General features: G+C 41.0%; 3 protein-coding genes across 4 annotated transcripts; 2 read left to right on the top strand and 1 right to left on the bottom strand.

Moving 5' to 3' along the window:
* Positions 1–20,530: 20,530 nt before the first annotated feature.
* Positions 20,531–21,258, bottom strand: LOC144254171 (sperm annulus positionning complex subunit Chibby3-like). The gene has a single exon (XM_077797164.1). It carries the CDS (start codon positions 20,942–20,944, stop codon positions 20,531–20,533), a length of 414 nt encoding a protein of 137 aa, XP_077653290.1. The 5' UTR covers positions 20,945–21,258.
* A 15,109-nt stretch (positions 21,259–36,367) lies between these two features.
* On the top strand, positions 36,368–70,118 carry Canx (calnexin). 2 transcript variants are annotated; one of them, XM_077801464.1, is made up of 16 exons: positions 36,368–36,533; positions 42,144–42,276; positions 52,146–52,316; positions 52,877–52,950; positions 53,225–53,283; positions 54,389–54,530; positions 55,071–55,152; positions 55,828–56,020; positions 58,825–59,014; positions 61,070–61,183; positions 61,730–61,886; positions 63,051–63,266; positions 64,140–64,259; positions 65,083–65,203; positions 65,367–65,446; positions 67,739–70,118. In XM_077801464.1, exons 3-16 carry the CDS (start codon positions 52,149–52,151, stop codon positions 67,790–67,792), a joined length of 1,770 nt encoding a protein of 589 aa, XP_077657590.1. In that variant the 5' UTR covers positions 36,368–36,533; positions 42,144–42,276; positions 52,146–52,148; the 3' UTR covers positions 67,793–70,118. The 2 variants fall into 2 exon arrangements, with proteins under 2 accessions (XP_077657590.1, XP_026268080.1); XM_026412295.2 differs by lacking the exon at positions 42,144–42,276.
* Positions 70,119–71,612: 1,494 nt separating this feature from the next.
* On the top strand, positions 71,613–115,073 carry Maml1 (mastermind like transcriptional coactivator 1). Its single transcript, XM_026412310.2, has 5 exons — positions 71,613–72,206; positions 104,360–105,775; positions 107,517–107,756; positions 109,885–109,981; positions 111,631–115,073. The coding sequence occupies exons 1-5, from the start codon at positions 71,865–71,867 to the stop codon at positions 112,608–112,610; spliced, it is 3,075 nt and encodes a 1,024-aa protein (XP_026268095.1). The 5' UTR covers positions 71,613–71,864; the 3' UTR covers positions 112,611–115,073.
* The last annotated feature ends 29,106 nt before the right edge of the window (positions 115,074–144,179 follow it).

Genomic DNA, 144,179 nt, shown 5'->3' on the forward strand with positions numbered 1-144,179 from the left:
ACCCTGTCTCTAAATAAAATCAAAAAAGGGCTGTGGATGTGGCTCACTGATGAGTGCCCCAGTACCCCTCCAAAAAAAAAAAAAAAAAAAGAAGCAGACAATTACTTGTATTCATGATAATTGCCATTCTGACTAGAGTGAGACGAAATCTCCCAACTGATAGGTTTTGAACCCTTTTGCTTTGCTTGCCTCCAATTTGTGATCCTTCTGCTTCAGCCTCCCAAGTCACTGAGATTATAAACCTGTGTCACAAAACTGGGTTTAACCTTTTTAAGGTATTAACAGTTTATTAATCCTCTCAAGAACAAAAAAATCAACACAATAATTGCAGATAAAATGATTGCAGGTTCCCCCACCACCACCCTTTTTCTGAACTCGGGATTGAAACCAGGGGCACTTTGGGTTCTCAGGAAATTGCTGAGGCTGGCTTTGAACTTGTGATTCTCTTTCCTTGTCTTCCAGAGTTGCTGGGATTACAGGCTTTTTGTTCGTTTGTTTGATTTTATTTATTTATTTTTGGCGGGGAGGGGTTGTGCAGTAGCCACTAAGTGTGGAGTGGTATCTCATGGTAGTTCCATTTTGCATTTCCCTCATGATTAATGATATTTAGCTTCTTTTCATATGCTCATTGACCATTTATATAACTCCACTAGATGAATGCATATTCAATCAATAAGATTTGGTTTTGCTTGTTTGTTGGTGGTGAGGGGGATTGAACTCAGGGCTTCACACATGCTAGGCAAGCTCTCTACCACTAAACTACATCCCCACCCCTCCTGCTTTGCACATTTTTAGTTGGGTTGTTTGCTTTTTGTTGTGATTGGTTTTGAGTTGTAGGAATTTATTGAGTCAGCTTTTTCACTGCTGCCACCAAAAGACCTGACAAGAACAATCTTCTGTCTTAGAGGAAGAAAAGTATATTCGGGTCTCAGTCCATAGATGGCCCACTCCATTGCTCTGTGTCTGGTGAGGCAGAACATCACTGGCAGAAGGGTGTGGAAAAGGGAAAGCAGCTCAGGACTTGGCACCAGGAAGCAGAGAGAGAGAGATCACTGCTCAACAAGGACAAAATACATGCCCCAAGGCACCCCCCAATGACCTATCTCCTCCAGCCACACCCTGCCTGCCTACCATTACCACCTATTAAATCCATTTAAGTGGATTCATGCACTAATTAGGTTAAGGTTCTCATAACCCAATCATTTTATCTCTATAAACTTTTTGGCATTGTCTCACACATAATCTTTTAGGGGATACCTCATATCTAAACCTTAACAGAGTTCCTTGTATATTCTAGATATTATTTCCTCATCAGATATGTGATTTGCAAATATTTTTTTTCTCATCCTGTGGGGTGTTTCTTCCATCACTGAGTCTTCATGATTTTTTTTTTGTCCTTTTGGAAGAATGCATGACTCACTGTTTATTATTTCTTTGTTTATCTGCATTTATTTAATGCATACATTCATCCAATAAATGGTCAAGTGCATCCCATGTGTCATACCCTGGATGATCACAAGAGAAAAGACCCCTGCCTTGGAGGAGCATACAATCTACCAGTGGCAGTGAACAAAAAAGAGCAATTATACAATTTGGTACATGACTGGAAACTTTAACAAGTGCTGTGCTATGCTATACAATTTGGAATTGGGAAAAGTTACTCAGAAATTGATGCTTAAGCTAGAATTTGAAGCCAGCATGGTAGCATGTACCTATAATCCCAGCTTCTCAGGAAGCTGAGTCAGGAGGATCAAAAGCTGAAGGCTAGTCTCTACAACTTAGTGAGACATTTTCTCAAAATAAAAATTAAAAACAAAAAGGCTGGGGATGTGAATCAGTGATAGAGTGCTCTGGGTTCAATCCCCAGCCCCATAAAAACAAACAAAATCTAGAATTTGACAAGTGATAGTGTTGTAGGGACAAACGAGGCAAGGCACCGAAGATAGCAGGAAACAGTTTTATTTGGCTGCAGCCAGGTTCAGAGGATACAGCCTTTGCTGTAATCAATTAATCCCCTGAACCCCGAGTTCAGGCAGTTTCGGAGTTTTATACCCAGCATGTAAGGGGAGGGGCTCAGAAGTTCACAGTCTGCAGAAGTTCACATAGAAGCAGCTTTTTCTTTCACTGTTTTGGGCAAGTTAACACTTCAAGGACAACACCTGAGAAAGGGAGAGCTTCTTCTCCTCTTTCTTTTCTTCCCCTGCCAGTTGTTACCAATTGGTATCTTCTCTTATCTTAAAAACGTAGACATCTCTGTGAAGCCCAGCTCAAGGCCAGAGGCCTTGTTTGCACATTTCTACAAACTACTATACTGGATACATTTGTGAAAATCTAGTAAGGGGATGTCCAGCACCTGGAGTGCTGGTATCTTTCTGGCCAGTGGCCAAGTAAAACAGGGCAACAGGAAAATAGGAAGTTTGTCTACACTGAACTCTTTTTCAGAGACTCTTTGGCTGACAGTCCCAAAATGAGCCATGGTGAGGATTTCTGGAAAAGCCCAGTTAAGACTTTTTCTGTGGAGAGAAGGGGGTGCCACTACAATAGGGCTTAGTTGAGCAAAGGGAAAGAGACTTCCAGGCAAGAGGCCAGAAGTGGTAGCCCTAAAGCAGGACAGGCAGGGAGGAGCTGGTTCTATTTGGAGGGAGCAAACACTGAAGTCTCAAGCAGCACTGTGACATGATCCAATTTATAACCTTTGAAGATTATTCTGACTCTTGTGCTAAAAGCAGTTTTGACAATGAATCCCCCTTCCTTGCCACCACCCTAACCAATATTCATCACATCCAGCTTCTTCTAAGGCCCTTCTCTCTACCCACAGGTACTACTCTGGAACAGGCCTCCCTCATCTGATGAATATAGCTGGTCTCCCTGACTATACTCCTGTCCTCAGCCTGATCATCATCACTGTAGCCAAAGTGATTGTTTTTATCTTTTTGTTTTTACTTTTTGCTAACAGCTTTCCTGAGATATAATTCACATACTAAACAATTCAGTAGATCTTAGCATAGTCACAGATGTGTGCAACAACACCACAATCTAAGAATATTTTCATTGCTTCCCCACAGGGGGAAAAAAAAAAAAAACCCTTACCCATTAGCAGTTGCTATGGTTTGAACATGGTGTCACCTCCCAAATTCATGTTGAAACTAAATCCCCAATATGGTAGACTTAAGCAGTGGGGCCTGCTGAATTAAGAGGTCAGAGCCCTTATAAATGAATTAATAACTTTATAAAAGAGACGTCATTGAAAAGAGAGAGTTTCCCCTTCTTGCCCTTTTGCTTTCTGCCATGTGACAATGCAACAACAAGTGACATCTTGAAAGCCCTCACCAGGTTTAGGCTTCCAGTTTATAAGGACATCCAAAACTGTAAGAAATTTAAAATTCTTTCATTTATTTTTGGCAGACAGAGTCTCACTATGTTGCCCAGGCTGGTCTCAAGCAATCCTTCTGTCTGAGTTTCCTGAGTAGCTGGGACTACAGGTTACCTTCCACCACACCCAGCTTTTAAGTTTTGTTTTGTGTTGTTTTTGGTACTGGGGATTAAACCAGAAGTGTTTTACCACTGAGTTGCCTCCCTAGTTCTTTTTATTTATTTATTTTTGTTTTGAGACAGGATTTTCTTAAATTTCTTTTGGCCCTGCTAAATTGCTGAGGCTGACCTTGAATTTGTGATCCTCCTAAATCACTGGGATTACAGGCATGTGCCAATGCACCCAGCCAGAGCAATCTTGTAAAATTGCTTTAAACCACTCAGTGGCTTTCACTGCATCTATTTATTTATTTGTTTATCTATTTATTTATTTATAGGTACCAGGGATTGAAATCAAGGGCACTTGACCACTGAGCCACATCTGCAGCCCTATTTTGTGTTTTATTTAGAGACAGGGTCTCACTGAGTTGCTTAGCACCTCACTTTTGCTGAAGCTGGCTTTGATTTTTTTTTAATTAATTTATTTAGTTTTTGGCGGACACAACATCTTTGTTTGTATGTGGTGCTGAGGATCGAAACCGGGCCACACGCATGCCAGGCGAGCGCGCTACCACTTGAGCCACATCCCCAGCCCTGGCTTTGAATTTGTGATCCTTCTGTCTCAGCCTCCCAAGGTGCTCAGATTACAGGCATGTGCCACCACAACAGGCTTTAAATGAAGTGTAACTTCTTTGTCAAAGCCTACCATGGAATGGCTCCTACACTTCTTCTTGTTTTCTTCTCAGGACCTCTTTACCCACCCACCTCACTTGTTTCAGCCACACTGACCCTCCCTGATGTTTTCTACCCAAGGGCCTTTGTAAATGGTGCTTCCTCTGCCTACAGCTCTCTCCCCAAGGTGATTCCCAGCACAGCTCCTCCTTCAGGTCTCTATTCCATCCCCCTATTCGTTTCCATCACAGTGTTTCTACACTCAGTGATTTTTTTTATTTGATTACTTCTTACCTGTTCCCCACACTATAATTTACGTTTTTTTGATAGTGGCAAATAGCTCACCTGGGCACATTATAGGCATTAGGAACAAAGTGTGGAATGAGAGAAGAATTAAGGAGAGGAAATAGAAATGCATGTAAATGTCATTGCCCCAGACAGATAAATAGCTCCATTTGCTAAAATGGGGAGACCTAGAGGAGGGCAAATGGGAAGGAGAGTGTCCATAAATCTATTTCTTCTACTACTTGTCTTTTTTGTTTTGTTGTTGTAGTTTGTGGTGCTGGGCATGGAACCCAGTGCCTAGAGCATGCTAAGCAATCACTATACCACTGAGATACACCTTCAGGCCAGGTCTACTTTGAACACATTAAATTTAAGGGGTTGGGGAGTAGCTCAGTTGTAGAGTGCTTGCCTACCATGCATTAGGCCCTGGGTATCATCTCAGCACTATCATAGAAAAAGAAATTGAGTTTCCTCCAAGATAACTAAGTGGAGATATCATATAAGCAGCTGGAGTTTTATTTATCTTAAACTGAAAAGATTAGACTAGGCTGGATATTTAAATTTGGATGTCACTGCATGTAAATCATATTTAAAACTTTAAGGAGATCCTTAGGGATTTCAGCACCAAGCATTATACATATTAAGGATTGAAATAAACAAATTCATCCCCAGCACCACAAACAACAACAAATATTAAGGAAATAATAAGCAAATGAATGGAGAAAACAGCAGAGGAAGCTGAGAAGGGGTAGCAAGAGAGATGGTAGAAGTGTGAGGTGCATTGGAATGACACAGAAGAAGAAAGGACAGGGTTTCAGGTGGAAGAATGTGGTCCATAGCATTAGATTCTGGTGAGAAGAACAGAAGAAAAAGAGGAACTGAGGTTTCAGAATTCAGCAAGAGCTGAATTTACATGGAAGGAGAAGGAGGGGAAGCCATCAGATGGAAGAGCAGAGAAGATCAAGGTAGGGCAAATAAAATACCAGCACACTCTTCTTAGAATGTAATGTAATATAATATAATAAATCTGTTTTGGACCAGGCTCAGTGGTACATTCCTCTAATCCCAGAAATTTGGGAGGCTGAGGGAGGAGGATCATAAATTCAAGGCCAGTCTCAGCAATTGAGTTATGACCTAAGCAATTTAGTGATAGCTTATCTCAAAATAAATAAAACTGGGGATATAGTTCAGTTGGTAGAGTGCTTGCCTCACACAAAGCCCTGGGTTTAATCCCCAGCACAACTAAATAAATACATTAAAACAAAATAAAAAGGTTTGGGGATGTACTGGGTTCAATCCCAGTATCCCCCACTCCACCAAAAAAAAAATGTAATATAATAAATCTGTGTTGGCCCAGGCACAATGGTGTACACCTGTGATCTAGCAACTTGAGGTACTAAAGCAGGAGGATTGAAAGTTCAAGGCTAGCCTCAGTAATTAAGCAAGGACCTAAGAAATTTAGCAAGTCCCTGTCTCAAAATTAAAAAGAAAAAGGACTGGGGATGTAGCTCAGTGGTAAAGAATCCCTGGGTCCAATTCCCAGTACTGAAAAGAAAAAAGAAATCCACGCAGACTTATGTCACTGAATTTTTTGGTAATTCATTACAGTAGTAATGGCAGTGCAATACAGGGTTTACTCCAGGAAATAAAAAGGACACTTCATTTTCTCACATATTAAGAAGAAATATCATGTGCCTGTATCCATTCCATACTCAGAAGAGCTCTTAGTAGTGTTCCATATCTTTGTCTCTTTGTCTCTTTGTCTTTCTTCTTTTCCCCCACCCCCAGTACTGGGGATTGAATCTAGGGGAGCTCTGCCATGGAGTTAGATCCCAGCATCACCACCCCCTTTCTGAGACAGGGTCTTGTTAAAGTGCCCTGGCTGGCCTCCAACTTTTTTAAAAACTTTTATTTGTTAGTTGTAGGTAGACACACTATTATTATTTCATTTTTATGTGGTGCTGAGAATTAAACCCAGTGCATTAGGGGTGCTAGGCTTTTTTTTAATACAGCTTATATCTCTATCATCTCCAGATATGGCAAGGATGCAGAATGAGGGAAGCATGTATTGGCCAATTTTGAAAAATGAAGACAACCGCATCGATCTGCTTTGTATTGCTATTACAAAATGCTACAAATTGAATAACATAAAAATTAGAAGGTTATTTGACTCACAGATCTGAAGGGGCTGCATTTGGTGGCCTATATCATGACAGAAGATATAACATGGTGAGAGAGACAAGAAAGTCACTTTTTTTTTTTTTTTTTTTGGTACCAAGGATTAAACCCAGGGGTGCTTAACCACTGAGCCACAACCTCAGTTCTTTCTTTCTTTCTTGGTTATAGATGGGCATAATACCTTTTATTTGGGGGGGGGGTAGCGGGAGTTGAACTCATGAGGCACTCAATCACTGAGCCACATCCCCTAGAGACAGGGTCTTACTGAGTTGCTTAGTGCCTCACTTTTGCTGAGGCTGGCTTTGAACTTGCGATCCTCCTGCCTCAGCCTCCCTAGCCACTGGGATCACAGATGTGCAATACTATACTGTGCCAAACTTTTTTTTTTTTAACAAATCCATTCTCTCAATAATGAACCCACTCCTGGGATAAAAACATTAATCAATTTTGGGGGCAGAGGCTTCATGATCCAATCTCCTCCTAATGGTTTAACTCCTCACTATTACATTGGAGATTAAGTTTTCAACACATGAGCTTTGCAGGACACATTCAAACCATAGTAAAAACTTTTTAAAGACACAATATATATATTTTTTATGTGGTGCTGAGGATCAAACCCACTGAGCTGCAGCCTAAGTCCCATAGCAAAAAACTTTGTATTCCTAAGATAAAGCCTATTTGGTCATGATGTATTATCTTCTTGTATACTCTTGGATTTGATTTGCTGACATTTAATTAAGGATGTTTAAGTCTGGGGCTGAGAGTGTGGCTAAGTGGTATAGTACTTACATAGCAAGGACTAGATTTGATCCCCAGCACCACACACCCACACCCACACCCCAAAAAAGATATTTATGTTTATACTCAAAAAGACTCTTGGTCTGTAATTTTCTTTTTTAAATTTAAATTTTTATTTTTAAATTTTTTTTCTTATTTGTAGATGGACACAACAGCCTTATTTTGTTTTATTTGTTTTTATGTGGTGCTGAGGATAGAACCCAGTGCCTCACATGTGCAAGGCAAGCACTCTGCCACTGAGCCACAATCCCAGCCCTGTAAAGCCATGGAGATTGCATGCATGACCCACCACACCCAGCTTTGACAGGTTTTTATCTTAAATTAAGCTGTCCTCATAAAAGGAGCTCTTCCACTATTTTCTCAAAGTGTATGTATGAGCTTGGTGTTTATTTCCTCACTGAACGTTTGTTAATGAAACAATCTGGGCCTGGATTTTTCTTTGGGGGAAGGTTTATATGACAAATTCAGTTTATTCGCCTGTTTCTTTTTAAGTACAAGCCTCATGACAAATATCCCTGTGTCTCCATGGTCAGAACTTTTTTGGGGGGTGGGGGTGGTACCAAGGATTGAACTCAGGGACACTTGACCACTGAGCCACATCCCCAGCCCTTTTTTGTATTTCATTTAGAGACAGGGTCTCGTGAGTTGCTTAGCACCATGCTTTTGCCGAGGCTGGCTTTGAACTCGTGGTCCTCCTGCCTCAGCCTCCTAAGCCACTAGGATTATAGGCATATGCCACCACACGTAGCGCATGATCAGAGCTTGTTCACAAACTCAACCTCAGTCAACTGAAGTGAGGAAAATGGGCTTACAGTGATTGGCTTAAACAAGTCAGGACTATGCCTGAACTAGAATGAGGAACACCTTCTTTAAGTGAACCCAAATAAAGTCAGAGTTCTTGTGGCAGATGCTATGGTATGTATGCGTCTACCAAAATTCTTGTGTAAATGAAAAGTTGGCCTCCAGTGTGTCAATATTGAGAGGTGGGACACTGGGAGGTCTGGGTCATGAAGATTCATGAAGGAATTAACCATTTCATGGATTAATGGATTATTGCAAGAGTGATTTTGTTATAAAAGCCAGCTCTCATCTAGGAAACTTGCCTTGCCTTAGGTGTGATGTCCTCCACTATGTTATGATGCAGGAAGATCTTAACTGGCTGCCAGATGCCGAGCAGAGGCTGGCACAGTGCTGGTAAACTTCCCAGTTTTCACTTCAGAACCATAAACTAAGTAAATGTCTCTCCTCCTTCTCTTCCTCCTATTTGGGAATTGGACCAGGGGTGCATTATCACTGAGTTACATCCCCATCCTTTTTTGTTTTTTTAAAGAGTCAATGTCATTTTAAAAAATTTTTTTGTAGTTGTAGATGGATAGCATACCTTGATTTTATTTGTTGATTTTTATGCAGTGCCTCACGCAGGCTAGGCAAATGTTCTGCCACTAAGCCACAACTCCAGCCCTCCCTTTTCATTTTGAGATGGGTTCTTGCTAAGTTACCTAGAGCCTAAGTTTTGGTTTTTGTTTGTTTGTTTGGTACCAGGGATTGAATTCAGAGGCACTTAATCACTGAGCCACACTTTCAGACCTTTTATATTTTATTTAAAGACAGGGTCTCACTGAGTTGCTTTAAGTCTTCACTAATTTGCTGAGGCTGACTTTGAATTAATAATCCTCCTCCCTTAGCCTCCCAAGTAAATTTGGATTATAAGTATGCATCATGGTGCCCAGCCAGGGTTCACAGTCTCAAGGGAAATAATCTGCTTACTTGCCTGCTTAGTTTGCTAGTATAGGTTGAATATCCTTAATTCAAAAATCTGAAATCTGAGTGCTCCAGAATCCAAAACTTTCTGAAGTATTGTAATGAAGCCATAAATGGGAAATTTAACACCTGATCTCATGTGATGGTTCAAAACATCAAAATGCAGGTGCACTAAAAATACTGTATAAAATGACCTTCAGGTTATGTATATAAGATGACATGTAAATGAATTTCATGTTTAGACTTGGGTCCCAGTGCTTGAGGGTGTGGGTCAGTAGTAGAGTACTTGCTTAGTTTGAGTGAGGCTCTCGAGTTGATTCCCAGAACCATGGAAAAAAAAGAATAAAAATCCTGGGATCACATTCCCCAAGATATCTCATTGTATGTATGCAAAAATTCTAAAAATCTAGAATACTCTAAAATCCAAAGCATTTCTGGTCCCAAAAATTGGGGGTAAGGGATATTCAACCTATATACCCTGACTTCTCAGAAAGGATTTAGGATATGTTAGTCAGGATGAGTTAGGATTGCTGCAATAACAAACCTAAATCACAGTAACATAACATGATAACATTTATTTCTCACTGCTCATATTACAGGGGCTGATAGAGTCTTCACCATCAGGAACCACCACTGTGATACTTACAAACTTTTGCTTATGACATACAATCACTTCTGTCAAGTTCATTAACCAAATAAGTCACATGGCTGAATCTTTCCTCAAGAGGCCAAGAAATTAAAACTTTCCTCAAGGACCTAGAAGAAGAACAGGAAATACCAAGGAACAAAAGAAATGACCACTCCAGGTGGAGTGTTATTCAAGAGGAAATGTGTCCTGCAGTAAAAATAGAGCAATTGCTTGGCTGTCCAGCTAAGCTTCATTTAGCCTTTGAACTGCTTACCTTAGTCAATATTCACCCAATCAATTAGCCGGGAGATGATGGCATTGCCTCCTGAGAATCTGGCCTTGTCAGTGATAACCAAACTACATCAAAACCTTTGCCTTTCTCATTTTCCATACCCTTCCCATCCTGGGTTCCATTCAGAGGTGTCTGTCAACTGACTAGACCTAGTCTTTTCATCCTGGAATTGACAGATAATTATTTTAGAGTTGAATTTTTACTATGGACTGGGGATATAGCTCGGTTGGTAGAGTGCTTGCCTCGCAGGCACAAGACCCTGTGTTCAATCCCCAGCATCACAAAAAGAAAAAAAAAAATAGAGTTGAATTTTTACTGAGTCAAATGAGTCTGAGTAATGTAAGACTTTCCTTTGACCCTGGGCAAGTATGAAAGATAAAGGAAAGCCTACAGCAGGCCCAAAGGCAATGATGTGAGAGAGGGAGTAGGGTAGGCGTGCCTACCAACTGAGCAGAATGAGCCAGTGCTCAGAGGGACAGTTACAAGTTAGGGAAGGGTGTTGGAGAGAAGAGAAAGGGTAGCCAGTTCAGTCATGCAAACTGGTGTCACTATTTCAGGGCCTGACTGCTTTACTAGGTGCTTCACCATCTGTGTCTCATGGTGCTTCCCAGCAATCCAAAATTTCCAAGAAAGAGGCTCAGAGAGTACACAGTCAGAGGTCCAGCGACCGGGCAGAGCAGAAGTGGACTCCAAACCATAATGGAATCCAGCCGCAGCTTCTACCACTCCAGACAGCATCAAGGCTTTCTTGCCCAAAGGAGCACAAAAGTAGAGTGGCTGGAGATCTGTGTGACCAGCAGGGGGCGCGTGATCTCCGTCCTCCGCCCAAACGCTGGAGAAGGCTGGGCCTGCAAAGATGATTAGCCTCAGAGAAGTTCTTTCCTTGTTTGTGCATTGAAAGTGATTGAAAAATACTATCACTGGTTCCCTCTGTGACGTTTCATGGAAGCATCAAGGACACCTTCTGTGTGTTCTGTATCTGACTTGTCCTGGCTTTTGCTGAAAGTAGAGCCTGTGCAGATTTAGGAGATTCCAGGAATGAAGGACACTGGAAAGGACGAGGAGAAGAAGAAGGAAGGAACACAACTCCATCTTACCAAGGTAGTCTCTTTTCAGCAATGACTGATCAGTCCCAAGGTCATTTGGGGGCAATATATATAATGTGTCTCAGAACCATCCTCCCTTAGCAAGAGGGGAGGAATTTATTCACTGACTACTGATCCCCCTTCATAGGTCTGAGGGGAGAATCTATCAAGTTGCACCTGTGCAAAGCTGACTGAAGCCTACACAGACTGGTTATCAAATAAAGGCTGGAGTATAGATAGTCCTCAACCTATGATGGTCTGACTTACGATTTTTCTTTTTATTTTCTCATGTTGTGCTGGGGATCAAATCCAGGGCCTTGCACATGCTAAATATGTGTTCTACTACTGAGCAACACCCTAGCCACTTCAACTTACAACTTTTCAACTTTACAACAGTTCAAAAACTACATGTATTCAATGGAATCTGTACTTCAAAATTTGAATTGATGCAGTATGATACTCTCTTTTATTTATTTATTTACTTTTTTGGTGCCAGTGAATGAACCCAGGAGCTCTTTAACTAATGAGCTACATCCCCAGACCTTTTTTTTTTTTTTTAGAGAGAGAGAGAATTTTAATATTTATTTTTTAGTTTTCGGCGGACACAACATCTTTGTTTGTATGTGGTGCTGAGGATCGAACTCGGGGCGAACGCATGCCAGGCGAGTGCGCTACCACTTGAGCCACATCCCCAGCCCCATCCCCAGACCTTTTTATTTTTTTACTTCGAGACAGAGTCTTGCTAAATTGCTTAGGTTGTCTTTAAATTTGCAATCCTCCTGCCTCAGCCTCCCAAGTCACTGGGATTATAGGCATGTACTACCACACTTGTCCAGTACAATACTCTCTTGATGCGGCTCAGTGGAAGTGAGCTGCAGTCAGCCACACTATCATGAGAGAAAATAACTAGTACTCTACAGTATGTACACATACAAAATTGTATTTTTCACTTTTAGTGCTGTATTTAGTAAATTACAGGAGATATTCTACACTTCATTATAAAACAGACTTTGTGTTAGATGAGTTTCCTAATAGGGTAATGCAAGTGTTCTGAGCACATCTAAGGTAGGCTAGGCTAAGCTATGTAGGTTAGATGTAATACATGCATTTTCAACTTACAATAGTTTTTTTGTTTGTTTTATACCAGGGATTGAACCCAGGGGTGCTTTACCACTGAGCCACATCCCCAGCCCTTTTTATTTTTTATTTTGAGACAGGTTCTCACTAAGTTGCTTAGGCCTGGCTAAGTTGCTGAGACTGGCTTTGAATTTGTGATCATCCTGTCTCAACCTCTGAGCCTCTGGGATTATAGGCGTGCACCACCTTTCCACCTACAATAGTTTTTCAATGAAGAGAATCTCTACAAGTACCTACCAAATGAGCAGAATGAACCAGTGTTGGGAGGGACAGTCACAAGTTAGGGAAGAGTGTTGGAGAAAGAGAAAGGGTCTAAAGAACAGCACAGTAGGGGACCGACATAATGACCTCAGAATCCCACCTGTAGGAAGGGACCCTAATGGAAACCACCCACGAGTACTACTAAACTCTTCATTTCAGGACCATTGATAATAGGGGGAAATTGATGTGTGCTTGGGATATGTTCTGGGAAGTAGAATTGCTCTGTCAAAAGGTAAAAGTAGCTGGGCACAGTGTACACACCTGTAACCCCAGCGGCTCAGGAAGCTGAGGCAGGAGGATCTCAAATTCAAAGCTAGCTTCAGCAGCTTAGGCAGACCCTAAGCAACTTATTGAGACCCTGTCTCAAAATAAAAAATAAAAAAGGGCTGGGGATGGGCTCAGTGGTTAAGTACACCTGGGTTCAATCCCCAGTACCAAAAAAAAAAAAAAAAAGGAAAAGTACTTGTAATTTTGCTATCTGTTATCAGATCTCCTCACACAGTCATCTACTGTTTTGTATTTCCCCCAGCAATTTGTGTGAGTGCCTGCTCCCCACATGCTTGCTATTGGAGAATTTTGCAAACTCTTGGGTGTTTGCTAATTGACAGGTGAGAACTAATAGTGTATTTTAATTTTGCATTTCTATTATTAAGAGCAATTTTGAGTATCCTACTTTGTGTACAAGGCTTTCATTGCAGTATTGATTCTATTAGCAAAAGACAGAAAAAACAGGGACTCAGTGGTAGAGCACCTGCCTAGCATGTGTGAGGCACTGGGTTCAGTTTTTGACACTGCATATAAAAAAATAAAGGTCCATTGACAACTAAAAAAATATTTTAAAAAGGCAGGAAAAACATAGCCACAGAGGCTGGGGTTGTAGCTCAGTGGTAGAGCACTTGCCTTGCATGAGTGAGGCACTGGGTTTGATCCTCAGCACCATATGAAAAATAAAGAAAGAAAATAAAGAGATTGTGTCCATCCACAACTAATATATATATTTAAAAAACACAACCACAGTGAGATACCACCTCACACCCATTCAGATGGCTATTACTAATAAACAGAAAATAATAAGCACTTGTGAGGATGTGGAGAAATTGGAACCCTTGGACATTGTTAGGGATGTGCAATGGTTCGGTCACCACAGAAAAGAGTCTGGAGGTTCTTCAAACATTTTAACATAGAATTACCATGTAATCCAACAATTGCACTTCTGTATACAGATTCAACCTTTTAGGAGTGGAATCTTGAAGAGATATTTGTATACTCATGTTCATGTCAGTATTATAACAGTGAAAAGGTATACAAGCAACTCTGATTTCCACTACAGATTAATGGATAAATAAATGGTGGTATGTATACACAATGGAATAATATTCAGCCATAAAAATAATGAAGTTCTGTCATTTGCAACAATACCAATCAAACTGGTAATCATTAAGTGGAATGAGCCAGGCACAAAAAGACAAGCACTGCATGATCTCATTCAAATGTGAAATCTAAAAAAATTGATCTCTAGAAGTTGAGAGTAACATGGTGATTACCAAAGGCTGGGGAGGGTGGGGAGGAGGGATGGGGAAAGGGTGGGCAATGGGTACTAAGTTGCAGTTAGAAGCAAGAAGTTCTAGTGTGCTCTTGCATAGTATATAGATAGCAAGGAGTGTGCTGTTTATCTCAACTGAACCTAAGGGGGTGCTCTACTACTGAGGTACATCTCCAATTCGCCCCCCCCCAACTTTTAGTTGTCAATGCACCTTTATTTTTATTTATTTATATATGTACTGAGAATTGAACCCAATGCCTCACACATGCTAGGCAAGCACTCTACCACTGAACCACAACTCCAGAGCCCCCAACCCCTTTTTTAATTTTTTATTTTGAGTCAGAGTCTTGCTAAATTCTGAGGCTGGTCTTGAATTTGTGATCCTCCTGTCTCAGCCTCTCCTAGTTGTTGGGATTACAGGTGTGAGCCACCAGACCCAGATGAGATTCCTTTCTCTTTTGGTGGTTACCAGGTTTCTGTGCTCATCCTGTCCCACATGGGACAGTACTAGGCATAGATCTTATGAGTTTTCTAGTCCCTGTTTTATTTTTCTGAGATCTGGGACTGAACCCAGGGCCTCCCACATGCTGTGGCAAGACCTCCAGCCCTGAGCTATGCCTCAGGCCCTTCTTTATTGCCTTTGGAATATTAAGTATCCAATTCTGGATTCTTATCCCTTGCATTGCCTTTTTTTTTTTTTTTAAGAGAGAGTGAGAGAGGAGAGAGAGAGAAAGAACTTTTAATATTTATTTTTTTTTAGTTCTCGGCGGACACAACATCTTTGTTGGTATGTGGTGCTGAGGATCGAACCCGGGCCGCACGCATGCCAGGCGAGCGCGCTACCGCTTGAGCCACATTCCCAGCCCCTTGCATTGCCTTTTAGTGCTACTTACACAAGTGCCTTAGTTTGAGTTCTCCCAAAAGCAAAGTTTGAGCCTAGAATTTGGGTGCAGCTTGTTAGATTCCAGGAAACCGGTGAAAATGAAAAGAGTGACACAGGTTAGGATGAAAATTCAATAAAGTATTTTTTTGGCTTCTGTCCCCTACTGGTTGAAGGTCACCCCACAAAGCACTAAAAAGAACATATAAGCCTCCCCCCACCATCCAGACCCAGTCATCAGAATTTTCTCTTTGCTTCTGCCTGATCTTTTTATAATTAATTTCACAATAAAGTTAGCTAGGCGTGCACAAGCCTCCCTTCCCAGCACTAGTCCCAAGTTACAGGAGAAGGTCACATCTGGAAGGATACTTGCCAGAAATGCTGACAACAACAAAAGCCAGCAAAGTCACTTTTTTAAATATTTATTTATTTATTAGTTATTGGCGGACACAACATCTTTGTTTGTATGTGGTGCTGGAGGATCGAACCCAGGCCGCCCGCATGCCAGGTGAGCGCGCTACCGCTTGAGCCACATCCCCAGCCCCCAGCAAAGTCACTTTAATCAGCATAGAAACTTTGATCATTATGTTTTTAGATCCCTGCAACACCCCCCCACACTTGAGAAAAGACTACTTTTCAAAACACTGGACAAAGGAGGCACCCACCTGTCTGAGACCCATATTCTTTCCCTTGAAAAAATCATATGAAAGGGCTGAAATGCAGGAAGAAAATAGAATGAAAAGCCCTCTGGAGCTTATTTCAGTTGGAAGAGACTGAAAAATACATAAAATATGTAGCCTGTCAAATGATGATAGGTGATTGGACATGTTGGCATGCGCTTGTAATCTTAGGGACTCAGGAAATTGAGGCAGGAGGATTGCAAATTTGAGGCCAGTCTGTAATTTTAGCAAGACACTATCTTTTTTTTATTATTTTTTAATATTAATTTTTTTAGTTCTCGGCGGACACAACATCTTTGTTGGTATGTGGTGCTGAGGACCGAACCCGGGCCGCACGCATGCCAGGCGAGTGCGCTACGGCTTGAGCCACATCCCCAGCCCTGCAAGACACTATCTTAACATAAAAAATAAAAAGGGCTGGGTGTGGGGAGGGGCAGGCACAGTGGCACATGCCTTCAACCCAGCAACTTAGGAGGCTGAGGCAGGAAAATCCTGAGTTCAAAGCCAGCCTCAGCAACTTAATGAGGCCCTAAGCAACTCAGCGAGACTCTGTCTCTAAATAAAATATAAAAAGGGCTAGGAAGAGCTGAGGATATAGCTCAGTTGGTAGAGTGCTTGCCTCGAATGCATAAGGCCCTGGGATCTAATTCCCAGCACCATATTAAATATATATATTAATATTTTTAAAAGGGGAGAATGTGGCTCAGTGGTAGAGTGTCACCAGGTTCAATCCCCGGTACTTCAAAACAGAAAAGGTAATAGATGCTACAAAGCATTTAGCAGGAAAGGGAGATAAATTGGTTAGGGTTTGGGAAGAAGGCATACTTTCATCAAGTCATTGGGGAACACTTCATTGAAGAGTTGGTATTCAAGCACATTCCTGAAAAAAAAAAAAGTTTTTTGAGGATGAGGAGGGGTGGTTAACTGTATTGTTGGGGGAAACAAACTGATCAAGAAGCAGCAAACAGCACTCAGAGAGGAGGGGAACTCCAAACTTTATTTTACACCAGGCAGCTCAGAGGAAAACAAAACTCCAAATTCTGAGCTCTGATCCACAGTTTTTCACAACATTTATAGGTTCTTTGGCATCACCTCAGACTTGTTCTATCATTGGAGCTTTTTTTCTTTGTGCAGGGTCTCTAACATAAGGCATGCTAACAGAAACAGATAAGTAATGGCTCTTTTCACAGACGTCTGTTACATTTCAAGAGGGAGTATTCAGAATGGTGGGGCAGTTATTTACAATCCAAAAGGTAAGGAAGGACCTGCTGTTACATTTCAAGACGGAGTATTTAGACTGCTGGGGCAGTTATTTACAATCCAAAAGATAAGGACCTGTGGTTAATTAGGCTTCCTGGAGAAAGGCAAAGAGAGGGGAACTGACCTTTTCCCCAGGCCTTGTTTTCTTATAACGTTTTTCTTTACTTTTATTTATTTTTAGATGATGCTGAGGATAGAACCCAGGGCCTCACACTTGCTGGGCAAGGGCTCTACCATGGAGCCACAACCCCAGCCCCCTCTTACCATAACGTTTTTATCATTTCATTTCACAACCATGTCTGGTTTTGCCATCACAGTATGAAATGCTGCTGATGCGGTAAGATGAGGCCAGAAAACTGGCCAAAGGACTTAATAATTGCAAGGAGGTCTACAGCATCCCTGACAAAAGTAGGTTGGGGAGAAAGTAGGAAGTGAGAAATCCGAAGTTGAGGGGGAGAAATTGGGGACAGTGAATCCAAGCAATTTTTTGGAGTTTAGTTATAAAAGGGAGCAAAGAAATGAGGCAGTAGCTGGAAGAGAAAGTGGGATTAAGAAAGGATAACCCCCCCCCACACACACACACACACACACACAAGATGGCAGACTCAACCGGGTGTCTACACTTGTTTTCTTTCATCTTTCCTCTCACTGTGGACAAACCCACAGGCTTTTTGATCTCCTACCTCACACCCAAATATAACTTTTGCAAAGCTCTGTGCCCAGAGGGTTCTAGGCTGTAGGAGATGTAAGCCAAGTCCTTTGTTTCTCCTTTCTTCTCTGGCACTTCCCTTCCCTGGAGCAATGAACTTGGCTGCTACAGACAGCGGGTAGGGCCAGGGAGTGAAATTCCAGAACAGAAAGAACAAAGATATCTCAAAATATCTTGCCATCATCCTCTTGATTGCCCCTCCTTGAACTGGGCACTGCTGCAGGGCTGTGGGGGGCTCCCTGCCAGTGTGGCAGGATAATTTTCTCTATCCTAGGACTGTTAGCCAAAGCAATCTGTAGATATTTATGCCTAGTCATATTTTTTAAATTTATTTATTTTTATTAGCTATTCATGATATTACAATGATCTTGGCAATTCATACACTTGAATCATTGGGATATAATTTCTTATTTTTCTAATTGTACAGATTGCAGAATCACACTGGTCATAGAGTCACCTATATACATACAGCAATCATAACCTAGTTATATTTTTGCTCTTTAACCGTGCCATATGTTTTTATGCTAGCACCTTCCTTTTTTTTTTTTTTTTTTTTTTTGGTGTAATGGATGGTAAAATCAGGCCTGGTTGTAAAATGAAATTATAAAACCACTATCATGAAAAACTAGTGCCCAGGAAAAGGGTGAGTTCTCTTCCCCTTTCTGTCAGCCCTTCTTCAGGAAACCTAATTAACCATAGGCCTCTACCTTTTGGATTGTAAATAACTACCTCTAGGAATCTAACTACTCGCTTTGAAGTGTAAACGCCCCTATTCAGGCTTTGGGCACAAAAGGCTAGAGATTTATCAGAGGCCTGTGAAAAGAGCCAGTTTTTGCCCTAATTAATCACTTTCTGCTTCTATAAACAGGCTTCCCACTAGAAACCCCCTGCAGGGCCTTCTATCATGTAAACTAGAAATTTTATGGCACCAGATTGCCTATAAAGGTTGTGAGAAACTGGGGATGGGGGCTCAGAATTTGGAGTTTGATCTCTGGGCCTGCCAGTATAAAAATAAAATTTGACTTCTCCCACTCGCCAAGTGCCGTTTGCCGCTTCTTGACCAGTCTGATTCCTGCAACATTGGTACCTGGGATTGAACCCAGGGATGCTTAACCATATTGAGCCACATCTCCAGACCTTTTCTATTTTTTATTTTGAGACAGGGTTCTCACTAAGTTGCTGAATACTGGCCTTGAACTTGTAATACTCCTGCCTTAGCCTCTGGGATTACAGACCTGTGCCACTGATTTTTTTTTATTGTGATAAAATTCACCATTTTAAAGTATACAATTCACTGGCTTTTAGTATAGTCACATGTTGTGCAATCATTACCATTGTACTTCCAAAGCATTATTCATCACCCCAAAAGGAAATCCCATTAATTAGTAACTCCCTTTTCCCACCCCTTGGTAACCACGAAATGGCTTTCTGTCTTCATGGATATACCTATTCAGGATATTTATATAAATGGAATCATACCATATATGGTCCTTTGCGTTTGCCTTCCTTCTCCTAGTATATTTTCTCCATTACTGATCTTTTTGTACTTGATTTTTTTCTAGTACATAGTTCTGATTCCCTCCTCATTTGCTTTCCTATATTTACCTTTTATTTCTTTCTATTTTAGGTACTAGAGATTGAACACAGGGACATATTGCCATTGAGCTACATCCCCAGCACTTTTAGTTTTTGTCTTGAGATAGGGTCATGCTAAATTGCAGAGGCTGAACTCTGACTTGCCATCCTCCTGCTTCAACCTCCCCAGGAACTGGAATTACAGTCCTATGCCACCGAGCTCGGTTTTACTTTTTTTAAAACTTACTTTTATTTATTTAATTTTGGTACTGGGGATTGAACCCAAGGGCACTTTATCACTGAGCTACATTCCCAGCCATTTTTTGCTTTTTATTTTGAGACAGTGTCTCACCAAGTTGCTAGGGTCTTGCTAAATTGTTGAGGCTGGCCTCAAACTTGTAATTCTCCTGCCTTGGCCTACCTAGTAGTTGGAATTAGAAGTATGCAACACTGTGCTGGGCCAGAAATCTGAAATTTCAAATTCTGAAATGTTGGCAACAAATGCATTTTGTTTTTCAAAGTGCGGGTTGAAAAAGCCTCCTTATTCTAGGAAAGAAGAAAAAGGCCTATTTTGGAGGTACGATTCTCCAAAAGGCCAAACAGGCAGGTGGGAATAGGAAGGGCCAAAGCTTCTCTCAGGGATAAGGTACTTACCTAGATTCCCAGCCTGTATCTCTCCTGTATCTCTAGGGTCAAAGTGAAAAGTCTCTAACCCTCAACCCTACCCACCTCTTTACCCTGGGCATCATCACACGGCACCCTGCATTCCCAGAGCGCCGCGATTCCTTTGCCTTTCGGACTTCGCCCCCCCCACCCCCGTTCTTTGGTGACCTAGAATGCCATTACCTGCCATTTGCCCCACCCCACCCCGAACTGCTTGCAGCAAACCAGGCTCCCACTCCAGGATCTGGAGGGTCGCACACACAGATTCTTCCTTGCTGTCCTATCTCAAGCTCCCTAGGAGGATTGCTTAGGTCAACGTCATTAGTTCACACCTAGCACAGAGTGTCGGCCCCTGAGACCACCCCTAGCCCAGCGGTTCCACAGATCCAGCCCGGGTTAAAGGCGAGGGGCCGGGGCTGGGGATGTGGCTCAAGCGGTAGCGCGCTCGCCTGGAATGCGTGCGGCCCCGGTTCGATCCTCAGCACCACATACCAACAAAGATGTTGTGTCCGCCGAGAACTAAAAAATAAATATTAAAAAAAATTCTCTCTCTCTCCTCTCTCTCTCCTCTCTCACTCTCTCTTTAAAAAAAAAAAAAAAAAAAAAAAGGCGAGGGGCCAGGCGCGCGTGCGCGGCTCGGAGCTTTATTGCATCATCGCGACTCCGAAGCGCGCGGTTCGATCCCGAGCACGCCGGCGGCGGCTTCACGCTTGCGCATCTTCCTCTGCCAGGCGCGCGCCTGACTGTTCTCGGGGTTGAGCTTTTCCAGCAGGTGCATGCGCGCCGTGGTCTCAGTCAGCATGTCCATGAGTAGTTCTTGCTGCAGCTTCAGGTAGTTGTTCTCCTCCAACAGCATCTGGGTTTTGACTGGCTGTACCTGTGGTTTCCAGCCTGAGATGGTTGGCGAGGACTTCGGCGGCCGTGACCGCGGCTGCTGGCTCTCCGCTCTCCACTGGCCGCTGCGGAACACGAAGGCCTGGTTGTTGAGGCGTGTGCGCGGCTCACCGTAGCTGAGGCCCAGCTCAGCCTGGCGCGTCCGGTGGTCCAACAGATAGAAGGTGGACATGGAGGAGATGTGGCGCAGCGGCGGCCGCCGTGGTGAGAAGCGCCGCGAGAAATGATCGGCCCAGAATTGCCGCAGCAGCTCCCAAAAGCTGCTGGTATGGCTCCTAGCCAGGCACTCGAAGGCAGCCAGAGTGAGGGGTGGGCAGGCCTCTCGCCTGAGCGCACAGGTGGCCGCAGGGTAGTGGCAACCGGTGCTGTCTCCTTGCCTCCGGAGCCCTGGTGTCCTGAATGATGAAGGCGAGCCGGGGGCACTGTTGGGTACAAATACCTGGGTGAACCGCCTGGTTGGTACAGGCTTGCAAACCGCGAAGCTGATGAACTTGGATTAGCTTATGGCTTGCTTTTTGGGCTAACCAGTTGCGGGTCACTGAAGAGTTCATCCTTGTACAATCGCACTACGCACAGGCTCACAGAAACCACTTCCCCCAAAGACCACTCTTGGGTGTCAGGCCCTGGGTATAGACATGTACATGAAGGTCTAGGGCCCTGTTCTCTGAGTTGCATCTGGAAGAGGTCATGAGTGGAAGAGGAAGGAATGATAGCGAGACCAGTAGGTACTTAATGGAGGAACAGAACTTTTCCAGGAGGAATGGGTATGAATAGATGGAGAGCTTCTAGAAAAAGTGAAGAGAGGGGCAAGACTTTCATGCTGCAAATGTGTGGAAGAGGTTGGGGTAGGATTGATTCTGGCACCAGCAGAAGAAGCTGAACCAGGGCACTTGAGGTGTCTACAGGCAGGCTTAGCAATTTGCTTACTCTAGGTAAGAGGGACCTGCTAAAGGATTACAAAGCCAGGATTTGGATTCTGCAAAGTATCTGATGGGATGTCTGACAAAACCAACACCATTACTGCCCTTGTCATTCAACCTTGAACTGGCGCCTGCTATGTGCCAACCCTTGGTCTGGGCAGGGGATACTAGCACAGACTGTGCCTGCTTTTAATAAACTCCTGGTCCAGCCAGAAAGAGATATCCACATAGATCACAATACAGTATGCTCAGTGACATCCTGGGACAAATGCCTTTGCCTAGATCTATGCTCTGGTTTCAAGGTAATGGCTGGTGCACACTAGAAGTGACTTTTGTACTAAGCAGGCTACTTCCTCAAGGAATCTAAAGTTCAGATAACAAAACAGATAAGTCCCATTCTACCTGGCTCTTTTTCTCCAGTAAGTGCTGATTCTATTATGTAAAAAAGGGATATGTGTTTTGTGTTTTAAAATTCCTCTTCTCATGGAGGGAGAAAAGAGGACTAACTGGGGCAGATTTCCCTCTGTCTTACCTTCATTAATTCTACACACTTATTTATCACATAGAGCTAAGAGGTGGACGATACCTCCCCTGAATCTGGTTCAAGGAGACCATCTAGGAGAGCCCATTTCCAGATCTACCCTTGTTACAACTCTCCAGAGGGCCCTTTCCCAGTAATCTTTGCTACATGTTGTGTCTCACCTGGAAGATGTGCTGGAGGTGCCAAGCTGCTGTACCAGGCCTGGTCTCATCTCTGAACCACTTAGCTCCTCTTTACCAGCTATGACTCACAATGCCTCCAGGCTGGAGCATTGCTGACAGCTGAGTTATAAAATATCCTTGGCTTGCCCCTACATTCATTTGGTTAATTTATTGAGCACTTACTGTGTTCTAGGCACTCTTCTAGGGAAGTAAATATATTCTGCTATTTAACCAGCAGGGTGGGTGGGAGGGGGGTCATATGCATAGACTGAGAGGAATTTGTTCTAATCTACTGCTGTGGTTTAGATGTGGCTTATCCCCCAAGGATTCATGTGTTGGAAGCTCGGTCTCCTGTGTGGCAATATAAGAGGCGGTAGAAACGATTTTTGGAGAAGGAGTGGTGCTGGGGATTGAACCCAGGGCCTTGTGCATGATAAATGTGTACTCTACCCTCAACCTCTGGTGGAACCTTTAAGAGAAGGGGCCTATTGGAAGATAATTAGGTCATTGGGGATACTGTCCTTCCAAGGGGTTAATGCTGGTTTGGGGAATTAGTGAGTTCCTGTGAGAAAGGGTTGTTATAAAAAGAGTAACAGTGGTCCTTCCCTGTGCCCTGGCTTCCTGTTTTGCCATGTGATCTCTCCCTCTCACTTATGCTATCATATCACCATGATATGACGCTCCAGAAAGATTTCACTGGAGTCAGCAGATGATGACATCATACTCTTAGACTTCTAAAACTGTTAGCTAAATAAATTTCCTTTATAAAGCACTCAGTCTTGGGCTAGGGCTGTGGCTCAGTGGTAGAGTGCTTGCCTAATACATGTGAGGCACTGGGTTGGATTCTTTGCACCTCATAAATAACACACACACATATATACACACATATGCTTTATATATATGCTTTATATATACATTATATGTGTGTATGTGTTTGTGTGTATGTGTGTGTGTAAAAGAACCCAATTTCAGGTATTTTGTTATAGCAACAGAAAACAGATTAATACAGGGAATAAAGACAGCTGACATGGGTGTCATTCTCTAGAAGCAATCTACGATGAGAGTTCTTCTCCAAGTGATTTATGGGGGAAATGCTCTCAGGAGAAGGGAGTGAGGAAGGCAGGGCAGGGCAAAGAAAAAAGTTAAGAGTATGATCTTGGGCTATGGTTATGGCTCAGTGGTAGAGTGCTCATCTGGCATGTGTGAGGCACTGGGTTCGATCCTCAGCACCACATAAAAATAAACAAATAAAATAAAGGTATATAAAAAAAGAGTGTGATCTTCAGCCAGGCACAATAACATAGGCGTGTCATCCCATTGACTTTGGAGGCTGAGGCAGGAGGATTGCAAATTCAAGGCCAGCTTCAGCAATTTAGTGAAAACCTATCTCAAGAAAAAGAGAGAGAGACAAAGGGACAGAGACTGAGAAACTGGGGACTTAGTTCAGTGATAGAGTGCACCTGGGATCTGATCCCCAGTACAAAAAAAAAAAAGGTGGTCTTAAGTGGAGACTAGCTTCAGTCTCATTTCTCATTGGGAACTCAGAGGACAAATTACATTAGAGTTAAGCTTCCTGAAGGAAAGGGAGCTGGTCTAGCATATTCACCCCACTTCCCTTCCCACATTTCAGTCAGTTATTAGCAGGGACAATCATGAGTTATCACCTGAAACTTAAAGTACCTATGGGAGGGCTGGGGATGTGGCTCAAGCGGTAGCGCGCTCGCCTGGCATGCGTGCGGCCTGGGTTCGATCCCCAGCACCACATACAAACAAAGATGTTGTGTCCGCCAATAACTGAAAAATAAATATTAAAAAAAAAGTACCTATGGGATGGGCATAGTGCCAGTAATAGAGATCTGGTTGAAGCACCAACAGCATAAAAGAAGGAGGAAAATAATAGACAACAAAAAGGAAAGGAAATTACTAAATGGACAAGAGTTTCTGATTGTGATATTTAAGATGAAGAAAGTAAAACGGAAATGTCAAAATTGACTTTAGGACAGGGTGAGGGGTAGGAACTAATTTGGACATGATACTTAGAGAAGGCACTTAACATTCATGAATGATTTGAATGATGAGGGGATCCCCACCTTTTGATGACTGGGGGCTTGAAGAAGTAAGGAGCTGGGCATATCTGAAGGACAGTTGCCATGTTTTGAGACTGTGGAAGGAAATGAGACAGCCCTACTTGCCAAGCCCACCAGTTGACTGCCATCACCTCTACTTGGCTTTATCAATTTCAAGGACCTCTTCCTGGGCCTCCCAGTTAATCTGCCCTTCTGCATGGCTCTAGGAGGGATCAGGCCCAACTCCAGGGGAGTTCCCAAGAGAGGCAGAATGAGATGGTAGCACCACTTCCTGGGAACCTTTTTCATTATCAGTTCTTTTATTTTTATTTTGAAAAAGGTTCTGGCTGAGTTGCCCAAGCTGGCCTCAAACTCCTGAGCTCAAGTGATCCTCCTGTCTCAGCCTCCTGAGGAGCTGGGATAACAGGCATGTGCTACTGTGCCCACCTCTTTAACAGTTTAACTGAGGTATAATTGACATAATAAACTATGCATATTTATCATACACAATTTGATACGTTTTGATAATTTGTATGTGACATCTCCAAAATCAGTTATAAAGAAGGTTCCCTTACCTTCAAAAAGTTTTCTGTGCCCCCATCATTATAGTTTGCATTTTCTAGAATTTTATATAAATGGCAAGTATTCAATATGTATTCTTTTTTTAATGTGTGTGTGTGTGTGTGTGTGCACTGACTTCTTGCAGCATAATTAAGGTTTATCCATGTTGTTCAATTAACAATCCATTCTTTTTTAATTAGTGACTAGCATTCCATTGTATTGATATACCATGCAATTTGCTTTTCCATTCACCTGTTTCTGGAAATTTGAATTATTTCCAGTTTGGGGGCAATTATAAATAAAGCATATATACATGTCTGTATGTCTTTGTGTGGACATAATCTTTCATGACTCTTGAATTAATACCTAGAAGTGGAATGGCTGGGTCATATAGTAGGTATATGTTTACCTTTTTGTGAGGCTGCCAGAATTTGCTGTTGTTGTTGTTGTTGTTTTGTGGTGCTGGAGATTGAACCCAGGGCTTCACACATGTGAAGTAAGTACTCTACCATTGAGCTACATCCCCAGCTCATTTCTTTCTTTTTGAAATGGGGTCCTCTCCATGTTGCCCAGGCTGGTCTCAAACTCTTGGGCTCAGATGATATTCCCACTTAAGCCTCCAGAGTAACTGGCATTACAGGTGTGTGTCACCACATCTGGCTGAAGCTGCCAAACTTTTCAAAATGGTTGTATTTCATCCCCAACAAGAGTGAAAGAAAGTTTCTGTTCTTCTACATCCTGGATAACATGTGGCATGGTAAACTTTCTTAATTTTAACTATTGTAGAAGAGTGTCTAAGTTGTGTTTTTAATTTGCATTTCTCTCATTATTATGCATGTTTTGTGTGTGTGTGGAGAGGTTGGGGGTGTCCTTGGGATGGAACCAGCAACTCTCACATGCTAAGCAAGCGCTCCTGAGCTATATCCCCCAACTGTTATCATTCATTTTGAGGAAGTGGTTGTTTAAGTCTTATGCCCATTTTTAAAATCAATTGTTTGACTTATTGAATCATAGTTTTTTAATATTAGATAAAAAGTTCTGGGTCAGGGGCTGGGGATGTGGCTCAAGCCGTATCGCACTTGCCTGGCATGCGTGCAGCCTGGGTTCGATCCTCAGCACCACATACAAACAAAGATGTTGTGTCTGCCGAGAACTAGAAAAAATGAATATTAAAGAATTCTCTCTCTCTCTCTCTCTCTCTCTCTCTCTCTCTCTTTCTCTCTCCCCTCTTAAAAAAAAAGTTCTGGGTCAGATATATTTTATAAATATTTCCTCCCAGTCTGTGGCTTGCTTTTTAGAACAAAATTTTGTTTTTTTTAAGTAATTTTATCAATTTTTTCTTTTTTAGTTCATGCTTTTTGTATCATATTTAAGAATTTTTGCCAAACCTAAGGTTACTAAGATCTTCTCTTTTTTTTTCTTCTTCTAGCTTTACATTTAGGACTGTGCTCCATTTTGAGTTAAATCTCTGGTCTGAGATTTTTTAATGGAGATTTTTTATATTGACTTAGCACCATTTATAGAAAAGGTGAGCCTTTTCTCAACTAGCTGCTATGGGTCTTCATTGTTCATCATGTGGCTGTGTATATGTGGATCTCCTTCTGTGCTTTTTTATTACTTCCCCAAGACAGGGTCTTGCTATGTTGCCCAGACTGGTCTTGAATTCCTGGCTCAAGCAATCCTCCTGCCTCAACTTCCTGAGTAGCTGGGACTACAGGTGTGTGCCACTGTGCCAGGCTATGTTCTCTAATTCTTTTTTTTTTTTTTTCTGGTACTGGGGGTTGAACCCAGGGGCACTTAACCACTGAGCCACATTTGCAGCTGTATTTTTGTATTTTATTTAGATACAGGGTCTCATTGAGTTGCTTAGCGCCTTGCTTTTTGCTGAAGCTTTGAAATTTCGATTCTCCTGTCTCAGCCTCCCAAATTGCTGGGATTACAGACACGTGCCCCCCGTGCCCAACTTGCCCCCAGTGTCATTTTTTAATTATTGTTGTTGTTGTTATTATTATTTTGAAACTGGGAATTGAACTCAGGAGCACTCCACCACTGAACCACATCCCCAGCCCTATTTTGTATTTTCTTTGGAGACAGGCTGTCACTGAGTCTCTTATCGCCTCCCTGTTGCTGAGACTAGCTTTGAACTCACAATCCTCCTTCCTCGGCCTCCTGAGCCACTGGGATTACAGGTATGCACCACTGTTCCTAGCTCATTTCTCAATTATCAAATTTATCAATTACAGTAAGTCTTATATCGGGTAGTGAAATCTTCCAACAGTATTTGACCTTCTAGGTCATTTGTATTTCCAAATAAATTTTGGAATTAGAATGTCAAGGTGGGTGCAATGGTACTCATCTATGATCTCAGTTACTCCAGATGCTAAAGCAGGAAGATTGCAAGTTCAAAGCCAGCTTAGGGAATTCAGTCTCAAAATTAAAAAAAATCAAAAGATATGGGGATGTAGCAGTGATAGAACACTTGTCTAGCATGTGTAAAGTAATCCCCAGGACTGCCTCCCTCAACAACAATAACAAAAAAGTCAGTTTCCATGGTTACTGCTCAAAACTCTCTAATCATCAGAATGCTTAGGAGCCCTCAGAAAGTTGTCTGATGGAGAAGGAATCAAAGCCCAGGGATATTTAAAAACAAACCAGTGAGTGATAGATTCTCTCTCCAAATTATCTGTTATTAAAATTAATATGTACTAACAACCATGGTATTTCAGGCAAGTCATAGGCAATCACCAGGAATAATATACAAGAACTTTTAGTTTCCCTTATTTCCATAGACGTCCAAAAAAAACTCAAGGAAGTCATTTGATGATTTGGACAGGAAAAGTTAATAGAGATGATGGGTGATTCCCATTTCACATGTTAACCTTATTCATAAACAGACCTGGATTTTGAGGAAATTTAATGAAAACTGCAGAATTTAGATTCACAATTTAAAACAAACAAAAAATAGTTGTTCCCTAGCTCCTTTGAGAGATTCCACATCCATGTCATTACTGAAAATAATAGATTCAGAACCCATGAATAAGGGACTGCCAGGTCCCAATAGGTCTGAGTCTAATGACATAAAATTCATCCTCACAGCAGTGAGGAAAGAAGAAGAGGAACTAAAAGTTATTTTTCCAGTTTTCCACACCACAGGCATTTGTGCCACACTGGCTAGTGTCAGGGTCCCTTCTCCTAACAACCAAGAGCAATACTCAATTACAAAGGAAGAAAATCTTGTTTTTCCTCATAGTTATCTCGATTTGACTTCTGAGACTTTGATTTTGTTTGTTTTGGTACAGGGGATTTAACTGAGGGGTGCTTAACTACCGAGCTACATCCCGGCCCTTTTTATTTTTTATTTTATTTTATTTTTTTAAAAAGAGAGAGAGAGAGAGAGAGAGAGAGAGAGAGAGAGAGAGAGAGAGAGAGAGAGAGAATTTTTTAATCTTTAGTTTTCGGCGGGCACAACATCTTTGTTTGTATGTGGTGCTGAGGATTGAACCCAAGCCTCACGCATGCCAGGCAAGCGCGCTACCACTTGAGCCACATCCCCAGCCCCTTTATTTTTTATTTATTTATTTTAATTTTACAATATATTTAGTGGCAACTGGTAGTAACAAAATTTACCTATTTTAGTTACGTGTTCTTTAAGCAAGTCTGTAACTTAACATTGATTATTTTCAAGTTATTACACTACATGTATTGTCATTTTTCAGGTGGATAAGATAACCTAGAATCATAGTCATTATATGGTCATACAAAATGATCATATAATAAATCAGATGAGGGGGGCTGGGGTTGTGGCTCAGTGGTAGAGTGCTTGCCTAGCGTGTGTGAGGCACTAGGTTCGATCCTTAGCACCACATAAAAAACTAAATAAACAAAATAAAGATATTGTCTCTGTCTACAACTGAAAATGTTTTAAAATAAATAAATAAATTAGATCGGGTTTATCGCCATCACTTTGTTTTTTCCTATAAACATATACAATAAAATTTAATTTATAAATTAGGCACAATGAAAAAAATAAATTAGGCACAATGAGAGATTACCAACATTAATAATAAAATAAAATAATTTTGACAACATATTGTAATATAAGTTATTTAAATCTCATGAATTTTTATTTCTGGAATTTTCCATGTACTATTTTTGGAGCAAAGTTGGCCAAGGGTAACTGAAACCTCTGGCAAACCCAAAACTTGGGCAAGAGATGACTATTATATCTGTGAAATTCCATTTCTATGAAGCCCTAGAAAAAAAAGGCTTATCTCAAGTAGCAGAAAGAGATCATTTTTTGCCTAAGCCTATTGTGTAGGGATTGATTGGAATGGGTGTAAATACAATAAAAGCTATTTTTGGTTCCTGATTTCTAGAATAGAGTTCCTAAAAACTCTTAACAGTCTTCTGAGTGATAAAGAGTATCTTTTGTTATGCATAATAAGCCCCTTTCAACCATATTTATGCCAGTGAGGTGGGTATTGGTAGCCCCCAGACAGATTCAAGATAGGGGCTGATGATCAAAGGAACTAAACATATAAATAGAGGGTTGGAAATTTCAATCCTCACCCTGGAGGAAGGGGAGGTAAGTTCAGTTATCTATGGCTAATGATTTAATCAACCATACATACAAAATGAAACCTCCATTAAAACCTCCAAACTGATGGAATTTGGAGTGCTTCTGGGTTGGTCAGCAGGTGAGGTACCAGGAAAGTGGCACACCACCTATTGAGGGGCACAGCCGAGTTGGGATGACTCATGGCATTTTGCCAGAAGGGAGTGGTTGAAAGGCCAGCGAGCCATTGAGATGATGATGGTTATGTTAAGCTGTGTATTCAGTTGTATGTAGACCTTTGCTGTCGGCTACTTTGGAGTTCCCGTTGAGTTCTCCAGGGGTTCCGAGTGAGTGCACGGGGAGCCGGGTGGAGGCTGGGTGAGTTCCCAGCATGGAGTGCTGGTGGAGTTCAGGCAATAAAGTTTCCTGTTTGAACATACAAGTGCTTTCTGGCGGCTGGGTTATTTGTGCCCAGCCAGACTGCGGGAACCACCCTTGCCCTTGTACATCTCTTCCATTAGTCGGTTCCTAGGTTATATTCTTTATAAGGATCCAGTAAAGACTGGGCATACTGGCATATGCCTGTCATCCCAGCGATTTGGGAGGGTGAGACAGAGATTGCAAGTTTGAGGCCAGCGTCAGCAACTTGGTGAGACCCTTGGCAACTCAGCAAGACCCTATCTCAGAAAAGAGATAGGATGTAGCTCAGTAAAGCACCCCAGTACCCATTCCTTCCCCAAATATATATATAAAATATATATATAAAATGAACCAGTAAACTTAAAGTTCTGAGTTGCTGAATTCTATGACTCAATTTTAGCAAATTATGGAACCTGAGAGAAACTTATAAGAACCCCCAGATTTGTAGTTAGCCCAGCATCAGCACCATGTTTGTAGCTGACTGAACCTTTCAGCCTATGGAGTCTAATGCCAATTCTGGGTACTTAGTGTCAGAATTAAGTTGAGTTTACAAAAGTAGTGTTAATAAAAGGGATACCAATACATTGGTCATGAGAAAACACCATATATAAATTTGGTATCTTGGAAATAAAGAACTTCAGAGAAAATCTTTTGAGGCAATATAAATATTGTATATCTACATAATGATAATGGCTACATGGTATAGCTGTATATTTTTCAAAATCATGGAACTGTACAACAAAATTTTTTTTGTTCTCCTAGTGCTAGTACCACTGAGTTATACCCCCAGTCTTTTTTTTTTTTGATACCAGGACAAACTAAGTTGTTGAAGCTAGCTTTGAACTTGTGAGCCACTGGGATTACAGGTGTGTGCCAATGCAACTGACCCCAGTCCTTTATTTTGAGTCAGGTTCTCACTAAGTTGCTGAGGCTGGTCTCCAGCTTGTTATCCTTCTGCCTCAGTCTCCTGAGTAGCTGGGATCACAGGCATGTCCCACTGTGCCCAGCTCAAAATTGTTATCTTAAAATGTGGGTGGAGAGGTTGAGTAACCAGGTGTATCAGTCATCTTTTCATCCCTGTGACCAAAAAAACTAGACAAGAACAACTTAGAAGGGGAAAGGTTTATTTTGGCTCAGAGTTTCAGAGGTTCTGTCCATGGTTGGCTGACTCCATTGCTCTGGGCCAAGGTGAGGGAGACTGTCATGGAGGAAGGACGTGGTGGAGGAAGGCTATTCAGTTCATGACAACCAGGAAGAAGAGAGGGCTCTGCTCACCAGGGATAAAATATAAATACCAAAGTTATGCCCCCAGTGACCTACTTCCTCTGGCCACACCCTACCTGCCTACATTTACCACCCAGTTAACCATTCACGTATATTAATCAACTCATTAGGTCACAGCTCTCATAATCTAATCATTTCATTTCTGAACGTTATTGCATTTCTCACACATGAGCTTTTGGGAGGACATCACATATCCAAATCATAACATCAGGAGATCCAAATCCAGAATGAGGGGCTAAAGTGCAAACTATAAAAAGAAGATAAGTACTCTGTGATAATCCTCAACCAGAGGACAAAATGGATAGCTTAGCTAATGCATCTGAACATTTTGAGAGGAGATTCCACAACTGAAAGAGTTTGGGGACATATTAGTTCTCAGTATATAGAAAACTCCAGTTGGTCTGGGACCTGAGGAGGGGCAGTGTGTACAGGAGAGCTGGCAGGCATCTTAAGCCATGTAGAATAGTGAGTGAGTGTGACTAATGAGGGAAGGGAGAAGGAGGGAGCAGATATCAGGTGGCCTTGAAAGGAAGGGCACCCTCTATTGCAATTCTCAGCTCAAGGTGGCATAAAGCCAGGTGGAACTCCTTTTCCTTTCCTTGGCTACTTTGCTGTCCCAATATACTTAATTCTTTCTTTTCTGTTTTAGTCAGTTTTTCTACTTGCTGTGACCAAAATGCCTGACAAGAACAATTTTAAAGAGGAAAAGTTTATTTGGGGGCTCATGTCTATGGCTCATAGATGGCCAGCTCCATTCCTTGGGGCACACAGTGATACAGAACATCATGGTAGAAGTGTGTGGCAGAGGAAAGCAGCGGGGAATGTGGCATCAGGAAGCAAAGAGAGAGACTAAGCTCAGCTTACCAAATATATGTTACCAAAGACAAGCCCCCAGTGGCCCACCTCCTTCAGCCATATCCTACCAACCTAAAGTCACCCTTCAGCTATTCTCTATCAGGGGTTTAACACATGATTAGGTTAAGGCTCTCATAACCCAATCATTTGACCTCTAAGCTTTCTTTCATTGTCTCACACATGGATCAAGAATTTTGTGTAGTTATTTTCAAAATTCTTTCTTTAAAACAAAAACACTAAGCATAAAGGCTGAAACTGATTTTTTACTGGAAAAATATATGCATGTTATATATTAAAATAACCTTTCTATTTCTAGAGTCTCAGTCTCCCTTTCTAGCATCGGCCACTGTTAGTTTCTTGTGCATCTTTCCAGTGAGCTTATTAGTCCAAGTTTATGACAATACATGTATGTTTTCCACGTGAAAGGAAGCATACTAATATGCAGAGCTTTTTTTACATTATAATAAATCTCACTGTTCTCTGTATATTAGAACACACAGGTGCACACCTGATGCTTTCCAACAGTGCAAAACTATTATAAAGATGGCCTATATTTTATCTAGTCAGTTATCTATCATGGTAAGTTATGTCCAGGATATTGGTACTATAATTTTTTTTTTGTACTGGGGATTGAACCTGGGATGCTCTACTTTTTAGCTACATCTCCTGTCTTTCATTCTTTCTTTTTAAAATATTATTTATTTATTTTGTTTATTTTCATGTGGTGCTGAGGATTGAACCCAGGGTCTCACAGGTTCAAGGCGAGCACTCTACTGCTGAGCCACAACCCTAGTCTTCCTGTCTTATTTTTTATTTTGAGACAAGGCTAAGTTGTTCAGGCTGGCCTCTAGCTTTTGATCCTCCTGTCTCAGCCTCTCAAGTCATCAGGATTACAGATATGCACCACTATGCCCAGCATTTTTACATATAAGCATAGTAAATGTAGTGGATATATTTTTTCAATTATTGATAATTGAAAAGATGGAATTTCTGGATCAAGGACATGAGAATTTTAAAATGGATATAAATAATTTATTTCAAAAACCATCTTCCAAGTTATACTATAAAGTCAGAATATGTTTGTGACCCAGGAGGCTGAGGCAGGAGGATCATAAATTTGAGGCCAGTCTCAACAACCCTGTCTTAAAATAAAAGCTCTTGTGTTCAATGTCCAGTGCTGCTAGAAAAAAACAAAAAACAAAAAACAAAAGAACACATTCAATTCAATTTCCCATTCCTTCTACATCTAAGAACAATAATGGTTATTTCTTTTAGTAAGATACTCTAATACCTCAAAGTACCTTTGGATTATCAAGAAAAGACCCCATTCTTCAGGGTTTTTTCCTTAACTTCTTCCTTTGAAAAACATTATATGTGAGCTGAAAAATCCCCACATCCAGTCTTGTGTTTAGGGGACAGCCCAGGATCAGCCATGCTTGGATTTCCTTTTTGTTGGGGCTCTACATTTTCACCTCCTCATCCAGTCTCAAACCCTTAGTGTTAGCATCTTTCCATAGCCTCCTGAGTCCAACGGACCATTTTCTAGTATCAACATTTATTGGTTTGTTTTGTATGCCCTGACATTCTCCAGCTCTGCCCTTTTTATCAACTTCAAGACGTAGCTTCCTAACTGTTCTCAAAGCTGTTTTCAGACCTTCCTGGAATGGTATTAACACAAACATCTAAATCATGATCCAAGTCTAAAATCCAACATATTTCCCTACAAATTCTCTGGCTAGTCTTTTTTTTTTTTTTTTTGGAAGAGCGGGGTAGCAGGGATTGAACTCAGGGGCACTTGACCACTGAGCCACATCCCCAAACCTATTTTGTATTTTATTTAGAGATAGGGTCTCACTGAGTTGCTTAGTGTCTCGCTTTTGCTGAGGCTGGCTTTGAACTTGCATCCTCCTGCCTCAATCTCCTGAGCTGCTGGGATTACAGGGTGCACCACTGTGCCTGGCTTCTGGCTAGGCTTTTAAGGCCTAATCCCAAACCATCTCTGGAGCCCATCTCCCATCACTCATGTTCATGACACACTTCTCCAGCCAAAAGTCTATACATCGTGTCCCCAAACACAGCAGGCCTATTTTCCTGCATTCATATTATTTAAAGAAGCCTTCCTCCAGGGGCTGGGGTTGAAGCTCAGCCGTAGAGCGTAGGCCTAGTACATGTGAGGCCCTGGGTTCATCCTTAGCACCACAAAAAAAATAAATAAAAAAGGTATTGTGTCCAACCACAACTAAAAAAAAATAATAAAAAAAGAAGCCTTCCTCCAACTCTCCACCTATGGAAATTCTGCATATCCCACTTGGAAACAGTTGTTCTTTCAGAACCCTACTAAATTCTCTTCAGTACCATCATCTTTTTCTTTCTTTTTTTTAAATAAAGGGTTTATTTATTTATTTATTTTTAAGAGAGAGAGAGAGAATTTTAATATTTATTTTTTTTAGTTATCGGCGGACACAACATCTTTGTCTGTATGTGGTGCTGAGGATCTAACCTGGGCCGCACGCATGCCAGGTGAGCGCGCTACCGCTTGAGCCACATCCCCAGCCCCAGTACCATCATCTTTTACCAGTTATACCCTTGCTAGCTTAGCTCACATACATTCCCTTAACTCCCCCCGCCCCCCCCCCCCCCCCAATGCTGGGGATTGAATCCAGAGCCTTTTGCATGTTCTGCAAGGGCCCTACCAGCTAGCTAATTCCCCAGCCCCTTTTGTTATTATTATTTACTATGATTATTAGTGGTACCAGGATTGAATCTAGGGACACACTACCACTGAGCTACATCCTCAGCCTTTTTCATTTATTTGAAGACAGAGTCTCTTTTTGTTGCCCAGATTGGCCTAGAACTCCGGGGTGCAAACCATCCTCCCGCTTCAGCCTCCAGGGCAGCTATGATTACTACATATGGGGCCTTTACACAGTCTTCAGAATTTTATTCTATTTTGAATACCCACTTCTCTAGTTAAATAAGGAAAGCAAAATGCTCTTACACAAACTTAGGGGTTGAGCATTGGAATTTACTAACCTGAGGCAAACATTAAACCCTAACTTTTTTTTACCCTCTTTCCACGTAGGAGGGAATAAAGCTGGCTGTATATAGGTGTTATACCAAATAACTATTTTTTTTCCCACCTTAGTATTCACGTCTTTGGGTCTCCAAACAAATGGAGGACAGAGACCAGATACTACAAAAACAAAAGCAAAAACAAAACAACCCAAAAAAACAAAACGAAAAACCAAAACTCAGAGTTACTTCCATTTTTTTGAGGATCTCAGCGTATTGAAAACGGAAAATGTGCTAAGAGCGGGTTTTCAAAAACTGGCGTTTTTTAAGTCTTCCCATTGCACCATCCTTTTCTCAATCCTGCCGTTTTATTATCGCTAGACTCATATTCAATCATTTTATTTTTTACAAAATATATTTAGTTGTAGATGGACACATAACTTTATTTTTATTTATTTTTTTACGTGGTGGTGAGGATCCAACCCAGGGCCTCACCCGTGCGAGGCAAGTGCTCTACTCCTGAGCCATATTCCAGCCCTTTAATCTCACTTTAGGAGACATCACAAATGGAAAACTGAAATAACCTCTGATTATATTATTCTGGACTGTTTTATATTAGGTAACTAGTAGGCTACAGGCTCCGGGGCACAGAGCGATGACTCTGCAGGAACGGTGGCGCCGGCCCACGTAGCACCGCGCAGCGTACTCTCGGCCGGGTAAGGCAGCCGGCGCCGGGATCCGCCCGCCACCCGTAGGGGCCTGCTCTCTGCACAAGCAAATTACCCTTCAGGACGGCCGACCCCACTTCCCACCCGTTCAATCAGCTGCCATGCACCCCTTCAGGGAAGGGCACTGGATACCCGTCCCAGGGTCAGGAACCCAGGAGGTATAACTTTTCGTTGGATTGTAAAGGCGGGAGGCGCGCCCACTAAGGCACCAGGGCCACAGAGCGCGGGAACGCCAGCCGACCCCTCCGCGCCTCAGGACGCGAGCGACCCCGATTACTGCCCTCCTTCTTGCCTCCTGTCCAACCAACAACCACTTCCTGCCTCACTCTCGGCCAATCCTCACACTCCACGAAGAATAGCCCTAGGGGGCGTATGGAAAGGTAAGTAGAGGGATGATCACAGCGACCAACCGAATCTAGGAGCTTGCGAAGTGGGGCGGGACTTAGTGCTAGTCATAGCTACTCAGAATCGAGGGGCGGGCCCAGGGCTGGGTTTCGTGCGGTGGGGCTCGGTCGCGCGGCAGCGGCAGCCGAGGCCTTTTGGTTCTGCAGCACGTGACGGTCGGGCCGCCTCCGCCGCTGTCTTCACTGCAGCGCGGGGCCAGGTGTGCGGGTGGGAGAAGGCGCAGGCACTGCCGGTGGTCCCCGGGAGGCTCGAGGTGAGACTGGAGGCCTGCACGCGTCTTCCGGCCTGTGAGGACCTCGGGGGGCCTGGGAACGCTACATCGCGACCAAAGGGGTCGGGCGTGGCCAGCGGCCAGGGATTGGGCTGGCTTTTCGAGGGCCCAGGCTCCGGCGAACTCGCCGGCCAGGAGGGGTGAGGCCTGAACCCGGCCCCTTGAGTTGGGGAACCAGGCCCAAGCCGCGCCACCGGGGTCGGGAGGCGTGGCAGGTGCCCTGGGCCTCCCTTGACCTTTGAGAAGGCGAACTTGTTCTTATGGCTTGGCTTCCAGGGCATTCTTAGGCCTATTACTGGCTGCCTGGGCAGTTTCGAGCTGGGCCGCGTAATCCGGTGGTCCCCGGGAGGATCGGGCCTAGTGGGTTCCCCTAAGTAGCAGGGAAAGATGGAATTAGACTAAGAGAAAATATGTAGAATTACTATTGCAGGTTCAGAATTTGAAATAAGACCCCTACACGAAAACGGGACCCTAGCACCCTGAAGAGGAAGGAGAATGTACTAGAACGCACAGTGGTTGGAAAACTTTAGGCTTAACCATTACAGCACATACTCGGGGGGGTGGGGAGTAATTCAGTCGGAGATTCCACCCGACATTAAAAGCAGGAAAACAACCCAAATCTCATCTAGCATAGCACACTTCACTTTACAGTGGAGGAAACTGAGGCGTTAGAGGCTTGAAGTGACTGGTCCAAGGTCATGCGATTAGTTTAATGGTCCTGTTGGGATTTTAATTGAATGCTAAGATAAAGGCCCTGGTTAAAGTGCTTCATCTGCCATTTGTTGCTGTGCGAATTTGGGCTTTTACCTTTGTGTCCCACACCCCAGTAATAGATTATTAAGTAATACCTTGTAGACTTGTGAAGATTGAATTAAAATGCTTATGCAGGAAAGTCATATGTAGTAACTGCTATATCAATAACTATTGCAGTAAACCATTATAGTCTAAATGCCTTGGTCCACTAAACTGACATCCTAGTCTTTGTTGGTCCTGTTTCTCAGGGCCTGAAGTCACATTTACTTTGATGGGAAGAAGAAACTGGACCCTGTGTTGCCATGACAAAAGCTATTGCTAGTTGAGGGAGGTTAAACTGAGCTGAATATTAAAAGGTTTGAGAGGACAAAGGTGAACAATAGTTAAGTTTCTTTACCTCTAATTTAGGAAATGGAAGGTTTTTTGCTTAATTTTTTTTTAATAATTTTTTTAAAGGGAAGAATTTAAAAAAAAATTTTAAGGGAAGATTTTAAAAACATTCTGTTTAAAAAAAAAAAAAAAGCCATGTGGGAATTCTCCTTTCCATCAGCCTGGGTACACAAACTAGCCAGGTCACTGATCATGAGAAGGCCCTAGTGAACTGTGTGTTGGAGTGAATAACACAACAGAAATTTTCATACTTATCTGAAAATGGGTGTTAGCCTCTCCTTCTCCACCTTACTATCTTAACTCTACAGTTCAATTAGCTTATTATCTTTTAAGAGCACTGTGACAGTTTTGGCAATCACACCATTGCATCCTTTTAGTTACAGAGTTCACTTGCCCTGCAAGATAGCCTAAGGGAATAAAGTAGCAATTGGTAAGCTTAAGCAAGTTTCTTAGACTTGAATTCTGAGGCCAGTATGATAACTTGCATATGTAACTCTTTAGTTTCCACCTCTTCAAAGTGGGAGAGAGGGTCTCCTGGATACCCCACCTTTAGGGGGCAATAAGCTGGTGAATAGAAAACTATTTTTAAAAGTATAATGAATTAGGCAGAATTGGCAGTTCGTAATAATTCCTAGGAAATAATGAAAGTACCTAAGTTCTAACCTAGATAGCTAGCTTATTGCAAAACTTCAGGAGGGCTGGGGCTGTGGCTCAATAGTAGAGTGCATGCCTAGCATGTGTGAGGCACCACATTTAAAAAAAAAAAAAAACAAAACCAAACTTACCAGGAAAGTGCTGGTTGAATGCTGTGTTATAACAACAAATGTACTTTTTTTTTCTCCCACTGAGCCACATTCCCAGCCCCAATAAATGCACTTGTAAATTAAGCTTAACTGTGAACTGTTAAAAATATTTGAGAATAAAGAAAAATAATTTAGAGGATCTTTAGCATATATTATTGGTCACATCTTAAACCTATTTAGTTAATAGGAAAAAAAGTGCTATGGAGGAGCTGGGGTTGTAGCTCAGTGGCAGAGAGCTTGCCTAGCATGTGGGAGGCACTGGGTTTGATCCTCAGCACCACACAAAAAAATAAAAGGCATTGTGTTGAGCTACGACTAAATATTTAAAATTAAAAAATAAATTTAAAAGTGCTATGGAAAAATCAGTTCTGATGTTCCTGTTAATGAAAAACAAAATCCAAAAATGTAAATGAGGCAGTATAGATCTATTTATTTTATTTTTGAGGTGAGTCTCTTTATATTACCCAGGCTGGTCTGAAACCTCTGGACCTTACCTTAGCCTTCAAGTTACTAGGACTGTAGGAATGTGCTATCACACCCAGCTGCATTTATTTCTATTTATTTATTTATTTTTGGTACCTGGGATTGACTTAACCACTAAGCCACATCCCCAGTCCCTCTTTATTTTAAAAACTTTTTGGGTACCTGGGATTGAACCCAGGGGCTCTTTATCATTGAGCCACATCTCCAGCCCTTTTTAATATTTAGAGACAGGGTCTTGCTGAGGTGCTTAGGGCCTCACAAAGTTGCTGAGGCTGACATTGAACTCTGGATCCTCTTGCCTCAGCCTCCTGAGCTGCTGGCATTACAAGCATGTGCCATTGTGCCTGGCCCTTTTTTAATTTTGAGACAAGGTCTCACTGAGGTTGGTTTTGAACTTGAGAGCCTCTTGCCTTATCCTCAGTTGGTGGGGTTACAGACCTTTACCCCCCATGCCTATTTCATCTATTTTTAAATAGACAGGTATTTACAATAAAGACCAGTCTGAGTTTTATGTATTTCCCTTCCTTGAATGTTTTCATTTTTTGACTAGATTGAAGTAGTAAAATCTGCAGGTTCAAAATATAGTGGAAAATATGATAGTAGTAGCAAAATGTTCATCTGTGATTGGAATCAAATTCCTTTTGGGAGGGCGCTGGGGTTGTGGCTCAGCAGTAGAGCGCTTGCCTAGCATGTGAGAGATGCTGGGTTCGATCCTCAGCACCACATAAAAATAAATAAAATATTGTGTCCAATTACAACTAAAAATAAAAAATAAAATTATTTTGGGTCGTTCCTTTCCAATCTAAGATTTTTACAGTATTTGTCTTAAAATTCAGTTTTGTAACCATCAAATTTTAAAAACTGTTAAGAGAAATATTTAGTAATAGCAAAAATTACTGCTAATCTTGAGCAGATGCGGTAAACCAGACACTATCATAAGTACTTTTACATGTATTTTGTTTTATACGTAGTGTTGTTACTGTCGTTTTAGAGAAACTGAGGCCCTGAGGTTAGTAATTTTACCCAAGGTGACAAGTTTTTAAATAGCAATCCAGGGATTGTGACTTGAATTTTTGCTTATGAACACGTCTCTAGCTGTGACTGTAGACGGATTAAGTAATTTCTTTTGGTTTTAATTTCATTACATGTAAAATGGGGATAATAGAACCTCTTGGGTTTTTCTGAATGGACCTTATTGAGTATGATTTTTCTGTTTTCGAATATTAGTAGACTACTTAAGCTGTCTAACCTCACAAATAAGACTTAAAATTTTAAGAGTGCATACTAGATGAATGAACAGCTTATATGAAAGAAAGACTCCCTCTTTTTATTTATACACTGCCTATTTTTAAAATCAATGTTTTTTTTAGAACAATCAAGAACATGAGGTTATTTTTTCTGTTCCTCTTTTTAATTTTTCATAGATTAAAGAAGTTAGAATGGAAATTTCTTTTTTTTTCTTTGTGAGTATGGAGGGGGTGGGAGGGAGAGAGAAGTAGGTTTTGTTTGGTTGTCTATGCGGATCTCAAATTCCTGGGTGCAAGTGATCCTTGTGCCTCAGACTGCTGAGTTGTTGGGACTATAGGGATATGCCACAGCACCTGGGTTGGAAATTTCTTCTTTTAAGAAAGAAAGTCTAATAAAGAAAAGCCCCAAACCAAGTGGCTCACAAATAAATTTTAGTAAATACTTATGGAAAAATTAAAAATAGTTCACAGATTCTTCAAGGGTTTCTAGCTCATTCTGTGAAGCCAGTACTAACCTGATACCAAAATAAGAGACTTTACAAGAAAACAGACCACTATCTCTTCTGAAAACAGATGCAGAAATCTTCAGTAAAATGTTAGTAAACTGAAACCAGCAGCATGCAGTATTGTATAAAAAGGATTATATACTATGACCAATTGGAATTTATCCCAGGAAGGCAAGGTTGGTTCAACATATAAAAATGAATGTAACATATCACATTAATAAAGGACAGAAACTGTTCATCTTAGAGAAAAAATATCCTTTCATGATAAACACTTAACAAACTAGGAATAAATAGGAACTTTGCCAGCCTGATTCAGAGTCAAAAGAAAAAATCTATTTGGAAAGATAAAACATAAAACTGGCAATAAGCTTAAAAATACTTTGTTCCAATTTGTTTTAAAGATTTTTTTGTTGTTGAATGGACCCTTATTTAAAAAAAAATTTTTTTTTAGTTATACATGGACACAATATCTTTGTTTTTTTATGTGGTGCTGAGGATCGAACCCAGTGCCTCACATATGCGAGGCAAGCTCTCTGCCACTGAGCCACAACCCAGTCCAAATGGACCCTTATTTCTGCCTTTTGACAAATTTAATATTTCTGCTAAGTGTTTGCCCATTTTTAAAGTTGACCTAAATATTGTCAGGATTTGCTGAAATGTTACAGAGTAAATTTGCTTTTGTTAAAAAATAGGATGTTTATGCCAAGTGTGGTGGCACATGCCCATAATCCCAGCTGTTTGGTAGACTGAGGCAGGAGGATTGTAAATTTGAGGTCCACCTCAGCAATTTAGTAAGGCCCTATCAGTTTACAAAGGGCTGGGGATATAGCGCAGTGGTAGAGCACTTGTCTAGCATATGTGAAGCTCTGGGTTCAATTCTCATTATGCCAAAAAATAGAAAACAAACAAACAAACTTGTGTTATTTGAAGTCTCATGTAAATGTATAGAAAATAACATGGACTTTTAAAAATTGTGCTGAGAACAGTATTGTAATTTACAAAAAATAATTTAAGGGGTTTCATTAAAAGTAATTGAAGGACAAGGAAAAAAGATGAACATGGAAGTTTATATCTTATACACTGTTGAATGTAAGAGTTGAAGAAATCACATAATGTAGTTGCAGGAAAGCAAGTTTACAATTAATATAGCTTCTTATGTAGAATCCTCTAGCTATATTAGATGTTTTGGTCAAATGAGAATTTAGTGGTTGGAGGTGTAGCTCAGTAGCAGAGCACTTGCCTAGCATTTCCTGTGTTCAATTCCCAGCACTGGAAGGGAAAAAAATAATATATGAGAATTTAAAATTTAGTCATCTGATGTACATGTTGTGTTTTGAAGACCAGGACATTTAAGTATGCCTATAAAATGTACCTGACTGATAGATGAATTATATTTTCATATTTTCACAGCAAGCTGTTGAGCAAGTAGTTCTAAACACACATCTAAAATAGAGAAAGGAGGACTTCTGGAAGTTAAATAAGCCGAAGGAGGCCATACAGAGAATCAGGAGAGACTGGAATTCAGGCTTCTCTGACTTGACAGGTTATTCTGCCACATATGCTGCTGCCTTATGTATGAGGAATTAATTTTCTGAATTTCAGTTTTTAAATAGGCAACTTCCGGGCTGGAGATGTGGCTCAGGACCACATACCAACAAAGATGTTGTGTCCTCTAAGAACTAAAAAATAAATATTAAAAATTCTCTCTCTCTCTCTCTCTCTCTCCTCTCTCTCTCTTTAAAAAAAAAACTTAAAATTAATAATATTTTAAAAAAAATAGGCAACTTCCATTTCTATAAAAATAAATTCACTCTTCTAAAAGTTAAAAGTGAAATGAAATATTAAATGTGAGTGGATTAAGTGCTTTTGAAGGTTCCTTCTGACCCTAATAATTTGAGAGTTGGGCCTTTTTGCTTTGCCTTTGGGAAACTGGGAAGCAAACCAAAAATCTTTGTCTTATAAATGTGCTCTATTTTTTTGGCTTTGTGTACATTTGTTCATATTTGTTTATATCATTACAGAGGATAGAGCTGCTTTGACCTGGGTATAGGTAGATAATTGTTTGATTACCAAACCCCTCCCCACACTTTTTTTCTGGTGCTGGAAATAGAACCCAGGACCTCAAACATGGTAGTCAAGCATTCTACCACTAAACTACACTTTCCATCCCTTAGACCCTTCTTTTTCCTTCTTTTCTTTCTTTCTTTTATGTAGTACTGGGGATCAGGAACTAGTACTTACCACAGACCTAATTCCCTATATCTGCATCAACCCCAATCCTTCTTAATTGAGAAAGACTATCTCACCAGACTTATGTTTCTTATCATATCTGAGTCTTGTTGTAGTTTTTATAGAGAACCAAGTTAATTTCAAGCTGGTTTCTAGACAACTTTGACCAGATCTAAAGAACTATCTTCACTGATCTAGTAATACTTTATTCAGATTTTACTAGTTTTTTATGTGTGTGTTGGGGGGGGCTATAACCAATTTTATCACATCAGTAGTTTTGAAATTTTAGTCTTTTTTGTGTTGTTCTGTGTAGAATGAAAATATACCATAAGTTTTTTTTTTTTTTTTTTTTTTTTGGTACCAGCTTTGAACCCAGGGGTGCTTAACCACTGGGCTATGTCCCCAGCCCTAAGTTGCTTAGAGCCCCACTAAGTTGCTGAGGCTGGCTTTGAACTTGCTATCCTCTTTCCTCAACCTCCTGAGTTGCTGGGATTACAGGCATGCATCAGCACCTGGCTACAGTATTGTTTTTATTAACTTTGCTTACGTTAAGGGATATCATAAGACAATACTCACATTCACATATAACTTAAAGCTGTTTTCTAGAGAAAACAATGGACTCAGATGTTAAAAGATTTTCATATTTGTAGTTTTGATATTTAATTGCTAGTTCTCTGAAGGTCCAGGCCTATAAATGTAATTTGTAATTTTATAAGACAGAATTTAAATGGACACATTGTAAGACAGTTGTGTAGCACTTTTAATTAGTAGCCTAATAATTAGTTATAGCCACCTAGCAGTTGCTTCTTAGCTCAGTGAGACTCTGCTATAGAGAGTTTGAGTTTACAAACTTATAATAATTTATCTTTTAGTTGTAGTTGGACACAATACTTGCACCTATCTATCTGTCTGTATATTTATTTTTGTGTGGTGCTGAGGATTGAACCCAGGGTCTCATACATGCTAGGCGATCAGCTGTACCACTGAGCCACAAACCCAGCCCTGCAAACTTACAGTTTTAAGTGTGTGTTGTGAGGAGGGTGACTCCTGACAGAGAACCAGTAAATGAAGAAAGTGGTGGGTTTCAAGTATTAATTAAAATTATGAGGAACTGGGGTTGTTGCTCTGTGGTGGACTGCTTGCCTGGCATGTCTAAGACACTGGATTTGATCCTCAGCACCACATAAAATAAATAAAAGTATTGTATCTGTCTCCAACTAAAAAATGTTTGTTTTTTTTAATAAAATTATGAGGGAAACTGCAAAAATGGCATTCAGGAATGTAAGAAACTTTGCCTTAGAGTGTTCTATGAAGTTGAATTATAGGAAATGTAGCTGGGCTCAGGGCCATATGCCTGTAATCCCAGATGCTAGGGAGGCTGAGGTAGGAGGATCGTGAGTTCAAAGCCAGCCTCAGCAAAAGAGTGCCTCTGAGTTCAATCCCCAGTACCCTCCACCCTACCCCCCACCCCCGCCTTGCACCTTTTTCCCCCACCCCCTCAAAAAAAAAATAATTGTAGGAAATGTGTTTCTTTAGAGGAAAAGGTTAATTCATCTTTTTTTTTTTTTTAAATATTTTTAGTTATAAGTGGACACAATACCTTTATTTTTATTTTATTTATTTAGTTTTGTGTGGTGCTGAGGATCGAACCCAGGGCTTCACACATGCTAGACAAGTGCTCTACCACTGAGCTACAACCCCATCTCCTGGTAAATTCATCTTAAAAGTAATTCCTTTATTCCCTGAAAACTTGCTGAGTTTTGCAGATTTAGGGACACTTGCTGTCTCTGTCCTTTGGGATAGGAAGACTGTGCTTTTTTTATTTTTTTTTTTATTTTTTAATATTTATTTTTTAGTTCTCGGCGGTCACAACATCTTTGTTTGTATGTGGTGCTGAGGATGGAACCCGGGCCGCACGCATGCCAGGCGAGCGCGCTACCGCTTAAGCTACATCCCCAGCCCCTGTGCTTTTTGTTTTTAAAAATATTTTTACTCTGTTCTTTCCGGTAATCTTAGAAACTGTTGGTGACAACAACAAAGTGTTTATGGTTTTAGAAGGTAGATTTCTTCATTTTTGCAGGCCCTTTTAGCTGACAGCAAGGAGATATGTATATCCTAACTGATATACATCATTTGTAAATATTTCTATATGTAACCCTCTGTATATTAAGCTAAACATGTTTTCTTACTGATGTCTCTAATTCTTTCCATTTCCATATGGATTCCTCTAGCCACCTCCCCTTACTTAATCTTTAAATTCCCTTTTTTTTTTTTCCTGATACCAGGGATTAAACTTGGGCATTTAACCACTGAGCCACATCTCCAGCCCATTTTTATATTTTATTTAGAGATAGCTTAGGCCCTCACTAAGTTGCTGAGGCTGGTTTCTTTCTTTTCTTTTTTAGTTGTAGATGTATTTCTTTTTAGTTATAGTTGTACTTATTTTTTAGTTGTAGTTGGACACAATACCTTCATTTTATTTATTCATTTTTATGTGGTGCTGAGGATCAAACCCAGAGCTGCACACGTGCAAGGCGAGCGCTGTACCACTGAGCCACAACCCCAGCCCCTCTTTTTTTTCTTTTAATAGTTTTAGTTGTAGATGGACACAATACCTCTTTGTATTTATTTTTATGTGGTGCTGAGGATTGAACCCAGTGCCTCACAAGTGTAAGGCAAGCATTTGCCACTGAGCTACAAACCCAGCCCCTGCTGAGGTGGGTTTCGAACTCCCAGTCCTCCTCCTGCCTCAGCCTCCAAGGCCATTGGGGTTACAGGCATGTGCCACTGTGCCTGGATAAATTCTAAGTCTTAACAGTGAAAAAGTGACTCCCACCATCTACTGCCCATATGCTTAATTTTTCTTTTCTTTTCTTTTTTTTTTTGAGAGAGAATTTTATTTATTTTTTAGTTTTTTTCAGCGGACACAACATCTTTGTATGTGGTGCTGAGGATGGAACCCGGGCCGCACGCATGCCAGGCCAGCGCGCTACCACTTGAGCCACATCCCCAGCCCTTAATTTTTCAATTACATATATAACAGTATCAGAATTATTAATGCACCTACTCATGTGAAATGGACTTATTGATTAGCACAGTACTTTTTAAAAATTTTTACGTCCACTGCTGCACCAGCTAACAACTGGTATTTTTATTGTCTATAGTTAAATCTTTTCCAGAATGTCATATAATTGGAGTTTTAAAGCATGTCTATCACTTTTTCAGAGAGGCTTTCTATAGTTAACAATAATCATTTAAGATTCATCCATGTCTTTTTGTGGCTTGAGTGCTCATTTCTTTCAATTGGCTAATCTGTTGAACATATGGTTGCTTGCAAATAATTTTCCAAGTTGGCTTTACTATTTTTTAGTTTCACCGGCAATCGATGAAAGTTCCTATTGCTTCACATCCTTGCCATTTTGGGGGGAATTTATAGCCATTCTAATAGCTGATAGTGGTAACACATTGCTACTTAATTTTTTTTTTTTTAGTTGTAGATGTACACAATATCTTTTTTTTTTTTAAAGAGAGAGTGAGAGAGAATTTTTAATATTTATTTTTTAGTTCTCGGCGGACACATCTTTGTCACATCTTTGTTGGTATGTGGTGCTGAGGATCGAACCCGGGCCGCACGCATTCCAGGCGAGCGCGCTACCGCTTGAGCCACATCCCCAGCCCTACACAATATCTTTATTTTGTTTATTTATTTGTATGTGGTGCTGAGGGTTGAACCCAGTGCCTCACGCAGGCTACAATTCCGGCCCGTCCAACATTGTTATTTTATTGTGAAGTTCCATAATTAAAAAAAATGATGTTGATGGTCTTTTCCTATGCTTATTTGTTATCAGTATATATTTGAGTAGATGTCCAGGTCTTTTGCTCAGTGTTTTGTAAGGTGCTAGTGATGGAACCCAGGGTCAAGAAAGTGCTAAGCGTGTCTATTACTGACCTAATTCTCCGGCTTTTACAGTTTTATATTTGGTTATTATTGCTGAGTTTGAGTTCTTCGTATGCTTTAAAACAGGTCCTTCAAACTGGGTGCAGAGGTGCATGCATATACCCAGAGACTTGGGAGGCTGAGGCAGGAGATAGTAAATTGGAGGCCAGCCATAGCAACTTAGGCTTAATGAGTTCCTGTCTCAAAAAATTAAAAGGGATAAGGATGTAGCTCAGTGGTAAAACATACCTGAGTTCAATACCTAGTACCAAAAATAGAACAAGTCCTTCATAGATGCATATTTTGCAAATAATTTTTTCTAGTTGGCGATTTTTAATTCTCTTTTGATTCTTGTGTTTTCATAGGAGAGAAAATTTTTATTTCAGTTCAACTTACTATTTTTTCATATACCATATCTTTGATGTTGTATGGGAAACTTATTGTCAAAACCATAGTCACCTAAATTTCCTCCTATTTTCCTCTAGAAAGCATAGTAATTACAACATCCTTTTTGTGTGTCTGCTCAATTGGTCAATACAGGTGTAACCTCTTGGATCACATTTGGTATGAGAAGTGTATATAGGGAGACTGAAGGGAAGGTGTTTCTTGCTAATGTCAGATTCTCATTAATGAAGTAGAAAATTAACATCACCTTAAAATATATTATCTTGAATTGTTGGCAAATGTGAACATATGTCTAACAATATTTGGAAATTTTTTTTTTTGAGAGAGGGGGAGAGAGAGAGAATTTTAACATTTATTTTTTAGTTTTCGGCGGACACAACATCTTTGTTTGTATGTGGTGCTGAGGATCGAACCCAGGCCACATGTATGCCAGGCAAGCGCGCTACCACTTGAGCCACATCCCCAGCCCAATATTTGGAAAATTTAAGTCAGCTTAATAGTGGCTTTTTAGAACTAGAATAGACCCAATAACTAGTATTATGTTGGAAGTATTAGTAAATTATAGTTAAAATAGCATATGTAAAGCTTGCAGTGACTGAGACTCCTTAGTGTACCAGTGTGAGAACTGATATGGCACAGTTCAATAATTTTGAACTGTAAGCTTTCACAAACCCTTGGATAATGTGATCGGTACAGATGAGTGCCCAAATACCTCTTTCTTGAATTGTAGAAAATCAGGTTCTACAACTCACGGAGCAGGGGAAATGGTGGTGAAAGATAAATGCATTCCCTGTAGTTTATTTGAAATATCTACCTTGTTCCCAACAAGACAGATTGCTTTCCCTACTCAGTAACACCCCCTTGCCCTCCAATAATACCAGTTTTCTTGGTCTCCTAACCTGGACCAGTTGTTCTATAGTCACATGTTCCCTTACTAAACCCTGCCAAAATGTCTCTGTTCTGGATCATTCCCTTTGCTGCTCTTTCCTGTCTTTTGTCTCTTGTCACAGTACCTCAGTGTGAAACTACATGGTAACATGTTTAGGGTTTCAGTGAGGGGGAGGAGGGTTGGTTTCTTTGAATCTTGTTTATTTATTGTCAAAATGAGTAGGTTTTCACTAAGTCTTATTAGTTCCTAGTGTGTAAAAGAAAATGAGAGGAATACCTCATAGAAAGTTTACATAAAACAATGTATGTGAAAATCCATTTGTAAATTGGAATGTAGTATAAATAGATTACTCATAAGCCTAATTCATGATTTTCAAAGTGTGGTCTCTGGACCAGTATCCTCAGCATCCTCTTAACTTAAAGTCCCATTGAATTAGGCTTAACTTTGCCTTCCCTGCCTTGCCCTGCCCTGCCCTGTGGAAACAAATTTTGGGATGAGCTCAGCAATCTTTGGGGTGTCTGCTTATTCTATACTGGGGATTGAATCCAGGGGCACTGTACCACTGAGCTATATCCCCAGCTCTTTTTAATTTTTTGAGACAGAGTTTTTGCTCAGTTATCCAGACTGGCCTAGAACTTGGGATTCTCCTGTCTTTTAAGATTCCAAAGAATCAGGGATTACACGTGTTTACTATCACATGTGGCAGCAGTCTGGATTTTAATACCCAACTCCCCTCCCACGATGTTGATATATGTTCAAGTTTGAGATGTACTGCCCTACTTCATTAAACCTAAAAACCTAAAGACAATTATCTCAGTAACAATACCAAAGTAAAAATTTATTTTCTGAGGGCTCTGGAAGCTAGAGGTTATTAGAGACAAAGGTTCTGTCAGGATTACTTTCTTGTGAGGTCCTTCCTAACTTGCCTTAGCCTGCAGGTGACCCTCTTTTCCCTCTGTTTTCTCTTGGCCTTTTTTTCTGTGCTGTGTGCTCCTGTTGCTACTTCCTCTTACATGGACACCAGCACTATTGATCCCTTATGACCTCATTTAACCTTAATTACCTCCTTAAAGGCCCTGTTTCCAAATATAGTCATAGGGAGTTGAAGCGTCATAATATGAATTTCGTGGTGGTGAGTTATACAACTCAAGTCATAGTAACAACAGTATATCAACAAATTAAAAAATGTTGAGAAAAAAAAATCCTACCTTTTTAAAGGTAAGTTATTTACGTTTTAGAGAACAGGGATGCTGGGGATTGAACCTAAGGACTTCTGAGGCATATTCTGCCACTGAGCTATACCCCCAGTCCTGTTTTACAAAGTTATAATCATTGTAACCAAATATTGTAAAATATCACCAAATTTCCTTTCTTTTTATTTCATGGGTACTCGACCACTGAGCCACATCCCTGGCCCTGTTTTATATTTTTTATTTAGGGTCTCACTGAGTTGCTTAGTGCCTTGCTTTTGCTGAGGCTGGCTTTGAACTCTGGGTCCTCCTTGCCTCAGCCTCCGAAGCTGCTGGGATTACAGGTGCAAATTTCCTTTCTTAATCAATTTTAAATATATAGTTCAGTAGTGTTAAGCATATTTATGCTATTGTGAAACATCTTCAGAACTTTATCATCTTGCAGAATTGAACCTATTCTTATTTAAAAACAACAACAACAACAACAAAAAAAAACCTTACTGGGGTGTAGTGGTATATGCCTACGATCCCAGCAACTCTGGAGACTGAAACAAGAGGATTGAAAGTTTGAGGCCCGCCTCAGCAATTTAGCATGGTAGAAGCAATTTAGTGAGACCCTATCATAAATTTAAAAAGGGAAGGGGATGTGGCTCAGTGGTTAAATGCCTCTGAGTTTAATCCCTGTACCAACCAGCACATAAATAAAAATCTCTTCATTGCTCTTTTCCCCCAGCCCGTTGGCTTCAATTCTACTTTCTTTGCCTTTGAATTTTGACTGCTTTAGAAACCGCATGTAAATTGGAATCGTGCATAATGTGTCCTTTTGTAACTTTTATTTTACTTAGCATGATATCTTCAATAAGTATCCATGTGCTGGCATATGACAGGATTTTGTTTTAAGGTCGAATAGTCTTCCATTATATCTGTATGCCACATTCATCCATTGATTGACATCCATTGATTGGGTTGCTTTCACTTCTTAGCTATTGTGAATAGTGCTGCTGCGAACATGGGTGTGGGTTTGTAAATACCTCTGTGAGATCCTGCTTTAAATTATTTTGGCCACACACTGCAGAATGGGGTTGCTGGATCATATGGAATCTGTTTCCCATAGCAGTTGTACAATTTTACAGTCCCATTCACAGTACATCAGGATTCCAACTTCTCTACATCACTGTCAACACTTGTTGGATTATTTTTATATGATATTCCTGGATTAAAAAATATTTTAGGCCAGGCATGGTGGTGCACACCTGTAATCCCAGCAACTTAGAAGGCTGAGACAGGAGGATCACGAGTTCAAAGCCAGCCTCAGCAAAAGCCAGGTGCTAAGCAACTCAGTGAGACCCTGTCTCTAAATAAAATACAAAATAGGGCTGGGGATGTGGCTCACATCCCTCAGTTCAATCCCCAGTAACTCCCCCCCCCAAAAAAAAATTTAAAGAATTTTTCGAATCCAGTGTTCTTATAACAGTGTTGACCTGTTCCTCCACCCAGGACTAGTGATTGAACCAGTGGCTTTGAGTATGCTAGGCAAGTGCTTTACAATTGAATTAAATCCTCCACCCAACAATGTTTTTATCATAGGATTTTTATCTGAAACCAGGACTCTTGTGCTGATTTTGGAGCACTGCAAGGAGCCTGAGAGAAAGGTGAACAGAAATCCACAGATTTTGTCATGAGGAAAAAAATTAATAGGAAAACAATACGTGGTGCATTTTAGCTTTACTTAAATGCACATTAAGGGAGCAAATAATGAATGTTGGTAAACATAAGGGAAGTGGGAAACGTCTTCTCTAGGATGAAAGGAGGATTTTGGGGGAACGGCCTAAGGGAGAGGGTTCTGATTGCTAGCTAGAAGGCATAGAGATTTTTGCAAACAGGGACTCAAAATTTTGGGGGTGATGAGGCTATCATCTGGGTATAAAATGGCCTCAGAGAGGAAGAAGAATTGAAACCTTAGTAATGTAGGATACCAGTAAGTGTCCTGGTAATGAGAGGGAAAGACCAGTGTTAATTTAAAACAAGGAAAAAAGGATATTCTGTGCCATATGTTGAGAGCACATGGTGTTGCACTTAAAAAATTTGTTTCTTCCCCAGCTTCTTCCATCTTCACTCTGCCTTCTCAGGCCCCAAAACAAAAAAACTACCCATGTGGCTCAGTTATTATTTCTTTAGATCAAGGCTCTTTGGAAAGGAGGCCCACCTAACCACCCATAAGTCTGATATAAAGTCTAATATAATATATAAGTGCTTAGAAAATAAGAGTTAAAAGTAGCTCATTTTTGGTATAATATTTTTGTTCTTGAGTCTTTTAGTCAATTTATTTTGGGGGTACTGGGATTTAACCGAGGGGTGATTTACCACTGATATACATCCTTGGCTCTTTATTATTTGAGACAGGGTTTCACTAAGTTTCTGAGTCCGGCCTTTTTTTTTTTTTTTTTCTCCCTCATGGTGCTGGGGATTGAACTCAGGGCTTTAGGTATACAAGGCAAGCACTCTTCCCAGCCCGAGGTTGGCTTTGAACTTGTGATCATCCTGACTCAACCTCCTGAGATACTGGTGTCCATCACTGTGCCTGGCTTAAAATTGAATCTTTTAACTAATTTTAGGAAAACCCCTTAATCTCTCTGGGTTTACTTTTCTCCTTGCTTTTAGGATAAAATACAGTAAAATTCTTTTTAGTTCTTTGATTTGAAAGTGTTAATTTTAAACAAGAGAAGTTAACACATTGAACTTATTTTACTCTCTTTATATAGATCATGGAAGGGAAGTGGTTATTATGTATGTTTCTGGTCCTTGGAGCTACTGTTGTTCAGGCTCATGATGGGCATGAAGATGATATGATTGATATTGAGGATGACCTTGATGATGTCATTGAAGAGGTAGAAGACTCAAAATCAGATACCAGTATGCCTCCATCTCCAAAGGTTTGAAGTAGTTTTTGAATCTATATTCCTTTTCTCTCTCTCTCTCTCTCTCTCTCTTTTTGTACTGGGGATTGAACCCAAAGATGCTTTATCACAGAGCCACATTCCCAGCCCTTTTAAATTTTGAGACAGAGTCTCATTGAGTTGCTGAGGCTGGCCTAGAACTTGCAATCCTCCTGTCTCAACCTCCTGAGCTCTTGGGATTACAGGCGTGTATCATTGTACCTGGCCTTTTATTTTGAAGATAGGGGCTGGGGTATAACTCAGTAGTAGAGCACTTACCTAACAAAGAGGGCCCTATGTTCAATACCTAGCCAACACTATTTAAAGGGAAAAAAATTGATAAATTTGTATCTTTTTCAAAGAAAAAGCAAAGGTTACCAACTTTTTATTAATCTTTCAGGCAATCTTTGTTATTTCTTTCCAAAGATCTATGTGGATTGAAGTTCAAGACTTCTTCCTATGACAGTTTTGTGACAATCAAAACATGGAAATAAATTCCAAGAAAGAGTTGTTGCCAAAATTTTCAGGTTTTTAATCTATTCTTCTGTTTAACACAGGTCACCTACAAAGCTCCAGTTCCAACAGGAGAAGTTTATTTTGCTGATTCCTTTGACAGAGGCTCTCTGTCAGGGTAGGTACATTTTGTTTTTGTTTTTCCCTAGGAAGCTTCTAGGGAGTTGAACATGATATAAATAAGAGGGAATAATAGATCCCTTTTGGATATCATTTTATATAATGGAAATATCTAACCTTTATATTTTCAGTGTTCGTGTCTATTTAGGAAAATATTCTTTTGAAGCTTGTAGTTCTTTCATTCCTTTCCCTTTTCCCCCTCTATCCTATATCATTTCTCCTAACAGATAACTATCATTTGATCATAATTTTGGGGTTTGTCTTAATTACAGGTGGATTTTATCCAAAGCCAAGAAAGATGACACTGATGATGAAATTGCCAAATATGATGGTGAGAATTCCTTTTGGTCTAGATATAATAGCAGATTTAATATAATCTCCATGGAATTTTTTTTTTTTTTTTTTTTTTTTTAGAGAGAGAAAGAGAGAGAATTTTATTATTTATGTTTTAGTTTTCGGCAGACACAACATCTTTGTTTGTATGTGGTGCTGAGGATCGAACCCAGGCCGCACGCATGCCAGGCAAGCGCACTACCGCTTGAGCCACATCCCCAGCCCTCCATGGAATTTCTTAATAGTGATTTAAGACAATGAAAAAAAAAAAAAGACTGATTTAGAAGGAGATGTTGGGGTTAGGGTAAAGCTTCGTGGCAAGGTCCTGGGTTTTTTCCAGCCCTGGAAAAAAAATAAAAATAAAAGGAGATATGTTTTCAGATTTTTCCTTGGTGGGCTGCGGGTTTAGCTCAGAGGTAGACACTTGCCTGTCACATGCCAAGTCCTGGGTTCCATCCCCAGCACCACAAACAACAACAAGAAGTTGTTTTTCCTTGAGAGTTGTGCCATCTTTGTGTGATGCTTTATATGTGATGGGGTGATAGAATTAGAACTATTTATTACATATGCTTCTGTATGTTAGAAATGGAAGGTCTTTCCTAGGCAGTGATATAATGAATATGCTGCTGACTTTTTAAAAGTCATGTCCTATTATTTGTCAAATATTCATGTGCCTAAATTAATGGCCCAACTCTCATAGATAAGTGGAATGTGTTAAAATTTGTTAGTATGATAGACTTACACACTTGGAGTTTAGTTTGTTATCATTTAGAAGACCTTAAAAGATATATTTAGGGCTGGTGTTGTGGCTCAGCGGTAGAGCGCTTGCCTAGCATGCACTGGGGTATGATCCTCAACACCACATAAAAAGAAATATATATATCCAATCAATTGGGCTGAAGATGTGGCTCAAGCAGTAGCGCGCTTTCCTGGCATGCACAGGGCACTGAGTTCGATCCCCAACACCACATAAAAATAAAAAATAAAGATATTGTATCCACCTAAAAACTAAAAATATATATATATATATATATATATATATTTTTTTTTTAAAGATATAGTTAAGGAGTGGAGAGTTCTTTTTTGTGTGTGTTTTCTTCTAGGAAAGTGGGAGGTAGATGAAATGAAGGAAACAAAGCTTCCAGGTGATAAAGGACTTGTATTGATGTCTCGAGCCAAGCACCATGCCATCTCTGCTAAATTGAACAAACCCTTCCTATTTGATACCAAGCCTCTCATTGTTCAGTAAGTGAAATGCATGTTTGGTAAAAGCTTTCTAGAGCACTGGGGGTGTAGCTCAGTTACAAGAGGCACTGGGTTCAATCCCTAGTATTACAAAAAAAAAAAGAAAAACTTTTTAGAAGGGTAATCTCAGAGGATATTATGAAACTATAACTCTAAGTAAATGTATGTGTGTGTGAGAGAGGGAGAGAGAGATTATATAAATTACAATAGATTTCTTTTTTGGGTGAATTTAGAATTTAGCATCTTGAAATTATTATTATTTTTTTCCTGCCCAACAAATTATTTTGTAACAAACTGGCTGTTCATCCTATTGATAGTAAATGAACATCTAGATTTTGCACAAACTATTTATTGGGAATCTGCAAGGTTTACTTTTAATTAGCATATTTATTTTTGTAGGACTGTGTAGCCATCCAAGATCAATAGAAGATGGAATCTTTTTTAAAAGATGAATTATAATCAGGAGTGGGGGAAAAAGAAATTATGAGATTCAATCTTAGAAAATGCCATAGAATTTTCTGCTTTTCTCTCTGAAATTAGGTATGAGGTTAATTTCCAAAATGGAATAGAATGTGGAGGTGCTTATGTGAAACTGCTTTCCAAAACACCAGAACTCAACTTGGTAGGTACTTCTATTTGTTTATGTAGCTAGCCACCCACAAGTTTTTAAAGAAGAATTTTAGAGAAAAGAAAAAAAAATTGAAAGACTGGTGAAAATAAAGACCTGCTGTTGAAATCTTTTGGTGGGTTGACCATATTTTTGGAGGTGGGAGGGTACTAGGGATTGATTGAACTCAGGGGCACTCAACCACTGAGTCACATTCCCATCCCTATTTTGTACTTTTTTAGAGATGGGGGTCTCACTAGTGTCTTGCTTTTGTTGAGGCTGGCTTTGAACTCTCGATTCTCCTGCCAGCCTCCCTAGCTGCTGGGATTACAGGTGTGCACCACTGCGCCTAGCTGACAGTATTGTCTTTTATACTAATTAGTTTTCATTTGAAATTTGACTTTTAAAGCTCTATTACCAACTTTTTCTCATTTCTGGTTTTGATACTGTGATTTTAAATTTTAAGCTAGCTTATTTCTTTGTTGTGAATGAAACAGTAGCTAGTTATATGTATTACTTTTTTCTTAAGCACACAATATTTTAAATTTGCTGATGTTTGGTTGGTTATTCATTTAACTGTCACTAATTTAGCTTGAGAGTGTTATAAGAGGAAATACACACTTTTTTGAAAGGTTGCTTTTGAACACTTAGACTAGAGTTACTTAAAATAATCTGTCTTTGTTTCTGAAGGATCAGTTCCACGACAAGACCCCCTATACAATTATGTTTGGTCCAGATAAATGTGGAGAGGATTATAAATTACACTTCATCTTTCGACACAAAAACCCTAAGACGGGTGTATATGAAGAAAAGCACGCTAAGAGACCAGATGCAGATCTGAAGACCTATTTTACTGATAAGAAAACACATCTTTATACATTAAGTAAGAAAAATTAGTGTTTTGGGGTTTTAAGACATTCATGTTGGTCATCTGGATAATATTCAAGCTTGCAAATGAGATTGGTGTTTTTTACTTACTGCTAGGAGCTTAATTGGTCAACTCTGAAAGAAAGCTTCTTTTCCACAGGTTGCCTGAAGACTAAAATTTGAAACAATTTTAATATTCTTTATGGGTTAGGAATGTGGCTCAGTGGTAAAATGCTTGCCTAGCATACGTGAGGTACAGGTTTCCATCCTCATCATGTAAAACAAATGAACAAAAATGCTTTTATTGGTTGGGTGTGGTGGTTCAAGTCTGTGATCCCAGCACCTACAGAGGTTAAGGTAAGAGGATCTTAAGTTCAAGGCCAGTATAAGCAAGACTCTTTCTCAAAATAAAAAAAGTACTGGGATATAGCCCAGTGGTAAAATACCCCTGGATTCAATCTTCAGTACCTGAAAAAGAAAAAGAAAGTCCCCTTATTAATTTGTTCCTTGAGTCACTCATTCCGCTTCTTTTAGTTTTTCGTTGAGAAAATGTTGAATATTAGGATGATAATATTACAGTAGAAATGTATATAACATTTTTCAAAATTATCTTTTTTATATTTGGTACTAGGGGCACTTTACCACTGAGCTACATCACCAGTCCTTTTTTATTTGAAACAAGTCTTGCAAAGTCGCTGAGAGTCTATTAAATTGTTGAGTATGACCTTGAACTTGAGCGGTCCTGCTTTGGCCTCCCAAGTTGCTGGGATGACTGGCCTGTGCCATGAACCTGGCTTCAAAATTGTCTTCATGTGGAACTTTCTTTGGAAGTTTCAGTACCTGGGCAATTAAGGTTAATTGTTTGGTTATTGGGATAGTTTTTGGTTTGTTTGTTTAAATGAACCGTTTCTTGTGGCATTGAGATCATATATAGATATGCTTTTTTCCTAAAGAATATAAATGACCTTTTTTTTTTTTTGGTACCAGAAATTGAACCCAGGGGCGCTTAACCACAGAGCCATATCCCCAACCCTTTTCTATATTTTATTTACAGACAGGGTCTCATGAGTTGCTTCGGGCCTCACAAGGGGGAGAGGCTGGCTTTGAACTTGTGATCTTCCTGCCTCAGCCTCCTGAGCAGCTAGAATTATAGGCATATGCCAACGCTCCCAGCAAATAACCTTTTTTTATTACTAACGGAATATATATTCAGGGTATAGAAATTCAGAAGAGATAAGTAAGCAAACAAAAGACACCTAAAATTATCTGAAAAATCAATATTAGGATAATGTTTCTTCATATGTGTGTAAACATGCACATATTTAACTTTCTTTCTTAATTACACAAGAGTAAGAATTTTTTCCCAACAGTAAATGTCAGTTGTCTGTTAGAGATTTATGTGTGGGATACAGGCTTTAGCATAAATTACAGTTGAGATGCCATTATGGGCCTGGGGGTGTAGCTCAGTAGTAGAATGCCACCTTAGCATATTTGCAACCTGAGACTGACCCTTGCACTGCAAGAAAACAGTAACAACAAACAGATGCCTTTTTGGATTAAAAATTGTGTAGTCATTCTCCATTGAACTTCAGAAGTATATCTGTGGGGTCTGTGCATGTACTGCAGTGCAGAATACATGGATAGCATGCTTGAGTCACCAGTTCCATCTCTAATACTGTACAAAAAGCAAACAAATGAACGAAAATCAATTTACTTGCCTGCTGATTGGTATGTACATTCATGTTAGACCAATAATCACATTAGTTTATGTAGGTTTTTAGTGTCCATAAATGAAGTCTTTTTGTTAGAAGTTTTAACTTTTTTTTTTTAAATAAGCATTTATTTAAGAAATACTTTTTTTTAGAGAGAGAGAGAGAATTTTTTTTTTTTTTTAAAGAACTTTTTTTAATATTTATTTAATTTTTTAGTTCTCGGCGGACACAACATCTTTGTTGGTATGTGGTGCTGAGGATCGAACCCGGGCCGCACGCATGCCAGGCGAGCGCGCTACCGCTTGAGCCACATCCCCAGCCCAGAAGTTTTAACTTTTTTAAAAAATTTTTTATTAATTATCGATAGACCTTTATTTATTTATTTATTTGTTTATATGTGGTGCTAAGAATCGAACCTAATGCCTCACACATGCTAGGCAAGCGTCCCACCACTGAGCCACAACCCCAGCCCCAAATTTTAACTATTTTTAAATATTCTTTTTTAGTTGTAGAAGGACATAATACCTTTATTTTATTTGTTTATTTTTATGTGGTGCCAGGGATTGAACCAGTGCTTCATACATGCTAGGCAAGCGCTCTACCACTGAGCTACAACCCCAGCGCCAGAAATTTTAACTACAGGCTGGGCACGATGGCACATGCCTGTAATCTCAGCGGCTGGGGAGGCTGAGATAGGAGGACCAAGAGTTCAAAGCCAGCCTTGGCAACAGCAAGGTGCTAAGCAACTCAATGAGACCCTGTCTCTAAATAAAATTTTAAAAGGGCTGGGAATGTGGCTCAGTGGGTGAGTGCCCCTGAGTTCAATCCCTAGCACCCCCCACTGCCAAAAAGAAGAAATTTTAACTATCATTTGTGATGATTCTTAGAAACCTGAGGAAATAGCATTTACATTTTGCAGGTCAAGAACAGTTACAATGCTCTGGGCCCCAAGAGCCAGGCATTGTTGACCATGTTCTGACCCAAATGCCTAAGGTCTTTCCTCCATGCTCTCATGTTGGTGCTTCTAGTTAGAAGTCATAATCTTTTGTGTTGTGGGGAAAGGAGCTTGGAAGTAAATATTTTTAACTTCATTTAACCTTTTTTTCAGTCTTGAATCCAGATAATAGTTTTGAAATACTAGTTGACCAGTCTGTTGTGAATAGTGGAAATCTGCTGAATGACATGACTCCGTCTGTAAACCCTTCACGAGAAATTGAGGACCCAGAAGACCGGAAACCTGAGGACTGGGATGAAAGACCCAAAATCCCAGATCCTGATGCTGTGAAGCCAGATGACTGGTGAGTCTTGGAGACCTGTCTTTGATTGTAAGGGAACATTTTATATATTCCATGTGATTTGAATAACCAAATGTTGGTCGAGTGAGATCTGATCATTTAAATACTCTATTATGCAGTGTAATCTGCATTTAAAAAAATGTAGATTATTATAGCTGAAAAAGGGGTCTTAGTGATAATCTAGATTGTTTGATATCATTTTATCAATCACAAGATTCTTTTTTTTTAAATTTTCTAGTTATAGTTGGGCACAATACCTTTATTTATTTATTTTTATGTGGTACTGAGGATTGAACCCAAAGCCTCGTATGTGCTAGGCGAGTGCTCTACCGCTGAGCCACAACACAAAATTCTTGATTGATGATATAGTTTACCTGTGGTGACAAGATTGGTTTGTCGCAATCTCCTTGTGTAGCCATTCCAGTGCTGCTTTGTTTTATTTTTATTTGGTACTAGGGATTGAACCCAGAGCCTTGCATATGCTAAGTGCGTGCTCTGCCAGTGAGCTATATACCCTTAGCCCTGCCAGTGCTTTTAATTCATATTTAAAACTGTAGTCCTGAAATGTTGAATTTTAGTTGGAAAGTGGTCTGAGAACAAGGTGACCAGGGAGTCAGATATAGCTAACCTAGGCGTGGTTTTTCTGAGCAGGACAAAGCAAATTGTGACTTGAGGACAGAGTGGGAGTTAACTAAATGATAAAGATGGGAAAGAGCATTTCTGGTTGAAGAATGTCATTATTGCAGAAGGTAGAGGAGCATGAGTGAGCTTGACATACATGAAGGAAAATAAGTATCATATTGCCTTTTGTGTAGTGTGAAAATTGGAGACTGATGAAAAATGAAGACAAGCAGGGTCAAGCTCTCCTGTGTGGCCACATTTGAACTTAATACGGGGACTTTCAGAAATGTCAGAAAGGGAACAAAGAAATAATAAAACTGTTTTTACCATTTGTAAAAGTATCTTCCTGTGCCTAGCAATTAAATTCTAGTCGATCTTTTTTCTCCTTGAATGTTAAGATACGTATTCCTGAACTTTTATAGTACATTAGTATAAATGGTTAGTTTATATATATGGTGAACATAAGGTTTGGATTCTGCCTTATTCAGTATTATATTTCTTAATTAGCTGTTCTGTTTTGGAGGTGGGAGGGGGTGAATGTTAGATTGAAAAGATCAGGTGACTATTATATTGAGTCTTTTTAAAAAATTATTTTATTTTTGCATTTCAATTCTTAATACACCATTATACCATAATTATTATGTTAAGTCTTGAGATTCTCACACTACTGATTTGAAACTAACGTTTAAAAACAAATAATCTGGGGGCTGTGGTTGTGGTTCAACCGTTGAACACCCGCCTAGCATGTGTGTTGGGTTTGATCCTCAGCACCACATATGAATAAATAAAATAAAGGTATTGTGTCCACTACAACTAAAAAAAAATAAAATAAAATAAAGAAAAACCCTTTCTTTTTAGACAAACATTTAAAAATATTTGCTAGGGTCTTCTCATTAAGTTGTTGAGTGTCTTGCTAAGTGACTGAAACTAGCCTAGAACTTGTGACCTTCCAGCCTCAGCCTCTCAAGTAAGTAGGATTACAGGTGTACACCACCACACCCAGCTTTGTCATTTTTTATTATTATAGCCACTCTAGTATGTGTGATATGGTATCTTATTGTGGTTTTGATTTACATTTCCCTGATGTTTAATGATGAGCATCTTTTCATATGCTTATTGATTACTTAAATATTTTCTTTGAAGAAATGTCTACTTAAATTATTCGCTGGTTTTCTTTTTTCCTTTAATTTTTTTTATTCTAATTAGTCTGGTTTTCTTAAATTGGGTTATCTTCTCATTGAGTTCTAAGAGTTTATTTTGGATATTGGGCCTTTATAAAAGGTAACATGTTTACAAATGTTTGCTAGGAGAAATTATTTAAAATTTTGGCATTTAAGGCCTAAATATTTTCAGAATGTTGTTTCAGTTTCACAAACTGGAACTACTGTGATTCTCTGGACAGTGTTGTCCTAATATGAGTTTTCTTTTGTGTATAAGGGATGAAGATGCCCCTGCTAAAATACCAGATGAAGAGGCCACAAAACCTGAAGGATGGTTAGATGATGAGCCTGAATATATACCTGATCCAGATGCAGAGAAACCAGAGGATTGGTAAGAGTTTAAGATAATTTTCTATGTATTTGCTTTTTATTTTATTTTTTATGATACTGGGGATTAAACCAGGGTTTCATTCATGCTTGGCAAGTACTCTACCTCTGAATTACATCCCCAACCTTTAAGAACTTTTTTTTTATCGTGGGACAGGGTCTCCTTAAGTTGCTGAGGCTGGCTTTGAACTTGAAATTATTCTTCCTCAGCCTTCTGAGTAGCTGGCATTATAGGTGTGTGCCCTTTACCCAGTTTGAGTTAATTTTTTTCATTACCTGAATTTTTACTAAAATAAAGCTTAAATACTGCCAAGTGCTGATTTCTAAGGGGAGAATGCGATAAATTTAATTATACTTCATCATCATTTTTTTAAAAATGCATCTGTTATCAAAGCTGCTCTTACTGGAAATTAAAACAAGAGAAGATGGTTTTCTGTAGCATGACTGTGGAAGCATTCCAGCAGGATCTCAGGGCAGCACTGGGCTGGTGGGATGTTCATAGGTTTGCATCCTAGAACCCATTTGTAATTTGTTGTTTATGTCTTCATAGGGATGAGGACATGGATGGAGAATGGGAGGCTCCTCAGATTGCCAACCCTAAATGTGAGTCGGCCTCTGGGTGTGGTGTCTGGCAGCGACCAATGATTGACAACCCCAATTATAAGGGCAAATGGAAGCCTCCCATGATTGATAATCCTAACTACCAGGTTTGTGTCTCCAGAAGGTTGAGTTGCTCTCATTAATCTGTTTGTATTCAGATAAATGTTTTTCGTGTAGTGAGGCTGCCAGGTTGATCATTATATACATACAAGCTGTTGAATTAAGAGCAGAAAGTAGCTTTATTAATTGATAGGGAACTGAATGAGTTAAGTGTTGCAAAGATAAACTTAGAAACTGGAGAGAAAAGTTTTCAATACTTGTTTTATAACTGAAATTTAAGAACAAAAGGGAAATGGAAAATCTGTGGTTTGGGCACCCTGCTGTTAGGTGGCAGAGTAGAGTACTTCAGTCCTAGGATCCAGACAGATCTCAAGATTTGTGATCTATTACATGGTGGACAGAGGACTGTGATCAGGGAATTGGTACCTTGATCGTGTCAAGTCAGCTTATGCCATGGCTTTAATACCTCTACATCCATAGAAAGACTGAGGCTTATATGAAAATACATATATTGTGAAGTTATGAAATTCCAAGTTTACTGTAATAATGTACACATTAAAATCCTTGTACTCTTCATGATAAGTCATTTCCATTCTATCAAATTTATAAAGTGTAAGGTGTAAAAATAAGGTGTTAGGTATATCTAGATACATGTTCTAGATGCATGTTTTTCTGTGGTAAAATGTATTTTTTAATTGTGCACTTGGACAATTAAGATATTAAAATTGCACTCTGAAATTGCCTCTTAGCTCTTTTGTTGTTGGCCATTTAGGTGATTTGCAATTTTTGCTTTTAGGTAAGTCTAGCAGTAATCATTCCTGTAGATGTCTGGGTTTATGTAGCAAGTATTTTTCTAGGTAGTTAACTTAGATGTGAATTGCTGGTTGATGATCATGTACATTTTATTTTCCATCACTACTGAATAAGTTTGTGCTGATGCTCCCACTCCCACCAGAAGGTGTGGTGGTGAACAACTGTAATCCTAGTGACTTGGGAGGCTGAGGCAGGAGGATTGCAAGTTGAAAGCCAGACTGAGCAATTTAGTTAAGTCCAGAAAAAAACCATCAGTAGCATTTATTGTTTTCTTCCTGCTGCTCTTTGAAAATAGCCCTTAACCTCTGTTGATAATGTAGAATTTATCTTAGTTGTTTTTTTTGTTGGTCATTATTGGAAATAATTTTTTGAAACATTTTTGTTGTTTTGTTTTTAAGGGAATCTGGAAACCTCGGAAAATACCAAATCCTGATTTCTTTGAAGATCTGGAGCCTTTCAAAATGACTCCTTTTAGTGCTATTGGTTTGGAGCTGTGGTCCATGACTTCTGACATTTTTTTTGACAACTTCATCATTAGTGGGGATCGAAGAGTAGTTGATGATTGGGCCAATGATGGATGGGGCCTAAAGAAAGCAGCCGACGGAGCTGCTGAGGTGTGTGCTTTCGATTTCTTGTGCATTTATGTTATTGTAGGTAACTAATTGTTTTGTAAAAAGCTAGCATTTAGTGTCTGTCTTTTCCCTTATTTAAGAATATCGTCCTAAAAAAGTATTAGCTGTATGCCTGCTAAAAACAAAATATTGGATGTTTAGACATGATTTTATTAGTTTAATATAGTGGCTTTAGAGTCTAATTGTGTTATGTGCAAGGTATGTCTTTTAATTTGTATGTGTCTATCAAATTTTGCCATTTAAGGTATGTTTTAATTCACTCTCAAAATGTTGAATTTTGGGTTAATCCAATTCATGGATTATCAGGTAATTAGTCATGTCTCTGAACTGGGAATTTGAGAACTAGAGATACTTAGATAAGACATTCTTTAACACTGGTTCCTAATGTTAAGGGAATCTTTTGCAGGTATTTAAGAAGCTGAATTTTTGCTGGGTGCAGTTGTATGTGACTGTAATTCCAGCGATTTAGGAGGCTGAGACATTAGGATCACAAATTCAAAGCCAACCTCAGCAACTTAGTGAGACCCTGTCTCAAAATTTAAGGAAGAGTGGGTATGGGCTGGGGGATGTACCTCAGTGGTAAAGGGCCTCTGGGTTAAATCCCCAGTACCACCCTCCCACCAGTTTTTGAACCGATGAAAGTGAAGTTACTGGGATGATAAGGAGAACAGAAAAATGGAGACTTTTCTCTAATTTCCTTTTTATATTATATGAGCATCTTGGCTTGCACCCTTGAAAAAGGACGAGCCTAAGTAGCGCCGTGCCATAACTGAACAGTGGAACAAATAGTGCAGACTGTATTTGTATTTGGTGTCAGAAGCCAGAACTTCTCATCATTGCTGTTTTGTTTTTCAGCCAGGTGTAGTGGGGCAGATGCTTGAGGCAGCTGAGGAGCGCCCATGGCTCTGGGTGGTCTACATTTTGACTGTAGCTCTTCCTGTGTTCCTTGTCATCCTCTTCTGCTGTTCTGGAAAGGTAGGAGTTGTTTTTTAGGAATCATTTTTAGAAAGAGCACTTAGGATGTTAAAAATAAGTATGATATATTGGCTTGAGATTTTCTTTGTAGCAGCTCCACATTTTGAGTTGACTTCTGAACCTTATTCACTACACGTCAGTGACCATTTATTGTGCCCAGAAAGGGGTAGGATTTATAGTCCTTTAGTTGCCAGTATTTAGTCCATTGAATTATTTTTTAGTACTTGGTAGCAGAATTTTTTTTTTTTTTTTAAGAAAGAAAAAGAACAACTTATTGAAATCAGCCATCTGGGCCCAAACCAGCTTTTTCTCCTGGTATTACTATTTCCATTCTTGACCTTCTTAATTTTGCCTTTGATTTATCATTATTCATTGCTTCCTCACTGTCCCCACTTTTCAAAATAATATATGTGGGAATACTACAGTCATGTGAGGTTTTCTTTCTTAACCCTTGTTGCATGCCCTCTGGTTCTTCTAACATTATGCTTCACCTCACATACATCACACTTTGTAGCTGGATCCCAAGTTGTTTCTAGCCTTATATACCACCTCTGTTCTGCATATCTGTGCCTGAGTTTACTTGACAAAGTAGACCTGTAAGTTTCCTACCTGACCTTTTGTTCTTACTGTTTTCTTTTACCTTAAACCATACAAAAACACTGAAGATAAAGCTCTTCAGGGTAGGAATTACATCTTTCTTGTGTCTATATATCTATCCCTGTATACAGTCTGGTATAGAACTTTGCCTGTAGGCATTCAGTAATTACATGGTAATGTAGTACATAAAAATGTGAAAGTTGTTGTACTCTGGGGAATATTTCAGAAACAGTCCAGTGCTATGGAGTACAAGAAGACTGATGCTCCTCAACCAGATGTGAAAGAAGAAGAGAAGGAGGAGGAGAAGGAAAAGGGAGATGAAGAGGAGGAAGGTGAAGAGAAACTTGGTAAGAAGTAACCTCCAAGAATCTTGCTGTAAACAAAGAAAGATGTTTCAAACCCTGACAAATAAATTTCAGTAAAATTTGCTTTAGGTAATGCTAATTATTTTAATTACCAGAATCAAATATAAGAATTTTCTCAGTTGTTTTACTCTAACTTATATCTTAGAAGAAAAACAAAAAAGTGATGCTGAAGAAGATGGGGGCACTGTCAGTCAAGAGGAGGAAGATAGAAAACCTAAAGCAGAGGTAAAAGTACAGGTTAATATTTTTTGTATTTTAAGCAACTAAGTTGAAGTTACATTTAAATAAAAGGAATATTAGGTACTTTACAATGGCTGTGACAGCAAAATTCTGTTAGAGCCAATTTTGTTAAAGTGAGATTTTAAGTGGCACAGGTAAACATCAACCTCTGTCTGAATCTCGAGTATTTTTCTGTGCTGAAAATGGTTTTCTGGAATAAGTAGAAGTTTGTAAGGAAAAAATAATAAAATGCTTTCTAAGGTGGGAACTTCAAGTTATTTTAACATTTCTGTCTTGTTGTCCCTCTCTTCACTGGGCCCTCACAAGTATTTTTTGCACCAATCACTGCATTCTAAACTTTCCCCTCCTGTTGTCCATGGATTAGTCAATTAATTCATTTAACATACTTATTGAATGTCTCTTGTGCCAGGCATTGTCAGTGAATCAGACAAAGATAACCTTGACTTTGAGGAGCTTAAATTCAGGTTGGGTGAAATAGACAATAAGCAGTAGACATTAGAAGGAAGTAAATAACAGTATATTAGATAAGCTATGAAAAATTAAGATAGAAAAAGGTAGTAGAAGTTCTGGAAGCCAATGGCTTATCATTGGAAAGATGACATTTGATCAAAGACTTGACAGAGATGAAGGACTGTTCTGTGAGGATGTCAGTGAGAAGGGCATTCTAGAGAGAATGTCTAGTACCAAGGCCTTCAGCTGTAGTCCAAAAGACAATAGCCAGTAAAGAGGGAGTGGAGAAAAGGAGTTAAGGAAGGTTACAAATAATGTGGGGCCTTATAGGCCATTATGAACTTGGCTTTTCTTTTTTATCTTTATATTGTGCTGAGGATTGAACCCAGTGCCTCACCTGGGGTAGGCGAGTGCTGTACCACTGAGCCATTACCCCGGCCCCTTGGCTTTTCCTTTTAGTGAAATGGGCAGCCATTGTGGGCATTTTCTCTAGAGTAGAAAAATCAGAGACCTGTTAAGGAGTCCCCATAATCATCTTGGAAAGCTGCAGTGGCTTTGAGCCAGGATGACAGAAGGTGTAAACTACTTGGGACTCTGGATTTTGTGGTAAATTGGATATATGAAGTAACAGAGAACAGTCTCTGTTACTACATCTTTGCTTCTAGTGTTCTTTCTCCAAGATCTCTTGTGTTTGAGTCGGGTCCATTGAGCCAAACCCAACTCCGCTTATTTTTTTTAGCTATCACATCTCTGCCTTCCTTTTGTTGCTGAAGAACAATGCTATTTATATTTTGTATGTGTGTGTGTATATACACAAACATATGTATATATGTGTATATAATTTTTAAAAAATGTTTTTAGTTTTAGATGGACACAATACTTTTATTTTTAGATGTGCTGAGGATCAAACCCAGTGCCTCACACACCAGGCAAGCTCTCTATCACCGAGCTACAACCCTGTATTTTTTTTTTAATATTTATTTTTTAGTTATAGTTGGACCAAATACTTTTATTTATCCATTTTTATGTGGCGCTGAGGATTGAACCCAGGATCCCCCCCCCCCCCCCCCCCCGCACATGCTAGGCGAATGCTCTACCACTGAGCTACAACCCTAGCCCTTTTTTTGTATTTTTAATGACTATGTTTTGTCTCAACTAGAATGCTTAAGGTCTTAAATGTAGGGACCATGTCTCACAAAATTTTTTATAGCTCCCAAACTGCCTCATGTGATGAAAAGTTGCTGGTATAATTTGGGAAAGCCAGTAGTTTGTTTTTGTTTGTGCTTTTGGTATCGGGAATTTAATCAGGAGTCAAATTAACCACATCCTCAGTCCTTTTTTTATTTTAGATAGGTCTTACTAAATTGCCAATGCTGGCCTTAAACTTGCAATCCTCCTGCCTCAGCCTCCCCAGTCACTGGGATTACAGGTGTGCAAGGCAGTAGTTTTAGAATAGAAAGATCACCGGACTTGTAACCTACTGTGATTATCTTCGGTTTTCTTCTGAATCCTAGGCTTCTCATCCTCAAAATGGGACTAAGTGCTTAGGGTTAAGGAACATAACATGTAAAAGCACAATGTTTGATCCATTTTACAGAAAATGTTTATGGGTTTGTTTGAGAAAAGTACCTTTTTGGGGGGGTAAATTAGACAAAGGTAGAATATATGTAATTTCACCTGGGCAGTCAGTGTTTTTTTGATGCATTTTCTTCTAAACCTAAAATGGGCTACAAAATTAGTCTTGCTAATCTTGAAAATGTAACGAACATTTGTATTTCTTTTTAAATGTGTTAATTATAGTGAATTTCTTTTCTTCTTAACCAATAGGAGGATGAAATTTTGAACAGATCGCCAAGAAACAGAAAGCCACGAAGAGAGTGAACCAATCTTAAGAACTTGATATGTGATTTTTCTCTCCCTCCCCTTCCCTTGCAAGTGTGGTCCTAGGAGAGGACCTGGCATACCTTAGGTTGAAACTCAGAAAACCTCAAGACATCACCATCAACAGGTTCCAGCCGAACACTAGTTCATGTAATTTTAAACATCTAGCAGTAAATACTTGCAAGCAGTTGTGACATAAAGGACCCTGTTTCTGTAGAAAAGAAAACATTTAACATAATGGTTGTGAAATGTAACATGAAGCAACTAACTTGTATTTTTTTTGTTTTGTTTTGTTTTAAAACAGCTTTTTAAAAATAGAATGATAGAACTTTGTCAGTCTAAAATGTTGGCTTAATTTAATATATTAATTTGTCCATTTAGAAATAACACCAACATTTAGAAATGCTATGGGGATGGATTGCATTTTTTTGTAACAAAAAAAAATTTTTTTTAAAGTTTGGTATTATAAAACATTCAAGTGTCTCTGTCCCTTAAAATTGATAATCATGTTTAAAGTGCAGTCATTTGTGGTTATAATTTTGTTTTGCTTGCTTCCATTACTTAATTCCTCCTAAGGAAATTGAAGAGAGGGATTGGATGGAAGCCCAAATTTATATAAAGATTCCATTTAAGTTGTATTAAAAATAGTCATACAAAAAGAAAAAAAAAAAAAAAAGCCTTTCACTTGATGTTGGGTAGACCATAAAGTGCATGTGTTCTGTTGCCCTTGGAACTGCTCAGTTCCCAGACAGCTTTGCAGTTAGTGGAGGAGGTGGCTTAAATGCAACACTTGGGCATTCGTACTGCACACACAGGGAGTCTCTGGGCTCCTGCCTTTTGGAGCAGGTGGCTTTTAAGGAACTCTGGCAGGGTATGTGGGCTCCAAAGTAGATGTTTCTATCACTTGTTCCACTGTGTTGACACTGTTTTCCTTACCTATTTCCCCTAATTCCCAGCTTTGTCCTCTGCTATGCATTTTCTTCACAGAGCAGCTTGCAGTCCGTTGCTGAAAATTATTATAAAGCTCTGCATAGTGTTAAGCTTTATTGTGATTAAGTGTATGTTTTTTTTTTTTTTTTTAATGTAAGCAGACCCACACCTTTCCAGGGTCAAAGTACAGGATAGAATACAAACTTTAATTTTTATCCATGTCTTTTACTCTGTGTAAAGATTTTAAAAGTCAAATCCAAAGGCAGGCCAACACCGAATTGAGTGTAATTTGAACACAGGCTAAAAGTATTTATGGGAGGAGTGACATATAGCATGAGTTACCTGATTTTTGTGGAATATTTTAAGTTTTCATTTTCAATTCATGTAACAGTTGTCTTACATAATAAAACAGAAAACAGCCCTGTTCAATTTTTTTTTTAAATGTGGCTTGAAGAATTTTTTTCAAAAGTGAATTTAGGTTTTCTTTTTTTTTCCATGTGGAATGCAGATGGGTGCTATCAGAGCCTCTCCCCCATCACTATAGTACAATAATATCACCATTACACCACACTGAAATGTATTCAGAAAGATGTTTCAGCTTTATTCTTCAGAGGTGTTTCAGTCATACTGATGATACTGTTCTTTGCACTGAATATATAAACACTATATAAACACTCCACAGTGTTTATATTAGGGAGATGTTGGGGAGGAACTATATTTGTAAAAGAGGATGGTTGGATCTATTTACTTTATTCCCCACCCCCCATACACACAGTGATTCACTTAAATTCTTTTGAGGGTGGGTTGCATTTTTCTTCGTGTTGAGTGCTTTATCCTTCTTATCTGTTGTTCTTTGGTCACGGTGACCTTAGCTATGTAGCACACTTTCCCACATGTATTGAGTACAAATAAACAGTTACTTAGCAAGACCTGAAAATATGTCTGCAGATTTCTCCTTGCAGTAAATGTGTGGGGATCATTGGATTTCCAGAAATCTGCCACCTTCATTCTCTATTGACATTGTATTTCATGCCTACTTCCTTCTTCCCACTGAGCTATGAAATGACAGGTTTAAATCATTAGTGTTGATTGCCATTACAGGATTATTCAGCAAAATTTCTTCAAAATTCCTTTTGTCTCCCCACCCCACCCCCCTTTCAGTTTTTGAAGGTGCAGCTTCCTGGTTGAATGTCTGGCACATTAATGAATGACCAGCAGTTTTCAGCTCTTAAAAAGGCACTTATATTTGGATTTCCTGGTTACCTGTCCCATTGTTGTAAACTGCCCACTCTATCAGATGTAATCCTCCATTTTTCTTATCCACAAGTACTCTTCACCTTTTTCAAACTGTCATGTTACTAAATGGTGTTACATTAAAGTCCCTGTGTTAAGTGTCTGCTTTTGACTCAACTTCTTCATAATAACCTGTTTCAGTAGTGGGTTAATTTTTCTTTCATTGGTTACTATATGAGAATTTGCTAATATATGGAAATTGTTATGAACAGTGAAATAATTATGACATCAGTTTGATCCAATCTTATATTTATTTAGCTCTTGCCTCTTCCTTCCCAATTGCGGTTCAGTAGTTTCTGCTGTAAAAGGAGGCGGTGCTACTGGTAATTTATAGATAATCTTTAATATTTATGGCGGCCCGTTAAACTTAAATTTTTATTAGAAAATAATCGTTTTTCAGAATCAGACTCCATAGTTAAAATACTCTTGGCATAACTTTAGAAAAAACTTAATGTGCTTATTAAGCTTTTAGATTTGCTTACTAAAGTATCAAAAAATAAGCAGTGCTCCTAGTTGCGTTTTTTTTTGTTTTTTTAAAGAAGCCGTTTGGGGGCTAGGGATGTAGCTCCAGTGGTAGAGCGCTGGAGGACCTGGGTTCAATCCCCATCAGTGCAAACAAGATGAAAATAATAAATGTTTGAGCTGTTAATGGTGTCTTCCAATTTACAGCCTCCTAGCATCTCCTGTGTAACCTTTTTAGCAATTGGGGTGCCATTACCATTACGTGTTCTAATATCTTGGTCCCACACACCAATTAGTTGTAGAATTAACTTTTCAACGTTCCTGTTTCCTTCCCCCACTCCTTTACAGTAGCCACTCTCCTTTGCCTACTAGTTAAGATTACTGGAGCCCAAATGGTGGTTGCGTTTTGTTGAGTGCCTCACTATAACCTATCTTTTAAGAGTGAAACTTCGCAGTCCAGGCTCCCTGTGTATTGAACTAGTCCTTTGCAATTCCAGTCCCCAATAATGGAGCTGGATGTGAGCCTACATCCTCTTTCTTCTGCTCTGTAAATGAAACTTCTTAAGACTTCTGTAAGCCGAAATTTACAGTCCGAATGTTTCAGAATGGTGCAGAAGGAAATCTCTACCAGCCAACTGGTGGATAATTCTGGCCAGTCACGGTTGGATATAAGTAATGAGGTCAAAGAAAAACGGCTTGAAATAGCGTGGCATCTTTGAAATTATCAAACCGAATTCAAAAAGAAGAAAATGGTGAAGCGCAGTACTGCCAGGTAGACATCTGGGTCTAGGTAGTTAAGCCCTTGTCGGATTTACCCCGCTTTTCTCGGGGGACCCGGAAGGGCCTGCCTTCAGGGGGCGGTGTTCAGGAGACCTGTCTCCTCCAGTTTGGGTTCCTGTCAATCATAGCAGACCCTGTCTCAGGACTGCGGCCCTCCCCGGGGGTACCCCTAGCCCCTCACTTGAGAGTTCCCTTTAAATACCGCTCTGGAGACCAAGAGCACCTCTTACGTTCTCATCCCCACGCCCTTCGGCGGCCGGTTCTTCCTCCTTTGATTGGTCGGAGTTCCTGTTCATCGCCCGTGACGCGAGAGGTCGCCGGCCGGGACCCCGCCCTCTTCCTAGAGCCCCGAAAACAATTTTAAGATGGCGGCGGCGGCGGCGCGGAAAACAATGGGGCCGGGGCGGAGGGGACAGGCCAAGGCCTGAGGTGGCAGCGAAGGCCGGTCCGGGGTTGGGCAGAAGGAAGATCCGCCGCCGCGCGCGAGTCCGCTCCGCGGCCCGTGGGGGCATGGCGCGGCCGTGAGGCGTACCGGAGAGCGAAGCCCACAGTGCCAGCCGGCCCCGAGAGGCCCGGCCCCGTGCCTGGCCCGTGCAGCTCGCGGCCCATGGTGCTGCCCACTTGCCCCATGGCGGAGTTCGCGCTGCCGCGGCACAGCGCGGTCATGGAGCGCCTCCGCCGGCGCATAGAGCTGTGCCGGCGCCACCACAGCACCTGCGAGGCCCGCTACGAGGCCGTGTCGCCTGAGCGCCTGGAGCTCGAGCGCCAGCACACCTTCGCCCTGCACCAGCGCTGCATCCAGGCCAAGGCCAAGCGTGCCGGCAAGCACCGGCAGCCGCCGGCCACGGCACCAGCCCCGGCGCCCGCTCCGGCCCCAGCGCCAGCCGCACCAGCCCCGGCCCAGCGCCTGGACGCTGCCGACGGCCCCGAGCACGGCCGTCCGGTCGCGGTGAGTAGGGCAGGCACTGGTTTCGGTGGCAGCTCCTTCTCCCGAAAATACTTCCCTGGGCGCGGATCGGGCCTCTGGGAAACTTCCCCGTGCGCCCGCAACTCCTGGGTTTGGCTCCAGGGAGGATAACATGGCAGGGAACTATGCAGTTGTCATCTTCGGGAAATGGCACTGTGGCATTACTTTGGAAAACATTACTGGAGGACTTTGCAGGAGGCCTGGGCTGGGAAGGCTGAAGAACGTTAGCTGGAAGATTTTCTTCCGGACTTGATTCCGAAATACTGAGAAATTTATTTTGGAACAGACTAGCATTCGAGTTGCTTGTGATGTAAAGAACTCTTGTACAGTAGGCCTAGCTTCATTTATTCTGCAAATGTTGATTGGGTCTTTGCTCTTTGCAAAGTCCTGTGCTATAAGCAGGGTCAAGGGCTTTAACATGGAAATGAGTCAACCTTCATTTGACCAAATCTAACTGCTTCTGCATGGAAAATCAAAAAACCTTAGTAAAATCATAGTGCTGTTCATTGGATTCCATGAAAGTAGTCCTTGTATAGGAACACCGAAATTTGTGGACTAGAAATTCCTGAAAGTTGTCGACAATTCCAATTTTAACTTCCAAGGGTTGTTTAATATTTCTGATGATATTAGATAGTTGTTGGCAAATTGTTATACCCTTTGTGTTCTCAGTAGGTATTATAATCTACAATTTATCCTTCAGAATTTTTTTAATTGTTTTTATGGGGTTTTTGGTAGTTTAAAGTTTAAAGCAATTGTGTTTTATCTCTCACCTGGGGGTATAGTATTATTACTCTTTCCTAACTATTAGGTCTTTCAACTTTTAGTCTTTTTTTCCTTTCTCTCTAAATGCTACAACCTTTTTATTGCTTGAAGGAATGAAGTTCAATTTCTTTGGCACCAGTTTGACCCAACCAATCTTTACATGTCCCCTACAGATCCTCTGCTCTGGTTGAGTTACTGTCTCATTCTCTCCCACACAAACTTCTACTGCTGGATTTAAAGACAGAATATCTTGATTAAAACCCAGGTTTCATTGCTCATTGTATTGACTATTGAGTGGTCTCATCCTTTTTTTCTTGCCTGTAAATTTTATAAGGGTTATTGTTAAATTCAAATATAAATTCAAAATAAATGAGTATGGATATGAAAGTATTTAGAAAACTGAAAGTCTGCGTGCAGGACCTTCTTCAATACCATTCAGAAGCCTGCCATCCTGCTCACCTCCTTCCTTTCCTTTAAAGCTAGTTTCTGACCACCCTAATTCACAGCAGTCAGAATCTGCTTTCAAAACTTTTAGGAAATATATTATCTAGGTTATTTATTTGCACTAGTCACATATCACTTTAGTGACATATTATATCTTGCCAACTAGACTGTAAGTTCTTGGAGGCAGAGAGGGTCAGTCCTGTACATATCTTAGACCTTCAGCATGTGTTCTCAGCATGTGTTTGTACAGTGACTTACTATTAGATTTGGTGCTATTTCTATAGTACTCTAACTTCAAATGAACAAAATAGCTTAAATTCATGAGCCATCTTTGCTAATAATTCTTGAGATTTTTAGGAATAATGGGTGATTATTCCAAATGAAGTAATAATGAAAGCTTATTAAAAAAAAAATCATAGTTTTGTCAACCGCGCGACCAGCACGCTAGCTTCATACTAGAGGTTCTTAGCATAGAAGTTAACTATTGAGATCAAAATAAACCCACAAACTCAATTTACCTTTTTCTTTGACCAGGTCTGAGACGGCCCTCCCTCTGGCTCCTGCCTTAAGCCACCTGTGGGGCAGCGAGGCTTACTCAGGACTAGCAGGAGAGAGCGAGAGAGAGGCAGGGCACGCCAGAGAATGGCCTTTTATTGGGGAACAAGAAATTCAGAGGAAAATTACATCCAATGAAGGTCGAGGGGGACAGCATTCCAAGGTCAGGGTCAGTGATTGGTCTCAGGGTCAGTGGTCAGTCACACTCCCACACGGATGGGCTCTCGCACCTAGAGAGGGTGGAGATTAGTTCCTACATAGTCTAGCCAGAACGCCTCACACCCAGTCAGGGAGGTGCCCTATCACATGCGAGAATGGCTGGGTAAGGTGGTGCATGCCTGTAATTCTAGCAGTTCAGAAGGCTGAGAAAGGCAGAACTGGAGTTCAAAGCTAGCCTCAGCAACTTAGCATGGCACTTAGCAACTCAGTGAGACCCTGTTTCTAAATAAAATATAAAAAGGAATGTGGCTCAGTGGTTAAGAATCCTGGGTTCAATCCTCAGTACCAAAAAAAAAAAAAAAGAAAGAAAGAAAATAAAAAAATCATAGTTTTACATTCAAATAGTTGCTTTGAACACCCCCTAGAAAGTGTATTAATAGCAATTCCATCTGTTTAAGACTATGGTAAGAGTTTAGAATTTTTGTGTCTCACTGTCAAACAAACACACACACTCCAAAACATATATATGAATCCCTGGAGGGAAATTGGGTGCATACCAATTTTTTTTTTGGTCAGTATACCTTATATTTATTTAAAATCCAGTGCCTCACACATGCTAGGCAAGTGCTCTACCACTGAGCCACAACCCCAGCCCCACACACCAATTTTTGAAGAGAAATTAATTCAGAGTGTTTTCCGACTTGAATCTGGCTTGCAAGTAACTCCTTTGGGTTTCAGAACCTGATCAGATATGCTGAACTGGGTTGATGTCCTATCATATTAAACCTTCAAGCATGGGTTTCATGAAACTTTACAGTGGGTGGTGCTCTTCTTTTTCTCTTCTGGGAGAAGGGAGCTTTTTTGGTTTTGTTTTTGGTGTTTTTGGTACCAGGAATTGAACTCAGGGAACTCGACCACTGAGCCACATCCCCAGTCCTATTTTGTATGTTATTCAGAGGCAGGGTCTCATTGAGTTGCATAATGCCTTGCTTTTGCTGAGGCTGGCTTTGAACTCATGATTCTCCTGTCTCAGACTTCTGAGCCCCTGGGATTACAAATGTGGCCACCACAGCCAGCAGAAGGGACCCTTTTTACTGCAGGCTCCAAGTGATTATAGCTAAGCTGTTTTGCCTTGGAATGGGGTCCAGAAGATGAGTATCACTAAGAAAGCAGTGGTATTTTCCATTTTAATGGCTCCTTCAGTTCAAGAGGTAGAGAAAATTCTTGCCTGTGATTTTTTTTTTTAAACTTTTTTTTTTTAATATTTATTTTTTAGTTATTGGCGGACACAACATCTTTGTTTGTATGTGGTGCTGAGGATCGAACCCCGGCCGCATGCACGCCAGACGAGCGCGCTACCGCTTGAGCCACCTCCCCAGCCCCTGTGATTTTTTTTTAATATAAGTTTTTTTTAATGCCTTCATTTTGTTTATTTGTTTATTTATTTTTTAATGTGGTACTGAGGATTGAACCCAGTGCCTCACAGGTGCGAGGCAAGCACTCTACCAATAGGTCACAATCCCAGCTCCTTGCCTGTGCCTTTTAACTTGGAGAGCATAGCTTTGCATAGAAAGATGGAAAAGAGAAGGGGCTGCTTAGTCAATGTGTTGTTTTTGTTTGTTTGTTTGTTTGCTTTGTGGTATTGGGGATTGAGCCCAGAGACATTCTACCACCGAGCTACATCCCCAGTCCGTTTTTTTATTTTTATTTTGAGACAGGGTCTCAACTAAGTAGCTGAGGTTGGCCTCAAACTTGGCCATCCTCCTGTGTCAGTCTACCCAGTAGCTGGGATTATAAGCATTCACCACCAGTCCAACTCATTGTTATTTCTGACAACTCTGCATGTGTATTTGATCTCATTAATATTCCATACAGAAGGAATATTATTCTTAGTTTTTTCTAAGAGTGCTATGTATTGTTAGGTAGTCGTTTCTTAGCCATAGTTACCTAATTGGCAAACCTTTTGTGTAACTCAAAAGGGATCAGATGTTACTATAAGAGTTCACCTTCACCTGAGGTATTTTCTTCTTAGGATATCCCCCTGACACACGCCACACCACACATACACATACACACAGCAAAGGCTTAACCACCGTCTGCTTGCTCTGTTAGACATGAATCAGGAACAGTGCCTCAGACTTTTTCTGTCCTGGTTATTAAGGAATGAGCCTATTAGATTTTTCTTTATACTCTCTGCTTTTGGAAAACAAATAGTATTCTAATGACAGGATTTACTTCTTTTTTATTGGGAATGCTGAATTATAGAGAACTATCCACCCAATTCAGGCAAATATTCATTTGGTAAGTGAAAATAACTTTTCACTTACTTGAGCATTTTCTTTCTTTAGTAAAATGCTATAAAGGATTAGTCCTAGTCTCTTTATCAACCATTGTTAGACTTCTGCTGATGAGCAGAGAGGAACTTACCAAGTGGTTGTGATGGTTGACAAAGAAATTTGACCGTTGCATGCCAACCATTCATCATGGAATTTGCTTTCCCTACTTGGTTTAAGTATGTGCAATTTCTCTCTCTTTTTTTTTTTTTTACCTTTTATTTATAAATAATTTCTGACTTAGAGAAAAGCTACACAAATAGTACAACAAACATTGCATAACCTTTACCTAAATTCATCTATTGTCTGTTGTGCCCGTTGTTTTATCATTTGCACAATTCCTCTCTTTCCTTCCTCTCTACACTTTGAACCGCCTGAAGATGCATACCTCCTGACTGTCTAACTGTGAGAACTCCAGTTTATACCTTCTAAGAGTTAAAAATGTATGTACAGTTTAATAATGATTTTTGTAGGCTAAACTCATATAAGAATTATAGAAATAAATTATTTCCAGAGAGTACATATTTCTGAACATGAAAACAGATATCATACTGTCATCATGTGTGATTTTTTTTTTTTTTTAAGATGACTCTTTTGAAAAAAAAAAAAAGATGACTCTTTTGGCTTTAGGATCCCATCTCATTTCTTCCTACATCTGGGACCCTGTTCTAGCAGACTAGCATGTTTAGTATCTCCTTCCCTTCTGAGTCCTTCCTTTCAGCTTGAAAACATGCACAAAATATCCTCCATACTGACAAGTTCTTTGTGTTTTCTTGCTCTCAAAATAGTATTCTGTAGTCTTCCTTCCCTTTGCCCTTACCACTTGAACTTCCCATTTACTCATTAGCCTATTGTAATCTGCCTTCTACCTCTTCTACCCTTCTGAAATTGCCCTCTTAACACCAAGGATGGAATTGCCAAATTTAGTGACTTCTTGGTCATTGTTCTTCTTGACTTCCTTCTTCATAAGATTCTTCTCTTAGCTGCTGTTCTCTTCTGATTTTCATTCTACCTTCCCCACCCCAATCTCCATCCTGCTGTCTCTTATTAACTCATGCAGCAAATATTTAAGCACCTACTGTGGGCCAGAGTTTTCTAGGCACTAAGGATATAGGAGCAAGCAAGACAAATTAAAACTCTAGAGAAAAAAGATAAATAATATGAAAGAGTTAATTTTATGTTACAGATGCTGAGAAAAGGTTAAAAGAGTAATTGATACCAAGTGACTGACAGTGGCAGTTTAAAATGCTCTTGAGGGATGGGAGGCCATCAGTTAGCTGAAAAGTCCTAAGAAAGAACATTCCAGTTAGGATCACCAGCATAAAGTCTCTGAGAAAGGAACTTCTGAGCTTGCATGAAGAATAGAAAGTAAGTCAGTGAATCTGGAGCAGCATGGCTGATAGGTAGCAGGCATGAGAGGTGGGTAAGTAACCATCAAGTCAGGTGCAGTGGGAAGCAGTGGCAGGATCTGAAGCAGAAACAAGATATAATCTGACATGTTTTTGAAGATCATTCTGGTGCTAGCTGGTGTGTTTATTAAGATCATGTGTGAGGTTGGTATGGGCAAGAGTAGATGCAATTAAGGTTTTTGTATTGGTCTTATTGGAGATCTGAACATTGGGCTAGTGGTACTTGTGGAGTGGAGAAAAGTAGATAGATTTTGGACAGCTTATGAAGTTAGAGGTCAAAGGACTTAGTTGCTGTACTACTTGGCTTGGGTATGGTGGCAAGATAGAGGGGAATGAGTAGTAAAGAGGAATTCTTAGCTTTTTAGCTTAAGAAACTTTCTTTGAACATTTTTAAAACATTAAGATTCCCTAGACAACTCTATCATTTTCTTTTTTCATTCTATATTTTTTTGGGGGGGAGGGGTGGTACCATTAATTCTTTTATGGTTTCATCTGTCACCTATAACAAGAAGATTCTTCCAATCTCCATTCCAGATCTCCATATTTCCTACTATCTCCTGGCCATTCCCACATGATTTCCCATATATTTGAAATGGACTTCCTTTTTCCAACCACAACTTTTATTTATTTCCTCTGAGTATTTTCCTCACCCCAGTTATCCAAACTAAAAATTTAGAAATTAGCTTCTCCTTTTCTTCATTTCCACTTTTTCGATTGCACTCCTCCTGGAAGCCAGAAATTGTGGTAGATAATGGATCTATATCACAGAATATAATAGGGAGCACACATTGGGAATATTGGGGAAAGGATGCCTCTTGGATGAAATCTGGAAGACTTTAAAGAACTGACTTTTAGGGGCTGGAGTTTTACTCAGTAGTGGAGTACTTGCCTCACATATGTGTATTTAATCCTCAGCACGACATAAAAATAAAGGTGTTGTGTCCATCTACAACTATTTTTTTTTTTTTAAAGAACTGACTTTTAGCTGGGCACAGTGGTGCATGCCTGTAATCCCAGTGGCTAGGGAGGCTGAGGCAGGAAGATTGCAAGTTCAAAGCCAGTCTCAGCAATTTAGTGAGGTCCTAAGCAAGATCTTGCCTCAAAATATTAAAAAGGGGGCTGGGGATAAGGCTTTGTGGTTAAGTGCCCCTGAGTTCAATCCCTGGTACCAGGAAAAAAAAAAAAAAAAGAATTGACTTTTAAGATGGGTCTTAAGATTTATCTAGATATTTTTCCAAAGGGTACTGTAGAACACTAATTTCATAGGTTATTTAAAAAGTTCTAGGGGCTGGAGATACATTTAGCTTAGGGGTAAAGTGCTTGCCTAGTATGTAGGAGGTGCTGGGTTTGATCACCAACAATGGTGGGAGAGGAGGGAATGGGGGAATGTCTGTAGTAGAACAAGTTTGGAAGACACTGGACTAAATAAATTTTAACAATTTCCTTTAGGGTGTTTCCAAACCTTCAATATGCTGATATGCCTAAGTATTTGAGCTCTTACTTAAGTGGCATCTAATAGAACTTTGATTCCTTTGGGAAATTAAGCAAAAAACAAACTATGATAGTAGTTCTTTTAATTTGGGGTTTAAAGAACCAGAGTCTGGAATATGAAGTTGGAAAGGTAGGTTAAGCTCATGAAAAGCCTTTTGTGCATTTAATTTGGTTTTTTTTTTTGTTTGTTTGTTTTCTTTTGTCTTTTTTTGTTTTTCTGGTGGTGCTGGGAATTAAATCCAGGGCTTTATACATGCTAGGCAAGCACTCTACCAACTGAGCTATATCCCCAGCCCCCCTGCATAGTTGAGATTGGGTGTTTAGACTAAATAATTTTGAAACACTGTGAAACCCCTTCACGTGTTTTTAAGTTGACATCTAAAACTTTTATGCTAAGTTTTAAAACTTATCAGAGACTATAATGCATTTATTTTGTTGACTGATTGTATACTAAATTACCATAATTGAGTTTATTAAGTAAAACTTATGCGATGATAAATTAGCCAGGTATGATAGTGTATGCCAGGAGGATAATTTGAGCCCAGGAGTTCAAGACCAACTTGGGCAGAATGGTGAGACCCTCTCTCAATAAAAAAATTAAAATAAGGGACTTGAGGTGTGGCCAGTGTAGAATGTTTGTCTAGCATGTGTGAGACCCTAGATTTGATCCCCAGCACTGCCAAACAAAAACATAAATAAATAAATAAATAAAACTAAGATTGAAAAATTTATGTAACACAGGCTTACAAATGCTACTTATAGTTAATATGAATGAATGATTTTAAAAGGGGAAGAGAATTTTAAAAATGCTATTTATAGTTGCAGGGGATGTAGCTTCCAGAGAATTATAAATATTAACATTTAAAAATAAAATACTTCTATCATTTTTTAAAAAATGTAGCCAGTTAGTATCTTGTTGATATACTATCTTTCATCAATCATTTAAAGAATGCTTTTCTTTTAATAGAAATTTTAGATCATTCCTTTTTCTCTTGGAACTTAAATTTTTTATACTTACCCCATATGATATGATTTATTTTAACATAATATGTATGTAAATGTTCATTGATCACTCTAGCATATTTCTGTGCAACAAAAATATATGAAATTGAATTTAAAACTTTAAACTTAGGTGTTTTCTTCACACATACGATCTTTCCCTGCTCTCATGTCCAACATCTTTCACCATTCAGGACCATGCTCACATGCCTTTTCCTGGAGCTGAACTAGGTGCTTAACCTCTGTCAGAACAGCCACACACTGAGCTTTAATTGTGTGTTTTGCTGCCCTACTTTAGATGGAAGCCATTTTGCTAAGTGAAAAAGACAAATATGCATGATTCCACTTATATGAGGAACCTAAAATAGAATTCGTAGAAACAAAGTAGAATGGTGGTTGCTGGGGCCTGAGGGTAGGGGAGGACAAAGGAATTGTTCAGTGGATATAGAGTTTCAGTTTTATAGGATGAAGAAATTCTAGCAATAACAATGTATACAGAGTTATACTGTGTTGTACACTTTAAAAGGTTAAAATGGTATGTTTTATGTTAATGGTTTTTAAAAAAATTTTTTTTTTTTAGTTGTAGTTGGACTCAATACCTTTATTTTATTTATTTATGTTTATTTGGTGCTTAGGATTGAACCCAGAGCCTCGCATGTGCTAGGCAAGCGCTCTATCGCTGAGCAACAACCTTAGCTCTATTATGTTAATGTTTTTAACCACAGATTTTTTTTTAAATTAGAATCTATTTTATAAACCATAGGCCCAGAAAATGTTCTAACATATTATAAGGGCTTATTAATTAAGGTATACTAATGAAATTAGAAAGATTATATAGAGTTTTTAAGTGTTGCTGGGGATCCAACCAAGGGCCTTGTGCATGCCATGTGACTCTACCATTGAGCTGTATCCCCAGCCCAAGGTTAGAGTAATTTTGAAGTCAAATCAAAGAAAGAGTATAGCTAGGCATGGTGGTACATGCTTGTGATCCCAGCTGTTCCAAAGGTTGAGGTAGGATGATCACAAGTTCAAGGAAAGTCTGTCAACTTAGACCCTGTCTCAAGATTTTTAAGAATTTTAGAAGGGCTGGGAATGTAGCTCAGTAGTAGAAAGTTTTCCTAACATATGCTAGGCTCTGAGTTAAGTCTGAAATACAGCAAAACAAAAAAGAAAGATTCCTGTTGTTATTTAATCCTCATAGCAGTCTTACATGGTAGATGTTATTTGCCCAATTTTACATGGAAGTAATCTGAGACTCATAGGTTAATTTGCCAAGGTTGCCAGCTAATTGATAGAACTAGCATTCAAACTAAAGTCTATTATCAAAGCTTTTTCCACTGTGCCATTTAGCTTCTGCAGATGAGATCACATTTGTGAAAGAACTCTAAAAAATTATACTTTTTTTAAGAAATAAATTGCAGGTCAATATTTTATTAGGTATAGACCAGTGATTTTTAATCCAAGATATTTGCTGTAGCAGAAGGGCACATATATATCAGAATTATTGAGGGTACTTTTTAACTCTACATCTCCTCACCTACTGATTCTCCCACCCTACCCCAACTGTTTTTGTTTTGCTTTTTTTTTTTTTTAGTTGTAGATGGATACAATATCTTTGTTTTATTTATTTATTTTTATGTGGTACTGAGGATCAAACCCAGTGCCTCATGCATATGAGGCAAGTGCTCAACCGCTGAGCTACAACCTCAGCCCTGTTTTTATTTTATTTTAATATTGAACTCGAGGGCACTCACTATAGCATTGAGCTACATCCTTAGTCCTTTATATTTTTTATTTTGAGACAGGGTCTCCCTAAGTTGCCCAGGCTTCCCTCAAACTGTGATCCTTCTAATTCACGTCTCTGAGATTACAGGTGTACGCCATCATACCTGACTAAGTTTTCCTTTTTCATGCTGTTGAAATAATTTACATTGGTTGGGAATGTCAGAGCCCTTAATTGTGTTGGGGTTGGATAATCAGTTGGTCTCAGTTCTTCATTCTTTGTCATGTTATATGTCCATGCCCTTGCCATGGCTTCATAGTAGGCAGAGTATATACTTTCTCGTCCCTCGATTTGGGTGTATGACTTGCTTTGGCCAATGAAATGTTAGTTTGACAGGAGAATACAGTATAGTATATTTATAGAACAATAATTTTTAAGTTCAGGGAACAATATATTAGAAATTTTTAAAAATATGAAATTTAAGAAACACAAATAATGAAATTCATCCAAAAAGCAAAGAGAAAAGAATAGCAGAGGAGAAGTAGGCCATGCATGGGCTGGAAATGACTCTGGCTCTTCAAAGTGCTGCCAGGCAGCCAGGCACTGAGGCCTGAAAACTGGGAAGTTTGTATTTCTTTTTTTTTTTTTTTTTTTTAGTTGTAGATGAACAAAATGCCTTTATTTTATTTGTTTATTTTTATGTGGTGCTGAGGATCAAACCCAGTGCCTCACACATGCAAGGCAACTGCTCTGCCACTAAGCTACAGCCCCAGCCCCGGAAGTTTGTATTTCTTATCTGGGAAATTTTACCAAGACCTCAAAGACAGAGATGTCACATTCTTCACCAGCCACCATTAAAAAAGAACTTATAGCTGGGCTTTGATGGCTCACTTCCATAATCCCAGTGGCTAGGGAGACTGAGGCAGGAGGATTATGAGTTCAAAGCCAGCCTCAGCAAAAAAGTGAGGTGCTGAGAAACTCAGTGAGAGCCTGTCTCTAAATAAAATACAAAATAGAGCTGGGGATGTGTTTCAGTGATCGAGTGTCCTGAGTTCAATCCCTGGTACTCTCCTTCCCAAAAAAAAAAATAACTTACAAAGTTTTGCTGTGAATCAAGAGATAGAGAATCTGTTTTGCTACTTCATCAGGGCCACAGGTAATATAGCGGCCAAGATCATCAATGAGGTATCAGAGTCCCTCCTGCTTGTGGAAGAGATCTGTGAAAAAGCTGAAGAGCTAACCAGATCTGTGAGCCAGAGCACGAAAAGCAGATTGATCCAAAGAACCTCCAAGAAGATCCTGGAAACTTGAGGAAAATGTTCATAGGCTAAACAAACAAGGCTGACTCCATCCAGAAGATAAATGAGCTGATGCCTAAATGAAGCACAAAGGCAGCCAGTGCTCAGACTGATTTGTATCTGCCCAATCCCTGCTGCAGAGAGGGTCTTCATAGTTCTGCTACCCTCATGTTATCTATCCCCAAACTACACTGCCTCACTGTGTTGCTCAGTCTGGTCTTGAACTTCAAAACTCAAGTAATCCTCCTGTCTCAGCCTCCCAAGTGGTATCATAGGCAGGAGGATCATAAATTCAAAGCCAGCCCGAGAAATTTAGTGAGGACTAAGCAACTTAGTGAGACCCTGTTTCAAAATAAATAAAAAGACTGGGGATGTGACTCAGTGGCTAAGCAGTCCTGGTTCAATCCCTGGTACCAAAAATAAATAAGTAGTAAAGAAAAATAGGTGGAAAATAGAAAATTAGATTTCCAGTGCAAAAGGTACCTAGTCAAACTATTAAACAAGAATGGATATTGAAGGAAGTCATTTTCAAAGATTAAATATTTAAATAATTAAGCTGACACATACCCTTTTTCTAAAAAGTACTGGGAAATATGCTCCACCAATTGAAAGACTAAATCCATCAAGAGTAAGGCATAAGATACAGGCAACAGGAGACGCAATACAAAATAAATGACAAGGAGTCTCATGGAGGACTAGGAAAAGTGATCCCAATATGACAGCTGTGCTCCAGAAGTGGAGGGCAGCTGACTCATACTGTAGCAGTGTGACCCAAATGATAGATTGTTACCACCAGCCCCCCCCCACTTCCATTGAGCCATCTTTTTTAACCCCTAAGACGGTCCCCTGGAAAGTTTGGCAAGTTCTCAGCACTTGACTTGTCTTGATCATGTGCTGATGTTCTCCCCTCCTGCTCTGCTGAGGATATTCATGTCACACAAGAAAGTTCTTGGCTTTTCTTCCCAGAACTGTAGGTGGACCATGGTGAACTTAGAAGTAGAAAAAATGAAGCAGCCCTCTTCCTCTGAACATATTTCTGCTGCTATCTAGAACCTGCTTCATGCCTCAGCCTTGTCAAGCACCCAGCTATGCTGAACTGTTTTCCCAAGATGCCCTTACGATCTTGCTGATGATTTCCCCAGAAGAGGCCTTGTCAATTCCCAGAGAAGTGGAATTCAGCCACAACCCAGAGACCCACCCACTCACCTCCTCTGGAGTCGCCTATCAGAGAAGGCAAGCTACCCTCTCCTTACACACATAGTGTGCCCTTGTCCTCTATTTTCTAAACTAGCCAGTGTATTGTTTGGGATAGATAACATAATAATGTTGGAATTATAAAGAAAAGCAATTAACCCCAAATCAGGACATTGGTTATCTTTGGGAAAAGATGAAGAGAGCAGTGCGGGGAGGCTTTAAGTAGTGCTTCTCAGACCTAACATTCACATGAGTCACCTGAAAATCTTGTTTAAATGTAGTCTAAGTGGGGTGGGGGAGGTTGAGCTTCAACTTTTTTTTTTTCTTCTTTAGTATTGGAGATTGAACTCAGGGCCTCACAACGGCTAGCAAGCATTTTACCACTGAGTTACATGCCCAGCCCTTTGTATTTTATTTTTGAGACAGATCTTGCTTAGATGCCTACGCTGGCCTCAAACTTGGGATTCTCTTGCCCAGCCTCCCACGTAGGAGGGATTATAGTCATGTACCACTGTGCCCAGCTGAGATTCAGTATTTTGAACCATCTAAATTATGCCATTTCTGCTGGTCCTGGACCCATACTTTTAAAGTGAAGAAGTACTGAGATAAAGTGCTAAGGCTTAAGCAGTAGGTCCAAGGTGATCATTTTATTGTTATTCTTTTCACTGTTATTTAGGTATATATGAAACTTTTCACAACAAAAACTATAATTGCAAAGGACAACTTAGTATGAGAAGGATGTGTGGAGCAGTAAACTTAAAGAGGTAAACTTGCCAAATCATAAAAACCTTGCATACTCTATTGGAGCTCTCCAATTAGCCTATGTATATAGAAGTATATATCCTTATAATAAACAAGTTGGCTCACATGATATGGAGGCTGACAATTCTCAAAATCTGTAGTCAGCACCCATGTTTCAGTTTGAGTCTAAAAGGAAAAAAAACAGTCCCAGCATAAATCAGTCATTGCTAGGGCTGGGGATGTGGCTCAAGCGGTAGCGCGCTTGCCTGGCATGCGTGCGGCCCGGGTTCGATCCTCAGCACCACATACAAACAGAGATGCTGTGTCCCCCAAAAGCTAAAAAATAAATATTAAAAAATTTTAAAAAAATCAGTCATTGCTAGAGTTTCCTCTTATTTGTTTATTTATTTGTTTATTTATTTATGTCTATTCAGGTACGAAGGAAGGCAATTCAGATGTAAATTAACCCACAATAATGTTTGACCAATCCATCCCCCAGCCTGGTCAAGTGGACACACAAAATCAGTCATCACATACCATGGATAGAAACTTGCACGTGATTCTTTCTGTGTGCTATAGAGAGCCACTTAAAAGATTTAAGTAATGATAAAACATGAGTAAATTTATACCTTAGATAATCTTTGTGGTAGTGTTAGAGGGCCAATTGAAAAGTGCATGCAGGAGGTAGAGAAGGGCTGTCAACAAGAAGACCAATTAAAATGCTGTTTTATTGGTATAGGCAAAACAAGGAGGAGAAGCTAGAAAGTGACAGTGTGGGAACAGAGGAAAGGGCCAGATTCCGCAGATATTTGGATGGTAAAAGGAACAGGATATGGTGATTGATCAAGAGTTTAGGAGGAAGTAGGAGAAGTTGGGGATGAATTAAGAGTTTCTAATTTTTAGAAACTGAGTTCTGGTCAGAAGAGCCTTTGCCATGCTAGGGGTTGCTGAGAAATTGCATGTAACCTGGTGGGTGTTACTGGTGACATTTTCCAGGGCAGCCTATAGAGCAGTAGAGAGGAGACATGAAATCTAGTGCTGATTTACAGCTCCAAATCTGAAAGGTATTTCATGCAGCCCTTTGGAGACCTGTGTCAGACAGTACGTACTGTTAATGTACTGATTCACTTATAGTTTCTGCTGCAAGTTGTCTCCAAGTGTCCATTTCTACTCAAGAGAGTTTAGCCTTTCCATACTTTTATCCCAACTTTTTTATTTGAAGTTTTGGAAATTGAACCCAGGACATGCTAAGTAAGGGCTCTACAATTGAGCTATATCTCCAGTCCTGTTTTTGTTTTTTTTTTTTCCTCTTAGTTTTTTACTTTTTATGGTACTGGGGATTGAACCTGAGAGCAGTTTACCACTGAGCTACATCCCCTGTCCTTTAAAAAAAGTATTATTTTGAGACAGGATCTCAGTTGCTCAGGCTGGCCTCAAACTTATAATCCTGTTGCCTCAACTCCCTAGTCGCTGGAATTATAGGTGTACACCTCCTTGTCTGACATCCTAGTCCTTTATAAATTTTATTTTGAGATAGGGTCTTTCTTAGTTGCCCATGTTGGCCTCAAACTTGCAATTCTGCCTCAGCCTTCTGGATTGCTAAGATTACAGACATGTGCCACCATGCCTGGCTTTAACTGAACATTTTTATTGGAGAAAATTTAAGATGTGTTTTATGGTCTAACTTGGGCCCATGCATGCAGCCTTCAAAAGTCATTATGTGGAGAGTTAAGAACTTATGTGTATTTGTGCATGTGTGTATACATGTGTATGTACATATATGCATATATGTACACCAGTCTTTTGTATGGCAGGCAAGGAGCTACCCCTGGGAGCTATGAAGCTGCAGGTGGGTGCTGCCAGCTCACACCCCCTCAAATGTTCTTTACTGTGCCTTTAAGTATCATTAAGATGTGAACAGCTGTCACTCCCACGTTCACACCACACACACACACACACACACACACACCCTGATATTGCTTCTGTGCTACAACTACTTGTGATTCTCTTCCTTTTAGCTCTGCTTACTCTTTCTAAGCTTTAATTTCCTTCCTTAGGGTTGTTTTGTGTGGCACAAAATTGGTGCTTAATAAATGATAGTTCTTTTTGGTGTGGGGGATTTCTTTTTTTTAATATAAACTTATTTTAGTTGTAAATGTCTCTTTATTTTATTTATTTATATGTGGTGCTGAGACTTGAACCCAGGGTCTCACACATGCTTAGCAAGCACTCTACCACTGAGCCACAACTCTACTACTGAGCCCCTCTTTTCTTTTTTGTACCAGAGTTTGAGCCCACAGATGCTTTGCCACTGAGCCATATCCCTAGCCTTTTTTTTTTGTACTGGGGGTTGAACTCAGAGTCACTGAACCACTGATCCACATCCTCAGCCCTATTTTGTATTTGATTTAGAGACAGGGTCTCACTGAGTTGCTTAGTACTTCACTTTTTGCTGAGGCTATCTTTGAACTTGCGATCTTCCTGTCTCAGCCTTCCAAGCTGCTGGGATTATACAGGTGTACGCCACCATGCCTGGCTTCTCTACCTCTTTTTGAGAGAGAATCCTGCTAACTTGCTTAGGGCCTCAACAAATTGCTGAGGCTAGCCTCAAACTTGTGATCCTCCTGCCTCAGCCTCCCAAGTCTCTGGGATTACAAGTGTGTGCCACCTGTATATTCCCTTGTGGGAGGAGATTTCTTTCTAAGTGTTTATCTATTTTGTTGCTGTTTTTAATGCTATGATTGCCTCTGTTAATCAGGTATGAGCGGGGCTGGGGATGTGACTCAAGCGGTAGCGCGCTCGCCTGGCATGCGTGAGGCCCGGGTTCGATCCTCAGCACCACATACCAACAAAAGATGTTGTGTCCACTGAGAACTAAAAAAAAATAAATATTAAAAATTCTCTCTCTCCTCTCTCACTCTCTCTTTAAAAAAAAAAAATCAGGTATGAGCTTTTGCCAGAAGATCTGGACAACCATAGAATTCTTTATGGTTTGGCAAACTGGCCAGTTCCAACCAACAGACAGAATTCAGGGTCTGTTTATTGATCAACAGTGATAAGCCAAGCCAATGTTGGGTGCTGGAAAAACAGGTGAATGTAGGAGCACCCTGTGCTTAGAGCTGATGGAGATATTACAAAGACTGGCCACTAGTATAATGTGTTTTACATGCCACACTATAGAGGGTAGCACAAAAAGCTGTGGGCATTAGGGAGAGCCAGTCACCTTTGGAAACTGAGGAAACTTTGGAGTGGGCACTGTGTGCTCTCTGCTGTCAAGTGCCAGGGGATGCCCATAGAATTCTTTGTGCTTCTGGCAAAATCACTTCTCTGCCTATCTCCATCTTTCACCTCATTCATTTGTAGCCTCTTCAGGACTTCAGATGAGTGCCATCTGTTGCCATCTGTTCTCTCACAATGCACTCTAGTGTCCCTGACACATTAGTCTGTCAATGATACTGTTCTCCCAGAAATCCTTAGGCCAACCCTGCAGCTTGTCCATCAGCAAGTCTTGCCAGCTCAACTTTCAACACAGAACCAGAATCTGACCACTTCTGCTTACCTCTGCCACTGCCATCCCAGTCTGAGTCATCATTTCTTTTACCTGGGTTTCTGCCACCTAATTGGTCTCGATGAGGGCTCTAGCCTCCTGCAGTCTACTCTCTGCCCAGAATGGTCTTCTTTCTCTGCTCAGACCACTGCACAGGTTTTTTATCTTACTGAGGGAAAAGCCAACCCTTACCCAGGACCCATAAGACCCTATGTAGTGTGGCACACCTGTTCCACTGTCTGTCCCCCCCCCCCCCCACCGGTCACCGTGTCTTGATGCTCTTCACTCCTTTTCTCTCAGCCTCAGCCTCCCTGGCTACTTGCTAATGGGCAAACACCTGGCACTCTCCCATCCCAACCTTTGCAAGGCTCATTCCTCTGCCTCACCTGGATCTTCTTCAGTAGGTGTTGGCGTGGCTTACCCTCACATCTACACATTCTTGTTCAAACTTCACACACTCTGTAAGGCCTGTCCTGAGATTCTTTTTAAAAATCATACATCCTACAAACTCCCTGTCTTTCTGTGCTTTATTTCCTTAGGAGTACTTCCCACTTAAGAGGGAGGTCCCAGGAGATCCAAGGTTTCTGTCTGTTTTGTTCTCCACTATATCCCCAGGGCCTAGATAATGGCTGGCTGGCTGGCTCAGTTAGCTCCCAGTAGATTCCTGTTGAGTAAATCAAATGAGAGAATGAGAAGTTTGCTAAAAGGAGAGGCAAGATTGTCTGAGGTGAGGAAGTAGTTTGTGCAGGGGACAAAGGTGCCTGATGTGTTGGGTCTTATGAGCAGTAAGGGGCCTACTCCCAAATCAGGTGGCAGATTGTAGGGCACTTTCTTGTATATTCAGTGCTTATATCCAAGGCTAATTTATAGAACTACTCTGTCCATGAAGGAGCCATCAGCCAGGTAAGACTTCCAAATGCTTGAAATGTGCAAAATTGAGTTTGTTAGAAATATACAACAGACACTGAATTTTGAAAACTTGGTGCCAAATTTTTTTTTCAAATTTTCAATATTGATTACATTGTAAAATGATAATATAGTTAGTGGGTTAAATAAAATGTTACTAAAGTCAGCTTTACCTGTTTATTTTTTAAAAAAATATTTTATTTTTTTTAGTTGTAGTTGTCAGTACCTTTATTTGTCTATTTATTTATTTTTTTTATATGGTGCTGAAGATCAAACCCAGGGCCTTGCATGTGCTAGGCGAGCACTCTACCACTGAGCTACAAACCCAGCCCCCTGTCTGTTTATTTTTTAATTTTTTATTTTTCTTTTGGTACTGGGGATTGAACCCAAGGGTGCTTGACCACTGAGTCACATCTCCAGCCCTTTTCATTTTTTATTTTGAGATAGGGTCTTGCTAAGTTGAATTAAAAACTTTATTAGACACTTATTAATGTCCTTTCTCATTTTTGAAACTCTTACTCCACTGTCACTTATAATCACAAAAAAAGACAACCCTCATTATAATTATAGTTTGCTTGCCTAAATTTTAGATTCCATTTTTCATTACAGAGAGGCATATTATGAGGTGCCCTACCCTCACTTTCTCTCTGGTCTCTGACAATCTGCTTTCTGTATTCATTACTCTATTATTAAATCAATCTGTCTTGATATCTTTATTACATTTTTATTTTTATTATTCTCTGTGCTACTTTTGAGAATATTTAAATTTTTTCTTATGATAGAATAATTTCTGGACTTAACAGATCCATTTAGACAAGTTGTTTAAGCTGTCAAGAGTTTTAGTTTTCTTGTCTGTTAAAGAGCTTAAGATACACAGCTCATTGGAGGGGTTCTAGAAGTCATTGAGTGTTTTGACTTGAGAGTACTAAGTGGTTGATGCTCTTAGAAAAGCTAATGATAAGGGAGTAAGAGAGAAGTAGCTAAAGTACAGAATGTGCTTGGGAAGCATTTTTGTTTAGGGTGTTTTGGAATGTAAAATTGAATATAAGTTTGAAAGATCCATCCACTTGCAGCAGTGGCTCACAAACTCAGCATGCATCACAGTCACCTAGAAGACTTTTAAAACCTCCCTGGACCCCATCCATCCCAGAGTTTCTGACTCAGTGAAACCATCTGCATGAAGTCCTGAAAATGAGCATTGCTGATACATTCCCAGGTAATGCTGATTGATGCTGCTGGGCTGGAATCACAATTTGAGAATCACTGCTTTAGAGCAAAACAGATGGAAGTTATTTTTGAGGTGAGGAGAGAAAGAATTTGAAGAGGAATGTGTCAGATGAGGCAGGTCCAGACAGAATAAAAAGATGAAACTGAAGAGAATTAATCTTTGCAAGGAGAGATGTTTTCATCTTAAAGAAGAGGGATCGGAAAGAGATGATATGGCTGGTTTGGGGTTTTTTTGTTTTTTTTTTGGGGGGGGGGTACTGGGGATTGAACTCAGGGGCACTCAACCACTGAGCCACATCCCCAGCCTTGTTTTGTATTTTATTGAGAGACAGGGTCTCACTGAGTTGCTCAGTGACTCACTTTTGCTGAGGCTGGTTTTAAACTCTCGATCCTCCTGCCTCAGCCTCCCAAGCTACTGGGATTACAAGTGTATGCTACTGTGCCCAGCAAGATCAAGAAACTTGAGCTGGTGTGGAGTAAGTAGTCTGGGGGGAAAATATGACAACAATGATGTTTGAGCCAAGTCTTATAAGATTGGTAAGGTTGCCAGGATAGGGGGTATATTCTCAGTCCTGAAGGTAGTTCAGTTTAAGTTGGGACCTCAAGGGAATATTAGCAGAGTACATGAAGTAGTTAATCAGAGACACATCAAACAGACCATTTTGTGCCAGTTTAAGGAATTTGAACTTTATCTGTTAAGTGATGGGGATTTAAAATGGTTTGGTGTTTGTTTTATAGAGATCGTTCTGATAATATCATAAAGGGTGAGCTACATCAGAGAGGAATTGAAATCAGCATGAAATTACTTTAGTGATCTAGATTTTAAACAATGAGGAATTGAACTAAGCTCTCCAGGTCTCTTACTGGAGAGAGATTTAGAAAGTAGAATCAGTGTCCAATCATCTGAGAGGACAGGGATTGAACCATGCATCTAGTCAGGGAGCACAAGATGAAGCGGTGGATTTAGGGGAAGAAAAACCCAGCTTGGATTATATCTTATCTGACATATACATCGAGATTCCCAGTTTACAACTGAACATGTAAGTCTAGAGCAGAGGAGAGAGAGTAAGACACAAAAGAGAAAGATGTGTTAAATATTCACTCAGTGAATATTTGAGTGCCTGGGCTGGGAGTGTAACTTAGTGATAGAGCATATGCTTGGCATCTGCAGGGCCTTCAGCTCTACCAAAAACAAAGAGTGCCAGTTCTATGCCAGGTTGTCATCTTAAGGCCTGAGTATGGATGGTGTTACCTGGGGAGATGACATCAGTGAAAAAGAATGAAGGTGACCATCATCATTTAAGGATCATGAGAAGAGGCAGTCTGCCAAATAAATTTTTTTTTTTTTATTTAGTTAGTTTTTGGCGGACACAACATCTTTGTTTGTATGTGGTGCTGAGGATCGAACCCAGGCCGCACGCATGCCAGGCGAGTGCCCTACCGCTTGAGCCACATCCCCAGCCCTGCCAAATAAAATTTTAAAAATAAAATAATAATTTTTTAAAGGAAAAAGAGAAGGGACTGCCTGCAAATAGTGGCCTTGGAGTCAGGAATAAGTCCACAAAGAGTGTTCATGTGGACATTAAGTGAAGAGAGATGTTAGAAGAGAGAGGAGTGATCTTCTGAGAGGTCAAGGATTACCGTCTGAAAAGTGTTCCTTAGATTTAAGAACCAGGTGGTTGCTGGGCATGATGGTGTTTCTCTGTAATCCCGGCAACTTGGGAGGCTGAGGCAGGAGGACCACAAGTTTGAGGCCAGCCTCGGCAACTTGGTGAGAACTTTTCTTAAAAAATAAAAAGGATTGGGGATATAGTTCCATGGTAAAGCACCCCTGGGTTCAGTCCCAGTAAAACAAACAAACAAACAAACAAAAAGGTGGTTGTCTGGTGAATATGAACAAAGTAAAGACCTGTCTGTCTTTATAAAGCTCTAAAAGGGAAGGAAGAGGAGCTGGACAGTAAGAATGTTACCCAGGTGCTCAATAAGTGGTAACCATTCCCTGAAGTGGCTAGTACCCACCCCTCTGTCTTTTCGGATGCGGAACCAAACCTTCTCAAGAGGTTAAGTAATGTTGCCTGTGAGCACACAGTAGTTAAGCATCCAAACCAGGACTCAGTTGTCACACCATCCATTTTTTGATGAGTCTCCTTATGTTGATTAGACCACCCTCTAACACTTGGGCTCAAGTGATCTCCTATGTGCACCACCACATCCCCTGTAGCTGCTCTCTAAACTCTATACAAAATGGCACATAAAGTAGGATGAGGTCAAAAGATGGAAGGCGTTATGAGCATCTGTCCATGCCTACAGAAAACAAACAAACAATAATAAAGAGGGAGGCAAACAGAGAACAGAGGAAAGAATGCTGATTGAATAAACAAGAAGTGGAAGAGCCTGAGTGGGGATGGCCTGGTGAACCCAGTTGGAGAGTTTGGCTTTGGATAGGAGGGGTGTGGTCTTATGTGCAGAGTCCCTCAGTTAAGTAAGTCCAAATTGGGACTTAAGGTGGGAAAATCATGGTATGTTCCACTTTCAGTGGTGGTTATGATACATCTTTTCCTAATGGAAGAAGGAGCCTGATTCCATTCATAGAATGAATTCCAGAGGGTTTTAGAGGGATATAATAAATTCAACAGTAATTATCTGCTGTTATCAAGTGAGCACAAGTCTGATATTCTAAAATATCTCTCCTTTGACCCTATTTGACTACTAACCAATCTGTCCCCCTCATATTTTAATTAATGACTTTATTGAGATATCATTCATATGTCATACAATTTACCACTTAAAGTATACAATTCAGTGGTTTTTAGTACATTCACAGAGTTTTATAACCATAAATGCAGTCAATTATAGAATATTTTCATCACTTTAGAAAGAAATCCTGCATCTCTTGGCTGTCACCTATCAATCTTCTCACTTCCCTTCATGCCTTGGCAACCACTAATCTACTGTATTACTTTTCTTTTTTCCTTTCCCTGCTGTACTGGGGATTGAACCCAGAGGCTCTCTAGTACTGAGCTGTATCCCTAGGCCTTTTTATTTTTTACTTTGAGACAGGGTCTCACTAAGTTGCCTAGGCTGGGGCTGTGGTCATGGCTCAGAGGTAGAGCACTTGCCTAGCATGCGTGTGTATGATCCTCAGCACCACATAAAAATAAAATGAAGATATTGTGTCCACCTAAAACTAAAGTAAATAAATAAATATTTTTTTTAAAAAAGTTGCCCAGGCTGGCCTTGAACTTGCAATCCTCCTGCCTTAGGCTCCTGAGTCAATGGGATTACAGGCATGTGCCACCATACCCACCACTTTATCTCTTTTTTTAAAATAACTGTAGAGGGCTGGGGTTGTGGCTCAGTGGTAGAGCCTCGCCTCACACATGTGAGACCCTGGTTTCAATCCTCAGCACCACATAAAAATGATTAAGTGAAATAAAGGTATTGTGTCTAACTATAACTAAAAAATAAATATTAAAATAAAATAACCTAGAAAATAGCAAAGTACACAGTCTCTATTTACTCACCTTCCAGTTATTTCTCAAGTCAAGGGTTTTACTCTGTAACTCTTCTAAAACTGTCCGTGCAGCATTATCAGTGACCTCTTAATTGCCAGATCCAGTGGACATGTTCAGTGGTTACCTTTCTGACCTTTCCAATGCATTTAACCTAAAACTTTCCTTTGTGCTCTGTTTCATCATGGACTTTTCACCTCCTCCCTGGTTGGCTTTTCACTCTTCTTGAGTGATCGGATCTGCTCATGGTGCCAGCTTTATGTCTTGCTGATGACTGTCGTTCCATAGAATTCAGAGACTGTGTTATTCACTACCTCCTAGATATTGATGGGGTTCCCACAATCATTTCTTCATCATTGAAATGGAACTCAACCTCTTCCCCAACAAGGAAAACCACATTTTCATCCTTTTAAAAAAATCTTACCCATGTATTCAGACTAGATAGAAATGCCTTTATCTGTAAGATACACTGATGTGTACTAAATTTTCTTCTACCTAACTCTAAAATAACCTGTTTCAATCAGGTCCTCATTTTAGGAACTATTTCAACAGTTTTCTACTTGGTCCCTTTGGCTGTATTCTCTCCCCCTGAAATCTATTCACCACACATTCATTATTGATAGTTGATTAAAAAAAAAAAATCTGGCTGGGCACAGCTAGTTGGGATGCTAAGGCAGGGGGATTCTAAGTTAGAGATGAATCGTGGCAACTTAGTGAGACCCTGTATCAAAATAAAAAAAAAATAAATAAAGGGCCTAGGGATGTAGCTCAGTGGTAAAGTACCCCGGGGCTCAATCCCCAGTAATAAAAATAAAAAATAGAAGGGCTAAAAATAAAAAAATAAAAGGGCTAAGGATATAGCTCAGTGGTTGAGCACTCACAAGTATGTATACCTCCTCCCCCAATCTGAGTCTGTTCAAGTCTCATACAGAGGATAGAAGAATTTGTAAAGGACACCATGGGGATATATTCAGCCAACTATAGAAGTAAGAAATTCTCCAGGATAAGTGACTAAACTTTTTAGACAAATAAATAGTAAGGAGAATAGGAGAAGAAGAGAGAGTGTCACATATGGTCTTAAGAGCATATCATCCAGGGCTGGGGTTGTTGCTCAGCGGTAGAGTGCTCACCTAGCACGTGTAAGGCCCTGGGTTCGATCCTCAGCACCACATAAAAATAAATAAATAAAATAAATAAAGATATTGTGCCCAACTACAACTAAAAATTAAATATTTTTTTTTAAAAAAGCATATCATGGCTGGGGACGTGGCTCAAGTGGTAGCGCGCTCGCCTGGCATGCGTGCGGCCCGGGTTCGATCCTCAGCACCACATACCAACAAAGATGTTGTGTCCGCCGAGAACTAAAAAATAAATATTAAAAAAATTCTCTCTCTAAAAAAAAAATAAATAAATAAATAAATAAATAAATAAAAAAGCATATCATCCAGATGTAGCATATTGGGTCCTGATTTGAATAAACAAGCTATAAAAACAATTTGATTTTCTTTAACATTCAGTAATGATGTGGTTATTTTTTTAAAAGCTTTTTATAGTTCGGGGGTTGGGGACATAGCTCAGTAGTAGAATGTTTGCCTCACACATACAAAGCCCTGAGTTCAGTTCCCAGCATTGCCCCCCCCAAAAAAAAGAAAAAAAAAAGAGCTTTTTATAGTTTAGAGATATATGCTGAAGTATTTAAGAAGAAAATATGTGATTGCTAGATAATCCAGGCAGTGGTTACAGCATAAATAAGTCAAAATTGGTGAGTGGGCATGTGGGGGCTTATTATACTATTCTGTCTACTTTTGGTATATATTTGATATCTTCCATAACAAAGGTGTGTGTGTGTGTGTGTGTGTGTGTGTGTGTGTGTGTGTTTTGTTTTGTTGAGGGATTTAACCCAGGGGAGGTTTACCACTGAGCCACATCCCCAGCCCTCTCTTTTTTTTTTTTTTTGAGACAGGCTCTAAGTTGCATAAGGCATTGCTAAGTTGCTGAGCCTGGCCTCGAACTTGCAATCTTCCTGAACCACTGGGATTACAGGCATGTGCCATCATGTCCAGCTTGTTTGGTCATTTTTTAAAGATATTAAAGATTGCTTCTTACCTTTTGACTAAGATCAAATGTGAAAAGATACTGATGAGACAGGAAATTTGAGCACTCAAGGAATGTAGGATGATGAAGAATCACCTTAAAATGTTTATTGTGGTAAAATACATATAAACACAGAATCTACCATCTTACCATATTTAAAGATACAATACAATGTCATTAAATGCATTCACATTGTGGTTGTGTAACTATCACCACTATCTTGTCTCCAGAACTGTGTTTACTCCTTGCAAAACTGAAACTCTATATTCATTAAATAAAAATTACTCTCCCCTCAGCCCCTGCCAACCATCTCTTTAGATCATCTAACCCAAGCATTTTCATGGTCAAGAAAGCAGATCCTAAATGGATTGTGTCTTAACTAAATTCATACATCCAGTTAATGATAGCCTGCTCTGTTTTCATGTCCACCAGGCAACATGAGCCTCATTTAGTTTTCTTTACTGGTTTTTCTATCATGAAGAGAATATGTTCCTGCCAAGTACAAGAATCAATATAGTTAACAATTTTGTTTCTCAGTGAATTTTAACTCTCTGCTTTATAATCATGCAGGAGATTATATTGTTGTTAAATATTTACATAGCCTTGCTTTCTTAGTGTTTTGTTTTCCATTAAAGCTTTTATCAGGGCTTGGGATGTCACCCAGTAGTAGAGGGCTAGCCTAGAATGGCCAGGGTATCTATCCCCAGCAATGAAAAAAAAAAAAAAAAAGGTGCCGGGGTGTGGTGGGGCATGCCTGTAATCCCAGTGGCTCTTCAGGTTGAGACAGGAGGATCATGAGTTCAAAGCCAGCCTCAGTAACGGTGCAAAGCAACTCAGTGAGACCCTGTCTCTAAAGATACAAAACAGGGCTGGGGATGTGGCTCAAGCGGTAGCGCGCTCACCTGGCATGCGTGCGACCCGGGTTCGATCCTCAACACCACATACAAACAAAGATGTTGTGTCTGCCGAAAACTAAAAAACAATAAATAAATATTAAAATAAATAAATAAATAAATAAAATAAAGATACAAAATAGGCCTGCGGATGTGACTCAGTGGTTGAGTGCCCCTGAGTTCAATCACCGGTACCCCGCCAAAAAAGGTAACATGCCTAGTGCAGTGTTCTGTAATCTCAGTTTCTGGGGAAGTCAAGGCAGAAGGATTGAAAGTTCAAGGCCAGTCTCTAATTATGTGAAATATAAACATTGAGGAAAACTAAGAAGGATACATAGGACCTCTTTGTATCATCTTTGCAATTTCTTGTTAACTTGGAATTATTTCAAAATCAAAAGTATTTTTTTTTAAGCCAAGTGTGGTGGTGCATACCTGTAATCCCAGTGACTCTAGAGGAGACAGGAAGATCAAGGCCAACCTCAGCAATTTAGCAATGCCTTAAACCCTGCTTCAAAATAAAACAATTTTTAAAAAAGGACTGGGGATATAGCTCAGTGGTAAAGCAGCTCTGTGTTTAATCTCCATTATAAACTTGCTTTTTTTAAGTGATAATGAAAATGTTCAGAAACCAAATCATAAAGTTTTCTGGAAAATGCATCAATCCAGACCTCACCGTCTTCTATATATCTGTGTTGAGTAGATTCTGTGACAGGAGTGTGTGCTACAGAGATCTTTAGTACTCCCCATGCTAGGTTGTTTGCATTCTAACTCAGTGACTGTTCCAAATATTAACACAAATAATATTGTAAAAGTAGGAATTTTTAGTAGCTGGCTATAGGTGGCTCTCTGGTTTTTTGTTTGTTTGTTTTTTCCTTTTAATATCTTATAAAGAATCATTGTGGCCCTGGAATGTGGGATTTCATCATAGCACAGCCTGTTTTTCTGGTAGTGACTCTTGATGGTATTCTTCATGCTTAGCACTATAGTAGGATATTCCTTGTTTGTACAGTTTGAAACTCTGAGTCACGTCACTTGGATGTTGGTGTTTCAGAGGCAAGCTTCTTTCTCAGTGTCACATGTGTGGGATTAATTGGGATCCAGTTCTCATTTTGTTATAGGTGATTGGACTGGGGGATCTGCAGCAGATCCCCAACAGTCACAGGAGATTCATATTCACAGCTGAATGTACAAACCGCATGTAATTTTCTGAGTTTCCTTGGCTAGAAAACAGGAATAATGGTTCTCATCCTCTAGGGTTGTTTTAAAGACTGAGATTCTGAATTAAACGGGAGTAATGAGTTATAATAATAATTAACTGGAAGTGAATCATAATAAATAAGTGGGAGTGAGTGGTCAGCAAGGCATACTGGGTAAGTAATGACATGCCCCTACAGAAACAAGTCAGGACTCCTGAGGAGCCTCTCAGTATACCATACATACAGGGTACTGGTAGAACTCATGGGCAAAGCAAAAGCAAGTATGGTATTAGACTGAATATTAACTTTAAAAAATTCTGATTTTATGTGTTTTAACCTATACTTCTGGGGAGTCCTGGACAGCCCATTAGAGCAGCTTGGTTGTGGTTGGAGAGATGGTACTAAAAGACATCAGAGCCAAGCTCCAGCCTGTGACAACCCAAGGACAACCAGGAGCCACTGAAAGATGATGAGATCAGATTTGCCTTTAGCACCATCACTCTGATCATGGTGTGCAATACAGATGGGGGTGGAGACTATGAGAAGACCTTAGATGCAGTTAAAATAATTCAAGCAAGAGAAACTGGTGTCAGTGAATGGAGACAAGTAGGTGGGGTCAAGAAAGTCTAAGAGGTAGAGTGATTGCCTAGTATTTGCAAGGCACTGAGTTTGATCCTCAGCACTGAAAGAAAAAAAGAAACAAGAAAGAAAAGAAGAGAAAAAAGGCCAAGAACCTGGGACTGATTGGATGGGAGTAATGAAGAAGGAGGAGTCAAGGGCTGCTCTCTGCTTTTTTGGTTTATGTGACTAAATGGCTAGTACTGACATTCTCTGTGAGAGCAGGGAAAGGAAAATAGGACTGGAGAAGCTGAAATCAGCTTTGGACAGATTTCACCTGAGTTGTCAGTGAACGCCCAAGTAGAGGCATGCTGGTTAAGTAGGTGGACAGATGGGAATTAAGAGGTCTGCAAAAGTTCCAGGCCAGAGACATTACGTTCAGACACCAATGCTTATTGAGTGGTTGGCCCTTTTTTAGGCCTGGGGTCTTTGCTCATCATTCTTGGGAGGGGTAGGCCCATTCAGATGAGTGCCCCATTGGGGAAGTCAACCAGGAAGTAGGAAAGAGCGTGATTGTGGGGAGGAGCAGGTGATCAAGGAGTGACTGAGGAGATAAATGACCTGAATTACAGATGAGTCATCCTTTTAAAGATCAGAGGGAAGAAGCGTTCTGGCAAAGACAAGTACAGGGGCCCTGCAACAGGAATGAGGGGGCACATTTGAGCAGCTGTAAGACTGGTGTGTGACAGCATGGTGCAGACTGGGAGATGGGAAAGGAGGTTGGAGGAGCCGGGGCTGGCTGGCTCAGCATTTGATCCCGGGGCAGTTGGGCCTGTTCTGAGTATGATCTGCAGTCCTAGGCACATGAGGACATGGGAGAGTGTGTGGAAGGAACAGGGGAGAGGACTCCAGTTAATTGAAGAGCAAGAAAGGGGGAGACTTTTCAAGGGAGACAGAGGAAACAACCCCAGGAGTAGAAGGTAAGAGAGGGTGGGAGAGAAATGTGAGGAAAGAGCACTTTAAAGATTGAAGCAAATGAGTCAAATCATTAAGTAGCAGACCATCATCCCCGCATGGAGATGGCAATCCTAACTCCATCCTTTCTTCTTTCCCACATCCAATCCATTCCCAAACTGTGAGGAATAGAAACCACATAACCTCAGAGGACTGAGATGCTGGGTGAGACTGGGGTTATCTGACTGAAAGGAGGGTGACAGGAGGAGGAGAAGTTGGAGGAGAAAAAAAGGAATTCCCAGTGCTGGGGGAGGGTGGGGGGCAGGAAGTGCCTCATCATGGCCTCCCCAGCTGGCTGCCAATGGGTAAGGAATACCAATACGAGGAAACCACTCCTGTCTTTAGCAGTCCATCTGTTAACTCAGAATGGAAGCAAGTAGGTGTCATTTTGTAGTGAGTTTGACCACAAAGCACGCTGGGATTGCAGCAGTGATGGTTGAAGGAGGAAGTGGAGACTAGAGGAAGGTCCTTACTGTCTACTAATGTGTGGGGGTTGGACAGGATGCTGATTTGTTGTCCACAAGGTGTGGCTTGCTTCAGCTTGATTCAGAGCAGCACTGATATACCAGAACCCCTCTCGCAAAAAGAAGATGGCAGATGGCACCTAGAGGGTTGAGGCCTCCCCATGAGAGAGCTGGCCCAGAATAGGGTGGGAATTGGGCCTATGGGGTTGTTCCTTGATAGCCATCTATGAGTATGCACTGTTCTTCAGCAGATCATAAGCTTCTGGCATCATTTCCCAGAACTAGATCCTTCTGGAATCCTATATGCCACTGAAACCATTCTGTAGTTAGAACAGGAGCCTCTGAGCCGAGCACCTAAAAGTCCACTTACTCTGAGCATATAGGGGGCAGCCAGATTTGTATTGCTTTATAACATCTACTCTCTTTTACATAGCTTTTAAACTGTTTAGGCTGTTTTCCCAATTCCATTGTAAATGCCTGAAGATTAGGCTCTAAGGCTTACACATCTTTGCTTTCCCTACAATGCCCTGCATGTATCCAACACTCCTGCAAATGCCCAAGTCTTAAAAATCTGCCAGGGCCACCGCATTCCACACTCCCCATTCCCGCCTACATCATTCCAGTTAAATTTTGTGAGTAGTTGAGAAAACTGCCCAGTGTTTCCTTTGGCTAAAAGCAGTGGGTATTGCAAAATTGAGTTGTTCCTTTGGAACTTGTCTGCAGCTGTTTGCATGCGGCTCTTGAAAGAGGGAGTGGCAGCTTTTATAATTGTTAGGGCAAAGAGGGATTCTGTTTCTAATCTGGGACAGCCAGCTGACTCATCAAATGCCTTGACCCCCTTAGCTTTCCATCTTTTCCCTTAGGAAGATGAAATACTAAACTCTAGGGTTTACAGACCATCCTAGACCTCTGTGGAACAAAAGAAAATAACAGAAAACATAGAAATAAAAGAAATATTAGCAACTCATGTTTATTTCTTTTGACCAGTTAAATGAGGATGAATATACCTTTTCAAAAGAAACTTTTCAAACAGTGTATTTTATAAAGCATCCATTTTAGAAGCCTTCACTCACCCCTAGGTGGCAGTGGAAGCAGAAGAACCTGCATAGAAGTAAAGCATCCAAACATCCTTGGGTTACAGAAGCCCTGTTCTAAATTGGGTCCTAGAATTGCATTGCTTACCTCTGCCTACAGTTTCATTTGTGAGGCATTCCTAAGTTTTTTTTCCAGGCTAATTCAGGTACCCATATATGGATTTAGAGAGATGCTCAGCTGGGATTTACACAGTTTTGTGCGGTCAACTTTAGCATTTAAAAAATATGAAACCTTAATATGGTTTAAAAAGGAAAAAAGGAATAGGAGCATTAGACTTGAACTGAGGTTGAGAAAATTATCCTTTGTGGGGTCCAGCACATGGTCTGCTGCTGAGAGCTAGTGCCCTCAGAGTTACCTCAGGCAGGATACCCAGGAATACGATGGCACTTGACTTTTACAGCCAGTGAGATGGCATTGTGGCCCTTCTCTGCAACTGAATTTAACAGAGGAAGTACTACATGCTACCCCTGACTTCCTTGGAATTTGTTTAGAGATAATAGTTAGGGGTATTGTTTGGGACCTTTATGTGGGTGGTACTGGGGATTGAGCCCATAAGCATTCTGCCTCTGAGCTATATTCCCAGCCCTTCATAAAATTTTTTTATTTTGAGACAGGGTCTCACTAAGTTGTTGAGGCTGGCCTTGAACTTATGATTCTCCTGCCTCAGCAACCTCCCGAGGCATGTACCATCATGCCTGGCGAGGGTCATTTTTAACAATATACCATACATGCTTAAGGTTAGTGAGAGAAAGGATAACTTTAGGGGTGAAGGGTGAAGAACAAAACATAATAAAACTAAACTAGGAAGGGAGCAGCACAGTTTTAGAGACTGAGAACAGGCACCTCCTGGGCCTTATGAAAAGTCTGTCCTGATGGCTAAAGATGAGTCTAGGGAAGTAACCACCTTTTCTCCTTCCCACCCCACTGCCATGTTCTTTTCATGTAATTCCTGCCCCTGAACTCTCAGCTACTTATTGCTATAGTGCCTTGTTTTTACTTCACCACTGAGCTACCTCCCCAGCCCTTTCCCACCCCCTACTTTGAGATAGGGTCTTGCTAAATTGCCCAGGCTGGCCTCAAACTTGCAATCTTCCCACTGCCTCAGACTCTCAAACTTGCAATCTTCCCACTGCCTCAGACTCCTGAGTAGCTGGGATTACAGGGGTGCACTACTGTGCCTCGCTGCTTATTGGTCTTATTCTGTAGTCATATCTGTGTATGTCCTGTGACCTAGAAGACTGGAAGCTCATGAAGAGTAGAATATTTGTCTTTGAATTCCCCACAGCGCCTTGTCCCTGGCACAAGTAGATTCATAATAAGGTTAGTTGAACGAATCTAGTTGAGGAGAAAATGGGGAAGCAGAAAGTAATGGTGCCAGAGAAGACATGATAGTGTTCCAGTTAAGGGTCTTAGTAAGAAGTGACGAGGTTTGTAAGGGTGGTGATTGGGAGCAAGGGATTAGAAGATGCTTAGGAGTTGATGGGGAGGAGAGTGGATGGAATCTTAAGGTCATAATCCTATATGACATATAAAGGAACAATTCAGTGGGGAGAAAGGGGATAGACCCAGGAAGGGTATGAAGACAGGTGGGCTTTGGGCATGATGGCATATATCTATCTGTAATCTCAGCTACTCAGGAGGCTGACAGAGATGGCAAATCCAAAGCCGGCCTGGGCAACTTAGCAAGACCCTGTCTTAAGACAAAATTATAAAGGAGCTGAAGATATAACTCAGTCAATCCCCAGTACTGCACACGAAAGAAAGAAAGAGAGAGAGAGTGGGAGGGAGGGAGAGATGGAGAGGGGGGTAAGGAGAGAAAGAGAGGGAGAGAAAGAAAGAAAGAAAGCGACTGTGAATATTGGAGAAGAGGAAGGGAGGGGAGAGAGGGGGAAGGGGAGATAAAAATGATCAGAGATGTTATATGTATGTACAGTATGCCACAATGAAACTTATTATTCTGTATAGTTAATATGTACTAATTTAAAAAAAAGAAGAAGAAGAAGAACCAGGCCTATGCAACCTAGTAGAAGCAGGGTACTTGAGGACAGCACACACCTTGACCAGAGCATGGGCCAGGGCTTCCTCTACTGAAAGTAACAGAATCCAAATTAAACCAGCTTAAACACAAGAAGAAATTTATTGGTTCATGTAAGTACAAAACCCAGGAGGATGACTGGTCTCAGGTATGATAAGATTCAAGGCTCCAGTGGTGTCCTCAAGAATGTAGATGTGTCCACTGGCTCTTTTTTCCTTAGCTCTATTCTTGGGCAAACTCTCAAACTAGGTGGCGGTGGGCAGCATCAATCAGGCTTGTATCCTGCAAAAAGACAGGGTTTACTGCATTGCTTTCCCCTGGCTGAACTAGACATCCAATTCTGACTGGCCAGGAAGTTCCCCACAAGTGGGCGGTGCACACCCACAGGAAAGGATTGAAGGGATGCTGGTTTAAGTCACTATTGGAAGCAGAGGGAACCTTGGACATGTTATTGGGTATCTAAGTTTCTTTTTCCAATGTTTTCAGCATCTTCATGATACAGTGAAGAGGAATCTTGACAGTGCTGCCTCCCCTCAGAATGGTGATCAACAAAATGGCTATGGAGATCTCTTTCCTGGGCATAAGAAGACCCGCAGGGAGGCCCCTCTGGGCATAGCTGTGTCTACCAATGGGCTGCCTCCAGCCTCACCCCTTGGTCCACCTGACAATACTGGGGGCGATTCCCTGCAGTCCAGTGGAAAGCATTCCCTGGGGCTCGACTCCATCAACAAAAAGTGTCTTGCAGACTCCAGCCTCCACTTGAATGGAGGCAGCAACCCTGGTGAGTCATTTCCTCTGAGCCTGAATAAAGAACTGAAGCAGGAACCTGTTGATGACCTGCCCTGCATGATTGCTGGGGCTGGGGGTTCTATATCACAGAGCAACCTCATGCCTGACCTTAACCTTAACGAGCAGGAGTGGAAGGAGCTTATCGAGGAGCTAAACAGGTCAGTGCCTGATGAAGACATGAAGGACCTGTTTACAGAGGACTTTGAGGAAAAGAAAGATCCAGAGCCTTCTGCCTCTGCCACCCAAACCCCCTTGGCCCAAGACATTAATATTAAGACAGAATTCTCTCCAGCAGCCTTTGAACAAGAACAGTTAGGCTCTCCACAAGTCAGGACTGGTTCTGCAGGACAGACCTTTCTGGGGCCATCATCTGCCCCTGTTAGCACAGATTCCCCCAGCCTTGGAGGTCCTCAGACACTGTTTCATACCTCTGGTCAACCTGTGGCAGACAATCCCAGTTCTAACCTGATGCCGGCATCAGCCCAAGCCCAGAATGCACAAAGGGCCCTTCCAAGTGTGGTATTGCCTAGCCAGGGCCCAGGAGGGGCCTCAGAGCTGTCTTCTGCCCACCAGCTCCAGCAGATTGCTGCCAAGCAGAAGCGCGAGCAAATGCTCCAGAACCCACAGCAGGCCACCCCAGCATCCACCCCAGGCCAGATGTCCACATGGCAGCAGACGGGACCTTCCCACAGTCCCTTAGATGTCCCTTATGCCATGGAGAAACCTGCCAGCCCTTCCAGCTACAAGCAAGACTTCTCCAACCCCAAACTGCTCATGATGCCTAGTGTAAACAAGAGTTCCCCTCGGCCTGGAGGTGCCTACCTCCAGTCAGGCCATGTGAACCTGCTAAGTCACCAGCCACTGGGTAACTTGAATCAGAACTCAGTGAATAACCAAGGTTCAATGCTAGACTACGGCAATACAAAACCCCTTTCTCATTACAAAGCGGACTGTGGGCAAGGTGGTCCTGGGTCTGGCCAGAGCAAGCCAGCTTTGATGGCCTATCTTCCTCAGCAGCTGCCTCATCTGAATAATGAGCAGAACTCCTTGTTTACTTCAATGAAACCAAAGCCCGGAAATATGCCCTTCCGATCACTAGTTCAACCTGGCCAGGTAAGTGAACTGCTTCACTTTTTTTTTTTTTTTTCCTTTTTTCTTTTGCATTACTAGGAATTGAACAGGTACAGGTTCTGGAAGAGCTATAGGGAGGACCCAAGGATGCCCTGGAAGGTGGGAAATGAGCCTGTGTTATCTACTAGATTCTACTTCCAGGGGAATAGAATCAAGGTGCCCCAGTGACAGCTAGATCACCCTCTAAAACTGAGCCTCCTTGTGAACCATCAGCTAATCACATAAGACAGGAGGAGCCCATCTATGCCCTGCCTGAATTGTTTCCCAGATAAATCATGAGTTAATAAGTTTTGGAGTTGCTTGTTATCCAGTGATAGATAACTAATAAACCCATTATAGGGAGAATGTCAGGATTCAATGACATATTGCCTACTGTTTACCCTATGTCCACTAATTTAAAGTTGGATTTTTTTATTAGATGGTATTGAGTTATACAGAAATGCATGTAGACATGTATGCATATATATGATGGTGCTTAAATCCACAACTCAAGAGGAAACAGACATCTATAACCTGACCGTTAGGCCCAAGCCAAATTTCAAAATAAGAAGTTTGCCTTTAATATATTTCTTCTACATTTGAACTCTGGAGGCCAAGGCTGTGGACAGATATGAAGAAAGACATGAGACTCCCTCCCACTTGTATCTCATATTTTGTATGTATTGTTCATTTCTGCTTTGGAGATTGCTTCTCAGTTTGAAGCTTAGTCTTATCCTCAAAAGATTAGAGACCAGAAAACTTAAGTGAAGTTTAAAAATAATTGTCATTATATTCTTTTCATTTCTGAAAAGTATATACATACACAATAAATTGATATGATCTCAAAACAATAAAACAAAAAAAAGTACATAGCTATTACATATGAACTTCAGAAAAGGAGAGCAACATGCTGGTAAGTATCTTACAGAGTACTCTCAAGGAGCCCTTTAGCTTCTGGTGACAGGGTGAAGGAATTATACTATCAGAATCTAAGAATCTTGGGAAGATTATATGCACGAACGAATAAGAACTGCAGAGGAGCTCAAGAAGTTGAATTTGTTTGAATAATAATTGCTTTTTGCCTTTTCCCTGTACTGTTTTCCGATTCTTCTACATGTGAGTAATGATTCTGGAATAATATGGTAGCCTTTGACATGACTCCTATTTTTGGTTTATATATTAACAGAGAATCTGCTAAAGTTTCCATTGATAACGCAGTATTTTTTGAGCATAGTATCTGACAAAAAGCTAACCAGTTTCTTCCCAGAAAAATGCTTATATGCAAGTAGATAGACATATGATTCCTGGCAGTTCAGGGATAGCCGAAACCCAGGTCCACACCCTGGGGATATAACGTTTCTGTTGAACAGAAGCTCCCTCAGATTATGGGTCTCTTTTCATGCACATGTTCTGGTAAGTTAGCATTTATAAGTCTTTATTGCTTACTGGAACTTGGAAATTTGAGAGCTTGAATATGCTTAATTTAAGTTAAACCACACTTTTGCCACTGGTGAACCGTAGGGAGCCAAGCTAACATGTCAAGTGCTCAGGTAGCATCTGTTTTGGTCTCTGCCGCATCCCACTGGAAAGTTTTACAGGAGGTCAGCTGGGAAGCAGAGGCTTGACTTAAGAGAGTGAGCCTTGAATGAGGTTCTCCCTAGAGCTGGAGCTCATCTGGACTGATCAGAGCATGAAGACTCCACCCACCCACCCCTGACTCTATCCTTTTCATCTGTGTTGACAGGAGCAGAACCCTTCCAGCATCCCTGTGCCAGCCCAGGCTGCCAGCGTGGGGACCCAGCCACCTGCTGTGTCCGTGGCCAACACTCACAACAGCTCCCCCTATCTCAGCAGCCAGCAGCAGGCAGCTGTAATGAAACAGCATCAATTGCTTTTGGACCAACAGAAGAGGGAGCAGCAGCAAAAACATTTGCAGCAACAACAGTTTCTGCAGAGGCAGCAGCAGCACCTTCTGGCAGAACAGGTAAAAAGAGAAAGAAGGAAGAAAATCAAGCAGACTCTATTTGCACTTGTGGATTTACCTTGTTTTGCTTGTATGCCTGGTGTTAGAATGCTTTGTCCTTTAAAATATACTTTCTAGGAGTGTGGCATTTCTCCAACAGAGGTGGCCTATGTCTGAAGCTACCTGTGTCACTTGGGATGAATGAAGGCAGAATCTATGACTAGAACTTTTAAGTATAAAGTGCATTTTGCCATGTCACTGAGCTCCCTTGTTCATCAGGAACCATGGGTCCCAGCTTTGTAAATGTAGTTTATTGTCAGCCAGAACATGGGGAGAGGAGTGAAGATGTTCTTGAGGTTCTAGAATCAGGATGCACAGTTTACTGGCTTAGTCACCAAGCGCAGTGTGCAGGCACTAAGGGTTATTAAGTCAAAGTTCTCATGATTTTAATTACATAGGAACTGGCTCAAGGGAATGAAGTCTAATTGAGAATGATCACTGACCCAATTCTGCCATTTTTAAAAATTATTGCTTTATTGGGGTATAGTTCATGTAAGATATTATTCACTCATTTAAACCGTACAATTCAGTGTTTTTAATGTATTCAGAATTTTGCATCCATCACTACAGTCCAAGAATATTTTCTTCACCTAAAAACAAGACCTATATCCATGAGTACATTCTTCATTCCCCAATCTCCTCAACCCTATACGGTGTCTAATCTGCTTTCTATCTCTGCACATTTGCCTATTCTAGGCATTTTGTGTAGATGTTCTCAAGATTCAACTGGGTACTTTTATTAGTCATTCATTCCTCTTTATAGCTGAATAATCCATTGTATCGCTGTGCTGCATTTTATTTATTCATCCATCTGTTCATGAGTATTTAGATTGTTTCTGCTTGTTGACTACTATGAATTACACTGCTCTGAACGTTGATTTAGTAATTTTTATGCAGACTTGTGATTTGGGTTTTTTGTTTTTTGTTTTTTTGTTTTGGTACTGGAGATTAAATCCAGAGAGTCACTTAACCACTGAGCCACATCCCCAGGCCTTTTTTTGTGTTTTATTTAAAGACAGGGTCTCACTGTGTTGTGTAGCACCTCGATGTTGGTGAGGCTGGCCTTGAATTCACAATCCTCCTGCCTCAGTCTCCTGAGCTGCTGGGGTTACAGGTGTGCGCACTGTGCCCAGCCACACATGTTTTGAAATATCTTGGGAATATACTAGTGGAATTGCTGAGTCATATGGTAACTGTGTTTACCTTTTGAGGAATTGCCAGACTGTTTTCCACAGTGGCCACATCATTTTGCATTCCCACCAGAAGTGTATGAGGGTGCAGATTTCTCTATATCCTCACCAATGCTTTTTATTTTCTTACTGTTTTTTCCCTCCATAGTTTTGGAGATCGAACCCAGGGTCTTGCACATGCTAGGCAAGTACTCTACCACTGACATACACACCTAGTTCTCTGGGTTTTTTTTTTTTTTTTTTTAAGAGAGAGAGAGAATTTTAATATTTATTTTTTAGTTTTTGGCGGACACAACATCTTTGTTTGTATGTGGTGCTGAGGATCGAACCCGGGCCACACGCATGCCAGGCAAGCGCGCTACCGCTTTAGCCACATCCCCAGCCCTCTGGGTTTTTTTTTTTGTTTTTTGATCGTAGTGGTATGAAGTAGTATCTCATTATGGCTTTGATTTCCCTTACTTACCCTCCATTTTTCTAAACTAATACACCTGCCTTTTGTTTGTTTGTTTGTTTAATTCATTATTCGTTGTATCTTTGGTTTCATACTATTTATTAAAAGTTCCCCAGATGCTCTGGACGCAGTGATATACCTATAATCCCAGCAATTTAGGAGCCTGAGACATTAGGATCACAAATTCAAGGACATCCTCAGCAACTGAGTGAGACCCTGTTTCAAAAATAAAACTTATTTTAAAAAAAGGACTAGAGATATAGTTCAGTGGTGGAACGCCCCTGATTTCAATCTCTAATGCTCAAATAGTGCTCACCTGCATTATTCCCTCAGGAGCCCCTCTGTGAATAACAATCTTGATCACTGCTTTTCTCTGACCTGACTCTCCTGTTTGTTTTTGTTTTTGTTTCTGTCTTGTGTATTGTTTTGTCATTCTTGGCACTTCTAGGAGAAGCAGCAGTTTCAGCGCCATTTGACCCGCCCACCCCCCCAGTACCAAGACCCAACACAAAGCACCTTCCCACAGCAGGTTGGACAGTTCACAGGTAAGGGGGTGGAGTGGATGCAGAGAGAAACAGGTTTGAGCATACCAATCAGGTCTTCTCAGTTCCTTGTTGATTATTGTTGAGTGCTGATTTCCTGTTCCCTGCCTGAAATGGATTTACTCACTCCTGGAAGCCTTAGTCTGTTGAGGGGACTTATCACTCTAGTCACTGTGTAGCACCAGGCAGATTGCTGGAAATGCCTTTGAAAGAAAATAATGTCTACTCAGAGGTCATCTTACAAACAGGAAATGGCTTCTATAATTCTTCCTTTAGGTGTCTCTTCAAAAAAATAACCCTTTCTTGTTTTCTAGATAAGGAGAGACTTAATGTACTTCTATAGCTTTTTGCTTCTTTTCTCTCCCCATTTACTCACTTTGGTGTCAAAAACAGCTTCATGAGTTAGCCAGGAAAGGGTAGGAAGCATACTGAGGTCTCAGCAGTTGTCCTGAGATGTGTTGGGTAACTTGCTTGGGCTGTCACTTCAGAAGTACATAGAGGTTTCAGGTGACCGTTAAGAGCTGATCTATTTCTGCTTTCCTAACTTTTCTTGCAATATCTTAGAAACCTCTTTCCTTAGTCAATGACCCTCACTATAAAGTGTGCCAGAGAAAATGACTATATCATTGTGTCCTGGAAAAAAAGACCAGATGAGATTTTATGTGTGGGCCAACTGAAAACATGGGATTGGAGTCCCCGAGTATCTCAGAACCCTGGGTCTGGTCCACGTTTCCTGCCTCCACCCCATTTCACATTGTTATGGGCTATTATGGGCTCTCCTCTTTTCCTTGGCCCAGTTTTTATTTAGGTACTAATAGAAAGAAGAAAAGGAAAGTATTAAGTTGTGGCCAATCCCTGAACAATGATCCTCCTATCCAGAAAAAACCTGTGTGGATTAATGGTGTTACCATGTGCCTGTTACCTAGGCTAAAAACCCTAGACAGCAAGTTCCCTGAGGACAGGGGCCTTCCCTGCTGCCTGTCAGAATGGCACCTGCCACATACTAGGTGCTCAGTAAATAGTTGTTTTCATGCTAGACTCTTCCCTTCTTGACCATCTTGTTATTTTATGGCTTAAACATTGGGGTCTGGTGAAATGACTTAACCGAGCCCTCTCCATATTACCACTACCTCAGCAAAGTGACCTGAACATTTATTTCTTCAGCAGAACTAAAGCACAGTCTCAGACCAACTCCTGTTTGGCCTGCTCTTCACAGGCCATCCTCAGCTTTTTCAGTCTGACCTGGACTAGCTCTTCTGTCTTATTGCTAACTAACTAGATACTGTCCCCTTGCTGCAGCCACAGCCAGCCTCTTAATGTCCCTATATTGCCTTTCATAACTCTGGCCTGTACACATTCTTTTCTCTGCCTGGAATGTTCTTCTCCTCCAAGCTGTTAATTTGCTAAACTTCTACACTTCTAAAGCCCAGGGTATTTGTCACCTTCTTTCTGAAGACTCCCCCAGGATTCTCTTCTTGGCAGTGTACCTGTGCTCAACGGATCTGGTATTAGGACATTGTCTTTCATGCCTCTGAATGGCTACAACTTGGGTCTTAGAGTTGTCTCCACAGTGGCAGTCAAGAAATGTTGACTTTACCAAAAAAAAAAAGAAAGAAATGCTGATCTGATTGATAGAATCTTCTGTTTTATAGGATCCTCTGCTACTGTGCCTGGCATGAACAACTTGGGTTCGTCCAACTCCAGCTGTCCTCGAGTGTTCCCTCAGCCTGGGAATCTAATGCCAATGGGCCCTGGACATGCTTCAGTTTCTTCTCTCCCCTCAAACTCAGGCCAGCAGGACAGGGGTGTGGCCCAGTTCACGGGCTCTCAGAGCGTGACTCAGAGCAGTCTCTATGGTATGGCCTCTGGCATAACCCAGATGGTTGCCCAGCCCCCACCACAGGCCACCAATGGACACACCCACATTCCAAGGCAGACCAGCGTGGGCCAGAACACCTCAGTTTCAGCTGCTTATGGACAGAACTCCCTGGGGAGCTCCAGTCTCTCCCAGCAACACAATAAGGGGACCCTGACCTCTGGTTTAACTAAGCCACAAGTCCCAAGGGTGTCAGCGTCCATAGGAGGCCAAAATGCCTCCTGGCAACATCAGGGAATGCCGAACCTGAACAGCCAGACTCCAGGGAACAGCAATGTAAGTCCTTTCACTGCAGCCTCCAGTTTCCACATGCAACAGGCCCACCTGAAAATGTCCAGTCCACAGTTCTCCCAGGCAATGCCCAGCAGGCCCATGGCCCCCATGAGCTCAGCAGCTGCAGCAGGGTCCATGCTGCCCCCAGTGAGCACACAGCAAAGGACCAACGCCCCAGCCCCTGCACCCCCCCAGGCAGCCCCACAGCAGGGCTTGCCCAGCCTGAACCCTGCAGGGCCTGAGCTAGGGGCCTTCAGCCAAAGCCCTGCCTCACAGATGAGCAGCCGGGCGGGACTGCACTGCACCCAGGCCTACCCTGGGCGGACCGTGGGCCAGGAGCTGCCCTTTACCTACAGTGGGCAGCCAAGCAGCAGTGGGCTATCCAGTGTGGCTGGGCACACCGACCTGATCGACTCCCTGCTGAAAAACAGGACTTCTGAGGAGTGGATGAATGATTTGGATGACCTTCTAGGGTCACATTAATGGAGGAATTTATGGTGTTTTTAGTGTTCACACATCCTATATTTTTGTTCTCAGATGCAAGAAAGAGCAACTACTTTGGACCAAAAGCCCATGGCCCAGGGAACCCTGCAAGGCAGAGCCTAAGCTGTGGCCGAGGCCAGCCCTGGTCAGGATATTTGGGGCTCCCAGGCCAGCAGTCGCAGTCCTTTGGGCTGACCCCCGCTCTTCTGCTGGCATGACTGCCCGGTGTTGGGACAGCAGGATAGGATTCTAAAGGTGGTTTCCTATTCAAATGACCAAAAAAAAAAAAAAAAAAAAAAAAAAACCAACAGTAGCAACAGTGAAGCCCCATAATGTCAGGCTTATAAAAATCTGTGCCATCATGTTGACTCCCAAGATTTCTCCACTTGCCTCAATGCTGAGGCAGTTTTTTTTTTGTTGTTGTTGTTGAAACTTCAAATAGCAGAATTATTTGCAATTTGTAGCATAGAAAAGATTTTTTAAAAAATTTTTTAAAGGGTTTTAAGCAGATTAGATAGGTGATGATTTAAATTGATTAAGCAGGCGTTGGAAACCTAGGGTTCCTTTTGATTAAGAGCCTGTTTTTATTCCTGCTTTTTGTCAGCTTTCAGGGGAGAAGCTAGAAAATTATTTCTGTAAACGCAGGCTATGACTGCACATGCCAAAAAGGAACAGGAGGCCATGAGATAGCAGATCTGATTACCCACAGAGGGTCTTCCCAGCAGCTCCTCCTAGTGCTGTTCTTCCTTGTTGTCACTCTTGAGTACCCCAATCTCCCGGGAAGGAGTTCCTTCCATATCCTGGCACCAGGACCCCAGGCTAAATGCTGAAGGTGGAGATTCGGAGATCTAGTATCCCCATGTGTTAAGACTCTCCACCTTTTGCAGCTTCTCTGGCAATTTGTACTAACATGGTGGAGCATAATCATTGTTCAGTTGTGTGTAGATGTCTTTTTTCTACCCCATCTTCTTTTCCCATGACCTTTCTTTCTGCTTCCCCTTCTTCCTCTCTCCAGCCATAATAGGAACAGTGATTTACTACATTGCAGGGGGGAAAGAGTCATTAAAAGTCCTTGGGGAACCCCTAGCACTATAAAGGTTTGGGGAAGGAGGCTGCAGGCCAGCCCAGGGGAAGGGATTCTACTTAGCTGACTTCTGCCACTCCCACATCAGATGACTTGCACTTTTAAAGATTGCTTTATAACACTAACACATCCTCTAAAGATTTAAATGGATTCTCTTTGAAGGTCTATTAGTTAATGGACTTGACTGAGCTGAGAGCCCACAGAATGGAATATGGTGTGTGGGCTGTTTGTGGAAAACAAGAAAGAGCACTTCTTCATATTGAAAGCAAGATGGTGAGCGCAGTGCAAAACTCTTTACACAGGTGGTGGAGGGAAAAGAGTCCACTGAAAAGAGTGGCATATGCAGTGGTCTGTGGAGAAACCACAACCCCCTCTCTGTTTCCCTAGAGTCTCAAAATAGATCATTAATGGAGTATCATGTGAAGATATGAGCCAAGGAGAATACTCCTGTGATCAGACTGGATCACTTTGGAAGGATGAAAGGGTTGTACACAGGTTGGTAATTAGTTTGCACCAGCAGTGCCTTTTTCACTGGGGGTACTTGGACCCTCAGATCCTCGTTTCTGATAGCCATTTGCCACCACCAGTTGTGTGTGGGCCATTTCCCCTTTAACCATTCTCCCAGCCTTCCCCAGATACTCAATTTAGCTCTTAAGGGGATGAATCATAAAGCCAGTGAAGACTCCACCCTCTGAGCAAGTTCCCCAATCTGAAGGGGAAGAGGGTGACTTCAGTGGGTTTTCTACCAAAAACAGGGCTGAAGGCTGGTTTTGGATCCTTGTTCCTCTCCTGGTCTCCCCCAGCTGCTGCCCGCCTTCTGCCTCTGTGCCCCAAGCACTTGCCGGCCCCTGCACTCTGCCTTAGACTCAGCCGGCTCCACAGACAGTGGGCTTCTCACTTGCTGCAGTGTCATAGCAATAAAATGTGATTCTTGGGGTCCCCCTGGGAGCTGCCCATGGCTTTATTTATGAATCTGGCTTTGGGGAGTCAGGGGAGGAGATGACTCTGCTTCCGTGCACATCCCCATCTTCCCAGAGCCACGACTCAGAAGAAAAGGGTGCTCGGACTTTCATTATACACATGTGCTTTGTGTAAATAAATGTTTACAATTTTATATTGAAGATGGAATAAGCGTTAGAGCTTCCGACTGTATATTTTTTACTTTTATAGATTTTAAAACTATGATCCTTTATATATGTGTTTTGGGGGAGCTATGATAAGTTTTATGGCAAACAGTTGGTATTGTTAACTTTTTATGGTCATCAAAAGTACATAAAAATCCTGTTAATTCCCTATTCTTCTACTTCCCTTAACTCTGGTATACACCAAAAAGAAACCTTTACTTTCTTTGTTTTATCACTATAAAAATAATAAAAGTATTTTGCTAGTATGGAAACTGCCTGTGTATTTGATTTACTATCGGGCAAGCCAGCAAGAAATTCTTCGTTGACTTCTTTTTGTGATTTAACTTAGCTTTCTTATTGCACATTGTTACAGGGGTTGGTATGTTGAAGCCTCAGTAACTTCTGTTATATGATGATGGATACTGGAGCTAACATCACTAGAAAAGCCAGGGTCACTCCCCTCTCAGGCTCGTCCCGTGTCTAGTATGAGGGAAGGTGGAATAGATAACTCAGAATATTTTAGGTCCTTAGTGGTCTGATATTTTATTTAAAACTTAGGTATGTACCCTCAAAGATTTTCTTCCCCAGGTCCTTCTTAGTCCCTCTTCAGGTAGGGTTTGGTTTCCCTTTTTCATGATGAGAACAGTGTGCTCACGTGTGTCTACACCTTCCCTGCCAGCATCATGCTGTGAAAGGAGATCTGATGATGGAGTCTGGTTCTCAGGGGTGAATGGCGGCCACTCTTCCCCACTCTGCTCACCAGGAACTGGAAGCTGGAAGCAGCTGGCATTCCTGAAAGCAAAGAGAAGAGCAGGGAGGTGGGGTGAAAAAGTAACCCTAAAAGCTAGATTACACTAGTAGAAAGGGAGGAAACATGCAATGACAAACACAAAACCATGTTTATGGCCTTGCTATGTAAGGGACAATAAAGGAAAAAGAAAAACAACCTTAAGACTGACCATAAAGTCTTGACTAAGAATGTACAACATCTGCGGAACCAACTCAAACCAGAATTAGTGTGCACCAGTCCTGCTTGGCATGTGAATGCAGATGAATAATAAGTGCTGGCCACTGCATGGTGAAGCAGGTTACTGGAATATCTGCTGTGGGAAGTTTTGCAAGAAGTGTCATCAAGCTCCTTAAAATGTTCATGCCATCTCTCTAGCCCCACAATTCCAATTCTAAGAAGCCATCCTTCTGTAACCTTTCTAAAAAAGCTTATAACAGTGGTGTTCATAGAAATACTATTCATAAATGCAGAGATGTAGGATAGTCTACACAGCTGCCATAGTTGATTGGTTAAATAAATTGTGAGATAGGATGATCTTACATCTAGATAGAATGCAGGGTTTTTGTTGTTTGTGCTCCTGGGGATTGAACCAGGGCCTTGTGCATGCAAGGCAAACATTCTAGCAACTGAGCTATATCCCCAGCCCAAATGCAGTTATTTTAAATATGAAGGTTTTAAACATAGTAACTTAGATAATGGTTTTTTTTTGGGGGGGGGGGGCTGTTGTGAGCCAATTGAAAAGAAATGTGGCTAATAGCTCTAAAAATTCCTTCTTTGCAGCCATGTCGGAAGTTAGGCATAACTTCAGAGTCAAGGAGGTGTTGACCAGTCGGACCTCAGGAGTGGCAAGGACCAGGTGGTTTCAGGTCTCTGCAACTCTGCCACCACCCAGTATCTCACAGGTTGCTAGCCAGGCTTAGGGTGGTGGAGGAGGGCTCCATAAAGGACAGTTTGCCCAGCAGCTGTTAGGGAACACCTGCTGTGGCAAAGCATTCTGCCAGGGACAGGAAATGTAATGAGGATAGCAGCAATCCAGGAGGTCAAGGTCCTTGCTCCACAGACCTTGCAGTCTCCTGTGGAGACTTCACACACAAGCCATCAAGATCATTCCAGAAGCTGGGCGTGGTGATACACACCCATTGTCCCAGTGACTCAGGAGGCTTAGGCAAAAGGATTGAAGGTTCAAGGCTAGCATTGGTGACTTAGTGAGACCATATTTCAAAAGGGGCTAGAGGTATAGCTTAGTGGCATAACACTCCTGGATTCAAATCCCCAGTACAAAACAACAACAACCCCAAAACATTCCAGAGAGGTGTAAAAGGAATCAAAGCAGGGTGATAAGATAGCCATGGGAGGCAGTCAGGGCAGGTCTCTTAAGAAGATTACATTTAACTGAGGTACAAATGCTGGAAAGGATCCCTCCAGCCAAAGCTCAGAGGGAAGAAGGAATTTCCCCCAAAGGAAGAGAAGCACTGTCAACACAAGGGGGTGGAATGCCCAGAAGGTGAAATTAGGTGCCCACCCCACATGTTGAATTTAAAAAGCAAAGAGGTTTTTTTAAGTCCAATCCAGGAGCAGCTCTTGCCTCCACCAAGTGCCTCTGGGGTTCAGTGAACCTCAGTGCAAGCCTGTGCCATTCCAGAACTTCTGCCAGCCCCTGCAAGACTTACTAGCTTGCCCATCCTCAAGAGATGCCCAAGGTAAGTTAGGGCAAGGTCAGGGGATTCATGTTTCACCTTGGGGTTGGACTGCCACACCACTGTTAGCAGCACTATCAATAAGGCTGCCTTGCAGCCAGTCAACTGACACAGGCCTGGAGCTGGCAATGTGGCTGCAAAGCCACTGGGAATTGCAAAATGGGAGCTGCCTGTGAACAACCTTCAAGAGCCTGAACTTAAGTGTATTCCAAGGTATCCCTGGCCAGCACAAGAAATGGGCAGTGATGCATTTTCTTTTTTGGACATTTCACCTGTTATCTTATATGGTTTTTTTTATTGGGTACTGGGGATTGAACCTAGAGGTGCTTTATCAGTGAACTACATCCGCATCACTTTTTATTTGTTATTTTGAGACAGGGTCTTGCTAAGTTGTTTAGGGCCTCCCTAAATGGCTGAGATTAGCCTTAAACTTGCAATCCTTCTCCCTCAGCCTATTGAGTTGCTGGGATTATAGGCATGTGCCACCACACCTGGCTGTCATACACCTTTTAATGCATGGGCCCCTTTGAGGCTGATTGTACTCAGGCATCAAGGAGAAGTTACCAGTTGAATGGTGGCAGTAGCCAAGCCACGGCGTCTAGTCAGTGCACAGAATTCATTAAATGGAAGTTGGAAAATGTAACTTCAGACCCCTATTCAAAGTGGAAATCAGAAAGAATTCATGGAGCCACTGCTATCTAAGTTTCCTGAAATGAAATCTGAGAGGGGTAACCTACAGTAGGAAAAAACAAGATGCTGTCTGCTACAAAACCACAACAAATATGGTAGCTGCTATGGGGTTTGGGGGGTGGTCCAGAACATGACCAAATCAGAAGATTTCAGCACTGCAGGCTAACTGAGCAAGTCCTGACAACACAGATTGTGACCAGATTCAGAAGCAGAAACCAGCTCCTGACAAGTGTGGCTGTTTGATTGCTCTGTGGAGTCAATGCAGAAGGCTCCATTTTTCTTTGGAAAAGCAGAACTTCACAAGGTTAAGGAAAGAAAAGCTGGACTTTGACATTCTTATTAAATACATTGTATGCAACAGACAAATGCTTGCCTACCTTTGTATGTATTCCTATGACACCATCACCTTTCCTCATCATGAATTTTAAAGTTGCAGGTTGGGTCTATAACTTTTGTAAGTAACCAGATTTATGTAACACAAGACAAGGCCCAACCACATGGAGTCGTCTGCAAGTTCAAAAGCTACATATATTACCATCCTACTGACTACATCATGTTATGCTGACAGCTGGAGGACTAAGAAGGTCCTAGGCTTCTTGTAGGACAAAACTTAAGTCTACTTTATTAGTCATATTTTCACCCCCAACATGATTTCTTTTCAACTCTTGCTTGTGTAATAACAAAATTTGCAGTTGCCTCTTACTCCTTGCATTTAGCCTATCCCAATCAACTGACTGGGTTCTTCTCTCCCCATCTCCACTGTATAGCAGCTCTGTGGCATTATAGGAATATTCAAGAACAGGGCTTGTCTAAACCTGAGACAGCCACTGTGAAACTTCTCTATGCTAGACCCAAAGTGGGAAGATCGAACCAGATCGTGGTGCCAGTCATAGTGGAGTCTGAAATCAGACACCCCTTCAGGACAGCTGCTGAATCTGAGACTTGTCTTCCAGGGAAACGGCTGCCTTGCCCAAGGTTATGCCCCTTCCTAGAGGCAGCCCACATCTGGAGACTGGGCAACATGGGGTAAGAAGGCCCAGACTCTTTTGTTCTCAATTTGGAACATCTCCAAAGGGCTACTCCAGTTCCTCTGTGCTTGTGTGATTGGCTGAGGCTTCTGTTGTGACTGTATTTCAGTTCAGCCTTCCCTTGCCCAGTTTAGCCGCCTTTGCTCCCTTGCAGATGGTGCTGATACATTCAAAATCTTGACCCAAGATGGGGTGCTGGGCATGGTCTCAGGAAGGTGACTCTTCTAAACTGGGAGTTTGGAGCTGGCTTCCTGCTGGCTTGCTAACCGGATTGCCCCACCATTGGCATGCTGTAAAGGGACACTTGTTAGAACTTTCACTGTGGTGATACCAGGATGGGTTATAAGGGAAGGCACCTCAACCTCCAGAGTAGATGGGATTATAGGTGTGTGCTATCATGTCCAACCTAAACATCTTTTCTTTATAAATTATCTAGCCTTGGATATTTTTGTAATAGCAACAGAAAATAACTGAGACAGGAATTCTGGGCCTTCCAGGGAGGAAAGGAATAACATGCTGAGGTTCTGCAGGATGTTGCAAATGGGGCAGGACAGGAGCCAGCAGTGGGCACAGGACACTGGATGCCATATTGAAGAACAGAGAGGTTTATCAGTATGAGAGCACTGTTGTGACACAGGACTTAACACCCTCACAGGGCCCCAGGAAACAGTGCTGATAGGCTACCAGCTTGGCTCTTAGAGACTTTGAAGAAGCAACTGCCCTCACTAGCAGTGCAGAAGCAACCATGGTAGGCAATGGAGACAGGGACCACAATGTTTAGAGAAGTGGGTATGCAAGAGTGGACATGCTGTATGTGCAGCAGGCCCCCAAACCTATCAGTTAAATACGTTCTGCAAGAGGACCCAGAGCACATTCTACTTACCAAAAGAACACTGGAGCAGAGTGTGGACAACATCGAGAAGCTCTGTGGTTCCTCCCAGTCCAAAACTAACAGTTGAAGACATTCCCTGATAGCAATGGAGATGTTAGGACTTCAGAGGAATAGGGCCAAAGGGCAGTGCAAATCTTTCAGAGGCCAGGTGGGATCAGTTATCCTAATGAGTGGCCAGTTGGGAGGGGGAACCAGTAGATCCTGACCCTCAGAGAGCTAGGGAGATGATACAGATCATGGGATAGCCAGGCACAAGTACAGATGATAGTCCCTGATTTATAATGGTTCTACTTATTTTTTTCAACTTTATGATGCTGCGAAAGCAATGTGTGCTCAGAAGAAATTGTACTTCAAATTTTGAATTTGGATCCCTTCCCAGGCCATATCTATATAGCTATATATGATCCTCTCATGATGCTGGGCAGCCACAGCCACAGCTCCTAGTCAGCCATCCCATCACGAACGGAAACAACTGACGCTCTATTTTTGGTGTTTGAATGTTTTGTGGTACTGGGCACCAGTTTGCATGCTAGTTTGGGGATGTAACTCAGTGATAGAATGTTCCTGAGTTCAATCCCTGTCAGTACTGGAAAAGAAAGAGAGAAGAAAGAAGGGAAGGAAGGAAGGAGGGAAGGAAGGAAGGAAAAATTGAAGGGAGAGAGGGAGGAAAAGGAAGGGAGGAAAGGGAGAAGAAGATGACCTCTATGAGCTGGTCTAGTGACATGGGCAGGATGTTCTGTTAGACAAGGAAACAAAGTACAAGAGTATTCCCAGACACAGCCTTTTGTATAAGAAAGAAGGGGAGATAAGAAAAGTTACAAATGTCTATTAATTGCTTTTAATATTTTATTAGTTTTTGATGGGTCTTTATTTATTTATTATCCATTTATTTATTTATTCATATGTGGTGCTGAGAATTGAGCCCAGTACCTCACCCATGCTAGGCAAGTGCTCACCACTGAGCCACAACCCCTGTCCCCGTGTCTGTTAATTTGTGCAAAAAGAAACACAGGAAAGATAAACCAGGAACTGAGTAGATTAATTATGAGGGTGTGGGTGGGAAAGTAATGGAAGGACAGAAGGAATGCACAGGAGCACTGATGCTCCTTTGAGCAGGACATTGGAACCATGTTAAGGTTTGCATTAGAAACGGAAGGATGAGGGATATAAAATCAACATGGATGAGACAGAGGGAAAAACCCTAAAATTGAAGGTAAGCAGGAAAAAAAAAATGAACCAAACGGTATTTCGAATGAATAGCATGTGGACTATATGTCTGGGACCAAAGATAAGGAAGTTGAGACAAATTCCTTTGGTTGGCAGGTTTCTGGGGACATGTGTTAGCAGTTCTGAAACTCTTGTGGAGTTGTGGAGAACATTGTGGATAAGAAAGCTGGGATGCTCACTCCTGGAAAAGGGTTTCTACTGAATTTTGTGTTGCTTTTGCATCATTACAAAATTGAAAAATCTACCAGGCGTGGTGGCCGATGCCTGTCATCCCAGCAGCTTGGGAGGCTAAAGCAGTAGAATCACAAATTCAAAGCCAGCTTTAGCAAAAAGCAAGGTGCTAAACAACTCAGTGTAGACCCTGTCTCAAAATAAAAAATACAAAATAGGGCTGGAGATGTGGCTCAGTGGTCGAGTGCCTCTGAGTTCAATCCCTGATACAAAAAAAAAAGTTGAAAAATCCATGTATTATGTACATCCATTACACATGTTATATACATACACCTTTTTCTGAGTTTCCCCACAGAGAATATGGCAATGATACTTTAGTAGCAATGAGCACAGATCTTGGTTTCTTTCTTCATAATTTTTTTTTAATTTTTGGTACTGGGGATTGAATCTGGAGGTGCTTTGCTACTGAGCCACATCCCCAGCCCTTTTATTTTTTTATTGTGAGACAGGGTCTCACTAAGTTATTGAGGCTGGCCTCCAACCTCTGATCCTCCTACCTCATCCTCTTGCCACCATGTCTGTCTCAGTTCTTGATTTCTAAATATCATGGTCCACTGCAAATAATGGTCTCCTCTGTCCTTGAAGGAATGTCTGATTCCAGGACAGGGATGAGGAAAGTACTAAATATGCCTTGAGAATCTTGTGGTACAAAATAAGGAAATGTGCAAAGAAAGATGGGATCATGTAAAAGATAGGAGTAAATTTGAAAGGGTGCCCACTAGCAAAATCTGGAACAATTTGAACTTAAAAATAAATAATCATAGCAAAGAATTAAATGTGTTATTATAACCCATTGAATAACATAAGAATTTATTTCTAACTTAATAATTTATGAATCCAATATGTATAACTATAATGTACCAATAAAAATTGTGGGGGAAAAAGAATTTATGAATCCAAAATGATTCAAATAAGTAAACTAGTGGGGAAGAAATTCACTAATTCGACATGTATGAGAAATTATGGAATCAGAAAATCACCATTTGGAAGCCATCATAATTGATTCTGACAAGAATCACCAATATTGACCAGTGCCTTGGCACACACCTGTAAAACCAGTGACTCAGGAGGCTAAGGTCAGCCTCAGTAATTTTGCAAGACCCTGTCTCAAAATATAAAATAAAAAAAATGGGAGTTCATAACCCTTTTGAATCAAACTGTGAAATATATCAAAATAGATGTAATGTTTTGAACTACCAACAATAAAAAAAAATTTAAAAAAAATAAAAATAAAATATAGGTAATTATATATATATATATAAAATAAAAAAGGGCTGGGGACTTCAGTGGTAAAGAACCTCTGGGTTCAGTTCCCAGTACCAAAATTACCAATATTGCTGGGCACTGTGAAGCTTATGCAGGAGGATCTCAAGTTTGAGGCCAGCCTGAGATACTTAGCAAAGCCTGTCTTCAATAAAAAGGACCAAGGATATATCTCTGGGGTAACAGCTAGGTGCAGTAGCTCATACCTATAATCCCAGCAGCTCAGGAGGCTGAAGCAGGAGGATTGGGAATTCAAAGCCAGCCTCAGCAATTTAGCAAGGGCCTAAGCAACTCAGTGAGACCCTGTCTCTAAATACAATACAAAAAATTACTGGGGATGTGGTTCAGTGGTTGAGTGCCCCTGGGTTCAATCCCTGGTACAAAAAAAAAAAAAAAAATCTGGGGTAAAACACCCCTGGGTTCAATCCCCAGAATCAACATAAAACAAACAAAAGCCTGCCAATACTTAAAATTAGCTGATGAAAGTTTGAGAAGTAACAGGATATTTTATACAATCTCAAAGTATGGCCTTACTAATTGTAATGTGAAAAATTACTTTTGTTGGGCTGGGGATGTGGCTCAAGTGGTAGCGCGCTTGCCTGGCTTGTGTGTGACCCAGGTTCGATCTTCAGCACCACATACAAACAAAGATGTTGTGTCCGCCGAAAACTAAGAGATAAATATTTTTTTTTTAAAAAGTTACTTTTGTTGACAACTGGATATTAAAAGCAATAGAAACATTTTTTTTTCTTTACTAACCACTGTAGTAGGGGAAAAAGCTCCTTCTGACCTGCTCAGAAGTGACTGGGTGTTTTAACTCTGGGTGAGAGAGTGAGGAGGAGGAGGAGTGAGTTGGGAGCCACAGCAAAGTTAGGAAGTAGAACAATACGAAAAGGATGGTGGTCCATGCCTGTAGTCCCAGCTACTCAGGAGGCTGAGGTGGAAGGATCACTTGAACCCAGGAGTTTGAAGCCAGTCTGGGCAACATAGTGAGACGCCTTATCTTTGAAAAAAAAAAAAAGGGCAGGGGCAACTAAGGGGATGAGTCAAGTTTAGTGTGATCATCTGCTCTTGTGACTCCGCTGTCAGATATTTATCAAATCAGGCTTCTACTCCCAGCCCTGACTGAGACAGAGGCCCTCTCCTTCCAGATGATTACCTATGTTCAAAGGAATGACTTTAGGTTCCTTAGAAAGACATTCCTGGGGTATGAGAGATATACATTTCAAATAATTTACATTTGTGAAATTTAAAAAAATAAGGGAGGTCGGGGCCTCATCTTTAGGTATTGTTTTGGGACACATGGTAAATTCTTTTCTTAGCCTTGAGCTTTTCAAGCCAGTAAACCAAGTAGGTTTGGGTCATCTGAGGGACAAAGGCCTGAAGCTTCTAGAAAGGAGCTAGATTTGGGTCAAATCTCTTTGGGCAGGGCCCTCTCTGTCCCTCCTGAGAGTTTTTGCAGTTCTCACTTCACAGCAGGGAAACCATGAGGCACCCTCTTGATATCATAATCAACCACATCATCAACTGCAGGACAGATTTACATCTCATGCTTCCTGAGATAGTCACTAAGAAGAACTTAACATCACTCCTCAGATATGCTTGCCAGTAAGTAAATCAATTATAATAGGGCAGAAACCTCAGACAACCCAAATTGGTGGGCTTCTGCAAAATAATTGGCCTGAAACAAAGAAGGATCCATAAACTCATGAACTGATTTTATTTACCTATTTATTTATTTACAGTACTAGGGATTGAACTCAGGGTATCTCACATGCTAGGCAAATGTTCTACCTCTAAGCCGCATCTCCAGCCCTTTTTGTTTTGAGACAGGATGTTACTAAGTTGCCTAGACTGGCCTCTAACTTGTGATTCTTTTGTCTCAATCTCTAATGTAGCTGCAGTTATAGGCATGTACCACCATACCCACTATTTGTTGAAACTGGTAATTGTATTATAACTATAGAAGCCAGGTACAGTGGCATGCACCTGAGGAGGTAAGGCAGGAGGATTGCAAGATCAAAGCCAGCTTCAGCAACTTAGCAAGGTTCTAAACAACTTAGTGAGAACCTGCCTCAAAATAATAAGAAAACAGGGGCTAGAGATGTGACTCAGTTGTTAAGCAACACTGGGTTCAATCCCTGGTATCAAGAACAAATGAACAAAAAAAATCTAAGCACTAATGAGTAAAGGGACATTTTATCTGCAAATTACCCTCAAATGATTCAGAAAAATATCGTGTACACACGTGAGAGTGGATGTACATGCAATAATGTACAGAGAGAAACATACACAGATAAATAAATCAAATATAGTGAAATGATAGAAACCTGACTGAAAGGTATACTGCAATTCTTTGTACTATTTTAAGTCTAGAATTATGGTTTTTAAAAGTTCAGGAAAAAATACAACCCTCACCTGGTACCATAAGCAAATTAATCCCAATGGATCACAGACCTGAATGTGAAAGGCAAGGTGATTTTGCTAGTCAGCTTTTCATCACTGTGAAAAAATAACCTGGGACAATCAACATAGAGGAGGAAAGATTTATTTTAGCTCATAATTTCAGTGGTTTCATGCCATTATTTCTGGGCCTTTGATGAGGCAGAACATCATGATAGGATGAATCAGAGCAAAGCTGTGACTACACAGTAGCCAGGAAGGAGAGAGAGAGAGAGAGAGAGAGAGAGAGAGAGAGAGAGAGAAACAAGGATGCACTACCACTCCCTCTACCTGGGTTCTACCTCCTACAGTTTCCATTCCTTCCCAATAATCCATTCAAATGTGAATCTCTCAATGGATTAATCCATTAATGGGGTTGGATCCCTCATGATCCATTCACTTCTCAATAGCCCCACCTCTGAGCACTGCCACACCAAGGACCAAACCTTCAATACAGGGACCTTGGGGGGACATTCCAGATCCAAACTAGAAATTATCAGGCTTCATAAGAGAGTACAGGAGAATATCTAAATGACCTTGGAGTCAGAGGGAGTTGCTTAGGCAAAACTATAAATAGAGTTGACCATAAAAACTGACTAAGAGCTCTGTGCAGCTTTGTGCATCAAAAGACGCAGAAACTAGGCACAGTGGCACTAGCCTGTAATCCCAACTACTTGTGAGGCTGAGGCAGGAGGATTGCAAGTTCAAGGTCAGTCTAGGCAACTTAGTGAGACTCTGCTTCAAAATAAAATTTAAAAAGGGGTTTGGGGATGTAGCTCAGTGATTGGGCACTTGTCTAGTATGTACAAGTCTCTGGGATCAATACCCAGTCTCTCTCTCTCTCTCTCTCTCTCTCTCTCTCTCTCTCTCTCTCTCTCTCTTACACACACACACACACACACACACACCACCACCAGAAAGAGCCTGAAAATAGCCTCCCATCAAGGAAGTCCCTCCCCTGGGGCCAGTGTTGGCCCATGGTCAGAGAATGGAGCTGGAGCTGCAGCAGTGGGCGTCATAGGAGCATATTTGCACCCTTGCTCCTATTGGAGCTGGTGCATCAATCACTTCTATTGTGTGATGGGCCCCTGCTGTGCCTGCCCCTCTGTGCGACTTCTTGTGTTCTGACAAGCAGTTCCGGCAGCAGTCTGCTCTGGCCACATAGTCACTTGGTGCCCCAATGTCTCAAGGTCAAGTTTTGTTTGTTTTTGGAATGATGTACATTCCTTGCAGGACAATGCACAGCCTTGCTCAAGGCTCTGGAACCCTGACAGCATGTATTATGACTTGCTTCCTGGGACTTTTTTTTTTTTAAATATTTATTTATTTTTTTAGTTATCGGCAGACACAACATCTTTGTTGGTATGTGGTGCTGAGGATCGAACCCGGGCTGCACGCATGCCAGGCGAGCGTGCTACCGCTTGAGCCACATCCCCAGCCCTGCTTCCTGGGACTTTTGATAGAAACCCCACATAGCTCTGTCTCTACCACAGTTCTTTCTTTCTTTTTTTCTTTTCTTTTCTTTTTTTTTTTTTTTTTTTTTTTTGTACCAGGGATTGAACCCAGGGGCGCTTAAATCACTGAGCCACATCCCCAGCCCTTTTTTTTAATTTTGAGACAGGGTCTCCCTATGTTTCTTACAGCCTTGCTAAATTGCTGAGGCTGGCTTTAAACTTGTGATCCTCCTGCCTCAGCCTCCCAAGGAGCTAGGATTATAGGCATGCGCCACTGTGCTTAACATACCATGGGTACTTCTAGCACCAGGAAGTCTGCTGGATCTTGTGAAGCAGGCAGGATTGTTTGCCTGCAGCCTGGCCCTGCACAAAGTGCTTTCTTGCTCTGAGCCCCACTCACAGTTGGCAGCCTTCCAAACCACCTGATCAGTGGGTCATAGCAGTATTCCCAAGTGTGGAATCTGCTGCCTCCAAACACCAGAGGCCACCAAGTTTTGTGGAAGTAAAAGTGCAAAATCTTGTACTTCCTGACCTCACCAAGGGGCCAACCTCTTATCCTGAATTCAAGGTTTCCCCATCCTCTGGAGTGTGCAGTACTAGAGATGAACCTAGGTACACTCTACCTCTGAGCAATATCATCAACCCTTTTTTTTTTTTTTTAAATTTTAAGACAGGGTCTTGCTAAATTGCTGAGGCTGCCCTTGAACTTGTGATCCTCCTGCCTCAACCTTCTAAGTAGTGGGAAGGCTGTTTCTACTAAGCCCTCTGAAGTACTCAGCATTTCTTGCCCATGGGGTCAATGAACATGATTTCATCAATATAGCGGACCAAATGTGTTGTAGGATGTCCATTGAGTCCAATTTCCTCTGTACTAAGATGAATCAAAATAGTCCTGGGGCAAGACTGTGAATTCATAATGCTGTCCATTCCATGGGCATATGAGCTGATTTAAGCCCCTTTTCAAATGAGAATGGAAAAAAAAAAAAAAACAAAAAAAAAACATCTGCACACTCTATACTGGAGCCTGTGTTAATCTACCACATCCTGCCTAGCATTTGCTATTAGGGCTCCCGCTTGGTTGAGTCTGCAGTAATCCAGTGCTTCCTGCTAGGACCTATCTGCTTTTCACAGGGGCCAGATGGTGCAAGAACTGAGGATCTGATGGGAGCCTCATCCTGCATCCTTCTAGGGAGAGCTGATCTGTTATCCCTCTTGGATACAATATTGGTTTTGAATGGTTCCCTATCCAAGAATTCTACTAAAGTTGGATGGAAAATACTCAGAAAATAATTGGATCTGTATCGAAGATATGCAGACTTTTTATTCTTGCCTTTATTCACTAAACTTTTTTTTTTAATTAATGGTCTTGCTATGTTGCCCATGCTGACCTTGAACTTAGGATTCTCCTGCCTCCCAAGTAGCTGTGATTACAGGTTTGCACCACCATGCCTGGCTTTTATAACAATACCATGCTTGGCTTTTATATAGTATCTATATTATAATAGGAATTATAAGGAGTCTAGAGATGATTTAAAGTATAAGGGAAGATGTGTGTAGGTTCTATGCAAGTACTATGCCATTCACATAAGGGACTTGAACATCCACTTGCATGTTGGGGGGAGGGTCCTGGAACCAATTCCCTACAGTTGTTGAGGGACAACTGTACTCTCTTTATAAGAGATAGGAGTTTCAGGAGAAGTGGCACTCTCCTGTAATCCCAGCGGCTTGGGAGGCTGAGGTAGGAGGATCTCGAGTTCAAAGGCAGCCTCAGCAAAAAGAAGGTGCTAAGCAACCCAGTGAGACCCTGTCTCTAAATAAAATACAAAAATGGTTGGGGATATGCTCAGTGATTGAGTGTCTCTGAGTTCAATCCTTGTTATCGTAACCACCCCTAAAAAGAGTTTTAGGAGATTCCATTTGGCCTTTCCTACTCCAATCTCTCAAGGAACCAGTGTGCGGTTCTTTTCTTTTCTTTTTTCCCTATCTTCCATAGCTTTATTGAACTAAAATTGAAGTACAATAAAATGCATATATTTGAAGTATGTCATTTGATCAGTTTTGACATGTATGTAACCAATACAATCAATATAAAAAGCATTTGCATCACTTTCTTAAAATTTGAAATCATGCAGACTATGTTTCCTGCAAGATTTGTTACGTTAGAAATCAATCACCTTAAGGTATATAGAACCCTTCTCCGACCAGTCAACAATTTCAAAATTAAAAGGCACACTTATAAATATCTCAGAGGCCAAAGAAGAAAAACACAAGAAAAGTAAATAAAAACTGCTTTGCATTAAGTGATAATAAAAGCTTAAAATACCAGGATCTTGGGGCTGTGGTTGTGGCTTAATGGTAGAGCGCTTGCCTAGCATGTGTGATACACTGAGTTCGATTCTCAGCACCACATATAAATAAATAAAATAAAGGTCCATCAACAACTAATAAAAATATTTTTTAAAATATCAGGATATCTGGGATGAAACAGTCCTTAGAAGAACATTTATAACTTAAAGGACTTGTATCAGGAAGAAGCTAGAATAATAATTAAAGTATTTTCAAATTATGTAGTAGGAAGAAGAAAAGAGTAGGAGCAGAAATATATAAAATAGACAAGAAATAATACAGCTAAAATGTGATTAAAAAATAAACAAGTCTAGTCAAGAAAAAAGCAAGGACACAAAAATTAATATCAATGGAAATGGAGCTATCAAAATAACCCTATAAATGCTAAAAATATATTAAGGTGATATTACAACTGTATGCCAACATATGTGATAGCTTACATAACATGCTCTACATTAGAGAAGGATCTGTGTGCTGCTGAGAAGAAAGTATATTCAGTCACTGATGGATGTAAGACTCTACATTTGTTAAGTCTGAATTATCAATTGCATTTATTACTTCTATAGCTTCTTTATTTAGTTTTTGTTTGGAGGATCTATCCAGTGGTGACAGAGGCATGTTAAAGTCGCCCAGTATTATTGTGTTGTGGTCTATTTGATTCTTGAAATTGAGAAGGGTTTGTCTGATGTACACAGATGCTCCATTGTTTGGGGCACAGATATTTACAATTGTTACGTCTTTTGATGTAAAATTCCCTCAAGTAATATGGAATGTCCTTCTTTGTCTCTTCTGATTAACTTTGGCTTAAAGTCCCCTTTATCTGGTATAAGGATAGAAACCCCACCAATGTGTGGTTCTGCCTCAGCAGTCGTTGCACTTATAGCCACAACATTACGGCCAAAGGACACTGGGAAAAATCAGCAAAGGAGAAAGAGGTTCAGGGGTGAAGTCTGGGAAAGACCAGGCATGAGCTTCTAAGACCACTTCCCTGTGGCGTCACACAGGACATGCTTCATTCCCACAGCAATGAGTTGTGGCCACACATGTGAAATGTTGCCAAACAGGGAATCTCATTAGAGACTCAGTGCCTGGGATTTTTTTTTTTTTTTTTTTTGAGGGGGTGTAGGGTGGAGGTCAAACCCAGGACCTCATGCATGGGAAGCATGTGCTCTTCTACTGAGCAACACCCAAGCTACCCAGGGCTGTTATTGGAGACTAGTCATGTAGACACCTTCTGCCTGGCCTGAACCAATACTCTGAACTCCAAATAAGAAAGCAGATGTTTGACCTAAACCATTTTGTTTATCCAAGGAGTTTAGGCTCAGTGAGTTTTTCTTATCCATTAATGATGGGAACCTTCCTGAAATCTACATTCCCAACACCAACCACAGCTTTTCCAGGGATAGCAGAGTCAGCCTGTTTTTTTTTTTTTTTTTTTTTTTTTTTTTTTGTGGTTGTTTTTTTGTTTTGTTTTGTTTTACGGTCCAGGAAAATGAACTAATGGGTGCTCTATCTCTGAGCTACACCCATAACCCTTTTTATTTTTTGAGACAGGAAGTTTCCCAAACTAGCCTTGAACTTGCTATCTTATGGCCTTAGCCTCCCAAGCAGCTGGATTATAGGTGTCCACCCAGTGGTTTAGCTTTTTTCTTCTTTTTTGAACATTGCCAAGTATGACCATTTTAACAATATATCCGGGAACCAGGAAAATGACCCCAGGAGTCTTGGTTCAAGTGAATCCTTGTGGGAGGGACCTGGTCTAGAACTCTTTTGGGGAGGACTTGGATTCAAGGAGACATCGTAGTGCTTGTGGTACCTGCTATGATTTTGACAGGTTTAAGTGTCACCCCCCTAACTTTCATGTGTTCCCCAGTATAGTGGTGTTGAGACGGTGGAGATTTTGAGAGATAGAACTTTAACAGGGGTCCTTGCAGGTGTCAAATGAAATGTGATTAGATCATGGGCACATCCTTGAAATGGATTAATGCAGGTTTTGTGGAACTGGGTTAGTTCCTTCCAGAAGAGGTTATTGGTTTTTTTTTTTTTTTTTTTTTTTTTTTTTTTTTTTTAAGAGAGAGTGAGAGAGGAGAGAGAGAGAGAGAGAGAGAGAGAATTTTTAATATTTATTTTTTAGTTCTCGGCGGACACAACATCTTTGTTGGTATGTGGTGCTGAGGATCGAACCCGGGCCGCACGCATGCCAGGCGAGCGCGCTACCGCTTGAGCCACATCCCCAGCCCCCAGAAGAGGTTATTGTAAAAAATAGTGAGGCTGGCTTCTCCCCAGTCTCTTGCTTCCTGTTTCACCATGTGATCTCTTCCACATGCAAGCCGTTGTGTTGCCATCTGATAGGAGGCCCTCACTAGAGCCAATACCACGGTATGCCAATACCATGTTCTTGAACCTCCAGAACTTTGAGCAAAATAAACCCCTTTTCTTTATGAAACATCCAGCCTCAAGTTGTTGTTGTTGTTTAGTACTAGGGATTGAACTCGACCATTAAGCCACATCCCCAGCCCTATTTTGTATTTTATTTGGAAACAGGGTCTCACTGAGTTGCTTAGTGCCTCTCTTTTGCTGAAGCTGGCTTTGAACTCGCGATCCTCCTGTCTCGACCTCCCAAGCTGCTGCGATTACAGGCATGTGCCACAGAGCCTGGTCAGCCTCAAGTATTTTGTTATAGCAAAACAAAATAGATTAAGATAGTCCCTAAATATTAGTGTCAACTCAGTCTCTATACTAGCAATCCTCAAAGATCTGGATATTCCATTTTCTCTGGTGCATACCATTTATCAAGGCAATAAGGAATGCATGAAGGCACAAGAATTGTTCAAAAGCCCCTCATGGCCATCTTCTGTAGTATGGGATCAATGATAGGTGATGCTATTACAGAATTGGTTTCCGCTGGATGAGAACCAGAACTAACAGAGGTCAGGTGGCACCACACAATTGTCAGGAACCAGGTCTGCAATATCAGAAAGGCAGGCTCTAAGGTGTTTTTATAGAATGTATGGTATTCCTAGAGACAAGAAAGATGAGCAGTGGCAAGGGACCATGGCTTACCCTCAACTTACAATGTGGTTACATCCCTGTAAACCCATTGTAAGTTGAAACACACCAAATGCACCTAACATACGGCACACCCTGGCTTAGCTATACAGTACACTGTGGGGTATCATCTGTTTCCTCCCGTGATCACATGGCTGACTAGGGGCTGTGGTTCACTGCACTGCTGCTGCCCAGCCTCCTGAGAGAGGAGCTGTCCTCATAGTGCCAACCCAGGAAAAGATCCAAACTCAAAATTCAAAGTATGGTTTCTACTGAATGTGTATCACTTTGACATCATTATAAAGTTGAAAAATTCTGAGTGGAACCATTGCAAGTCAGGGACTGACTACATAACCATGAGATCAATCAAGAATGGATAAACGAGCTGGGCTTAGTGATACCCACCTGTAATCCCAGCTACATGGTGGGCTGAGGCAGGAGGATCACAGATTTGAAGGCTGTCTGGGCAATTTAGTAAGACTCCATCTCAGGGCTGGGATTGTGGCTTAGCGGTGGAGCGCTCCCCTAGCATGGGCAGGACCCGGGTTCGATCCTCAGCACTACATACAAATAAAGGCATTGTGTTGTGCCCTTCTACACCTAAAAAATAAATCTTTTTTTTTTTTTTTAAAAAGACTCCATCTTGAAAAATCCAAGAGACTGGGAATATAACTCTGTAGTAGCGCACCTTTGAGCTTAATCCCCAGTAACTTAAAAAATAAATGAAGGGTAAACAGAAACCCAGTTGTTATGGTTTAAATCTGAAATGCCTCCCAAAAGTTCATGTGTTAAAAGAATGGTCCCCAATGCAGCAAGGTTCAGAGGTGGGGCTCTTAGGCAGTGATTGCATCACGAGGGCTCTGACTTCATCAGTGTGTTTATCTGAATGTACCACTGGCAAGGGGTTCCTAGCTGGGTGAAGTAGGTCACTAGTAGGGTGTGCAAAGGTTTAGTTTCTCTCTCCCTCCTCTTCATCTTCTCTTTCTTTCCCTCTCTAGGCTCTCTAGACTGCGTGAGCTGATAGCTTTTTTTACCGTGGCCTTTCTGCCATGATGTTCGCCTCACCTCAAGGCCTAATGGAGTGGCCCAACCAGGAACTGAACTTGGAAACTGTGGGACAAAATAAGCTTTTCCTCCTTATTTGTTTATTATAAGTTGTTCTTGTCAGGTGTTTTGGTCACAGTGATGAAAAGGTGAGTAATACATGAGGGGAAACTCAGGATCACTAGCCCAGTTTCCAGATGGAGTCAGTTCTATGGCAAATACTTCCCCCATTCTGCCTCCGGGGATATACACCTGTTTACACAGGCAACTGTTTTCTTACTGTCCAGTTTTGAGATTTCTTCATGCACTCTGGGTTAAAAGGTCTTTTATCAGATATATGTTTGTTTTGCAAGAATTTTCTCCAAGTCTGTGACTTATCTTTTCGTTCTCTTACCAGCATGATTTGAAGAGCAAAAGTTTAAAACAAATTTTTTTATTTTTTTGGTACTGGGGATTGAACCCAGGGGTGCTTTATTACGGAGGCACATCTTAGCCCCTTTTATTTTATTTTGAGACTGGGTCTCACTAAGTTGTCCAGGCTGACCCTTGAACTTGCAATCCTGCCTCAGCCACCCAAGTGGCTAGGATTATAGGTGTGTGTCACCACACCCAGCAAAAGTTTTAAATTTTTTTTTTATTGGTTGTTCACAACATTACAAAGCTCTTGACATATCATATTACATACATTAGATTGAAGTGGGTTATGAACTCCCAATTTTAAGTTTTAAATTTTGGTGAAGTTCAATTTGCTTTTTTTAAAAATACATTTTATTGACAAATATAGGATAACATTTTTTTAAAGGAAGGAATTTTTTTAATACCTTTATTCTATTTATTCATTTGTATGTGGTGCTAAGGATCGAACCCAGGTCCTCTCATGTGCTAGGCAAGCACTCTACCACTGAGCTATCGTCCCAGCCCCTCAATTTGCTTTTTTAAAAATACAGATCATTGTGGATTTCAGGTTGTTTGTTGTGTAGGAATGTCCAGTTGTCCCAGCAGCACTTGTCGAAAAGGCTATCTATTCTCAACTACAGTGTGTCTGCTTGGTCGAAAAGTAATTATCCAGGGCTGGGGTTGTGGCTCAGTGATACTTGCCTTGCATGTGTGAGGCACTGGGTTCAATCCTCAGCACCACATAAAAAATAAATAAACAAAATAAAGTCATTATGTTCATCCACAACTCAAAAATATTGTTTTTAAAAAAGTAATTATCCAGGGGCTAGGGATATAGCTTAATTGTTAGAGTGCTTGCCTCGCATGCACTAGGTCCTGGGTTCAATCCCCAGCACCATTAAAAAAAAAAAAAAAAGTAATTATTCAGCTTGGTGCAGTGGTGGCACATGCCTACAATCCAAGCAGTTCGGGAGGCTAAGGCAGGTGGATCACAAGTTCAAAGCCAGCCTCTGCAACTTTGTGAGATCCTGCCTCAAAATAAACAAAAAGGGCTGGGGATGTTGCTCAGTGGTGAAGCACCCTTGGGTTCAATCCCCAGTACCAAATAAATAAATAAATATATATCCAGGGCTGGGGTGTGCCTCAGTGCTAGAGTGCTTACATGAGTAAGGCCCTGGGTTTGATCCCCAGCACCACACACACAAAAATTAACTGATTAGGATTCATACATGCATGGGCTTATTTCCAGACTCACTCTGCTATTCTACTGCCCTGTCTCACTTCATGATATGTTTTGATTACTGGTATGTCTTGTGCTAGGTGTTGCTGCGCCAAGGGGGCTTCATATACTGCTATTAATGCCTCCGTGCTAGATGTGCATCAATGACCCTGCTTTGCAGAAGAAGAAGCTAAAGAGGGGGAGAGAGGAGGAAAAGAAGGCAAGTGAGGAGGAGGAGGACCATAGGTGGTTCAACTCATTCAAGGAGCCGAAGTGCCAGGCATCTCCTAAATTCTAAGAGAGCACAATGCTGAGAATCACAGACACAGCTCTGACTCTCACAAAGCTGCCAGACTAGTAAAAGTCACTTGGCCCTAGGTTCCAGTTCCTGTCACCTCAGCTGCTGCTTTTGCAGAGCAGAGTCCTCAGAGTGCACCCTTAACATAATAACCTCAGCTCAGCTGCCTTGTTAGAGTTGTCTCCAAATTTCCTCTATATTAGACAAAATTCTGGATGTGTTTGAGCTCTCCTGGGATATCCTCTGTCTCACTTGACTTCCAGATGCACTGTTCTGTTTAGAAGCTCCACCCAAAAGACCAAGGAGGCAGGTAGGAGCTTTCTGTGCATCCCTTTAGGAGGTAACAGTAACTATGAGGAAAGCTCCATTTGTAAAAGTTCAGGAGGCGACAACTGCTTCCCTTGGAAGCTTTGCGTTGCTGTGACCAAAATACCCAACTAGAACAACTTAGAGGAGGAAAAGTGTAATTGGAGCTCACAGTTTTAGAGGTCTCAGTCCACAGAAGGCTGACTCCTTTGCCTTGGGCCTGAAGGGAGGCAGCGAATCACCGCCCAAGGATGAGAGGGGAAAGCTGCTCAGGACATGGCCGGGTCAGGAAGCAGAGAGAGGGGTTGAGGGAGAGGCCACAGGGAAAATGCACTCTTCCAGGGCACACCCCCAGTGACTCACCTCCTCCAGTACATCCCACCAGCCTACAGTTCCCCTAGTCAGTTCATTCAAACCAGGATGGACTGATTAGGTCACGCCTCTCACAACCCAGCCATTTCACTTCTGAATGTTCCTGCATGAATACAGGAGATTTGGGGGGGCAGCTCATATTCAAACCATAACAGTTACCTTTCAGTTCTCACCTGTTGGATTTAGGAGCTGTGACTGATCCCTACCTAGAACCGTGATATCATCACAGGCTGCAAAATGATGGGGTTTTGTTTTTCATGTGCCAGTCACCTTTTGTCAGGTGTCAGTTCTGAGGTATGAACGTGTTCCGTGTTCCGGAAAGACAAACTTCCTCATGGAGGGCAGCTGAGCCAAGGAGGCCATGGCCAGGAGTGCAGTGTGCCCCCCCACACTGGGCCCCTTCAGTGGTACTTGCTTTATTACTCACTTTTGAGTCCCTTATTTAAAAAAAAAAAAAAAGGCAGTAGCTGAAAGGCCTGTCAACTGCCAGGCCACATTCACTCCCGGAAACATAATACAAGCTGCTTTTCTTCCCCTTGGTGTGCTCCGTGCAGTGCTGTAGTAACCTCTTTGAAACACTCCAACAACGCCTTTAGGGGTAAAATCCTATATCAGACTCTATGTTTGTGGTTTTCTAGTTGGACATCTATGAGTTCTTTCTACATCACTGGCATAACTGGAACCATTTTGGGGTCCTGGAGTCCACTCTCAAATGATGGTTTTTAAAAAAAAAAAATATATATATATATATATATATATGCATAAAATATATTTTAATTTAATATATAAAATATATATTAGATTCATATATATGAAATATACATATTTCATCTAAAAAGAAAAAATTTCCCCTCATCAATTATTTACTCTGATATATAGTTAGGATTTTTTTTTGGCAGTGCTGGGGATTGAACCCAGTGCCCTGTGGATGCCAGTCAAATACTCTACTGGCTGAGCTATATCCCCAGCCCTGATATACAGTTAGAACAAGCAAAGTGAGATAAATGCTTATTTTTCTCCCTTTATTTGTCCATTTAAAAAAATATTTTCAATTTTTAATGGATCTTTTATTTTATTTATTTATTTGTTTGTTTGATTGTTTATTTATTTATTTGTGTGTTGAGGATTGAACTCAGGGCCTCACACATGCCAGGCAAGCACTCTACCACTGAGCCACATCCCCACCCCTATTTGTCCATTTTTGGAAGAATGAGTCCTTTAGCAACTTTCAAAGGTGGTCACTTAGGTTTTTAAGTATCATTACAAATTCATGAATTTTTATATTTATATATTTGAGATGTCTCAATAAATCACAATCATAATTCTTTTTTTTTTATCCCCAGCCCTATATTGTATTTTATTTAGAGACAGGGTCTCACTGAGTTGCTTAGCACCGCACCATTGCTAAGGCTGACTTTGAACTGGTGATCCTCATGCCTCAGCCTCCTGAGCTGATCAGTGTGCCACTGCCGAGGCCACAATCATCATTCTTTATCAAAGCACAAATTGTTCCTTCTATTCTGTGCTTTTAAAACCATCATTGAAATTACAGGTTTTAAACCCAGAGAAAGTAAGAATATCTAGCCAGAATTTAATTGTGCTGCTTTATATTTATAACAAATAATATTGATTTTATTTTAATGATGGTGACAAAGTTTCTTTTTTTTTTTTTTCTTTAGGTACTGGGGATTGAATTGAATGTTTTACCACTGAGAGCTATATCTCCATTTTTTATTTTTTGAGACAGTGTATTGCTAAATTGTTGAGGCTGACCTCAAAATTGCCACCCTAGTACCTCAGCCTCCAGAGTTGCCGGGATTACAGGTTGAGACAAAGTTTAAAATATTTTAAGATAGCAGAAAGGTCAGTAGAGCAGAGAGAAGGGAACAGGTAGATGGAAGAAAGGAGGGGAAAGGGGATTCTTGGGGACTGAATTAGAACAAATCTATTTCATGCTTTTATAATAATGTCAAAATGAATCCTATTGTTATGTATAACTAAAAAGAACTAATAAAAAAATAAATTAAGCTCTGCATTGTGGCCCATGCCTGTAATTCCAGCCACTTGGGAAGCTGAGACAGGAGGATTCTGAGTTCAGCCTCAGCAATTTAGTGAGGCCTTGAGCAACTTAGGGAGACCCTGTCTCAAAAAAAAAAAAAAAATTAAAAAGGGTTGGGAATGTGATTCAGTGGTTGAATGCCCCTGGGTTCAATCCCTAGTATCTAAAAATAAATAAATAAATAAATAAAAATCAAAAAAAAAAAGATTTTAAGAAAAAAAAATGTTAGTAAACTTCAATAAAGGCTAACTGCCACAACTCAAGACTAAATTAGTCAGGGTCACTCCAGATGAATTGGGCTGGTGCTGAACAACACAGAGATGCTACAGAAAGTACTTTTTTCTTGGGGTTCAGTGATGGCTCCTTAGCCCCGGCTCCTTACCCCCAGCTCCTACAAGGGAACCAAGAGAAGCAGATAAAGAAAGAAAGAGCACGCCTGAAACCATCCTATTCATTGAGGGGAGCTGTTGGATAGAAAACATTCCATCCAAAAAAGGTCAGGGGTAGTATTACAAAGAAACGAGAAGGCAGCCCACACCCATTGGGTAACGCCCACTCCCATTGCTTAACTCCGCTGCAGAGATGAGGATCCACCTGTCTCTCTGCGAAGTGAAGCTAGTCTCCACATTTCCATTGCTCAAAGCTAGGGGGCGCTCAGCTCCTTTGTGGCAGCTCCCAACAACTAACAAACAGAATCTGGCAACATCTAAAAAGGATATACACCACGACCAAGTGGTAATTATACCAAGAATGGAAGTTGGGTTAACCTTTAAAAACAAAAAACAAAATAAACAAAAAACCACAGCTGAATATGGTGTTGCACCTGTAATCCCAGCAACTCAGAAGGCTGAGGCAGGAGAATCAAAGTTCAAGGCTAGCCTCAGCAATTTAGTGAGGGCCTAAGCAACTCAGTGAGGCACAAAAAAAGGGGTGGAGATGTGACTCAGTGTTTTAGCACCCCTGAGTTCAATCCCCTGTGCCTACACACACACACATATCTATATCTCTATATCAATGAATGAATACATAATCTTAATAGATTAAAGACAGTATCAAAATCACAAAAGATAAAGAGAATGAGAAGCTGGGTAATGGTCCCAATTGGAGTAAATTAAGGACACAAGAGAGCTAAATGCAAAGGAGAACGCTGGACCAGAAGAGGAACATTATGGAACAACTGTTGAAATTTGAATAAGGTCTATGCTTAACTTTTCTTGGGGTTCAGTGATGTTTTTTTTTAATTGATTTTATTTTTTAAAAAAATACATGACAACAGTGGAATGCATTACAATTCTTATTACACATATAGAGCAGAATTTTTCATATCTGTATATAAAGTATGTTCACACCAATTTATGCCTTTATACATGTACTTTTTTTTGCATTATAATTCTTTTTAAAATTTTTTTAAAAATTTTTTTCTTTAGTTGTCAATGGACCTTTATTTTTTTATTTATAGTGCTGAGAATTGAACCCAGTGCCTCACACATGCCAGGCAAGCACTCTACCACTGAGCTACAGCCCCAGCCCCTGCATTACAATTCTTAATACACATACATACCTCAATTTTTCATATCTCTGTTTGTATATAAGGTATGTTGACACCCAATTCAAGTCTTCATACATGTACTTTGTATAATGATGTCCTTCGCATTCCACCATTCTTGCTAATCCCCTGCCCCCTCCTTTTGCCTCCCACCTCACTTCCCTATCTAGAATCAATCTAATCCTCCCATGCTCTCCCTCCCTACTCCACTATGAGTCACCCTCCTTATGTTATGGTTGAACGATGTTTGTCCTCCCTACCCAACCCTTGCAGGAGCTGAATTTCCCAAATCTCATGTTAATGGTATTAAGAGGGTAGAAATTAATTGGATTATAGTGTGTAGAGGTGAGGCACTGGGGGAGTGAATATGTTAGATTAGTTCATTAGAGTGGAGTCCTCATGATTTAATCCGGGTTAATTTAATAAGGAAAGAAAGCGAGACCAGACACACACAGAGACATACCATACTCATGCTGTGATGTTATACAGCCAAGAAGGACCCTCAGCAAAACCTGCATCATGCCATTTGAATGTCTAGCCTCCAAAACTGTGAGCTAAATAAACTTTGTTTATCTACAAAATGTCCTGCCTCAGGTATTTTGTTATAGTAATGAAAAGTTAATAGTGTGTAGATTAGTTAATAGTCTTATATCAATGTTAATTTATGGGCTTTGATAATTTTATTGTTGCTATAAAACGGTGGAGGGCTTAGGGGTATAGTTCAGTGGTAGAAAACTTTTCTAGCATGAAGGAGGCTCTGGGTTCAATCCCCAGAACTGAAAGAAAAAAAAAAATGTCAACATTTGAAGAAAATAGGTAAAAGGTACACAAAAATTATTTGTAATTTTTTTTTTAATTGGTGGAGCTGGGGATTGAACCCAGGGCTTTGTGTATGCTAGGCAAGCATTCTACCAACTAAGCCATATACCAGCCCTGATTTACAAACATTTAAACACATCTTTATTGAGGTATCATTTATATACCACAAAATTCATCTATTTTAAGCACACAACTCAATCATTTTTATTAAATTTACCAACTTGTTCAAACACTACCACAAGCTGGTTTTAGAACATTTTCATCATTCCGATAAGGTCCCTCATGCTCTCAGCTATAGGCAGCCACTGGCTTGTTTTATGACTTTACGGAATTGCCTTTTCTGGACATTTCATGTAAATAGAATCTGTGGTCTTTTGTGTTTCTCAAAGTCTCTGTACTCTTTCAATGGGACAGTTACTGAAATTTAAATAAAATCTGTAAAATGGCTTGAAGATATCAATGTGAAATCTCTTGGTTTACATAATTATATGATGCTTATACTATATATCTTTTTTAAATGTTTTTTTAGTTGTAGATGGACTTAATAACTTTATCTATTTATTTATTTTTATGTGGTGCTGAGGATCAAACCCAGTGCTTCACACGTTCGAGGCAAGTGCTCAACCACTGAGCCCCAGCCCCGGCCCCTATACTTACTACTAGAGGAGGCTGAGTGAAGAGTGGATTATTTTTGCAACTTTTTGTAAGGATAACATGGTTTCTGTATTTACATATTTATTTATTTGTACTTTACAGCTGAGGGTCTATTGTATTTGCATTCTGATTCCTTTTCAACCTCATAGTTGAAAACCAGCAGGGCCTTTCTATGTCCCAGAGGCCCTTCAAGAGCTCAGCATCCAGAAGATTCTTCCTGGCCATGTGGGGGCTGAGGTCACACAGGGCAGGTTCTGCAGGAGCTCAGGGAGGAGCTTTCCCTTCCTCTTCACAGCCCTGGTGTCTCCAGGGCTGGACAGGAGGGCAGAGGGTGGGTGGCCAGTGCCTGGTGGACCTTGGGCTGGCTCTTCCTGTCAGTCTGAGCATGGCCAACCCTAGACAGGGTCCTGAGAGTCTGGGCAAACTCAGGGAAGGAGGTGAGCACAAACAGACTGAGACCCTGGGCCCGGCCTGGACATCTGTCCAGGGACTTCCTCAGAATCTGCTGATGTCAGGCCATAGTTTCCTGTTATGAGAGCAGAGGGGATGTTCCTAGATGGGAGGACATCCAGGCCTCAGAGGAAATGAGAGCCTGGTGGAGAGAGGGTCTGAACTAAAGACCCAGACATGCCAACAGGCCCATGGGTGAGCTCTGAGACAATGCACTGAGAGACTCCAGAGGCCTGTAACAGTTTACTAACAGGCATGTGGGCGACCACACAGTTTACAGAGGCACATGGGGACACAGCTGCCAGATCCTATGCTGGTGCCTGCCTAGCAACACGTGCCCTGCCCTCCCTAATACAGGCCTTGGTAGTCTGGAGGGGAGACCAGGGCCGTGGGGGCTGCAGTCAGGGAAGGTTTGTTGTGGTGTGAACTGATAAATACAATCAGTAAGAGTGTAAGCTGTAGGTTATAGATTAATAAAAAATTTAGATTATAGATATAAGATTTTTTAAAAAAATTTTTTTTAAAGAGAGAGTTTTTTAATATTTATCTTTAGTTTTTGGCAGACACAACATCTTTGTATGTGGTGCTGAGGATCGAACCCGGGCCACACGCATGCCAGGCGAGCATGCTACCGCTTGAGCCACATCCCCAGCCCTAGATATAAGATTTTGATAAGTGAGATAAGACAATTATAAAACAAGAACTGTCATAGGCAGGCCTAAGACTCCATTTTGCTGCCTTGTGTAAAAAACAAAAAACAAAAAACAAAAAATTGTTACAAGAGCTGTTTCTGAGAAACTGAAATGAAAGCTGTTTTTTTTATAATATATGGTATTCTGTACTTTGTACCCTACAAAATGTACTCAACCCAGGATATGGTGGTCTTGGTGATCCAAGACTTTGAAGTAGATTCTGGCTCCCACTAATCACCTACTTGAACTCAGGATAAGGTTGTCTGACACCTGCTCAAACCCAAGATGCGATTGAGTTGCTGTGCTAACTGCTGTTTTAGCTTCTATGATTGACTTGCTTGCATGACGCTAAGGAAAGCCCCTGAGCTGTGGTTTTCGTCCTTAAATTCCTAAGACACAGGCCAGGAAATGGCTGTTCTCCTACAGAGCTTCAGTCTCTACAGGTGGGTGACAGTCCCTGGCCAGGTAATTAAAGTTCTCTTTGATTTGAATTTTCAGTGTTTTTTGAAGTGACTCCTTATAACAGGTTCAGGGAGGAAGTGGGCTGAGTGGCAGAGAAGGCCCAAAGAAAGATGTGGCTGGCATTGCTCTCTGGCACTCAGTCTCCTGGCTTCTATCAATCATCTTCCAACACTTGGCATAATTGCTCCTGTCAAACCTTGGCCTAAGTCAGGGGACAAGCATGAGGACCCACCCCTGACCTTGAAGAACTTACAGGGCCCCCAATTGGGGATCATCTGTTGTCTTGGGGATGATGATGAGCAAACGGCAGTGGCTATTGGCCAGGTGAGGAGATGGAGAAAGGGGTTCTGGGAGAGCCCAGCAGGCACAAAGTCCTCAGGCTGGAACCAGGGCTTGGGGACAACAAGAAAGGAGGCTAGCTGAATGTTAAGCGTGGAGCTTCCAAGGTCAATGACCTAGACATATTGAGACTCTTCTGGTGTGACCAGCCAGTGTGTGCATGTGGGACCGCATCCTGGTGGCTCAAGACCTGGTGAAGTAGCAGTTACTCTGTCCCCTCCTTTTCCACAGCAAAGCCATGATTGCTTGTGGCCTTCAATGGCCCCTACCTTTGTACCCTCAACTCCCAGTCTCTGGCATTACCAGCACGTCACCAAGCTGGCATGCCTTTGCATCTTCTGTATCAATCTTGAATCTGTTATCACTGACCAAGCCCACCTCGAAACAGCTTTAGTCAAAAAGAGAAGTGACATTTCACAAAACTGAAAAGACTGGCTGGGTATAGGGGAACACGCCTGTGATCCCAGCTACTCTATTCTGTGGTTGAGGCAGTAGGATCGCAAGTTCAAGGGCAGCCTCGGCAATTTAGCAAGACCCTGTATCAAAATAAAAAATCAAAAGTGCTGGAGATGTAGCTCAGTGGCAGAGTAAGCACCTCAAGGTTCAGTCCCAAGTATCACAAAACAACAACAACACAACCCTGAAAAGGCGGAAGGGCCTGGGAGAGCATGGCAGGCAAGGTGGGCCCCAGGGCTCACAAGCCGGAGTCCTCTGGTGCCCTTGGCTGTCTCTCTCCCAACTCTAAACTTCTTTGCCCAAATTGCTAATAAACTTTCCAGAATCACATCTCACCATCTTGAGTCAGCCTTGGCTCACACAGTTTTGTTTTTTGGTACCAGGAGTTGAACCCAGGGGCATTTAACATCTGAGCCCATCCGCAGCCCTTTCTGTATTTTATTTTGAGATAGGGTCTTGCTAAGTTGCTGAGACTGGCTTTGAACTTGTGATTCTCCTGTCTCAGCCTTCCGAGCCTCTCGGATTACAGGTACACACCACTGGGCCTGGCTGGCTCACAGTTTTGGCTCACTTGTCCATCCCAAGGCCTGGGAGGGGCAAGAGTCAGTTCTGTCCAGATCACAGGACTAAAGTGTGGGAGGATTGGAGCCTCAGAAAAGTGAGAAATGTTATCCTGAGCTAACTGGGATGCTGTGCAGAAAAAGCCAGATGACTGCTTGGGGTCAGAGACTCCCAAGTAAGAAGACCCACCCTGCCAGCCAGGAGGCCTTGGGAGAAGAATTCCCTCCATGGCCCAAGGTAGAATGGCCCTCATGCATAGAGGCTACCAGGATGGCAGGCATGATGTTGCTTGAAAGGATCAAGAACATGGCTAGGCCTAGTGTGACTGGGGGCACTTGGACTTCATTATGAGGCCAGAGGAAGCTGGGAAGGTTATAGTCATTGTTGTTGAAGGTTGTACACTACTGAACAGCCCTGGTTAGAGGTGGGGAAATAGGGAAGTGTGGGTATGGGTGGGTGGGCGAATCAGGGCTGGGAGCCTGGGAGCCTGGAGTCTAGGACTTGGGAAGAAGGGGAAGTCTGAAGGGCCATCTGGGGCCAGCTAAGGGTGCAGAGCAAGGGAAAAACTGTGGGGGAACAA

Source organism: Urocitellus parryii, chromosome 1 (genome assembly GCF_045843805.1).
Source record: "Urocitellus parryii isolate mUroPar1 chromosome 1, mUroPar1.hap1, whole genome shotgun sequence".
Taxonomy (NCBI): domain Eukaryota; kingdom Metazoa; phylum Chordata; class Mammalia; order Rodentia; family Sciuridae; genus Urocitellus; species Urocitellus parryii.

Coding starts and splice junctions, on each gene's coding strand:
- LOC144254171 (XM_077797164.1), bottom strand. CDS start 20,944: ATGTCCACCTTCTATCTGTTGGACCACCGGACGCGCCAGGCTGAGCTG.
- Canx (XM_077801464.1), top strand. CDS start 52,149: ATGGAAGGGAAGTGGTTATTATGTATGTTTCTGGTCCTTGGAGCTACT. Junction 61,887..63,050: donor TTGATAATCCTAACTACCAG/GTTTGTGTCTCC, acceptor TTTGTTTTTAAG/GGAATCTGGAAACCTCGGAA. Junction 65,447..67,738: donor ATAGAAAACCTAAAGCAGAG/GTAAAAGTACAG, acceptor CTTAACCAATAG/GAGGATGAAATTTTGAACAG.
- Maml1 (XM_026412310.2), top strand. CDS start 71,865: ATGGTGCTGCCCACTTGCCCCATGGCGGAGTTCGCGCTGCCGCGGCAC. Junction 105,776..107,516: donor CACTAGTTCAACCTGGCCAG/GTAAGTGAACTG, acceptor CTGTGTTGACAG/GAGCAGAACCCTTCCAGCAT. Junction 109,982..111,630: donor GCAGGTTGGACAGTTCACAG/GTAAGGGGGTGG, acceptor TCTGTTTTATAG/GATCCTCTGCTACTGTGCCT.